At 37.7% G+C, this 144,179-nt stretch overlaps 3 protein-coding genes and 1 pseudogene across 3 annotated transcripts; 2 read left to right on the top strand and 2 right to left on the bottom strand.

Annotated features, from left to right (window-relative positions):
- Window positions 1-4,401: 4,401 nt before the first annotated feature.
- LOC149222973 (putative xyloglucan endotransglucosylase/hydrolase protein 32) lies at window positions 4,402-8,405 on the top strand. Its single transcript, XM_089387738.1, has 5 exons — window positions 4,402-4,432; window positions 6,119-6,262; window positions 6,367-6,467; window positions 7,401-7,621; window positions 7,949-8,405. Exons 1-5 carry the CDS (start codon window positions 4,402-4,404, stop codon window positions 8,403-8,405), a joined length of 954 nt encoding a protein of 317 aa, XP_089243864.1.
- Window positions 8,406-27,328: 18,923 nt separating this feature from the next.
- LOC149222972 (uncharacterized) lies at window positions 27,329-43,658 on the bottom strand. Its single transcript, XM_089383205.1, has 3 exons — window positions 43,631-43,658; window positions 42,979-43,325; window positions 27,329-27,484 (listed from the first exon to the last, which is right to left on the bottom strand). The coding sequence occupies exons 1-3, from the start codon at window positions 43,656-43,658 to the stop codon at window positions 27,329-27,331; spliced, it is 531 nt and encodes a 176-aa protein (XP_089239331.1).
- An 8,482-nt stretch (window positions 43,659-52,140) lies between these two features.
- On the bottom strand, window positions 52,141-53,528 carry LOC149222971 (uncharacterized). Its single transcript, XM_089383204.1, has 2 exons — window positions 53,299-53,528; window positions 52,141-53,086 (listed from the first exon to the last, which is right to left on the bottom strand). Exons 1-2 carry the CDS (start codon window positions 53,459-53,461, stop codon window positions 52,548-52,550), a joined length of 702 nt encoding a protein of 233 aa, XP_089239330.1. The 5' UTR covers window positions 53,462-53,528; the 3' UTR covers window positions 52,141-52,547.
- A 19,173-nt stretch (window positions 53,529-72,701) lies between these two features.
- LOC149222970 (uncharacterized) lies at window positions 72,702-125,425 on the top strand (annotated as a pseudogene).
- The last annotated feature ends 18,754 nt before the right edge of the window (window positions 125,426-144,179 follow it).

The raw sequence follows: 144,179 nt of genomic DNA, 5'->3' as shown, positions 1-144,179 counted from the left end.
GTGAGAGTGCCCCTATGCAAAAAATAAATGCAAAACTTGGAAACCAACTGGATTGGCCTTAAGTTCAGTCCTCCACTACTCTTAGGACTATTGGAAGGGGTTAAGGAAGAAGCAATGGGAGAAAGTGGAAAGAAAGTCAGGTTTTCATGACAGGGAAGAGGACATCACCTCAAAGGCTTAGGATGTCAGGGAAGATGTTAAAGCTATCAAGGATGAAGACCTGGATTAGTTGCTCAGAGGATGAGCAACCCATTCAGCATGAGGGTGATGATGAGCCCCATAAATGGGTAACTATATGGGCTCATTTTGCCTATTGTTTCCATTTAATCCACCATTCTCCATAGTTTTGTGCATGTTTTTGAATATATTTATGTCAATTGAGTGAATGGGGATAGCCACTTTGCTACATACTCTACTGAGTGTTTATTGCAGATTTTTGGACAATTTTTGGACAAGGACCAGGCATTTATGAGAAAATTAGCAACCAAACTCGAGGAAACAGGGCCGAGGACTTATAGGAGGGGTGTCTCCTGCATTAATGACCCCTTCCTCTAGTTCTCCACCAGCAGCTCGGAGTTCAAAGGCCACCACATCGATGATTCCAAGGGGCAGCCGAGCAACTCAAGTGGGGCTGCTGTTATCTCCAGTTTTAGGTAGTCGAGTTCCTTAAGTTTAGGAGGACTGTTGGGGGTCCTCACTTGTATAAATAAGAAGGCTTTAGGCCTTAGTAGGTTAGCCATTTCATAGTCTATTTTCACACTTTTGTGCAGTGTTGTACTCAACTCATTTTTGAGCTCCTTTTGTAGACAGTTTTGTGACATAACTATTATTTTTTTGATCAATGAAGTTGAATCCAACTTTGAACCAACATCGATCCTTTCTACAGGGCTGAAGTTCTTGGGTTAGGGCCCAACCCAAGTTGCCCAACACCTCCTTTGTATATTTATATGTTTTTTTCTTGCATTCATAAGCTGATTTTTGTTGTTTAGGATTAGTCTTGCTTTCGAAAAATAGGTTGCTTTTGATGATTAAATTAGTTGCTCTTACTTCAAGTTGTTTAAGTAATTTGCTACAGTAATAGAGAAAGACCAAAAAGGGCTACCAACAGGCCTTGATCCCCTTTCTCCCTCCTTGGGACCATGAATTGAGGACAAGGCACTACTGCTGCCACCAAAAACACTGTTTTTCTTTCATGCAATTGCTAGTGTGATGTTTTGAGTTGGAGAAGCTGATATTTGCTTGGATTCACATGCTTAGACCATTTCTTGTTCATTTACCATGGCTTTCTCACATAGTTTCCTGTTCATAAAATTCTGTTCAGCACTTTTCTGTTTTTAGGTCAGATTTTAGGTCAAATTAGGAAAACTCTATTTTTTCGGTTCTTGCTTGGGTCAGTTCTAAGAAGTAGGTGTGCAGCTCACTTGAAAAACATTCCAACTTGTCATCCTTCCATAGCACAACCTGTACCAGCTCATCTTTCATAGAATCCTTCACTCGTTCACCACATTTCGCCAAACTGTCCTAATTTCTGCATTCCTTCACAAAGTCGCTTTCTTACCCTTTGAACCAATCCAACCATCTCCTTCATTCCTGATCTTTATCAACAGAGTCCTAGACCCTTCAACACCTTCATCCAACCTTCATTTCCTTTTTCCCACCATTTTTCCACCTTCAAACCTCCAAAAATCACTTTCGGCCTCCTCCTGTAGAACTTCCTGTAGATCCCCTGCAGCCTCCTGTAGAAGTTCATGCGAGCGATTTTTCAAAGTCTGATCGCAATGGAAATCTCCAGAAGGGTACTAGGGACTTCTTAGGACCCCTCCACATCTTCCTCCTCATCTGCAAAAGCCAAATCCATTTTCCTTTGCCACCAAATCACTGCACAATCATAATTAGTCAAATCACAAGCATAATAAATCCACATAAAAATACTCAAAATTGTAAAAAGATGATTTCTTTCCATTTCTCTTTAGAATTAGCTTGAATAAATGAAATTTACCTTTTCAGTAATCAATGGCACCCATTCCAGTAGTTTCCATCTCTTTTCTTGCATGATTAGGGTTTGCTAGGGTTTGAGTTCCATTTCAGTTTTCATCCTCTTTTTGCAAGTAGAATAGCCCCCGTAGAATTAGTCTTCTGCCATCGTAGTAAAAGCTTCTTCTAAGAACTCATAGAAGTTGGCTTAAGCTCCTAGCGAACTTGTGCCTGCTGATCAAGTGATAGCCGCAGTAAGAGCTAGTACTTGTGCATACAACACCGTCACTTCTAAGTTTGTTACGAACTACCGGGTTGATAAAAGTAAAGAAGGGAGCCCTAGGAGTTGCAGCATTATTGCTGCAATACTGGAGCTCACCAGAATCCCAAAAAAATTATGAAAGACTAAGAAGATTAAAATGCAGAAACTGTAGAGCGCATTTTAAGGTTTCTATCTCTATAGTTTCACGGGTACATTCTATCACAAAATAACATTGGTAAATCTATGATCTCATGGGTACTGTTGGCTATAATATAACATTAGTAAATCTGTAATTGCATAGGTACCGTTGGTTATAATATAACACTAGTAAATATATAATTGCATAGGTATCGTTTCTACCCTATAACATAAGTAAATCCATAATTTGAGAGTGAAACCAACAAGTAATTTACACAATTTCAGAGGAAGATAAACATACATGAAATGAAAAACAAAGGGGAACACATACTACACATTACTCTGCTTGGAATCACCAGTTATTCTTCATTAATCTTTGAAAATGGAGTCCATATCATAGGTCCAAAATAATTGACATTTTTATAAGCATTAACAGCTCATGAACAAGCCATTGAACCAAGAGTTGGAACCTCTTTCTGTACACATAACTCGGAATACCTGCAAACACAGATTTCATACCTCTAGGAGTAGGATTTGGGAACCCTTTAAATGAGTTTCTTCCTCCTATTTATAAGGAGAGGTGGAGATTTGAACAAAAATTACAAAATATCTGAACGATGATCCAACTGCCTGAACTACTAGTTGTATGAGCATACAGAGGTTCTGCTACTCAAATGATGACAACATATTTGATTCCTTCTTTAAAATGCAACAATTTACAAAATAACAAAACATGGGAAAACTAAATGATGGCCACAACAAAATATCTCCATGTCAAATCCTGTGATCACCTTTGATAAGGCCATGTCTCTTCCAGGTGTTCCTCTGCAGTTATCGACCAATATGCATGTCGCTTTGTGCACTTAACTGCTTGAATTCCCACTTTCTAGAGTTGGAAGTGATTAACTGTGGTGGAATTAGCGGTGTTGTGTAACATAGCTATCAACTCATCCATCTTTGGTTATCTCCGAGATGTAGTATCACGTCTTATCATATCGTAATTATTATGAAAGAAATTTACGAAAACACAGAGTTGCAATCACCCTTGGCTCCTCTTGCTTAAGATCCTTTATCACTTATCAACCATGGGACCACTGCCTGTGACTAAAGGCTTAATGCATAGGTGCCACAATATTGGAGCCTTCTATCCTCGTAACTTCATTTGAAATAACATTCCAAAAACATAAAGTTTTGATGCCTTCAAGCTCCTCTTCCATTGGCCCTCTTCCTGTTTATCCCATGGGATCGGGTGCCATGACCTCAAGCTCAGCACTTGGGTTGTAAATCCTTTGGGCTCTTATCGGGGGCCCATGTCCCTTTGTAATTTGTGCTTCACCCTTGGTTATTTGGATGGTCATGACCAAGCGCCACCACATATCGGAGCCCCTTCAACATCAGAACTTTTCCAAATTAGAATTTACACAGGAGTTACGATATTCACATACCCGCTATGACCCATAGCACTTAGGTGTTAAATATTCCCTTGGATCTAGGTTTTGTGGATCTCTCACAACCATGTGTTAGTCAGCATTAAACGCCCTCTTCATCAGAAGTTTTAAAATTAAGAGTTCACATTGGTGTTACAAAAACTCCTACATTCGATGAGCTCACAGCTCTTGGTGTTCAGCCCCAGCTCTGTGCCCTCGATTCTTTTGAGTCTTCGTGACCAACAGCTACATGATTTCAAATCTCCTTCCATTAGAGGTTCTCCCAATAAGAATTAAAATAAAGTTATGATAGCCTCTCCCTACGAAATTCTTTATAATACTTGGGTGCTTGGCCTTGGTCTAAGCCCTTGGTTCGTTTAGGTATTTGTGACCAAGTGCTAGCATATATCAGAGCTCCTCTCATCATAAGCTTTTCAATTAAGAATTAAAGCAAATTTTCGATGCCACCATCCTCCGAAATTCCATCTTAGCACTTAGGTGCTTCGCCCTTTGTCCCTATGGTTTTCCATGATCGAGTGCTAGCCTGTATCAGATCCCCTCTCATCGGAAATTTTTGAAAAGGAATTCAAAAGGGTTCTGATGCCACTAACCTCCGATAAAATGCCCTCCGATATGCCTTTCTTCCGGTCTTCTCGATATCGGGTTCCGATGTGATCGGGTCCCAGATTTTGACACTCCTCTTTAGACTTTGACTTTCCTTTTGGCTTTGAGGCTTAGGCTTTTGATTTTGGCTTCCTCCTTGTGATTTCAGCCTCTGATATTTTCTCTCCTCTTTGGCCTTTTTGCACTTAGACTCCCCTTTTTGGCCACCATTTGACATCATTTGACACAATTGAGAAAAGGTATAATAGGTGACAACATATTGCACACCCCAATAAACTTTAGCAAATAATGAAGTAGCTATAACAAACACTGTGCACCTCAGTTAACTTTACCAAACATTGTACACCTCAATAAACTTTAGCAAACAATGAATTAGTTGTTGCACATAGTGCATTCTATAACTCGATATGAGAGTGATGTGTGATTGTGTCCATGCTCAATGTGATTTATTTTTAAATTGAAATAAATAAACATTTAGTTAATAAGAAATTTTTATAGTAAGTCTCTTATGAAAAAACCACATAGAATTTTTAGGGCCAATGCATTTCCAACCACTTACTGTGGTTCATCATCATAATAGAGATAGATAACTTGACCAAAGGAACAAATAAATATAATGGATATGCAACGTTTAAATCCAATAAAGAATATTATATTTACAAATATCATTAATTTTTAATTTTTATTTATTTTTTAATAAATTTATTTATTCATCAAATTAAAATTAAAAAATGAAAATCAAATAGAAAATCAATAAAATGAAGAAAAATAATAATTAAATAATTAAATCCAAAATAATAATAATATAGACTTGTATAATAAAATTAAAACAAAACCAAAAGGTAAAAGAAAAAAATAGAGAGATTTTCTATTCAATATTAAATAAATAAAATATAAATTCTAAAACTAAGAATTGGAAAATTTCTATTTTTAATTATTTGTTATTTTGATTTACTTATTTATTTAATATAAATTTCTAGATAATATATATTTTGATAATATATATTTATTTTCTATATAATGATATTTTGAAGATAAAAGAATAACAAAGAGTTAGGAATATTTTTATTTTTAATTATTTATTATTTATTATTTTGATTTAATTATATATTTAGCCCGATAGGCCTTCTTATGCATCAATTTTTTGGTCAACACTTTTACTTTGATCCGTTCAATTAAGTGAGACACTTTCAACCATTGATCGGAACTAGAAAACGAAACAACAGAAAATCAAGAAAGCACAAAAGATCAAGAGAAAAGATTCTATGCAGAAAATCAAAAGAGCATGAAAAAGCTCATAAAAAGCAAGGATTGAAAGAAAAAGGCTCAGAAAAAGCAAAGATTTTAAACACAAGAAAAAGCAAACGCTAATGAGCTTGGGTGTGCACAGCTCATACAACCCCTACAATTTCTTGTATGGGTTCAATGCATTCTTGCATATGCATCTGTGTCTTTAGATGTTCATGAATCTATCGTAATGGCGTTGACAACTGGTTCTTCGTCCATTCCATGCAGCGGTATTTATTTGGCCAAGCCATACAATAGGTGGTTGTTGCTCAAGGTCTTTCAAGACTGCCAAACAACACTGTCAATTTTCAAACTATTTCGATCAAATTGTTATTGTACTCTGGACTTCCAGTGGTTAATGATCAACCAGATCGCTGGGTGGAGAAGTTCAATGGTTGATGATCACTTCCATCTACGCCTGGTGTTCCTATGATGAATTATCTCAGGACTATGAAGTTTTCAGAAGGCTATGCCAATCTATGGGGTTCCCAACACCAAGAGGTTTCCCAAGATGAGTCCTCAGTAACACTCACATTAGACAGATCATCTGGTAACACACCTCTCTTCCCTTTTCATGTCTGAAAACGAACATGGCTTTAAACTCATTTATTTTAATCTAAAACTATGTGATACGTTGTCTGCTGTTGTTGACAGGTAGTGGGTTCAAGTCTAAAGAAGCTTACATGTATGGTTTTTTCAATGCTGCTGTTAAACTTCAGGCTGGTTACACTGCAGGAATCATCACTTCATTCTATGTAACTCTCTCGATTTTGTTGAATTTTTTAATTTTTTTTTAATAAAACTGTGTACATTATTTATTTTTTAAAAGGTGATGGAAATATTGTATTAAATTAAAATCCGCTTTTAGATTGTTGATTGTGGAGCAATGAGTACAATGAAAATTCTGAGAGGCTTAGCTGTTTTACCATTCTAAAGGACACATGGTTTTTTGGAGGTGTATATTTTCCAAAAAAATATGTAGATACACATAAAATTTACACTGGGTAGCAATTCATTGTTAAGGAAGAGTTGTCACAGAAGGAATACCATTTCTCATTAGGACCCCATCTTCCAAATTTACATTGGTAAGATCATCTGCAGTAGAATTGTTGATTCTCAGCCCATAAAAGAAACTAATAATAAAGAAAGGTTGTTTCTGATTTCTGATTCGATCAAATAATGGTTAGCTACCTACAAACCTTAGGCAAAGATCCATGAACAAGCTCATGCATAATTAGATGCAAATCTTCCAACACCGCTAAAAAGATCCATGAACAAGCTCATGCATAATTAGATGCAAATCTTCCAACACCGCTAAATCTGTGATGTTTTCTTCTTTAACTAGATAAAAGCTTAAAGTAATCTATATATATCTCAACTGCATTTTTTTGTGTAATTGTCTAACCCCCGACTGTCCTTAATTTCAATTTTTCTATCAAAATTAAGACTAACCCCTTTAAAAATAACCCAATAACACCTGCTACTCAAAAAGAAAAACTCTATAGATTATAGAAAACATCCTATATCATGTTTTTGTGGTGGAAGCTCCACCATTATCAAAAACACACAAAACTTTATAGGTATTTTCTACTTTTGTTCAATGCATCAATTGATGAATTAACTGAGTAGAAATTGATTCAGGTGATGGTGAGTCTAATCTGTGTTGTATAATTATGATTTTTACTCAGCTGTCAAACAACCAAGTTTACCCAGATTGGCATGACGAAATAGACATAGAGTTCCTGGGAACAATCCCTGGGGAGCCTTACACACTCCAGACCAACGTCTATGGAAACGGGACAGGAGACGGGAGCCATATCATAGGCAGGGAACAGCAATTCCATCTCTGGTTCGACCCTACTGAAGACTTTCATAACTACACAATTCTTTGGACACCTCGTCAAATCCTGTATGTATAATGATTTTTTTGGTTTAATGTTTACAATGTGAGATGTATTCTGTATTCTGATGTAAGTTGATTCCTGATGTAAATGTAAGTGTTTTGATGACTATTCGTATTTATTAACAGTGTTTATCACTATTCTCATTAATGCAAGGATTACACCATACTCCCATTTCTGATTATTTTCATCATTTTCTTGATTTGATAATGACAATGAAATTACCATCATTTTCTTTTGATTTGATAATGACATATGATGAAATTACCATCATTTTCTTGACTTGATAATGACAGATCATGAAATTACTGTGTTCCTACTGTCTGGTATTGCAGGTTCATGGTGGACAGTATTCCCATCAGAACATTTCCTAGGGTGAAGAGCCTGGGAGTGATTTACCCTTCCAAACCAATGTCAGTTTATGCAACTATATGGGATGCTTCTTCATGGGCAACAGATGGGGGAAGATACAAAGCCAATTACAGTTACCAGCCATTCCTCGCCACATACACAAACTTCATCACCGTGTCCTGCCCTCCAGTATTGAAGGACGAACTTTACAATCTGGATAATCAGTACTGTTCGCAAGGCAGAGTTTTGGACTGTAATTTCCCTCCCGAGCTCAACCAGTACCAGCTTCAAGCTCTGGATGTCGTACAAAAGAATTACATGGTCTACGATTACTGCCAAGATTTTAGGCGATATCCCAAGGGCTCGATGCCTGAATGTTCTGCAGTGCCCACTTCTTCCATTACCTCTGCTACTTCCAAGCGTTCAATAAACCTCCCTTGAGTGAGCGAGCAGGAATTAGATCCATGTTTTCGATCTGAATTATCTATTAATAAATTGAAATGGGGAGTGCAATCATGTATTTCATAAATTATACATAATAATTAACAGAGCTTGCCATACCAGGAAATCTATATCATGCATTTCAATGCCAGATGAGTACAAAATAAGCTATTTTATGTGCTCTTTCATCTTATTAGTCCCTGCCCTCAGGCATGGACTATAGTAATCGTTCGCCGCTGATATAGCATTAGTTGACCTGCTATTTGTCCCTGGTCATCAGCAATTACCCAAAGTTTTATTCCCGAGCCTGCTTTTTGATCTTATTTAGCCTCTTTCCAAAAAACCCAAGCTACATGCCGAAAACCAAAGCTGATGTGAGGCAAAAAGCATAGGTTATAGGAGGAGTACAGGTAATTACAACAAGCTGCTGTTCACTCGTGCATGAAGTAATGCTAGCATTAATCCTCTAGCGTTTAATGTTAGAGATTAATACCACTGCTATTGTATGTACCCTGCTACAGCACGCTGTATGCTTGCCACCTCATCTAGCACCGCCGTACACCTGCAAGCTCATGCGCCATCGTTACATGTACGCCTGCCACGGTATTTTGCTCATTGTGGCTTCTATAGTACCTAAGCTCATCGGCCCTGCGCTCCAGGCATAAATAAATGAAAGGGTAAGACTCGTTCCCTCCGATCAACCTGGGGCTGGCTATTAATGTAAGCATTCTTCCTTCGTGACAACCTGTCGCCTGCGCAGGGAAGCTTTGACGTACAGTTCTCAGGCGGCATAGCTCCACCATAGGTTAGTTAGTACCAACAGTGTGCTTCCTTCTGTCTATGGAATGCTTTTGTATCAGATGACAAGCTGCACATGAATCAGTAGTAAATTTATGAATTAACAGTAAATTTATATCTTTATTTTGATGCTAGATTTTAGAAATATATAATCTCACACTGTGATTGCAGAATTTTTGATTGCAGATTCTAGAAAGATCGAATCCATGACAAACTGTAAGTTTTCCTTATCTAGATAGCAGATTCTAGAAATATCTTCTTGATTACAGATTCTAAAAATATCTGATACATGATAATAATTATCTTTATCTCGAATACAAATTCCAGAAATTTCTAACCCATTTTCAGAAATTTCTAAAGGACAGGAAATTGGGGCTAAATGGCAACAAAGGAGATAAAAGGGAGATAAATGACTCACCGAATTGCACAGACGCAACAAAAACAGAGTGTGTTTCCTTCGATGGTTGCTTCTTCAACTAGCAGCTCTCGCCTCCAACGCCGAGACAAGATCCCTCCACTTTGGAAGTATCTAGCCAAAGCCGGGTCGCCTCAAAATGTCAAACTTTCCGGCAAAAGAAGGGGTTGCCGGAACCATTTGTGCGCCACCGCCAGTCGCTGAACTGGGCATAGCCATTGCTCGTTTTCGTTTTCACTTTTTTTCTTCAAAGCTTGTGGCACAAGCTGTTCGACCAGCGAACAGAGTGAAGCACAATACCAGGTTCCGCCTGTGTCTGCTCCATTTCCTTCAATCAACTGGGCGCGAATAGATTCTAGAGACGGTTCGCAATGTGGTTGGATCGCATGTCTCATCTCTTTCAGTCACTGTTCTAAGATTGTTAGCTAAAACGATGCGTCCATCCTAAACGTCAGCAAACACCTGGAAACTAAATCCTTGTAAATCAAACCTCCGCTTCTATGAATCCAACATTTTCAATCAATCAAACAGATGTCGCCATTGATTTGCAAATATTGAATCAAAAGAAAGCTAAATTGGACTCCCGACACGCAGGAAAAAATTCAAAAACATAAAAATCTATGAACAAAATAGAGCAGAGCGCCTTAAAATCGCGAGTTACACAGCAAATCTATGTAGTCTTTAACCATTTACGATGCAAAAACTCTTCAAATATCATTCAATTGTGAACATTTAAACAAAACCCCTGATCGGCAAATGCAAAGCAATACAATAATCGGAGTTTCTCAGAGCAAGAAAGAAGGCGATTCGGGGCCAAATTCTATACCGTGAAAATCAATGAAGCTCCGGCGCTTAAAAAGAGACCAAATCTGGACGAAATTGAGCGAAATTCAGATCTACTGGGATAAAAATCTGCACCAAAGAAGCTCGCGAGCCTTGTCTCTGCGGCAACGCGGCTTCGAGGTTACGGATGGATCCAAATCTTTATGTATACCGCTGCAACGTTCAAAACCTCGAAATGACCGGAAAAGATTGACGGGAAGGAAAAGTTCCGCAACGTGCGAGGCGTAGTTACTCGAAGCTCGATCGAACGTTTGTTGATCAGTTTTTGTAAATTTCTTTGATCCCACCCCTTCTCCAAGAAATTGAAAGATTAGGTCTGTACGCGCATCGAGTGTTTGCTAAAAGTGCTTACAACCGTCATAGAACTTACGAAGACAACGCAAATGTCACTTGCTCGCGAAGCTTAAAGCTATATTGACAACTGTTCACAATACATGCAAAGGGATGAATGTAGTTCACCTGCGCGTTAGAATTCGTGGCGTTGGAATATAGATTCTCTCGCGCGCCCATATACTTATATATGTGAGACCATAATATAGCTTGGGGCATATGTATGTATCTTATGCCTTCAAAGGGAGTAATGTCACGTGTCAGGCTAAAGACATGAGCATATGTGTGCCATGACCACGATATAACCCAAACAATGGACATTCATTTCTGGGAACTAAATACAATGTTTTACTGTCAGCAATGGGAACAAGAGCTCCGAAACAAATATTATCAAAACCTCTGGCTTCAGACGTTGTCGTGTATATCGTTGTGCCCCCATCGACCAATCTCAGAAGCAACCCTCCGGAGTTGAAGAACTAAGTTCCAACCCATCGCCTTAATTATGTTGGTATTAGTTAGGAATATGCTTATTGTACGCTATTTCTCACGAGTTTACTAACTTATGAATATTTATATAGTATTCAAATTTCAAAGCATAGATATCAAAGTACATATAAGTATAATCAATGCATGTTATTTCATGCCACTTGTAATGTCGCGCCCATGTCAAGTCGAAGCTCTTGCTAAGTCAATGTCTGTTCGTGTTTTTTCATGGATCATTCTCTTGGGAAGAAAACTTGTTGTGTACAGTTTCCTCAGAGAATTGATAGTATTGATCGATGCAGTTCGATAAATTGATAACAAAATTCATTTAAGAATGCAATTTTGCTACATCATGAATTTTATCTTGTTTGGATCACTAGTCCAGGTGCATGGGATTCACTTCCTATTTTCCATCAAGCTATAACAACATTCTACTCTGATCTATAACACCCAAGAAAATCCATTAAAATCAAACACATCATTAAAATCTATGTGGGTATTTTTGTTTAAAAGGACAGTTAATTCAGGCACGATGGAAATAATTATCTCCGCATGGAATTCTGTATGCTGATCGTTACAAAATCATCATGACCGAGTGGGATTTTCAAGAACATTTTTTGGATACTGAATACCATGCAACTCTCATATCCAACATAATTCTATTTAGCCTGTGACGATATATGCCTTTTCAACAATGATAATTATTATCCTCGATAATTATTATTATCGTGTAACCAAACTTTTTCTTTGATGTAACCATTGAACACCGCTGAAAATGTACTCTTATATGCATTTGTGCATTTTCATATATTTAATTAAAAATTTAATAACACACGTGTTTATTAATTGACATCTTTTCATAACAGGCATGAGCATAATTTAAGCATGGAAGCAACTCGTTTTCACTGTGGTTTGCTTGGAAGGTCCACAGTTTCTGCTTACAAAATTTCAAGCTCAAACTCAGTTCATTGTTTTATGCCATTGACTATATATTGATATGTGTTTTCCTCTACTTTGTAGTGCGTAATAGACAGGCTCAACTTCACGTAGGGACTCGCTGCGTCGCAGCTCCCCTTGTTCTACAAGGATTCTCAATCTTCATACCCAGTCAAGAAGAAAAAAAAATTCGATTCAGATATTTAAGAACAGTTTTCTCAAATTTATGGCTTTTCACAATTATGCTTCCCAAAAATAGTAAAGTGGGTTGTCTTACAGCAAGTGAAATACAAACATTTTTGACATTTTAACAAATGAACCTTGATAGCTGACTTTCCTGTTAGTCCAATTCTAACTCATGGCCTACTGGCATCGATTTTGGTACTTGAGTCAAATCAGTGTGTGTTTTTTGAATTCATCGTAGATTTTAATAGATTTGTTTTATTTAGAGAAGCTAGAGACTATAGATCAGCTGTTATGGATGCATGTTTTATATTGATAGTTCTTTTTATGTTGTCACGGGGAAATCTGTGAAGGCCTTGCATATGGCAATTAAAACACTGTTATCTTTTGCCTTTTCTGTTCATAAGGCATGCTTTCCTGCATAGTATCCTAATCCCTGCACTGCAACTCTTATTTGGAGTGGAGTAAGGATTATGCTTGTCCCAAGCAGGTCTAAGCCTTTCAACCTTTTTGGCTTATTTGCTTATATCAAACATTTGTGCAGGGTTTCAACCAATTAACATTTCATTGAGTATATATTTACAAATCAATGATTTTGGGATCAAATCTCACAAAGCAATTCTATACCTGCTCTTCAAATCCCTTCAAGCTTTTAAAAGTAAAACCAATGAATTATCAATATAATTTTACCATAATAAAAAACAATTAGAAAGCCTTTAGCCAGCTCAAATTGCTCACCCATTAGGCTTGAACCAACATCTCTTCTAGGAAAATTCAACAATTCCAATTTAATAATCCTATCAGCCTCTCTTTGTACCTTTTGGGACAATTGCTAGTTATTTTACTAAATACATAAATATTTTCTAAAGACTAAATCAATAAAAATGAGAATAATTTAAATAAAACAATAACAATAAAACAATAATAATAATAATAATAATAATCATCATCATCATCATCATCTTATTTTTAAAATGTAGAACCTGAGGAAGATTTACACTTCAAAGAATTTAATCCCTTTATAAAAATAATAAATAGGAATTATTAGGAAATCAATATATTCATACATAAGAATTATTATAAAATCAATACCTTCATTTAAAAAAATTATTTTAACAGTACATTCCATGGCCAAATATTATAGACCCATAGCCACTTCATTATTACAACTAATATAATAAAGTTTTACAATTAATTTATTATTTTTGAAAATAAAGATGAAGGTGGTTGAGGCATGGATGTCCTAGACACCCAAGTATTATTGTCAATAAAATATTGACATAAACTTTCTTTAACCGATTATTCATCCTTAAAAAAATTGTCTCCACTAAACAAAATAGTGTGAGCATGTATTTTGTATTATTCCACATGAGGCTTTTCACATCATCCAATCAAATCCTATACAATGCATATGCAAACTAGACACTCAATTATCGAACTCAACCCTTAAAAGTTGTTGTTGTCATCCATTCAACCCTGCTGCAATGACTATATATATGTTGACAATGCTAAACCCCCAACATATAGGGGATCTCTTGATATGAAGTCCCAATTAGACCTCATGTTGTTTGGTATAGGAGTCCCATTTGGGAATGTGGCCCAACTGCCATTTACTTAAAGATTTTCCTTGACTGCAAATGTTATCATAAGAGAGAAATGCACATGTGCTTTCAAATGAGCAAGCATGTCTTGTGAAATGTTCAATTATAATATGCATCAAGGTTATTTCACTGGAAGGGAACAAAATTGAGCTAAAGGGAAGTATTAGTACTAATCTAATAAAGACACGTGCATCATAAGAAAGAATCTTTAGTCATCAAGCGAAATAGTTCACATAGATGCAACGATCATGAAAACAAATACAAAACACATTCAATGAGATGAGCACCAAAGCCACCGAAATAGTTCAATTTCTTTAGTACATGTGAATGCCAACATATACTGCAAACATTTAAAGAACAACCTCAAAGCATTCATGATATACACACGAAAATGTGTTGGCTCAAAGAGCTTCAAATATTGGCAAAAGTTCCAAGATACATTAACACAATGAACACCACTAGCTCCAATAATGGTGCGTTAAGCCACTTCTTGCTCTCCAAAAGAACTATCTTCCTCTCTAATGCTTGGATGGAGAATACAAGGTTAAAATCACTCTCTTTGAGTAATGAGGCCTATTTTATAACCAAAGGGGATGACCTTTGACATTCCCATGACCCTTGAGCTTCCTCATGACTCTTAGACTTCTATTGTGACCTTTGGACTTATATATGATTTTTTAAATTCTAAGTGACCTTAGACTTCTCCACATGACTATTTTGTCCACATTTGGCTCTTGGACTTCCACATATTACATTTACAATTATTTCTAAAATTACATCATAATTTCCACATCATCATGTGACGACAAAATGATAATTCAACAAAATGGATGACTTGGACTCATGGTGACTTTTACATAAAGTTCTTTGATTAGTGACAACACTGCCACTATGTCTTCATTACTCATAACATATCTTGCATTGATGCTCCCATATACCATCCAGAGGGCCTTGAGAGATATTGGTGTCTTCATGAGTCACTTTGGTCATCAAAATCCATTTTTCTTTCAACTATCACAACACGGTTCCTTCGTTTTCAATATTTTTCCTTAGGCAACAATTCTTATTAGATATCCTCACAAATAGTTTCTATGCTTCAATGAACACCTATAGGTGTAAATCCCTCATGGAAATAAAAAATTAGCCCAAAATCTCCTATTATATTAGGATTCTTGCAAATTTCATGTTTGTGGATCAACAATGTGCCAGGGAGAGAGAGAGAGAGAGAGAGAAGCTTCTGGGAGTATATCTCACATGCAAGAGATAAGGACAGGCTTTACTATTCACTGATGATGTGTTGTGCGCTCAACTAGAGGAGGAGAAGGCTTGATGGAGGGCGCAGGGCAAGCCAACAAGAGACAAGCTACATGATTATTCATTAAGGATGTTATGTGCACTTGGGAGGGAATCCAAGGCCACAAGGAGGGTGTAGGGTGCATGAAGAAGGCACAAGGAAGGCCTCATTTCCCAATAAGAGAGCAAAGTGCACTCAACTAGGATGTAGGGGCTAGGCTTGGCACAGGGTGCAACAAAAAGCAATAAGGAGGAAGGTTTGTGGACTAAGGGTGCATTTTGCATTAGAGAGGAGGCCTTTGGGTGTAGGGTGCAACAAAAACTAATAAGAGGGTCTCCACTAAGCCTTGGGAGTGTGTTTTGTGCTCCTCATGGCCTAGAAGGAAGGCTTGCAATATAACACATGGAAAACACATTGAATTAGGAGTAAAATCAAGTGCGACACTACTTAACTCATAAGTATAAATTAGACAGGACCCAAGACCAAGAAATAAAAATAAAAATTTGAGTTCACAAACACTCACCAATTATAACACACCAAGTATATATAGTTGGGATCAAAAGTGTCATTTAATGACCATAATGTGTACTATTGTCCCTAAAATGCATTATTGTTACTCTTGATGATCCAAAAATACTTAGAAAGGAACATGGCCACTTAGAATATGTGTAGAAGCATGAAACAACATTTGAAGACCAAAATTGACACTTTACATGATAAAGAGTAGGCTCCAGGATTTGAATATAGTAAATTTTTTGAGGGTGTTGTAGCAGCAACAACACTTGGTGACACACTAGATGAACTTCAACTTCTCTATCTAGGAATAGTTTTATCAAAGAATTATCCCTCCAAGATGTATTGATTCATCAAGGGATTTTCCTTGGCTTCCCCACTTAACCTGGTTATAGATGTATTACCCACCTTCGCTTTCTTGGTTTTAACGCACAACATATTTTTCCGTTTCACAACTGTTTTGATCTAGGAAAAGGGTAATATGTAATTGAAATTTTTATATATTCAAATTATTACTTTTCATCTTTGGTGTTTCTCCACTGCCAGCAAGCCTGTTCAGTACCCCAACAAAGTTACTTGCTTCACCTCTGTGTGCAAGAAGCCTTTCCCTTCTCACCATTTTATTTATTTTACTAATAGAACTGTGCTTGAGCACTTATTATTTCACAAGGTGGAAAATGGATCGTGATTTATTGAGAGAAAAAGAGGTTGTTCCTTTAAAGAAGAGTATATAACCTCCAATATAGGATTTCTCACCATTGATTTTTTTCTATTTCCCTTCTCTACTTGATTGTATTAGCATGAAGAAAACCAATTAATTCAACACCAAGTGAAGGAATGAGGATTCTAAATAGATGCAAGCTTCATGGTTTCACTCAAATATTTCCTCTTGAATGTATTGTATTATCTATCTGGACATTACTTGAATTGAGGCCCATTCCAAAAAAAGAAGAAGAACTAACATATAACTAAATGTTGCAACTGTCACAATCCCTGTTTATTTTGTCATATAGTCCTTTTGAGCCATACATACACACATAGGTCTTATTTATGTACACCGATCAAACAAAAAAAAGGGGGACGAGACATGACTAAAACAAACAACAAATATAGGGAAAGAAAAATGTACAAAAGGAACACAACCCAAGGTTGCTACTAGAAATAGTATTTAAGGTCTCAACCATTAATGGGAAGAGGTTCAGTCCTCCCATCTAAATATTTCAAATTGTAAGAATTGTGGCCAAGTTCTTCAATGATGGTATATGGTCCAATCCATAGAGGTTTAAACTTAGTGTGCTTCCCTTTCTCTTCATGGGCTTTATCCCACTTCAATACTAAGTCACCCACACCGAATTTTTTATTCCATGTGGACTTATTATCAAACTAATGCTTGATTCAGTTCTGATGGATGGAAAATTTTTCTTTCACTTTGAGCCTTTCTTCCTTAAGCTTAAGAAGAGTGTCTATCCAACTTTGAATAAGGAGACAAGGTTTTCCTTGAAATTATTGCGAAAGATACAAGCTGGGAAGGTAAATGTTTGACGGAAGGATAACCTATTTTCCATATACAAGGAAGTATGGAGATATTTCCAAGGAGGGATTAGGAGTGATACAATCAACCCATAATGCATTTACCAAAGCATTGTGGCAATTTTATGTTCAGAGAAGACAAATTTCTTGATAATGTAGATAAGTTTCTTATTTGTAGACTCAACCAAACCGTTTCCCTATAGGTAATAGTCATATGCATGCTTCAAAACAATACCATATTCTATTGAAAACTCATAAATATTTAACGAAGAAAAGTAAGTTGCATTATCAAAGAAAAGTGATGTAGGAATGTCGATCCTAGTTATGATGTTTTGCTTGAGAAATTGAATGACTTCCTGATTGTTGACTTGCCTTAATGGCATTTCTTGGGTCTGCCAAGTGAAATAATTAGTTGCGGTTAGAATGTATCAGTGTTGCTTTGACAACTGAGGAAATATTTCACCTATAACATCCATTCCCCATTTTTGGAATGGTTCTTCAACCACTATGGGTAGCAATGGGGTGACTAACTTTTGTTCACGAACAACACAACTTTGACATATAAGGAAGTTTTGGGCATAGGCATGAGCATCCTCCACCTATTGGCCTTTCATGCATACCCTTTAACACCATTTCTGAATCTTATGGATCTAAGCATCTAAGCAGGACACCATTGCGGTGCTTTCAAAAAATCACACCATGTACTTGTTGGTATGATAAAGATTTAAGATGGATTGTCCTCTTCTATTTGTTCGATAAATGTGAAGGAAAGATTCCATGCTATAAATGTTTCCGTATATTTGAATAGCAAGACGTGGTTACTCTATTGGGAGGAACTTGCTGAACATTATACATTTCAATTTCTTGTTCCCATCCTGAAATATCTTCTTTTGGTGAATCCACCGCTTCGACTACTAGTCGACAGACATTGTGGTCTTTGACAGTATGAACTGGCTTGCACTCAAGTTTCATATTCCTATAAGAAAGTCATCTAATTTGCTCTCCTTTAACCCAACTCTCATTGTACAAACAATGTTCTAAGAACTGGATGAGGCACATAAATAATCGTGTGAGCTTTCAGGAGGTAATGCCTAAAATGTTTAACCACCTTATAAACTACGTATGCCTGCTTATCAATGGTGGGATAATTTAGTTCAGATCATTGTAAGCCAACACTCATGAAAGATATATGTTGTTCATTCCCTTGATTGTCTTTTTGTGTTAACGTGGTCACACTAGATGAATAAGAAGCGAAACTGTACAATAGGAAATCTTTACCAAAATCAGGACTATATAAGGTTAGAGCCTCAATAATGGCTTGCTTAATCCCATTTATCCCATTTATACGTAGCATCCTTCTTTGTCATCTCCTATAATGGCTTAACAATGTGAGCATAGTCGGAGATGAACTTGCATAGAAAACTGATATTTCCCAAGAAGAATTGCATTGCTTTCTTATTTACAGGAAAATGAATTTGAGCAATTAAACTTTAACCCTTTTCTGGATCAATTTTGATTCCACTCTTAGCAATAAAATGTCCTAAGAGAGTAACTTTGGACACACAAAATATGCTCTTTTTTGGATTCAACGAAATCCCATACTTGCGACATGGCTCAAAAATATACTTAAGATGATGAATATGATCTGATCTTTTCTTTGAGAATACAATTACATCAACTAAGTAGACAATTACTCTTTGCCCAATGAACTTGTTATCACCAAAATAGGACCCTGATAGGCTACTGACCAGACTATCTCGGTGTAACTATTTCAAATCAATCTTTTAGCTAAGGCTTAGCCTCCTCAGCCTGAGAGGGCTCTCTCAAAGGGTTAATGATATTGATTAAAGATATGGATAGATGGCTAACTCTATGGTTTGTGATTTTATAGGTTTATAGGTTGAAAGATGAAGGCTGGTTACAATTAGGCTATGGAGTCAAAGTATGTGTCAGTACCAGAGCAAGATCAACTTAACATGAAAGTCAGGTCATAGAGAGTCTTTATACATCAACAAAACAAAGATACAATGCAAGGAAACACAGTTTATAAATACATGAAGGAAGTTAGAGCATCATTGATGAGTTCTAAGTAACATGTATTCATACCACTACAAGTAAGTGAAAGAGGAAATCCAGGAGACAATAGGAAATTAAAACTCTCTTTGAATCCTGAGTAGTGAATTCAAAACATTCTACCTAGCATGGAAGTCAAGGCATTATAGAGTTCAAGTGCAGAAATGAAAATATAAAACAGTGAAACACAGTTAGTTTATCTATGAAGGAAGTCAGAGCATCATTGATGAGTTCTGAGTATCATAAGTAAACACCACTGCAATGTAAGTATTGGAAGATGCCATCAAAACAAGAACATACAAGAACTCTTCATGAATCTTGAGTTGTCTAAGTAGAAATTCTGCATTAGGTTAAAAATATACACAGTCTGCACATAGAGCAGCAGCTGAGCCAAAAAGTCTCCAACCCTTTGCTAATTCAACCTCTTGCTTTATATATAGCATTTACAATATGGATTCCCTCATCCCTTATCAAGAGAATTCGAATTTGCTATGAGTGACACCTATTCTAACCATAAAACAAACTATTAAATACAAATGACAGCTAACTAGCAGTCCTAGAGACCTAATACAACTAGGAGTGTAACTCCTTATTATGACTAAACCACCTTAACTAAAAATTGAATGCATTCTTTGACAGCTGCAACCTCATGAGGTCGAATTTGATGAAGCCTCCCACGTTGTCACTTACTGTTGATGATAAACCCTAGAAATTAGGGAACATGTTTCCCTGTTTTTAGGTTTAGGATCCTTGAAAATGGCACGTGGGACAGAGCCTTTATCTTCTCATCCATGACATATTTTACGAAACTGAAGGAGATTTCTTTATTCCATGTTGTCTATAACAAAAAACTCTCTTGGTTTTTTAAAACACTTCTCCAGCTGTCTAGAATATGTCCTTGAAAAACATGTGCAAAACAGGAAAAATTCGTTCTCTGAAATTAGGGTTTCAAAGAAAGCTTAGTATCTCCCAACTGAAAACACTTATGAATAAATTGAGATAGGTTATTGAATATGGAGAGTTGATGAAGATAAACCTCCTTCAGAATTTCAAAATACCTTTTCCTGTGACCAGAAACTGATCTTGAAAAAGAATGCTAAAACCAGAAGACAAAGCTTGACTTTCAGCAGTTTCGTAGCGCACGTTTAAACATAAATTCCTTCCACCTCAGAATGAATTTAAAGAAACTAAAAGAGGTTTTTGTATCTAAGTATGTTAGGAAGTAAAACCTCTTTCATTTTTCAAAAATGAGTTCTCAACTACTCAGGAACCCTTCTGGAAGTTGACTAGTAAAAGCAGAAAACAGAGACTTTTATGCTGAAACAGGGCTTTTCAGGGGTTTCGTAGTGCGCTACGAAAACTCCTAGTTCAGTGATTTCGTAGCGCAAAATAGGATTTTTACACTGTCTGTGCTACGAAAATGTGGGTTCATAGCCAATTTCAAAATTTCTTCAAAATGATGTGAGATATGACTTCTAAACACATGGTGAGGCTTCTAGGACATGGAATGAGGCCGCCAAACTTTATTTGGAAAAGATAATGACACTATCGAGATGAGATGACTCAAAACCTATTATAATACTATGGCTAGAAACAAGGCAAACTTTCCAAAGTTTAGAAACAAAAATTTTAGGGTGATAACAAAACCCATAGAATGTGATGTCCATGGCCCTTTGAAAAGTAGTGACAAGGTTCATAAGTCAGAAAGGCATGCGCTTGAACTAAAAAGTTCCCCACTTTGTCCTGAACATGGTTTTCAATCGATTCGGTTCTTCTACTAGCACTTGATTATATCTAGAAAAACTATAAAGCAACAAGAACATTTCTGACCTAGATACCGTCTGGAATATCTACTCCATCGATGGCATAGGTTAATTTTGTTTATCTGAAGCCCAGTTGAGGTTGCAAAAGGCAACACATAGGCGTATCTTGCAATTTTTTTTCCTAACAAGAACTAGGTTAGAAATCTGTGCTGAATGTCAAAATTTAAAAATGATTCGAGCATCTAATAATTTTCTTAATTCCTTCTGAATGAGGGGCTCAAGTGTTGGATGTACTTTCCTTAGTTTTTATTGGAATGGCTTAGCCCCCTCCTTTATAGGAATAACATGCTGAGTGATGTGTGCATCATAAGTATTTAGATCATCGTATGTCCACACAAATACATCTTGGTACTATTTGAAGAGGTGAATAAAATCCTGTCATTCTTGAGGAGAAAAACATGTACCAAGATTGACATACTTTGGATCCTCCTAGGTTACCATATTGTCTTGTTCATGTAATAACATTGAGCTCTGAGTCTTTGTGTTCATTAGTCCTCTAAATTGGTTTTGCAGATCACAAAGTTTCTCAAGAGATACCACACCCTTGGGCATATGATTCCATTTTGATGCTTGAGTTGCTTCCTGCAAAGCCTTCTCATTCTCATCTTCTTCAGTAGCCACATTTTTAAACACATCAACATTGCCCATGAAGTATAGTGTTTGTTGATCATCATTGAATACAAGAAAATTAGTTACGTTATCGTGAAAAAATGGCTTATAAATAGTTTCAATAGAAAAACCATCTTTCAATGGTGACATTCGAGCAACTGCATTTGCTAATAAGTCTATGGCAAAATTACATATTCTAGGAACATAACTAATATTAAATGCTTTGAGAAATGAAATAAGTCACCATACCTCTTTTTGGTAGTTTTTCAAAGTAGATGAAACACAATGAATGGTACTATGTACTTGTCAAGTGATGATCTTTGAATCACCAATTACCTTAAGTACATCTACCTTAAGGTCTATGGATTTATTTAATCCCAAAATGAGTGCTTCATATTCAATAATGTTGTTCATGCACTCAAACTCCAAGCAACATGAAAAAATGTACCTTTTATTCCGAGGGTCAATAAGAATACAACTAGTTTTGGAACTGTCTTTCGTCTTAAAACCAACAAAGTATAAGTTCCACATATCAGTAGTTTCTGGGCTTATTTCTATACTAGTACTATGTACATTTATATTACAAAGTTCATTCGCACCAATTGGAATGCAAGGAGGGAGATCCAACTGTGTATCTGATGGTATTAGTGATGGGTGTGATTGATAACATCCGCGATCAACCTCTAAGAAACAATTTCCCAACATGATGTCTGCAAAGCCAACTGGATCATTATGTCCCTCAAGTGGTGTTACAATATACTTCATATATTTCTCACTTTCCACTTGAATTCCCTTATAAGGAAGCCACAAATGTGTCTAGTCTGTAAACAAATACCCTTGTAGCTTGCTATATCAGTATCTACTAAGAAGCAAACTATAGGCTTCCAGAATGTCCATAATTACAATGTTAATGCATTAGTGAAGTCTTTAATATGATGAAAAACTAATAATAACATTATGGATTTCACCAATTTCCTAGAATAATGATCTGTCCAACTGTACGATTTTAGCATCTATCTTTTCCCATTTAGTGTTAATTTTCATAGCAACAGATAATGGCATTACATTTGTAGATGCTCCAGAATCAACGAGATAATTATGGACATTATAATTATAGATTTCAAATGTTAGGAGAAAAGAGGGGCGAAGAGTGTTAGTATATAAATTTACAACACTAACTACATATTCAAGAATGCCATGAGACTTACTAGATAAAACTTGGGAAGTAGAAACTTCACTACTTGTCAGGGTTTGTGATGAGAGTGCTTGGATGAATAGCTCACGTTGTTCTGTTATCTTTGTGAGCTCAAAGATTTAAATATTGGCACAAGCTCTTTTCATATCCTCAACAATATTATAATCAATACTTTTAGTCTTCAAATCTATGCCGAAGGATTTGGTGGTGTAGCTTTGTTAGAATCTTCAAGAGTGACGGAATTATTCTTATTGTTTGTGGAAGTGTTCTTAGAAGGGTGAGCACTTCCATACTTATTTTGAAAATTCCAAGAAGGATTGGGAGGTAGTAAAATCCTTCTCAACAATTACTTTTTAATCTCTTGCTCATAAATATGTCCTTTGCTCCTCATATTAATCAATATTTTATCTCCTAAGGAGGAGCTTCACTCACTGGTGGTTCATCAAAACTTTGCATATCAACATTAAATATGATATGAAATGAATTAATTGAGTGTCCAACACCTGCAATTTCCTCGACCACAACATGTTCATTTCTTCTTCACTTTGCTTAGACTGCTCATCTTCTAGTAGAGTATCTACAAAGTTAGCCTTCATCATAGCATTCATGTTATGATTCCATTGGGGAAATGTGTTCTCTGAATGCTTCTCTTGATGGAAAGTGTAATAGTTATTCATACCCCAATTTTCAACATTGAACACTGAGTTAGAGATCTGAGTTTCTTAGATGGTTGGTTATTATTGTTCTTTTTATAGGAAGGCGACTTTAAAGATCTACTGTTGGTAGATGCCTCACTTGACCTTCTCTGTAATTCAAATACTTTGTTTGTGAGTGACTTTAAAGACTTGGCCAAAATTTCCATATCGAATGAATCCTTCTCTTTGGTTTTAGTGGAAGTGGCTTGAGTTTTCTTACTAGTGTCTTTGGAGTCTTTAGAATCTTCATGATCTTTAATGGCTCTAATAGAACACAAGTATTTTTCAAAAACTACCACCTTTGCAAATTTCAAAGCCAATGTTTCCTTTACAACTCATTTAAAAAATACAAAATTTTTTTTAGGCAAGGAAGTTGTATAATAATATTTCGTTATTGAATCGAACGATTGAACATCTGCGGGGCACTTGTTCGATAAAAAAGTAAAACTGTGATTGAAATCCTTAAATTTTTCCTTGTCCCCCATCTTGAGATTCCCGAGCTCTTTTAATAAGGTGGCTGGAGTATTATCATCAAAAAATTTATCTAGGAACAACTTTGTGAACTCTCTCCAACTGTGGATTGAATTAGGTAGAAGACAGTGATACCAAACTGATACTCTTCCTTCTAGAGAGTAGAGAAAAAGTCTACAATAAACATCATCAAATCGTACCTCAAGCATTCGTGAAGCATGTATAAGTGATCAATATGGTCCTCAAATTTCATCTTCTTATCGAGATCAAACTTTGAAAGAAAAATTTTCAAGTGTTTGGGCATACAATGAATATTTCATGACAGAGCAAGTGGTCCTTTGGCCATCCAATCCAACTGTTCGTCAACCATGTCTTCCTCCTCCTCCTCTTCTCTTTCTGAATCCAAAGAGGCTTCTCCCTCATCGTTCAAATATTCATTATAATCTATCTATTCTACTTTTCTCGACTTTTCTTCGTTAGAAAATTGAAAATCTTCTCCTTCACCATCTAAATCTTCCTGAGTAGGTGGAAGTTCCCCTTGTTGATTCGAAATTTCAGAAGAATTAGCTAACTCTTCAAGGGCCGCGATAACCAAATCTTCCACCGAAGAAACCTATACACCACCATGAGTTGTTTCTTTCTTTATAGGCTTATGAGGTAAAATAACAACAACAAGGAGTAAACCAAGAGCTCTTGTGATATGACGAGTAATAATCTGGATTGTACGGAGTTGATTGTAAGTAACTTCAAAATATTTCTTTGGAATTTTATGAGAGGAATTTCCTGTCTCAATATCATGAATTGGAGTGGCACTTAGAATGTTACTGCCTTGCACAAAGGTTTGTTTATTTGGATGAGGTTAATTATCAACCATATAAAGGCGACCCTCCTTCTAGCGCCGAAATGTTGATGGTACTAGACCCACCAACATATAGGGAATCTCCCTGATATGAATTCCCAATTAGACCTCACACCATTTGGTATAGGAGTACCATCTAGGAATATGGCCCAACTACCATTTACTTAAATATTTGCCTTGGTTGTATATGTTAGCATAAAAGAGAAATGCACATGTGCTTTTGACTGAGAAAGCAAGTATGCCTTGTGAAATGTTCACTTGTAATCTGTATCAAGGTTCTTTCACTAGAAGGGAACAAAAGTGAGCCTTTAAAAGAGAAGTATTAATACTAATATAATAAAGACACACACACATCATGAGAAAGAATCATTAGTCATCAAGCGAAATAGTTCACATATATGCAACGATCATGAAAACAAATAAACACATATTCAAAGAGATGATGACCAAATCCACCGGAATAGTTTGATTTATTTAGTACATGTGAATTCCAAAATATGCTACAAACATTCAAAGAAAAACCTCAAAACATTCAATATATATACTTGAAAATGTATTGGCTCAAAGAGCTTCAAATATTAGGCGAAAGTTCCAAGATACATTAATACAATGAACACCACTAGCTCCAATAGTGGAGTGTTAAGCCACTTCTTTCTCTCCAAAAGAACTATCTTCCTCTCTAATGCTTGGATGGAGAAGCTAAGATTAAAAATTCTCTCTTTGAGTAATGAGGCCTCTTTTATAACCAAAAGGGATGACCTTTCATATTCCCATGATTCTTGGGCTTCCTCATGACTCTTAGACTTCTATTGTGACCTTTGGACTTCTCCACATGACTCTTTTGTCCATATATGACTCTTGGACTTCAAAATATTACATTTACAATAATTTCCATAATTACATCATTATTTTTACATCATGATGTGACAACAAAATGACAAGTTAGCAAAATGGATGACTTGGACTCATGGTGACTTGTACATAAAATTCTTTAATAAGTGATGAAACTGCCACTATGTCTTCAGTACCTGTAAAGAATCTTGCATTGATGTTTCCATCTACCCTCCAAAGTGTCTTGAGATATCTTGGAGTCTTCATGAGTCACTTTAGTCATCATAATCCATTTTTATTTTAGCTGTCGCAACATGGCACCTTTGTCTTCAATATGATTCCTTGGGTAGCAATTCTTATTATATCTCCTCACAGATCTTTTCCATGCTTCATTAAACACCTGTAGATGTAGATCACTCACGACAAGCAAACATTAGCCCAAAATATCCTATTCTATCATGCTTCATGCAAATTTCATGTTTGTGGATCAATAGTGCTCTAGGGAGACAAAGAAAAGCTTTTTGGGTATAGGGTGCATTTGTAAGAGATAAACAGGGGCTTTACTATTCACTGATGATGGGCTGTGTGCTCAACTGGAGGAGGAGATGGATTGATGGAGGGTGCAAGGCACAACAATAAGAGACAAACTACATCATTTTTCATTAAGAATGCATTGTGTGCTTGGAAGGGAATCAAGGGCCACAAGGAGGGCGCAGGGTGCATGAACAAGGCACAAGGAAGACCTAATTTCCCATTGGGAGAGTAGAGCATGCTCAACTGGGAGGCAATGACTAGGATTGGATCAAGGCACAATAACAAGCAACACGAAGGAGGGTTTGTGGACTAAGGGTGCATTGTGCACTGGAGAGGAGGCATCTAGGTGTAGGGCACAACAACAACTGATAAGAGGGTCTCCACTAACACTTATGAGTGCACCTCTCATGGTCTAGAAGGTAGACTTACGAAGTTATAAAATTGACTAATTCTGGAAAGATAACACCTGGAAAACACATTGAGTTTGGATTAAAATCAAGTGCGACACAACTTAAATCATCAATATAACTTAGACAAGACCCAAGAATAAGAAATATACATCACAAAACTAGTTCACAAAAACTCACCAAGTATAACAGACCAAGTATATACAGTTGCGACCAAAAGTGTGTTTTATGACCAAAAAGTGTACTATTGACCCTAAAGTGAATTAATGTTACTCTTAATGATGCAACGACACTTAGAAAGGAACATGGACACTTAGCATATGTGTAGAAACTTGAAATGAAACTTGATGCCCAAAAGCGACACTTTACATGATAAAGATTAGGCTCCAAGATTTGAATATAGTAAAATTTTGGAGGGTGTTGTAGTAGTGACAACACTATCAAAGGGAAAGCTCATGGGAAAAATTAAATAGGCATAATTCAAAATAGAATCACTACATCTAAACAAAAAGTGGCCTTGCTAACAACACTGAATAGAAGAGAGACATTACAAGCTGAAACTTGAAAGCCATAGCAAAGAGCTCTTGTGTGGAGCTGCTACCATTCTTTTTTGGAAGAACTCGATTTCTGTTCCCCAGTGGGTCGGCAGTGTTACACTAAAAAATGTCACCATGGCTATTTACAGTTAGTATGGCTCTATCAATAGTCATGCTATCCTCCTGGGCAAGTCTTATGCCTCTGCTCTCCATGTCAAACTCCAAAAAGAGAGAAAGTCTTTGTAAATGTGTTTATCTCTGGGTACGCAGATTCTCTCGGCCTTACCTACATATATGCACCTAATGTTCACAAAAACTGCGTACTTGTACGCTCTGTATGTAAAGGGGCAGGTGTGTACCCCTGTAAAGGTCAAAAGGCGCGAGTTTCATCTTTAAAAAGTTACTTGTGGTCACTTCTAGAGCATTCTAGAAGGTTGTTCGACGTGTATTGAGCGCCTCCAGATGGTTCATGTATCCCTACCAAAGAGGAACTTATCCCATCAAGGGGGGAGCTATCCCATCCAAAGAGGGGATTATCCCATTGATGGTGGACCTGATTAACTTCCTCTTGAGCACTATAAATACAGGCATTGGGCCAGAAGGAGGGGAGGTTGGAAGCTAAACATTTCTAAGGGTAGATGCTGCTGGAATTAGGACTCCCATTTAGAAGCTTGTGAGGAGAGATTGCCATCTTTGCTTGTTCTATTTGGAAGTGGGTGAGCTTTGTCAAAGTAAAGGAGAACTCTTGATGGACCCTGGGAGGGACTTGCACAACACCAAGGCTCAGGTTGTAATTGTTCCTTTTGTTTCCTATTAATGCAAATGAGTCCATTCTTCTCAATAACTTGTTATTTATGAGTTGTTTCATGTACTCCTTGGTCTATGTATTAAATATGTTTTATTTTATGAGATTATCAAGTACTATTTAATCGTTTGATTGTTAGTGAATGCAGGTTTCGAAGTGAAGGAGGAGCTCATCCGGATCAGCGAGGCTGGACTGCTACAACAGCGTTGGACTACAGGTAGGATCTAAACACTTGATTTCTTATATAGTAAATGCATGTTTAGAGAAGGATTGCTCTTGTTTGTCTTGTTTGTCACTAGAGAGTCTTAGGCTCCTAGGGAGGTTGGTTGTGTCCGCACTATCGACTCTTTCCGCCTGACAAAATGGCGACTCCACTGGGGACTCCATTAATGAGAAAGTTTTTTCCTTTGTATGCAACTTTGATCTGAGAAAAGTCATTTATTTTCTGGTTTTTGGCTCTGTGACTTTGTATTTGGGTGGGTTAGCTTAGGGTTAGATTGAATTTAGTTTTTCTTGGTTTTTTCAGTAGTACGCACCCTCTGAGTATTGCACAGTGCGTACCTGTACGCACTATTGCTGTGTGCACAGAGCGGGCCCGCACCTGTATTAACAGGTTGCCTGCGTACCCTGCTAAAAATTAAGAAATTTCCAATTTTTACATTTTTCCTCTTAGATTTTGATTTTTCTTAGTTTTTACTACCCAGATCCATTAATCTCTTGTCAAAGATCTTCACCTGAACTTGTTTCGATAGCATTGAGTGTTTTAGTGGATTTCATAGAAGTTTAAGCCCTAGGGTTTGATTTTTGAGTAGGTCCTGTAGTGACTTTGGCGGTAGAAGTTGTCAAGCCTTAGATCTCTCTGGTTTTGTCAGCTTTCTTAGGAGTCGGACCTGTCATAAAGTCTACCTGTGCGAGCAACCTACCTTTGAGTTGTCTCTTTGGCAAATTTCGAAGTGCTTGTTGATTGAGTATTGAATTCCATTTTACAAAAAGAACAAAAAGATTTGAGTTTTGTTTTGACTGGTCTTTTGATTCTGCACTAGCTGGTCCTTGGCTTGATTGTGGTCAAGTAAAACAACCTAGAATCATCTTTGTAGGCTTTTGCCTCGTTAGGTTTGCTTTAGAGTAAATTTCTTTTTGATTTGCTTGTGAGTCAATTTTTCATAGATTTTATAGATTTTGAGATTGATTTTCGTTAAAATAGATTTATACGCTTTATTAAATAAGAAAAATACAAAAAAATCTCCTTTGAAAAGTTTTGTTTCAAGTAGCTTTGAGGTATTTTGAAAGAAAAATAATTTTTCGTGCACGTAAGGAGTGGTCATGTTTGTATGCTTGGAAAGATAAAGAGAATTGTTTCTTTGATTGTCTTTACTAAGAAAGTTGTTTTCTATAAAATTTGCATTTTCCAACTCTCTTAGTTAGGAGTTTCATTGAAAGAGAAAAGTAGCGTAAATCATCTTAGGTGCATCTTTGTAGTGGTTTGAGTCGAGTCTACACACCATTGGTTTCATTTCCGCTACCTTTTGTCTTTAAGAAAAACCATAAAATTAACGCTTAAAGTAAAATCAACTTAGTAACTTTTATTTACTAGGGCTCTGAAACACCAATTTAGATCAGGCTAGTGTCTTGGAGTAGGAGAGTAATTAACTCTCCAAGACAACAAAACCAAACAAGTAGCTTATCTTGTGATAGAATAAATCCAAATGTCTCATTTGTACTCTGGGAAAGCTCCTATTAAAGGAGAAGCACGAGCTTGTGTCCGAACCAATGAGGGGATCAATCCTCCCTCGTTGGGAACGACGCCAGACACGCACGTATTACAAACGGTAAACCTCGGATTAACCGTTGTCGAGGAGCCAGGGGTCACTTGTCGGTAAACCTTGGATTATTGTCAAGGAACCGGCAAGGGGATTGAGCTTGATACTCTGCCCTTGCGTGCTGTCAGAGTGTAGACTGTTCCCCCAGGTGCATTTGTTGCGGTTGGTAACCTTAGTGACCATTATGTTTTGGATTATACCCAGGTGACGATGGAGGGAAGATCCCACTGTACCTGGAGCAGACGTCGGCTAGACTCACTTGGATTTTCCGGGGGGTTCACTTCACTCGAGACGGTTAAAGTGGAGGAACTTGTGCCGGTCTATTCATTAAGCAGGTTGCCGGGGTAACTGTTCCACCTGCCACTTCTGTACTGAATCTGGCGATGTTGGGTTTCATCTCCAACTAGCGTTTTTGGTCTGGAAGGCTACTGTTTGTGCTTGGCTTGACGCCCTAGATTCTTTAGGCGTGTGATTCAAATTTGTTTGGTTCTTTAGCGACTTTAGGTGGTTTGATTTGAGATTTTACTTTGTTTTCGTGTGTAGTAGTTAAAAGTTTTTAGCTGTGGCGGAATTACCGAGACAGTCCTGTAGACTTCGGGGCAAGTCACCTGAGATTGTTACCGGAACTGATTTGTTGAGGAAACTCCGTAGATCACGGGGTGGATCTCCTGAAGACATCCCGGGTCAGTACGAAGGATTGAAGGTCCTTGTAACTCCTCCTAGTGGCAGTAGAGTAGGTTCACCTGAAGAAGGAGAATCTTCCTTGGTAGTCCATCCATATTACCAAAGTCTAGAGACAGGTTATAATCCCGAAGTTGTTACAGTTTCTGAGCTTGCTGGTAGTTTTTCGTCTACTAGTGATATAGGCGAAGAACCTGAAATATCTGAACCTGTTACTCCAACTTCTAGTGTTCCAGATTCACCAAGAGTAGAATGAGTTATCACCGAAAATCTTCCTACTGGTTTGATTGCTATTGAAGAACTTGCTCCAGAGGAAGAAATAGGCGTCTCTAACCTTGAAGATCAACTTACTACTGAGCTCAGGGAGCGTGAGTCTATCTTTTACAGTCCTCCGAGAAGTACTACTTGGTACCTTTCGTTAACCAATTATTTAGACAACTCAGGGATAGGTTTTTCTACACCTCGTACTCCTTTTCCACCTGGAGGTATTTATACTCCTGTAAATATGTCTGGTCAGTCGTCCGTGTTTACTCAAACTCCTGAATCTTTCTTACACGGCGGTCCTTCTGTTCCCACTGGGTATCAGTCACTTTCTGGTATCTTTGCGGGGGCATCTCCTCAACCCGTCGATCATGGGTTATTAGCTGGAAACAATGGTAATAAACCGTTGGGTGTAGGAGACATTTACATGATGTCAGGTTCAGTTCTCGTTTCTCAACCTCAAGGTGGCCAATTACCGCCTGGGGGGCAGCCTCCGTTAACGCCTGGGGGGCAACCTCAAGGTACACAAATTGTGTCTGGGGGGCAGCCTCAAGGTCAGTATGTACCTATGGTACAATACATGCCTCAAGGTCAACCCCCGCCTCAATATGTACCCCAAGGTCAACCTCAGTATCAATATTTACCTCAAGGGTATCAACCCCAAGGGTATCAACCTCAAGGGTATCAACCTCAAGGTCAAGGTCAACCCCAGTACCAGTATTTACCCCAAGGTTATCAACCTCAAGGTCAATACTCGAGTCAAGGTTGTCAACCACCTCAATGTCAGTCATATGTTCAAGGTATGGGAACTGTACCTTTCAGTTATCAATCCTATCCTCAATCCGGTAATGGATCTCAGTATTCTCAACCTGTTACGGGTCAATACCCCGGAATGATAGTGTGGGATCCATCACAGGGTCAACAGGTGTTGCAGCCAAGTATACAGTTGGTACCTCAAGCTGGACAACCCGTAGTTTCTGGTCCACCCCAGCAACCGTAACCTGTCCAGTCAAATGTTCAAACTTCTGTAACTTCGGTAGTTACTCAGCCGCCAATTGCACCTAGTACTCCATCTCAAACGGCTGCTGCAACTACTGCAACATCTGCCGCACTTACTTCTGGAGTATTGACAGCTCCGGTTTCTACAGTCTCTGTAACCACTCCTCAGGCATCTTTACCGTTGTCTGGATCTACGATTCAAACCTCGGTCCAGATGCCTATAGGTCAGCCTGGTATAAGTACGGTTGTCACTACTCAACCTCAATTTGTTCATCAACCGTACCAGGGACAGTACCAATATGGGCAAGCTGTCCAGAAGCTGGTTTACCAGTATCAACCGTATCCTGGGTACACTTATCAACAACCTCAACAACCCCAGTACGGTCCGGTTAATCCTGGTTTTCCAGGAGGATATAATATCCCTAATGCGATTCCTGTTCCTAGTTATCCTGGATATCCTCCTCCTGGGACTGGTCTTGTGACCCAGAGTTTTAGAGATCCTAACCGGCAATTACCGTTTATCACAACTTTGGATTTACCATACTTGACGCGCCTAACGAATGATCCAATTCAATATCTTCCGTTCTAGCCGCCAATGCCAAATAAGTTGCCCAGTGATATACCCAAGTTCGAAGGAAAGTCTGGAGAGGATCCGTCCAATCATGTGATGACTTACCACCTCTGGTGTGCTTCAAATTCTATCTCGGATGATTCGATCCGCTTACGTCTTTTCCAGCGTACACTCATTGGTCTCGCGGCCAAGTGGTACATTGAGTTACCACGGGCCTCTTTTTACAATTTTAGCCAGTTAGCTACCTCGTTCTTAACTCACTTTCAGTTGTCGGTCAGATACGATAACGGCACGGAGTTATTAACCCCACTAAAACAATCGACGTCCAAGTATATTTCTGATCACATTCATGAGTGGAGACATCGAAGAAGGTTAGTGAAAGTTTTTATTCCGGACCAAATCTTAGCTGAATGGTTTGTTAAATCATTATTACCGAAGATTACTGAAGATGTAGCTAAGGTTGGAGTAGTTACTGAGGAGCAAGTCATTGCTCAGGCGCAGTACCTTGACTTAGTTTATACTCAGTCAGGTACGTTACACGAGAAGATCCCAGATCTTCCAAAATCGAATCAAATCGCTGCTGCTCCTTCGGGATCTCATGCCTCTGATGGTATGATTGGTACAGTGAACACAAAGAGCAAGAAGAAATCTTCCAAGAATTCTACTACTCCTATAATCACCTTACCTGATTCCCCGACAGGAGAGTCTTCTCCTGAACTTTCCGCCGATATTCACGCTGTAGAGTCATCTACAGCCAAATCAAAAAACGGTGGAAAGAAGAAAGGAAAGAAGAAGGCTAAAGCAGACAAGGCTCCGAAGGAGAAAACAGAAAAGTCGGAAACCAATGACGAAAAGCGCAAACCTCGATATCCTTGTCTTATTTGTGAAGAGGATCATTTTACAAGAGATTGCCCTCATCGGGCCGAGGTTGTGAAAATAGTCAAAGGTTCTCCCACTCATGCTGTGTTAAAAGATCCATTTCCAAAGTAGGAGAGTAAGATGATAGGTTCTTCCTCGACTGCCAGTGAAGAACCCATTTTGATGATGTCTCATGTGAGGATTGCGACTCGGTCGCAAGATTATGGTAGTAAGAATCCTGTTGATGGCAAGGAAGCAGAATCTTCTCATTCTAATCCATCAACCTCAGCTCCTGGTTCCGATCCACTACAGATCGAAAAACCTAACCTGGACATAGTAATCAAACTGCCCGCCAAGGGTGTACTTCGAAGGTCTGCTTTTAATCCACATGCGAGAGCGGCCCAGAATTACAACATTGTTGAGGACTTAGCTGTTTCACCCTCAGCAATGTCGGCTTTAGAAGTGCTGCAATCATGCCCATCATAGCGAAAATTACTTTTGTCGGCTATCAGAGCTGTTGATGTTCAGGACCCGAATCTGATAATCTTCGATCTAGAAAATAGTACACTGCGCCTTCCCCATCAAATGGCTTTCCAGATTCCAGTGATAGTCAAAAACAGGCCTATTCATCGGACTGTAATTGATGAGGGAGCTTCCACGTGTATTATGTCGATTCAGTGTTGGAGATCGCTTGGTTCTCCTTCACTGAACCAATCCCCGACCATCCTTAAGGCCTTTGATGGCCGTGGGTTCCGTCCGTTTGGTATTCTATAGGAGTTGCCTATAGGGGTAGAAGGGAAAACCGTTAGTCTGGATGTGGAAGTGGTTGATGCCCCTCTAGACTACAACCTTCTTTTGGGTCGAAGTTGGTCATATGCTATGACAACGGTCGTTTCATTGGTCTTCAGAGTAATAAAGTTTCCACATAACGGCAAGATCGTGACAATTGATCAGCTGACATACTTTTCATCTGACCCAGCCTCTTCCGAGAGTATCCAGCATGTCGGTAAGACGACAATCCCTTATAGGGACATTGGCGTAGGTTTAGTTAAAGATTCTGGTTTACTGGGAACTTTTCCTTTCCCTCCAATCAACGCAGACCCTTCATTTGCATCAATTCATATGATTACATCAGACACCATTATTTACGACGATCCTTGGATTGTCCCATCTGAATCTGAGATAGACTCATTCGGTGATGCTATGCCTTTGAGTCCATATGAAATTGCTTATGAAGCCGTCATGTCTTTTACCGACTCGCGTTCAACCCAAATCGACCAAATGAATGTGGTCAGTGAGGAATCACTTTTCACATCAACCTCAGAACGGATAGCATTTCCCGAAGTCGTGTCATCTGACGAGCAAATTCGCGAAATCCTAAGTGTAGACAATCTACCATGGGAAGATCTCCATCATAGATCTTCGTTTTTACCTAAGGATGATGCTTTTGAAAATGATTTTTCATCTATCTTTACCGCTGAATATGTCGAAGATGCTCAGAATCCAACGAAACATTCTGATTCAGAGTTGAATTTAGGGAATATTTCTCGCACTATTCCCATTGACATTTCAGTGAAGCCTGGAATTGAGGAAAACATTCATATAGGTGCCTCATGTACAGAAGATGAAATTCAAACTTACAAGGCCCTATTCCAAGAATTCCGCGATGTGTTTGCCTGGTCTTACGAGGAAATGCCAGGAATCGATCCTGCCATTGTTGTTCATGAAATAAAGACCTACCCGGACGCTAAACCCATCCGGCAACGGTTGCGTCAGATTCACGCTCGGAAAGCGGCTGCGATTAAAGCAGAAGTCGAGAAGCTGTTGAAAGCAGGTGTCATTTATCCAATCCCGTTAACGGATTGGGTATCGAATATTGTTTCGGTTAACAAGAAACAAGGAACAATAAGAATATGTATCGACTATAGGGATATAAATCGAGCTTGTCCAAAAGACAACTATCCTACGCCTTATATCGATCAAATTATTGATGATTGTGCCGGAAGTGAAATGTTTTCCTTTATGGATGGTTTTTCGGGCTATAATCAAATCAATATTCTACCTGCCGATCAACCAAAAACGACATTCATTTGTCCATGGGGAACATTTGCTTACTGCAAATTACCTTTTGGGCTTAAGAATGCCGGAGCCACTTTTCAACGGGCGATGTCTTACGCATTTCATGACATCAAGCACATTGTGCAGCCGTACCTCGATGATTTGCCTGCTCATTCTTTACATCGAGCTGACCACCTTGTCCACTTACGAGCAATCTTTATGAGGTGTAGGCATTATCGTATTCGGTTGAATCCCCACAAGTGTGTATTCTGTATAGAAACGGGTCGATTGCTGGGATTTGTTGTTTCAAAAGTCGGCATTCGTGTCGATCCCTCGAAGGTTGAAGCTATCATCAAATTGCCTCCTCCTTCGAGTTTGCGCCAACTCCAAAGTTTGCAAGGGAAAGCAAACTTTTTACGCCGATTCATTCCAAACTACGCCGAGGTCACTAAAGGTTTTACACAGTTGTTGAAACAGAACGCTCAATTCTTTTGGGACGAGATTGCCCAACAATCTTTTGATGCACTTAAACACGCGTTAACCCATGCACCGTTGTTGCATCCTCCCAACTACAACCAGGACTACTTCTTATACCTCGCAGCTTCGCATTCCACTATTGGAATGGTGTTAGTCCAAGAAGATGAATTCAGAACGGAACATGTGATATATTATCTTAGTAGGACACTAAACCCCACTGAGCTAAAATATTCGCATGTGGAGAAATTGGCCCTGGCAGCCGTTCAAGCTGTCCAGCGTTTTCGTCACTACATTCTTCTCCGTAAAACTACAGTTATTTCGGATTGCAACCCTATGATTTATATTTTGACAAAACAACTGCTAGGGGGCAAGTACTCTAAATGGATCGTTATTTTGCAAGAGTTCGACTTGGAGTTTGAGAAGTCCAAGTCTAAGAAATCCTTAGTTTTTGCGGAATTGATGTGTGATTTCCCGCGTGCTGACACAGAAACTGTGGAAGAGGAGTCCATTGCGGACGAATCTTTGTTTCTTATCAGTACTTTAGATCCGTGGTACGGGGATATAATCATCTATCTCCAAACCCAAACCTTTCGGCCTGAATCTTCAAAGTCGGAACGTCGAAAAATTCGGTTTCAATCCCAGCAATACAGAATTATTGGAGATACACTCTATCGCCGGGGGGTAGACTTAGTTTTTCGACGTTGTTTAACTCACGAAGAGGCTGAGAGGGTTTTGAATGATTGTCACTCTGGAGCATGTGGCGGTCATATGTCTGGGTATGCCACAGCTCAGAAGGTGTTGCGCGCTGGCTATTTCTGGCCGTCCATGTTTAAAGATTGTATCATTGCGGTCCGAAAGTGCCACAACTGTCAAGTGTTTGATCGCAAGATGCGCGCACCACCTGCTCCTCTCCATCCTATAATTGCCGTTGGTCCTTTCGCTAAATGGGGTATCGATTTTATTACTTGTAACCCTCACTCGGCCGGGGGGCATGCGTATATCATCCTCACGGTTGATTATTTTACTAAATGGGCCGAGGCGATGCCTACATTCGACGCAAGCGGCAAACCAGCTGCAGTTTTCGTATTCAATCACATTATAACTAGGTTTGGTGTCCCACAAGCAATCATCACTGACCATGGGAGCCATTTTCGAAACATCATGATGACTGAGCTTACAAGCCAGCTTGGTTTGCGCCACGATAGCTCTACTCCTTATTATCCGCAAGCCAACGGTTTGGTTGAGTCTATCAACAAAGTTCTGGTTATCATGATCCGACGAATCATTGGTATTCATCGGTCGAATTGGCATAACATGTTATTTTCAGCGCTATGAGCATACTGAACTTCAGTGAAAACTTCAACAGGGTTCACTCCTTTCCAGCTAGTTTATGGCTTGGAAGCTGTGTTACCCATTGAATGCGAAATCCCATCACTTCAAATGGCTGTCGAATTACTCCCAGCTACTTCCGAAGAGGAGAAACATTTATTATACTTAGCTCAGTTAGATGAGACTCGACGTGACGCTGCATTGGCAATCGAGACTCACGCGAAGCGAATGAAAGCTCAGTATGATAGAAATGTGACCCCTCGAAGTTTTTCGGAGGGAGACCTAGTGCTATTATATGATCAAGCTAACGATAAGCTAGGTGCTGGAAAATTCGTTCCTATGTGGCATGGACCCTACATTGTAAAGCGAAAGCTAGCAAAAGGGGCCTATGAGCTAGTAGATTTTGATGGGGACTCTTTGGGTAAACCCAGAAATGGACTTTACCTAAAGAGGTATTATGCTTAAATGGTGGGTATGGAGAATTTTTAGTTAGGTTAGGTTTTCTTTCTAGCTAGTATGTTTGTTAGTTTAGATAGTGTGCTTAGCTTAGAAAGTGTGTTTTTCGTCGTTATTCTGGCTTATCTTGGTTTTACTCTTGATATTGCAGATGTCGACGCCTCTCCAAACGTACATTGGATTTGCCGATGGTGCTTGTCGTAGTACACGGAATATCTCTTTCGCAGCTTGGGTTATCTATTCGCCCTCTGACGAGTTAGTTTCTATGCATGGGGTGAGCCTCGGTCAAACGACGAACAACATTGCAGAATACAATGCAGTGGTTCAATTATTGTCTGAATCTATTTCATTTGGAATTCGACGTTTGATAGTGAAGTTAGATTCTGAACTCGTTGTATTACAGCTTAATAGAGTATATGCCATTAGAAATCCTGTGTTATTAAGGTTGTTTTTGAGAGTGCGCCTCTTGGAACGTGAATTTGATTACATTGAATATCAGCATATTCCAAGGTCTTTAAATACATTAGCAGATGCAATTGCTTCTCGAATGTTGGACACACATTTACGATAATCATGCAAGTAAATTTAAAAACATTTCATCACATATGTTAAACAAGATAAGCCGGCAATGATGATATATATATATAGATAGGAGTGTGTCAAAAATATACATCGTCTTCGATCATAGGTTGAAAAACACCTTATGATCGGCAAAAATGATAAGTACAAAAAACCAAAAATGTCATATGTGTCTACAAAAGTGACTAGCCAATCACTGGTGGTGCTCTCTATACGAGACCACTGCCCGCGCTACCCTACTTAAGAACCTCCTAAAAGGTCCTGGGACTGCGACCACATAGCGCTGAAGTCGAATGGGAATGTCATCTATGGTGGTCTCTGGTATATCTGCCGTCAGACGCTCTAGATCCTGTGCCAGCTCGGCTAAGGTCTCTGCAGCCGCATCCTGTGGGGCTGGTGCTGGTACAGCTGGTACTCTTCTTTCAAAAGCCCGGAGGTTGGCTGGACGCCGTGGACCTACATCTACATTTTGAAAATTTGTGCTGTCAGTTTTGAGGCGATATATAAAACAAAAAAAAATATACATAATTTAAAAACTTGTGAAAAATGAAATACCTCTGTCGTCCCACTGTTCTCCCTGTGGAAGAACCATCTCCGGATCATTCCGAAAATCCATTCCGGCATAAGGAAAGTCCTGAATAGCAAAGACCTGGCTCTCTAGCCAGTGAAAGTAACCATCAGGAAATCGAACAACTGCTGCTCCCTCGTCAGGATGCCGGGCCATTACCGCAACCCATCTCGTCAACTTAGGCTCACGAGGAGCCCTAACTGGAACTGTAAGATGCTGGGGGACCAGCATTGGAACTCTCTCTAGGGCAAAGCTCATGACTAAAGGCCCATATCCAAAGGTCTTCAGTTGTCCTCTCTTTGCTCTGGTTAGTTGGCCCTTCAAATTAGCCAACACAACATCGCACCAGTTGAAAATGGTGCCTTGGAAGCAATCTATAGCCATCCGCATTTGGGACCCGGTGGCATGGTGCAAAGCGGCCGTGCCGCAAATTCTGGTAACAGTAAAGGCTATCACCATAAGTTCAGGTCGGGATATGTACTTGATTTCTATCCCCTTCTCCTGGTTTTGATTGTTGCACCACTCTAGCCGGAGACTAGCAAGGGATTGGCCACCCGGCCTAGTCCCGAATAGAGAGAGTTGCTCGCCTCTGTTAGGAAAACGAGTGAGAAAATATATGTCGGAGGGCTCTATCTCGAGCTGGTGCTCTCCGATGTAGAAACATTGCTCCTGAATGTTCCACCTTTCAAGCAGCCACTCAAGGAATGGCACCTGGCCCCTCATGCCAGGTATGGCCCAGTATTTGTACAGTCCGCATGCTTTTAACGCATCAATGGAAGGTTGATGACCTATTGCGGCCAAATCAACATCCTCGTGTTCTCTTTCGCGCCAATCAAGCATGGTGTGCACCCTGCACATCATAAAACATCTGTTAGAGTCCATTAAATTTTAAAATTTTGGTTCATTTTGGAGAAATGAGGGTTTCAAAATGCGTTTTGCGGGGTATGCACCCCGGCTTTTAGGGATAGAGCGTCTGGACGCAGCTTCCCTTAAGGCCGGGTGCGTACACCTGGTATTTTCCCCATTGAGAAAATATCGGGGTACGCAGGTCAGTAGTGCATGACCTGCGTACCCCGAAGGGCGCATCTTGAAACCCCAAGACCCCCAAAAAATCAAATAAAAACTTAAAAATGAATTTTTAATGGATGGAAAGCAAGAGAAGGATGTTGTAGAATACCTGGTGAGACGGCGTTCGATTCTGACGGTCGGATTCTCCGCAATGACCACAGGAAGTTTTCTTGTCAAAAGCCCTTTTCTCAACCTCAACAGTAAAATGGTAAAATGACATGGTAAAAAGTCTTTATATAGGTTTTTTGGATGAATGAATGCTAAGTTTGTTTATTTTTTACCATGAAAGGACATTTTTCAATGTATTTTTACCCATCTTAAACAGGTATGAGTAATGTGTCGTTTTTGTGCAGGACAAAAGGACTTTAGAGTAAAATCATCATTTTTCACAAACCAAAACATCAGAGTCATCTTTTAAGCTCTTTTCTGACTCCTAAAATATGAAAAGATTGCCGAGCGTTTCTTTTACACTCGTTAAAACGGAATTAAAAGACGGTCCCCTTATAGCTCTTTTCTGACCGTAAAAACAGGAAAAGATTGCCGGGTTTTTGTCGTTTCAAACTCGATATGGAAATAAAACGACGTGTCCTTGATCGCTTTTTACTTTTCAGGTCAAAGACACTAATCATGAAAGTACTCCTTGGTCGCAAGATCAAGCGGTTCTCCCAGGTATTATTTTATACTTTTTCGGGCTTGGGGGACACAAATTTACGAAAAAGTTCAACCTGGAGTCTTCTTAAGTTTTTCAGACTCTCTAAAATTGAAAAACGCCGAGTTTCTCCTATACTGGGCTCGTTAAAATTTCACAGTAAAGGACCTGTTCAATTACAAACAGGAACGAACCACTCCTTCCTAGGGTTCGAATCAAAACTAGGTTGGACTCATCTGAAGGATGAGCTTATAATCAAGCATATGTTATCCTCCTCAAGCTTGTTAAAAATAAAGAGGTACTTGCCAGAAATGGTGGGGGAAAAGAGAGAAGAATGAACCTATTTGTTATCCTTTCTTACAGAAGAACCTTATCACCGCTCTTGAACACGACACTTTCCGTTCACCTGGGTTGGGAAATCCTTTGCCTTAAAAGTTGATCAAACCACTTTGAAAGTCTTCAATCATTTCCGGGTATTAACTTTGGGTCAAATCATAACCAAACCATCTGTCGTGTCATTATGTGTTCAAGAGGTCTCTGCAAATAAACTTTCATCTGCAAAATACTTGTCATCCATTTGACCATCCCTGAGTTAGTCCTTACAACAACATTTCTTCAACTTGAACAATGATTTCGTGTTGTGGGCTTGCCTGCAACGGGTCGCTTTCTATCGACGTCAGCACATTATCTAGAGAGATGACTTAGAAATTGTCAGTACCTTGAAGTCTGCATGCATCAATGGCAGGTTTCTCGCCTTTGACGTCAGTTTACATCATTGACTTTCGATCGAAGGATTCCGTGAAATGTTCGACATCAACTCATTCATTCACATCTCATGGATTGTACTGGGTACTTTGAGAGCCATCGACATTACTGGTGGTCTCTCTCACACTTGTTAACAGTTTACATCATCGACTGGTAATCAAGTGGTTTCTACCATGTTCGACATCAACTCATTTATTTGCATGGCTAGAATCGTACCAATTCGGGAAGTAGAAATGAAGACCCTGGATCTAGTTTCCACTATCCAGGCTGCGAGGAGTTTTGCATTCATTATCTAAGTAGACTAATCATAAACAGATGGCTGCGCCCATACTGTGTCTACAAAAGTCTATGATTATGATGTACTGCAAGATCATTCCTGTATCAGAGTATTTAGTCTGTTAGTTAAAGTTTGATCTGAGTATGGGAATGCCTACCTCAGCGATGATATAATCTTATACATGTATTTTGTGTTGAAAATTGCAAGTTCTGACCAGGTTCTCCATGGGATAATCCTTGAAATGATAAAGCGCTTCACCCTTCCTAGATATTACAAAACCCTAATCTACTACAGGCTTCGCACTTTAGGGGGCAATCTGTTACACTAAAAAATGTCACCATGGCTATTTATAGTTAGTATGGCTCTATCAACAGTCATGCTATCCTCCTGGGCAAGTATTATGCCTCTGCTCTCCATGTCAAACTCCAAAAAGAGACAAAGTCTTTGTAAATGTGTTTATCTCTGGGTACGCAGATTCTCTCGGCCTTACCTGCGTATACGCACCTAATGTTCACAAAAACTGCGTACTTGTACGCTCTGTATGTAAAGGGGCAGGTGCGTACCCCTGTAAAGGTCAAAAGGCGCGAGTTTCATCTTTAAAAAGTTACTTGTGGTCACTTCTAGAGCATTCTAGAAGGTTGTTCGACGTGTATTGAGCGCCTTCAGATGGTTCATGTATCCCTACCAAAGAGGAACTTATCCCATCAAGAGGGGAGCTATCCAATCCAAAGAGGGGATTATCCCATTGATGGTGGACCTGATTAACTTCCTCTTGAGCACTATAAATATAGGCATTGGGCCAGAAGGAGGGGAGGTTGGAAGCTAAACATTTCTAAGGGTAGATGCTGCTAGAATTAGGACTCCCATTTAGAAGCTTGTGAGGAGAGATTTCCATCTTTGCTTGTTCTATTTGGAAGTGGGTGAGCTTTGTCAAAGTAAAGGAGAACTCTTGATGGACCCTGGGAGGGACTTGCACAACACCAAGGCTCAGGTTGTAATTGTTCCTTTTGTTTCCTATTAATGCAAATGAGTCCATTCTTCTCAATAACTTGTTATTTATGAGTTGTTTCATGTACTCCTTGGTCTATGTGTTAAATATGTTTTATTTTATGAGATTATCAAGTGCTATTTAATCGTTTGATTGTTAGTGAATGCAGGTTTCGAAGTGAAGGAGGAGCTCATCCGGATCAGCGAGGCTGGACTGCTACAACAACGTTGGACTACAGGTAGGATCTAAACACTTGATTTCTTATATAGTAAATGCATGTTTAGAGAAGGATTGCTCTTATTTGTCTTGTTTGTCACTAGATATTCTTAGGCTCCTAGGGAGGTTGGTTGTGTCCGCACTATCGACTCTTTCCGCCTGACAGGCAGCACCAGAACCTCCATTCACAGGAGTTTCAATGCCAGTGCTACCGCCGCCGACGTCGCCACCACTACCGCTACCACCACCGCCTTTAAGACTCAATATCATTATTTGAAATGCCTCCTGAAATCTTAATCCTAATTTACCATTACTTTTATTAGAGGACGTTGCAATTATTGTTACCATAAATATTTTACTGGATTTGTAATGCTCAGGAACCCTAGAAATCAAATACCAATACCTAGTTTTGTTTAAATAAATTGCCTCTCTTGGGATGGCTCTGTAGATTACTTTGGGAGCCTCAACACTAGACAATTCATAGTTAGGTTTGGAAACTTGAGCAATATCTGCCTCTCCGTCATTAATTTTAAGAACTAAAGAAACCCAATGCCACTACTCATAATTTATTCTCTCAAGAATCTCATCTAAACAACTTAATTATAATACTAAGATTCATAGGTTCATAAGTTATTCTTACATTGACTGATTATAATACTAAGATTCATAGGTTCATAAGTTATTCTTACGTTCATAAGTTTTCATGAGATTTGGATGGATGACTAATAGGTGTACTTTTAAGGTACTCTATACAGAAATAAAATAAAAAATCACCGATTTAAATCTCCTTGATAAAAAATAGAAAAATAAAAGTTAGAGATAAAAATGAAATGAGATTTACCCAATCCATCCCCAATAGAAAACACCATCTTGGATCTTGTGAAACTATTGACGTTGACAATGGTGAGATCCCATCCTTGAACCATGTGACCAAGTCTGAAGGCCTTCTCTATTTAAAAAATATTGGCTACAATCGAAACAAGAACAATAATTATGCTGTCCATTAGATTGGAAGGACCTGCTTAGAAGTGCTAATTCTTGTATAGATCTTGGTTGGTTGTTTTGTATATATAACCTACACATATTCTATGGTTCTATGCATAATTGTTGTGCCTTTTACATGTATATATTCTCTCATACAACCTATTTTACTCATCAACTAGGAATTTATAGTTTTTTAATGTTTTTTTTGTCAAACCATGGTGGATCAATAACTCAGTAATTCGTTGGAGTGACCTACCCAAGATCAAACCTTCCAGCAGCCAATGTAGCATCAAGAGTATATATGATCTGCTTGTAAGACGAATATACCAAGAATATATGACTTAGAAAAAATCACTTCCCATATTGACTATGAATGAAATAAATCTCAGGGGTTCCCTATTCCTCTAACCTCATCACAACATGCTTAACATGTCATTTCAGAAATCAAACTCTCTTGGAGAGGGAGTTTTTTGATGAAATTTTCAAAATCACCTTTTTTTTAAGACTAGCCTTGAGCCTAGGATTGAGACGGAAAAAAACAATCAATCCACAGTGGATGTCTTTTGGAATAGTTTAATTCTCTCAAAGTGGCTTCCATATTGAACTCCTCACCATGAAATTTAAACCCAAAACTAACTATTCTACACCTCATAAATTTACAAAAGTATCAAAATATCACCCCATATATTAAAAAATAAAAATAAATAACACAACCATCTCATATCTTCCATTTTAAGTCTCTGCATCAACAACCATCTCCTCAATTTTAAGCTTTTGCATCAAGAATATACATACAATAATCTACTTAAATACCTTGAATTGCAAAGGAGATTTGGATAGCTTGTGCATTAAGAATATACATACAACTTGATCTCACAAAACAAAATTGTGTAGATCTCCAATACAATTCAATAATAACATTAAATCCACCACATAAATGAGATACTAATGAAGTAATAAATAATGACCCAAAGTTCTCTCAAAAGGTTTTAAAACCTCTGTTGCCTTCATTGTGTTTCACTTCTCTTGAGGTTGTAGGGATTAATTTTCCAAGGTATGAGAGGATAAAGCCTTTGAAGATGTCCTAGGATGAAACGATAAGCTTCTAAGGTTGAAGCCAAACTAATACAAAGAGATTTATATTGAGGCACTGGAGAAGGTAATTAGAAGTAACCCAAGATTGCAGAAAGTGAATTACAAAGCTATATAAAGCTTTGGTACCAATTTGAGTGCATCACTATAAGATAGGGTTTCAAAGATAGAAAATTTGAGGAGTTCAAGGTAGATCTAAGACATATTGAATGTTATAAATAGTCAAGGAAATGACTTTAAATCATAGGTGAATGTTACACTACTTGTGGGAGAGAACGATCTATATGAAAAAGTCAAACTACAAAATTTGGTCACGTACCGTGAGTGTGTGAGACCATATCATGGGTGTCTTTGTTCCATAAGAAATGAGAAACTTTCAATACAACTAATAAAATCATGGTTCACTTAAGGCCTTTAGGTGAAGAAATGTTAAGGAACATTTGACTCATTTCGAACCTTTCAATAGAAAATCTAAATCTTTGTACCATAATGAATCATTTTTCTAGCTAAATCTATCATACGTACTCAGATCTTGCTACAACTTTTGAATGAGTGACCACACCTCTTCATCATTCTTCCATTCATTCCTTGCTTCGGTTATCCACTTAGTTTGGATATAGAAATGGCACAAAGCAATGCTTCCACATCCACATCCTTTCTTGAGAGTGCATCTGCAACAACATTTTGCTTTCCTTTTTTGTAGATGATTCAAAGTCATAACCCAACATCTTTGTCACCCATTTTTGCTGCTCTTCTGAAGATAATCTTTGTTCCAAAAAGTATGTAATACTATCATGATATGTTTTTACCTTGAAGTTTCTTCCCATTAGGTAAGGTCGCTATTGCTTTAGTGCATGTAGTATTTCCAACATTTCCTTCTCACAAATAGGTTTATGTAAATACTTTCCTTTGATTTGATGACTTTCAAAAGGAATGGGTCTTCCTTCTTACATTAAAAAAACACCAATTCCATTTCCTGAAGCATCACATTCCACAATAAATGTTTTTGTGAAGTCTAGCGTAACTAAGACTGGTGCTTGGCACATTGCCTCTTTAAGATGTTCAAAGACCTTTGTTTCTTCTAGAGTCAAAGAAAATGCATCTTTATTTAGTAATGATGTTAGAGGTGCTGCTATTCTCCCATAATTCTTAACAAACTTGTGATAATACCTTGTGAACCTGAGAAATCCTTGAAGATGCTTTATGGTTGTGGTGATTTTCCATTACTTAGTGGATGTAATTTTGTTAGGGTCTACCTTAACACCTTCATGAGATACAATATGAACCAAATATTCAGCCTCTTATACTCCAAAGAAACATTTGGAGGATTTTGCATATAATTGTTTCTTCGCCAATAGTTTGAGCACCCTATAAACATGTTGAACATGATCCTTCCAAGACTTGTTGTAGATTAGTATATCATCAAAAAATACTAACACAAAATTTCTAAGGTAGGGTTTGAAAATGGAACTCATCAAACCTTGAAATGTGGAAGGTGCATTAGTAAGGCCAAAAGGAATGACAAAAAATCATAATGACCCTCATGAATTCTGAATGTTCTTTTGAGAATGTCTTCAATCTTCATCCTAATTTGGTGATATCTTGAACGAAGATCGAGCTTGGTGAAGTAAATTGCTCCATGTAATTCATCCAACAATTCATAAATGTGAGGAATGTGAAATTTATCTTTAATAGTGAGCTTGTTGAGCTCCCTATAATATGGACACATATGTGATGATCCATCCTTCTTGTACATCAATACTACTGGAGAAAAGAAAGAACTTTGACTAGGGTGAATTATACCAACCTCTAACATTTTTCCAACTATACATTCAATTTCACTCTTTTGGGCATAAGGATATTTATAAGGTCTGATGTTTGGAGGAACAATTCCTAGAATCAAGTGAATTGCATGATCATGATCATGAATATTTGGGAGGCCTTTGGGAGTCTCACACACCTTGGAATTTTTCCAAGACTTTTTGGAGATCTAGAGAAATAGATGGTTTCGATGTTTGAACCCCTAGTGAGCATAATTATGTAATTACGCCCTGTTTTTATTTCTTAAGAAGATTTTTCATGCCATTAGAGCTGATTATCTTTCCTGGTTTCCCTACGATACCCCTTAATTTAACTTCGTTTCCTTCCCAAAAAAATTCAAGAAAAGTTCTTGAAAATTGAAAGCTATCATCCCCAAATATTGTAATCGTTGGACTCCTAGTACAATATCAACACCACGCATTGGAATGGAAAGCATTGGAACATTCAATACATATTCCCCCATGGTTAGCTTGATATTATGGCACTTTCCAAAGTAATTTATAGTTCCTCCATTTGCAGCCATCACTTGACACTTTGGTGCTGGATATAGGAAGTAATTCAATTACTTGGCTATCTTAAAATGAATAAAGTTATGAGCACTACTTGTATCAATCAACACTATTACCTTTTTCTTCTTGATATATCCTTCTAGCTTGAGAGTTTGAGGAGTGGTAATACCTGCAAATGCATTACAAGGTATGGCCAGATTCATTTCTTCTTTCTATGGGGTTGGTTCCTGGTGCATATCCTCCTCTTTTTATGTTTATCATTCCTTTTCTTCCTCCTTTTCACAATATATGTAGAATAATTTCTTCTCAGCACACTTATGACCTTTAGTGTATTTTATGTCACAACTGTAACAAAGCCCTTTTTCTCTTTTTTCCTCCAATTATTGTGGTGTCAAACTTTTAGATTGTGGAAGACTAAGAACAACAACACTTACATCTTTATAGTTGTGAGTGGTAGAATTATGTTTTTCCATAATTTTGCTTTCAACTTTTCTTGCCACCCTGAATGCCTTCTCCAATGAATTAAGTTCCTAAAGGCAAATCTCATGTTGGATGTTATCTTTTAAAGTCTCTATGAAGACATCAATCCTATGCTCCTCTAGAATATCAATTACCCTAATATTCAATTTTTGGAAGTCTTCAATGTGCTCCGCCATTGAACCCTTTTGTTTGAGATTTATCAATTGGCTAAAGAAGGTGTTGTTCTTTGTATCTTCATAATATGCTATCATTTCCTCTGTCAAAATTAACCAGGTGACAAGTGGTTTATGAGAACAAATCCATCTATACCATACAAATTGACTGGGTTCTAAATATAAAGATATAATACATACCTTTTGTGAGGGTTGCACATCCTGTAGATCAAAATATTGCTCCATATGTAGTATCCAAATTACGGGATCCTTGCCATCAAACTTCCTCATATCTATCTTTGGAATGTGGTGGTTCTTAAACCCCACATTGAAGTCTCTAAAATCATAATTCATATTCTTTTTGTCTTCATCATGATTTTCATGGATTTCCTTCCCACCATTGGGAAGCCTTTATTCTAGAAACTTCACCACACCTTCCTTCAATCCTTCTATCTTGACATTCATCATTGCTTCCATGTCTGCTTTTAACCCATCATTCCAATTTACCACGTCCCTTTTCATAACATATCTCTTAAATCCCATGTCCCTTTTGATACCATCTATCTTAACTTTCATCATGGCTTCCAATTCATTTTTTGTTACTTTTTGCCAGAGTGAAATTTGTTGCACTTGGTCTTGTAAATTTTCTATATCATGATGCATTTCTTCCTCTTCTTCATGCGTCATAGAAGAGCATTTTGGTTGCTTACTAGGTGTCCATTTTTTTGTTTCGAGGCATTTTGGAATCAAATAATGATATCTATGCTTCAATATGCCCCTTGAATCACTTCAAATTGATTTTTTAAATAAAAGTTATGCAAAAAATACACACATTTTTCTTGCGATTTAGGAGCTCTATATTGCAGCTGTTGTATCTCTATAATTGTGAATCTACAGGATTTGAAATTTCTTCTTGTGGTAGCTCTTTGAGTCTTTTTTCCAACCCCACAAGTCTGATCAAGATTGGGTTCTTTAAGAAAAGGTTATGCCAAATCTCCCATGATGACTTGATTATGGACAAATTAAGTAGAGCGACATTGTATGAGATGCCACATGTTACTGTTTCAACTTTCGGCTTTGAAATTGCTACACAAAAAACTATAGTCTGTGCACTTTCAACTGGTTTTTACAGAATTGAAATCCGATGCCTGAAACAAATGTTATGACGATTTTCCCTAGGTCACTTGTTTGAGATAGAATTCTGGAGCTCGCAAAAACCTAACTTCCTCAGAACATATCTCCGAAATATAGCAAACCAAGATATGAACTTTTTATACGAAGTTCTCTGAGATTTCAGATCCACGTGGTAAAAATTTTAGCTTCTGAAGCCTCATAGAAATTTTTTTATATTGAAAATGCTAAGATGACCTGTTTGAAGAAGTGAAACCCTAGAATCCAAAGCTCTAATACCAAATGTTATGCAACCAGCTCACAAATAGATAGATCAACAACTTAAAAATTATCCTCTTCGAGGGGGAAACCTCCTTTACATTGCAGAAATGAACAATTCATGGATGAAACAAATGACAATATCTCCTTTGTATATATAGAAGTCTAAGGGGTCACAATATAATCAGAGCCTACATAACAATAATAATGTAAAGGCACAACAATAATAATAGTCGGTTTATATGGGGCACAACATTAATAATATGGGGGCTACATGGGCACAACAATAAAAATAAGGGGGATACACTAGTATTATAGGGGCCTAACATTGTATGGGTGTGGAATCAACACTCTTCAGGATACTGATCCTTTCTTGATTAATCTAAATTGTGTGGGCATGACCAGGATGAATAATGGAGCATACTGGGTGAAATTAGCCTCATGGAGCACTAAGCTATTTATGGAAATGGGGGTGAATGATGAGTTGTAGGAGTTTATTGGGAACTTGAATCAATGGGAGAGCCCTTCTCTAGGAAAGGCCATAAGCTCCAACCAAAGGACCAAGGGAATTATGTAAATTTGAGACTGTTCCCAAGGTGAGTGGCCCTTATGGCTCCTGTTTTAATTTCTTTCCAGCTCAAGAGCCTCTCTTGGAAAGTTTTGGCTATGTATTTGGGGTTTGGGCTTCTGCTATCTCCTTTGAATTTGATGAAAGTGGGGGGCTTATATTATTTTCAATATTATGGATTCTTTGGGTTGTAAAAAATTCACTTGGTTTTGTCCTTAGAAGTGGAGGGGAAGTGGTTGCTTTTCCCTACGTCTCTATAAGGGGTAGTGTTTGGGAAATTTTAATGGATTTTGCAGGGTGTTTCTGGGTGGGATATGTGTTTTAGTGATCCATAATTTTTTTTGTTTTATAGGTGTTAGTGGTATGGGTGACTGCTCTATCAACGTGGTTTGTGTTGATCCTGGGTAGTGAGCTAGATATGCAACTCTTTGTGGTGTTATAGGATATTTTATGGTGCCACCGCAAGTATGTGGGTGGTTTTAGCTTGGTATTTCAATCTTTTGGATTTTTGGGGATCAACAATGGAATGGATAGTTAAGGTTTTGATCTATATGTCAGCGGGATCGATTTGTTTATGAATTTGATTGTTTGTTTAGAAGAGTTTAACAGGTTTGAGAACTAACTCCTCTTGGAGTGACATCAACATGCTTCAGATATAATTCAACTCCAACCTCCTTTATATGTCATTGGTTCTTCAGGCATAACATTTGAATGTTTCACTTGTTGTCTGAGACATTCTTCTGCTATTTCACTCGGGCTAGATTGGATCATTGGTACTGGTGGCATTGGTTGTTTTGGTTTAGGGGGGAACAATTCTTGGTTCAAATTCACATTAAGATCTACACACTAAGATATTAACGTAATACTGGATAGCATGCAACATCTTTAGACCTAAATATAGAGGATGAAAGATGAATTAGAATACATCAGGGCACAACCTGAGGAGGTAATATTAAAATGGAGCAAAGACAATGTGGAAATAGCTAGAAGCACTAACAATGGAGATGAGTGATTTCCAACGAGTTAACATGTTAATATGATATGTGTTGCAAATTTTGCCTTTTGTTGGATAGTTATTGACGTACATATAAATGGAACAATGTGGACTGGTGTATAGTTTGTTTAGGAAACTGTGTATAAGCTACAATAAATGGTTGCAGGTGTTAAGTCTTTATAGATTATGTAGGCAAGTATGAATATGTTTTTGTATTATCTACTTGACTTGAACATTACACTTAGAGATTTTAATACAAATATATTCTTCGTTTCTGTTTTAAAAAACCTAAATGAATGAGAAATTATAATGTAATGAAGAAATTAATAATAAAAATAAAATTATAAAATATAAGAAAACCATAACCCTAAGTTTATATATATATATATATATATATATATATATATATATATATATATATATATAAACCTAACAAGTAAAGACTATGTGTGGAACCAGAAACTCGATTATGAAAGTGTCCTCTTCAGATGTCGATCCTGCTTTGAGACGGGCCATCTAGCCAAAAATTGCCCAAAAGCCTCCCAGAAAAATTCTGCTAAAAAAAACCACCACAGATCTACATGGTGGGAAGGAGCACAAAAAGAACACTACACTGTCATCAAAGAAGAATACTATAGAGAAAACTCTGAATCACAAGAAAGAAACAACTCTCAAGACAAGCAGGGAGAAAGCCTCGCCCAACAACAAAAAAATGAACTCGACAACCCCTCAAGCATCAACAGTTATGAGGATTCGGATACCGCACAAAATAAATCGTCATTTAACAGCAAAGCAGATCTCCTAGACCAAACTTCTTCTCCGTCTATCTTCAAGAGGACGAACACAATAGATCGCGAAGCTAAGACACCATTGTCCCAAGAACCAGAAGAGATGAAAGAGATGCAAGAAACAGGAAGTTGGAAGACTGTAGAGAAAAAAAAAAGAAAGCTACAGCATCAATCTCGCCAAGAAAGACAAGGAGCCAGACAATTAAAAACTAAGAAAATTATAGGTCCGATAGACCAATTTGGTCTCAGTGGACGTTAACCACTATCATCATCATTATCATAAAAACAAATTTTAAAAAATAATCAGATTAAAATAAGAATAAAAAAGAAAATAAAACACTATATTATAAAATTATTAATTCAAAATTTTTAACAATTTATGATTTAAATGCAAGGAATAGATTATACACATCTCTAAATTTTAACCAGCAATATAAATCTCAATAAACTTTCACAAATAATGAAATAATTGTTATATGATAAAATCAATACCTTCATTCTTTAAAAAAGAAAAAAAGAAAATAGAGAAAACATTAAAAAAAAACAGCTATGGTCACTTATTTTAGATTCATAATGAAAATAAAAATAAAAATTAATTAATTATATTATTTTCGAAAATAAAGATAAAGGTAGACATTCCCACTCTTCTTTTTATGCGGTTGAGGCATGGATGCCCTACACACCTAGGTATTGTCAACACCATATCGACATAGGTTTTCTTTCACCCATTATTAAAAAAGGAAAAAAAAAAATGGTCTCCACCAAACAAAACAGTGTGCACATGTATTTTGTATTATTCCACATTACACTTTTGGCATCGTCCAATCAAACCCCGTAGAATGCAGATGCAAACCGGACACTCGATTATCCAACTCAACCCTAAAAAGTTGTTACTGTCATCCATTCAACCCTGCTGCAATGGCTATGTATCAAAGGGAAAGCTCACGGGAAAAGTTTAAGTGAAGATAATGCACTCTGCATCTAAACAAAAAGTGGGCTTCCTAACAACACTGAAAAGAAGAGAGCCATAACAATCTGAAACTTGAAAGCCATAGCAGAGAGATCCTGTGTGGAGCTGCTGCCGCTCTTTTTTGGAAGAACCCGATTTCTGTTCCCCAGTGGGTCGGCGGTCCCAGAACCTCCGTTCGCAGGAGTGCCACTGCCAGTGCTACCACCGCCGCCGCCACTACTGCCACCGCCGCCGCCACTACTGCCGCCGCCGCCTCCTCCTCCTCCTTTGTGACTCATTGTCATGCTTTGAAATGCCTCCCGAAATCTCAACCCTAATTTACGATTACTTTTATTAGAGGACGTTGCAACTACTGTTACCATCAGTTTTTTACCGGATTTGCAATGCTCAGGAACCCTAGAAATGAAATACCAATTCCCAGTTTTGTTCAAATAAATTGCCTCTCTTGGGCTGGCTCTGTAGATTGCTTTGGGAGCCTCAGAACTGCACAGTTCATAGTCAGGTTTGGAAACCTGAGCAATATCTGCCTCTCCGTCATCCATTTTAAAAACTGCAGAAACCCAATACCACTACTCATAATTTATTCTTCCAAAAATCTGATATGAACAAATAACAATACTAAAATTCTTAGGTTTTCGTAAGATTAAGATGGATTGCGAATGGGTGTATCTATACAAAATTAAAATAAAAAATCACCTATTCAAATCTCCCTGATCTCCCTACTCAAAAATAGAAAACACATGAAAATGAAGTGGTATTTACCCAATCCATCGCCAACAGAAAACACCAGCTTGGATCTTGTGACACTACTGACGTTGACAGCGGTGCGATCCCATCCTTTAACTATGTGATCCACTCCGAATGCCTTCTCTGCTGCAAGAAGAATGGCTACAGTTGAAACAATTACGATAATTAGGGCGTCCATTACATTGGCAGGACCTGCTTAGAAGTGCTAATTCTTGTACAGATCTAGGTTGGTTGCTGTGTATATATAACTTACAGATATTCTCTTATTCGATGTATAATTCTGTTGCCCCATATATATACATATATATGCTTTTATACAACCTTTTTCACTCATTAATTACTATTTTATAGTTTTTGGACTAAAGTAAATATGTTTTAGTAGACTTAGTGGTCAAATAATTGGATCTAAGTAGGTCTTGTTTCACAAACAAGAGGTTTTATACACCAATTTGGTTTCTGGGTTGGCCGTGACTTTAAAATTGGATAATAATAATAAATATTATTATTATATTTTTATTTTTTATTTTTTATTTATTTTGTGATTAAGTTGATGGTTAGAGCAGCCGAATGGAAAAAGAACTATCAACCTACATGGATTGTGGGACTTTTATTGTTTGGAAAAAGAACAATCCATCCATATAGATGGTGTGAGATTCAATTAAATATAAAAACTTTTTAAAATAATTTGATTTTCCAAAATAATTTCCATTCTCAAATTTCCCCATAACTAATTGATCTGCACCTCATAAATTTACAATTACATTTGATCTGCACCTCATAAATTTACAATTACATTTTTATTAATTAATAGTATCATAGTATCACGGCATATATTAAAACATAAAATAAAATAATACAACTATCTCTCCAATTTTAAGCTTTTGCATCAAGAATATACAGACAGTATTCTACTTAAATATTTTAAGCTTTTGCATCAAGAATATACAGACAGTATTCTACTTAAATACCCTCAGCTGTAGGAGAGTTTTGGACAGCTTTTGCCTCAAGAATATACATACAGTATTCTATTTAAATACCCTGAACTGTAGAAGAGATTTGGACAGAGATGAGGTAAGGCATTAGCTCGGAAGAGAATTGGGAAAGTATATTGTTCCTTTGATCTTTGCAGGTTCTAGAAAAGTGAAGTGGAATCATTGTTTTATTCTTTGCTTAGTTAATAAGATATTTCCGTGAACTAAAAGGTAGTTGCTTTTCAGTGAAGCTGATAGTTTTTATTCTTTGTTTAGTTAATAAGATTGCCTTCAACTAACAAGTAAATTCACATTTGCTTTTCAGTGGAAGATATATACTGAATAGTTAACTAAGATATTGCCTTCAACTAAAAAGTGAACTTACATTTGCTTTTCAGTGGAGCATATATACTGAATAGTGAGGTATAATAATTTTTTTAACAGATTGTTCCCTTTCAGTGGAGCATATATACTGAATAGTGAGGTATAATAATTTTTTTAACAGATTGTTCACTTTGGTTGAATATAAAAGGGACAAATGGTTATCGCTTTACTGAAGTCTACCATTGTCGGTGATGTGTATTCGTGATTTCCTAAATATTCCATGGGATTACTCTTGCTTTCACTATACCACTTTGTGATGAAACATTATCAACCACTCTATATGAAAACATTATTAGAATATTAAAATTACCTCCATGGTAGGGAATCATTACCATATTTTTATAACCAAACTATTTTAATGATTATAGGATGATTTAATTAATTTTTTTATTATTTTTTATTCAAATTAAATTCTAAACTATCTTTTTTTTTCTAAGTAAGACTATTCTATTATTCACATTAAAGGTGTACAATTACAACATGACGAGCAAAAAGAACCAGCTGTCCAAAAGGGAAAGATATCAAGAAACTGAAAAGTGTCCAGAACATAGAGTTTGGACTAGACCATGTTTTGCAGTGCCGCACAGGGATCCAGAGGTACACAGTTTGGCCTTTCTGAGCTTACCAGTTTTACAAATAAACACACATGATTGACCTCAATGCAAGAGCAAATACAAAAAATTATCAGTTGTGACAAAAAGCCCTCGATACTGGGCCGCATAACCTGATAAGAAGCTGCTGAGCTTGGATTAGGCTTCACGAGTCTCCTCCACGATCATCAGCCAGGTCTTGAGCTTGGGCATCCTCGTTCGCAGCCCGGGGCGCTCGCTCCATCATTGTGTCATTGACGTTGCTGGCCGACATTTCCATGGCTCGCTAGGAACCTACATTCGGCATCGAAACTATTCCATGGTCCTCCCTAAGAACATTGGATTCGCCCTCTTCTTGGGCTTCCTCGAGGAAGATCACAGATACATGGGCAGTGATTTGAGGACGGTTCAGGGAGCAAGATTGTGGAACCGAAGGAGGGCGAGGATGGGGACCCTGGGAGCTGGGTTCAAGAAATTGACTGGGCCACAGAATGCGCTCTCTCCCGAGTGCGAGGGTGCTGACTAGAAGTGGCATCGCCGGAAACATAGAGCCCTTTTGAGTAACAGAACAGACCACTGGAGAGATATGACTAAGACCATACACACAGACTATCTGACGGGAACCCAAAGCTGCAGCGGGAGTCAGGGAAATAGAAAGAGGCAATTGGGACAACAGAAAACTGAAGGCGGAGTCTGGTTATAATGCACCTTCCCGTGCCTCGAGACACTCCCGCCATTATTGTGGTATTTGTGGGAGCCGAGAGCCAAAGCATAATAGTGTGTGCGGAGGTGAACAGAGTATTAATGTCGCCTGCATACATTCCTTTAAGCCGAGTGAAACCCACCTCCTTGTGACCATCCAGCCACATGGAGCCAGCTCCGCTGTATAGGGCTGGCAAGTGGCCGCCCTTCTCAGCCCACTCCAGTCCCATCACAATGAAAGCGGCCTTCAACATCCGCATCCGGGGAATCCTAAACTATTTTAATGACCATATGATGATTTAACTATTTTTTTTTTTAATTTTTAATTAAATTAAATCTTAAAATGTTGATATTAATTTTGGGAGTAGTTTTTAAGTGTAATTTTTTGAAGTTTTGGGTAGATTTTTGAAAAAAATGTGTGGCCAAATCTTGATTTGTGCTATTTAAACTGATTTTTTCACTGCATATATAGATTCAACACTCTCAAAAACCCATGGGGCACTTTCATTGTGAATAATTCACGAACTTGTGATTTCAATGAATCCCCGTGGGATTCTAGACAAATTAGGTTGGAGAATAAACATAAAAAATTTCAAAAAAATCACACTTAAAACCACTCATTAATTTTGTGTTATAGTTATTTATACTATAATTATCTTTATAATAAAAATATATTTACAAAAATTATTTATAAATCACAAAATTTTAAACGACTCTCTTTCTCTCTCTCTCTCTCTCTATATATCTATATAATGTGTTTTATTATTTGATCAATATAATAATCAACTTCAAAATTGATATTAAAGAGGAGACATTTAACTATTTATATGCATGAGTAGGCGCTATTAGATTTGCAAGGCATGACACTCTAGATTTTATTTCTATTTATGTTCCTTTATTTATAGTTTAAGCAAGTATCATCACATTAGGTATTAGGGACATAACAAGTGATAGTTGTAAGACACACATTGAAACTGGAAACCAAAATCAAACATATATTAATTGATCTGAAAGAAGGATGTACATGATGTACATATAAATACATATAGAAACCATTGGGTTCAGTTTCCAGGTCTTCTTGAACTTCAATAACTAATTACCTTAGCACACCATAACCCAAATCACATCCCGAGGATTAGGTGTCTAACGTTCCCCCTTAATCCGAAGGGATGTACCAAAGTCCAAGAATGAGAGCTCAAAATGCAAAAATGCATCTTAGCCAAGAGCTGAACGTCTATGAAGAAATGGTTTTTAAGGATGACCACAAACCAATATGGGAGAACTCAATGTCTCAACCAACATCAACTTTGGAACCTTCATAGCAGTTCTCAGAACAACAAAAAATGTGGTTTTAAGGTGACCACAAACTCTAGAACTATCACAGTAGTTCCTTGAACAATTCCAAATATGGAAGTGCTTGTTCACAAAGAACTCAATCAACTCAATCAACAAAAACTAAAGTCTCACAACTCTGGTTCTAACTGGTATAGGTTGTGGCTTAGGGTCAATGTAGATCTCTGAATTAGGCTTGCTTGACATCTTGAATTCGAACCTATAACATAACATCAACAATCCCCCCTTGTCGGATACAAGCTGAGAAAATGAAGTATTTTTCATTATTGCAAGGCTCTTCAATACTCTCGAACATATCTTTCGGTATGACCTGTAAAACTTCTTGGTTGTTTTCGACCAATCCTAAGAAGAAATCCATCCAGAATTTAGTTTCTCTCTTGCAATAGTTTGTTATGCAACTAGCTCATAAAATAGATGAAGAAATAGATTAACAACTTCAAAATTAGCCTCTTTGAGGGGGTAACCTCCTTTACATTACACAAATGAACAATTATTGGATGATTCAAATGATAAAACCTCATTTCTATATATATGAGTCTAAAGGGTCACAATATAATCAGAGCCGACATAACAATAATAATGTAAGGGCACAACAATAATAATAATGGGCTTCTATAGGGCACAATAATAACAATATGGGTACTACATGGGCCCAACAATAATAATAAGAGGCTACACTAACAATAACAATGAGGGAATACATTAGTATTATAGGGACCTAACATGCCCCTCTCCTTCAAAAAAGTGTTGTCCTCAACATTTGAGTAGTTCTGGATGCTTATGTATAAAATTCTCATCGTCGCATGTGGAATCTTCAACGGGTAAGTTCTTCCACTTGATGAGATACTACGAAATTGATTGATTTTGTAGTTGTTGAGTTCTTGTTTCCGTGATTGCTTCAAGTTCTGATATGATTTTTTTTTCCTTGTCAAGTTCTCGAAATATTGTTTGAACTGAGATCTTATCACCTATAACCTTCTTTAAACATGAAACATGGAAAACTGAGTGCACGATGTACATGATGTGCATATAAATACATATAGAAACCATTGGGTTCAGTTTCTAGGTCTTCTTGAACTTCAATAACTAATTACCTTAGCACACCATAACCCAAATCACATCTCGAGGATTAAGTGTCTACCTTTCCCCCCTTAATTTGAAGGGATGTACCAAAGTCCAAGAATGAGAGCTCAAAATACAAAAATGCATCTTAGCCAAGAGCTGAACGTCTCTCAAGAAATGGTTTTTAAGGATGACCAAAAACCAATATGGGAGAACTCAATGTCTCAACCAACATCAACACTGGAACTTTCATAGTAGTTCTCAGAAAAACAAAAAATGTGGTTTTAAGGTGACCACAAACTCTGGAACTATCACAGTATTTCGTTTAACAATTCCAAATATGGAAGTACTCGTTCACAAACAACTCAATCAACTCAATCAACAAAAACTAAAGTCTCACAACTTTGGTTCTAACTGGTACAGGTTGTGGCTTAGGCTCAATGTAGATCTCTGAATTAGGCTTGCTTGACATCTCAAACTCGAACCTGTAGCATACCATTAACAATCCCCACTTGTTGGATACAAGGTGAGAAAATGAAGTATTCTTCATCATTACAAGGCTCGTCAATACTCTCAAACATATATTTCAGTATGACCTGTAAAACTTCTTTGTTTTTTTTGACCAATCCTAAGAATAAATCCATCCAGAATTTAGTTTCTCTCTTGCAATAGTCCGTTATGCAACTATCTCATGAAATAGAAGAAGAAATAGATCAACGACTTCAAAATTAGCCTCTTTGAGGGGGTAACCTCCTTTACATTACACAAATGAACAATTATTTGATGATTCAAATGAAAAAACCGCATTTCTATATATAGGAGTCTAAGGGGTCACAATATAATCAGAGTCGACATAACAATAATAATGTAAGGGTACAACAATAACAATAATGGGCTTCTATGGGGCACAATAATAACAATATGGGTACTACATGGGCACAACAATAACAATAAGGGGCTACAATAACAATAACAATGAGGGAATACATTAATATTATAGGGACCTAACATGTCCCTCTCCTTCAAAAAGTGTTGTCCTCAACATTTGAGTAGTTCTGGATGCTTATGTATAAAATTCTCATCGTCGCAAGTGGAATCTTCAGTGGGTAAGTTCTTCCATTTGATGAGATACTATGAAATTGATTGATTTTGTAGTTGTCGAGTTCTTGTTTCTGTGACTGCTTCAGGTTTCGATATGATTTTTACTTCCTTGTCAAGTTCTAGAAATATTGTTTGAACTGAGATCTTATCACCTATAACCTTCTTTAAGCATGAAACATGGAAAACTGGGTGCACTAAGGAAGATGCAGGAAGCTCCAATTTGTCTGCTATAGTACTAATCTTTTGCAACACCTTGTAAGGACCATAATACTTTGGTGATAATTTATTATCCTTCTTAGCTTGCTTGAGGGACATTTGTTTGTATGGTTTGTAGCTATAAAAATAATCAGTCTTCTACATCAAAACTTCTTTCGCTGTGATGTTGATCTTCTTGTTGTTTCATTCTATTTTGCGCCAAATTGAGGTTATCCTTTAAGAGTTGGAGAACTTGTTGTTGATGCTCGATGTGATCTTCCATGGCTTGAACCTCCAGTGAACATAATTGTGAAATTACGCCCCATTGTTCTTTCTTTAGAATGTTTGTCATGCCATTAGAGCTGATTATCTTTCCTGGTTTCCTTGCGATACCCCTTAATTCAACTTCCTTTCCTTCCCAAAAAAAAATCAAGAAAAAATCTTGAAAATTAAAAGCTATTGTACCCAAATATTGTAACCATTGGACTCCTAGTACAACATCAACACCACCCATTAGAATGGAAAGAATGGGAATATTCAATACATATTATCCCATGGATAGCTTGATATTATGGCACTTTCTAGAGCAATTTATGGTTCCTCCATTTGCAACCATCACTTGACACTTTGGTGCTGGATATAGGAAGTAATTCAATTCCTCGACTATCTTACAATGAACAAAATTATGGGTACTAGCTAAATCAATCAACACTATTACCTTTTTCTTCTTGATATGTCCTTTTATCTTGAGAGTTTGAGGAGTGGTAATTCCCGCCAATGCATTACAAAATATGGTCAGATACATTTCTTCTTTATCTGACGTTGGTTCCTGGTGTATATACTCCTATTTTCATGTTTCATGTTCCTTTTCTTCCTCCTCTTCACAATCTATGTAGAATAATTTCTTCTCAGCACACTTATGAACTTTAGTGTATTTGCTATCACAACTACAACAAAGCCATTTTTCTCTTTTTTCCTTCAATTGTTGCAGTGTCAACCTTGTAGGTTGAGGAAGACTAGGACTAGCAACACTTTCATCTTTATAGTTGTGAGTGGTAGAAATCCTTGTTTCCATAATTTTGCTTTCCACTTTTCTTGTCGCCCTGAATGCCTTCTCCAATGAATTAGGTTCCCAAAGGCAAACCTCATGTTTGATGTTATCTTTTAAAGTCCCTATGAAGAAATCAATCCTATGCTCCTCTGGAATATTGGTTACCCTAATATTCAATTTTTGGAAGTCTTCAATGTGCTCCACCATTGAACCCTTTTGTTTGAGATTTATCAATTGGATAAAGAAGGTGTTTCTCTTTGTATATTCATAATGTGCTATCATTTCCTCCATAAAAATTGACCATGTGACAAATGGTTTATGAGAACAAAGCCATCTATACCATATAAACTGATTGGGTTCTAGATATAATGATGTAATACGTACCTTTTGTGAGGGTTGCACATCATGTATATTAAAATATTGCTCTATATGTAGTATCCAAGTTACCAGATCCTTGCCATCAAAATTCCTCATATCTATCTTTGGAATGTGGTGGTTCTTAAATCCCATATTGGAGTCTTAAAATCATAATTGATATTCCTTTGGTCTTGATCATGATTTTCATGGATTTCTTTGTCACCACTGGGACACCTTTCTTTTAGAAACATTGCTAAACCTTCCTTCAACCCTTATATCTTGACATTCATCATTGCTTCCATGTCCGCTTTTAAACTATCATTCAAAACTCCCATGTCCCTTTTTACATCATCTATCTTAACATTCATCATGGCTTCCAATTCATTTTTTGTTACTTTTTGTGAGAGAGTAATTTGTTGCACTTGGTCTCGTAATTTTGATATATCATGTTTCATTTCTTCCTCTTCTTCATGTGTCATAGTAGAGATTGCGGGTTTCATACTAGGTGTTTCCATTTTCTTTCTTTGGGGCATCAATTAATGATAATTATGCTTCACTATTCCCTTTGAATCACTTCAAACTAATTATTCAAACAAAACTTATGAAAATTTTAAAAACTACACACCATTTTTTTTGCATTGTATGAACTTGATATTGAATATGTTGTTCTCTATAATTTCTGATTTCCAAGGTCTAAACTTTCGTCCTATGGCAACCCTCTAAGTCCTCTTTCCAACCCCACAAGTCTGATCAAGATTGGATTCTCCAAGAAAGAGTTATGCCCAATCTCCCACAATGACCTGATTATAGAATGGTTCAATAGAACGAAGTTGTACGAAGTGCCACGTGTCACTGTTTCAACCTTCAACAATGTTTGAGATGGAATTCAGGAGCCTACGAAAACCCTAACTTCCTTGGATCATATCTCCGAAAATATAGTGAAACAAGATCTAAAATTTGTACACGAGGTTCACCAAGATTTCGTCTCCTCTGGGTTTTAAATTCAGCTTCTGAAGCTTCGTACAAAAAAGTTATAGTGAAAATTCCATGATGACTTGTTTGTAGTAGCGAAACCCTAGAATCCAAAGCTCTGATACCAATGTTATGCAACCAGCTCACAAAATATAAGAAGAAATAAATCAACGACTTCAAAATCAACCTCTTTTTGGGGGAACCTTTTTTACATTACACAAATGAACAATTCTTGGATGATTCAAATGACAAAACCTCATTTCTATATATAGGAGTCTGAGGGGTCCCAATATAATTAGAGCCAACATAATAATAATAATGTAAGGGCACAAGAATAACAACAATGGGCTTCTATGGGACACAATAATAACAATATGGGTACTACATGGGCACAACAATAACAATAAGGGGCTACATTGACAATAATAATGAGGGAATACACTAGTATTATAGGGACCTAACATAGTCTTCCTTCTGGGACATCTATTTGAATAGTGATTGCGCTTTCCACAATACTCACACAGGTGAAGATAAAAAAACTTATCTTTCACATGTCCAACTCTATTACACTGTTGGCATCGATCAACTTGTTATGGAACAACACTATCTAGAAATCCAACACTACAAAATTTTATAGGTTTAGAAAAATCAAGAATATGAAAAGATACATTGAGGAAATTATATCCCAGATCAATTATTTTTTATTATGAGTAATCTCTTCCCATGTTCTTATAGCAGTTTTCACATCAAGACTTTTATCTGCATCCAAATTTTCTCCTGAAATGACTGTATTACTTTGATCATTCTCTGACTGATGATTAGGCTCAAACAAACTATTGTTTTGAACAAGAACAAGTTCATAATTCTTCTTTTGTAATTCATGTAGTTCATCTCGCTGGAATTGAGATTCGAGTTGCAAAAACTTGATCTTCTCTTGTGCATTTTGCAAACAAGTTTTAATGTCAGAAAGCATGTCCTTACTGATTTGACATTGCTATGAACAATAGAGGACATTAGAATACTTAACAAATCTAACAAATCACTGACTCTCGTCATTTTCTCCATCTTCCTATTAGAGAATACTTGCAATCAACTTTCAAAAAGGTGTTGCCTACCATCGAAAATTCACCCAATACAGATGAATTTACAATGATTTAACTGGGTGTCAGGTTCAATGCTATAGTAAAAGTGAAAATTATGTCATCTTAACAACTTCCAAAATTATCTCCCTTTTTCGAAATCATGTTCCCTTCTTCTTGCCCAACCAAATGTCACACCCCCAAAGTTATTAAATTACCAAACATAAAGATTTGAACTTGTGACCTCAAACATACCATTTATCTATATAAACCTTTCTAACCACAATACCTTCTCTACAACTTCAATTTCATCATATATCCCAAATATTATAATTCAAACCCACAAAACAATGAGTAGATTGAAAGAAAACATATTGGCCATTTATATGTATAATAATCCTTATGATTTCCCACTCTTCGACTTTTTCAAATTTATTTGAATTTGCTTAATTAAAAATTATATGCCTCTGTTTTTTCTCTTTGCGACTTCGGTGACAAGGATTTTCTCTACGGAAATGAGAAGTAGAGTGGTTATGTAACTTTAAATATCTCAAACTACATAGGTGTTTTAATGCCGAATCCCCAAATGATTCAAACACTGGTCGTCAAATCGATCTTCCCTTTAGACCTCCTTTGCGCACTATAATTACCAAAGTTTTTGAACTCTGTCACACCAAGCGAGAAAAAACACAATCGCATGGAGCTGCTCTCTGGAGTCCAGGTGTTTTATGGGTCGTGCAAAGAGATGGATCGTAGAACCAAACTCAAAATTATCGACCAATGTAAAATCATGGTTTTGGGGCTTGAAGATGAAGAGAACGTTTCCAATACATATGTTCCACATGCATCTTTTACACAATATTTTGTCATATCTCCTATTCACTTCCCATGCCATATCCTAGAGTGCCAAAACATTGACTAATATGTAGCATATCCATCATGATATATAGACTGAAGCCTTCCTGAAAAATAAAAGGAAAGCTACCTTGAAATCGTTTTGGAGAAATTTGCCTAAAAATCTAATTTTTGGCATCAACACGTTTTTCTCCATTGTCTGCCTGTGCTGATGGCAAGTTTCTCAGTTATACACTTGCGCTGCTTGTGTGGGTTTTCATAGGAAAACTCCTGCTGAAATCCTTCTTGCAGGATTTTCCAAACTGGAGGAGAAACTTCACTCACTAGAACCTTCAGGAACAACGCAATGGATATTGGTTGTTGTTGATATGTCCCGGATCTCTCATTTGGGCCTCTTTATCTTATCATCACGGGGTTTCCTCTTGAGATGTGGACCTTCATCCCTGTTTTGTGGATCCCTAACTCCCTCTCCCTTCCTATAAATTCACCCCCTTCCATTCCCAAATGGTTGGTCATTGATTGTTGCATCCCTATGCTGAGATTATGCTTACATGCTACCCATTCTAGCTTGGAGAAGGAGTGCTTGAAGAGTCTTTGCTTAGACTTGGAAATTCACCCAAAGGAAGGCTCCAACATCAAGGAATAGGTTGTATGCTTCCCTTTTAAGTTTCTTAATATATACATCTGATGTTCACTTTCCATAATTGTGTAAATATTTATGCGATTAGCTTAATGTTCCTTGATCTGTTAAGTTTATGCTTGATATATGTTATATATGCTCTCGTGTCTTACATAGTACTTTGAGCTTCCTTGTAGGTTTATGGATGGGAAGACAAACTTAGGAGCGAGGGTTGGAGTGAAAGATTCAAATCCATCTCTGAGGATAGAGTGATTAGCATCAGAACGAGGTAGGCCCCTCCTTCTTACTGCATTTGTCAAGCATAAGCTAGGAAAGTGTGTATTAGATTGTTTGGTTTGTTTCTAGACCCACTCATTAGGCTAGGGGGATCGCCTCTTACTGTCATTAGAGTGCTTAGGGGATTTTCCTTCGCAACAAAATGACGACTTCACTGGGGAAGCTATAGTCTGTTAATCCTCCTTTCTCAACTAATATTTTGATCAGTTTGACTGACCATTGTGTTCTCATTTAGTTTGGGTTGATACAGGTCTACATAATCACTGGTTATTGTCGTAGAGTGCTTAGTCTGGAAGAGTTTGTGTTCTTTTTATTTTTTTATTTTTTCCTCAACTAACGCCTTTTTCGATCTGACTGTCACACTACCAGTGCACTTTTTCTTAAAAGAATCGTGCTTAACCCCTGTTCAGTGCCTGTTTAGTCTTAACAGCTAGGCTGATCCCTGAGATTGGTAAAATCTAGGGTTTCTCTGTTAAATCCTAGTGTGTCTGAGTCCCTGAGATCTTGTTTTGTCCTGTATGACTGATTTTTGTTGATGCTTTGATTGATTACCTTATTTTATTAGAAAATCCTTACTTCGTTGAAATTTCAAGTGCATGAGTGAAATTTGATTGATTTTAGGGTTTATAGATCGATTGGTTGCCTCTTGTCGTTTGTGAGTGTCTTTAAGTCTCTAGTTTGTTGAATGATTAAGTCTGTTCATCTCGTAAAATCACTTGAAACATTGACTTGCATTGGTTTTAGTTTGTCTTGTGCAAAGTTGTTTTTCATGTGTATTAGGTCATCTTGCATTTGAAATCCATCTTTTTCATTTATCAACATAGATTACATTGTTTGCTTTGCAAATTGAAATGAGCATATTTAATTATCTATTTGAAAGAGAAAGTGAAAGACATTTTCATTGAGTGCTTTGAATTTTGTGTTATTTGGATTGATGCCTTGTTGCATGTAAGAGTATATTGGATCAAAATCTTTGTTTTTGCTTTAGTTGAAGCTTATTTGCATATATACATCTAAAAATAAAACAACATCATATAAGTAAAAGTTCATTTTAGTGAAGTGAAGATCATTTTTTTCTTTCAATAGGTTGCATATTCATTAGTGAAAATGAAGTTTAGTTTTTCTGTTGCATTTTTCATTTGGAAAAAGTTAGTGGAGGCATATTGTTTGATGCGTTAATTTCTTGTACTCTCTTCCCTTGTTAGCATAAAATTCATTGAAATGAAAGGTTTCCTTTTTCTCATATAGTTGCATACTAGGATTCAGGTGACATCGTTTGAGCCCAAAATTGAAACCTAATTCAAGAGACTATCGAAGTCATTAACCAGATTACTGACGATGACACAACCTCTTTAGCAGGTCTTTGCCTTACCTCCATTTTTACAGTTTCCAAGGTGAGTTCTTTGAGAAAACTTTTGGGGTGGCGATGGATTCCCCCCTCTCTCCCATAGTGGCCAACTTATTCATGGAAGATTTCGAGACCAAAGCTTTGGCCTCTGCTATGTTTCGCCCCAAAAAATGGAAGAGATTTGTTGATGACACATGTGTCGTATGGGCCCATGGTTGTGAGAAATTGAAGATTTTTCTTAACCATCTCAATTCCCAATTTGAATACATCAAATTCATGATGGAAGTTGAAGTTAATGGGCGCCTTCCATTTCTAGACATTCTTCTCTCCCGTAATGATGATGGTATCGTTTCTCACCAAGTTTTTTTCAAGAAAAATCACACAAAACAATATCTCCATTCCTCTTCCCGTATTTTTCTAGCCCATAAGTTAGCAGTGCTTAACACTCTTTCCACCTGCGCCCTTAGAATTTCTGATGAGAATCACTTAGAAGAAGAAAAATCTCATCTTCTGATTTTTTTTTTAAATAATGGCTACAACAGACATCAAGGCCTCAGAGAGTTCCAAAGGGCCTGCAAAGAAACTCATGTTAATTCGTCTCGTGTTGATCCCATTTCCAATGTGGCGCTTCCCTTCATCCAAGGTACCACTGATAAGATTGCTCATATTCTTAAAAAGAATAAAATTTCTGCGTCTTTTAAACCCCCTAATACCATTAGAAATTCTCTTAGGTCGGTCAAAGACCCGATTAACCCTAAGGATGTGAAATGGGTTTACTATATTCCATGCTCTTCTGGGATTCCCTACATAGGTGAGACAGGTTGCTCCATAAACTAGAGAATCCAGGAGCATGCGACAGACATTAGGCACAATCACTTTCGTTCCTTTGCCTTAGCTGAACATGTTGCAAAATCAAAGCACCATGCGTGCATTGAAGATTCTCAGGTCATTGCTAGGGTTGATCATTTCCATCATTAGAAACTTAGAGAAGCCATTGAGATTGAGAAGGACTCTATCAATCTCAATCGAGATGATGGTTGGAAATTAAGTGGGAGTTGGATTCCTGCCCTCTCCTCTTGATTGTTTCCATTTTCTTTTGTGTGATATTAAAGAATAAATTAGTTATTTATAATTTAATTTTAGAATATATTATTAAACTCTAATTTGAATCTTTATTTAAATAATTAAGATATAATTTAATGTTAATTTCCATTAACTAATTTTTTTCCTCTAACTAATTCTTAATCTCTTTATTTATTTATTTTTTTAATTACTAATTTACATTTAGAATATTTTATTATAAACTCTAAATTATTTTAATATTAATTTCCCTTAACTACTTTTTAACTATTTTTTAAATAATATTTTCCCCTTAACTAATTCTTAACCCCTTTTTCCTAACCACTGGTTTATAACAGCTAGTTTCTAATGGCTAACTCTAGACTCGGATGCTTGTCTTCTATTTAAACTTTCGTTAAAATTGATTTTCTCACCATTTTTCCTGAGGATGAACCACATTAGTTGGTTTGAAACGTCGACCAATTCTATAACATGTGATTAATCCAGAAGACATACTGATTAACTTTAAAATTTACTGAATTAACCGAAGGAGCATTTGGAACTTAACACAAAATTTTAGAGGTCTAGGATAGAGACATGTTCCGGTGTCTATAAACCTAGCAGCTGCCATTAACTTCCTGCATTGTATCCCGGGGGTGAAATCCCATTCTAGTACAGAAGTATATTGGAGGTTCTCCAATACTCTAGGGTATATCAGAGGCACTCTAGTATGGTAGGTATATTGGAATGCTCTCTTCGAACGATTATGTATTAGACAACGCTAACATGGACTTGTGCTCCCCATACTATCGAGTATATATTAAGAGACCCCATTAGGTTGATATCCTTTAGCCATAGGTAACAGAGTTAGCCACCTTGTAAACATGATACACCGAATGCACCATTTAGGGAGATCAACTGTCGTACATTAAGTCCTTGGTTTCGGCTAAGGTGTATATAATGGTTCACGGTTAATTGGTAAACCCTCTTGCCTAATACACCATTTTTTGATTTATTTCTTGTTTTAAGTTCTAAAATTTAACAGCCCACGATAACATGACTTACCCATGTAGTTATCCTTGGCCTCATATTGCCTAATTAATAGTAAATTTTAAATTGTAGGCTCAAATCAACCACCCTTTTATTGTTTTTGAGAAAAGGTCATCGTGGCTGAACCATAGGGTTCACCTTACATTTCCCATTCATCATCTAACATTGAAGAGTCATCATAAGGAGCTCAACCTGAGTTTTCACAGTCACTTGAAGCCCAAGGTCTTGAGCTTGGAATTGTCCCAATCATCCAACCCCTTTCTTCTCATCCTCCACCTCGAGACTCATCATCATCTTAGGAATCTGATCTAGAAACCCCTGAGAGCCCATATAGGTTTGTTTTATTCCCTTCAAATCCTCTTTTTGATCCATTGGTTATATCTCCTCAACGACCTTATAGTCCATACAAAAATCCTAGTATACCTTTGGAGTTATCTCCATGACCATCTTAGATTCCTCCTCGCTAACCATTTCCACCCATAGCTTCAAAAGGTGAGTTTCCAACCTCTTCTCAAGGTCCTACAAAAGTCTTGGCTACTCATACTCCTAGTGTTGATAATGATTCTGAATATGAATTTCCACCTGAAGGTTATCCATATGTGGGAAGTGTTGCACCTCCACCACCCCTTGAAAGCAGTGAGCCTTTTTTTCTAGCCAGTTATACATCTTTGGCTCAATTGGTTTCAGGTACTCCAGGTGCATCTTCACTTTATCACAATCCTATTTGGTCATCGGGTGCCATCCCTACCTTTGGTTCGTTTGTTTCAAACATGGCCTCCCAAATTCCTGTACCAACTACAATTTCGCCAGTTCCTGTACAACTGACAGTCACAGTTGGGGCAATTAATGTCCCTCTAAGTTACCAAGGTCCTCCCTTAAGTGGAAAATATGTGTCACCACCTATCCCACCACATGGGGGCAACAACCACCTCCTCCTTATGTACCTCCTGTTCCAGGTGGACCTTATGTGAGTCCACCACAAACTCACACTACTGGAGCTAGTCACAATGTTGGTAGTGTACCTTACCCTAGTGGATCATCAATTCCATCTGGATTAGGCCAGATCCCGTATCAATAACCTCTTTTGGCTTAGATACCCTACCAGCAACTGTACCCTCCATATGGCTCTCAACAGCCTCAAAATCCACCCTTTACTCAACAGGCAGGCCCCCAAATGTAGCCTGGTTCAAATCCCTCATTTGGGGCATTTGGTCAAATTCAAGTTGGAACTTATCAGTACCAACCTGGAACACGACAAATTGCACAAGGAACTTACCAACAACAACAACCTTATGTACATCAATAACCTTTTGTTCAACAAAGACATTATGCATAACAAGGGACTTACCAACAACCATTGCAACATCAAGGACAACCCTAGAAAAACCAACCTTTATATCAACAAGGTCAACGCTTGCAGCCACAAGGTCAACCCCTGCAATAGTAGGGCCAACAATTTTATCACCAGGGCCAACAATTGCAACAAAAACATTATAATCCATATGCCACACAAATTGTTTATCCACCTTATGGTTCTTAATGACCTATTTCAGGTTAGTATCAACCTTACCGTGGTCAAAACCCACCTTTATGGGGGCAGGATCCACCTTCACATGGTCAGAATACCCTTTAGTGGGGGCAATATCAATCTCCTTATGATCAAAATCTGCCACTTTGGGGGTATAACCCATACCAAAATTGATGGAATCTACAAGCTGGGCTTTATCAAAGGCATCCCATGCCTTTCAACCCACAATTGCCATATCTAGCAACATTGGAACTGTCGGATATGTCAAGGATCACTAATGATCCAATACTTCATTCGCCTTATTGGCCTCCGGTTCCTACTAAGATTCCTAGCGATTGTCTGAAATTCAAAGGAAAGTCTGGAGAAGACCCCTAGGCCCACGTTATGACTTACCATTTATGGTGTTCATCCAATTCCTGGGTTGAAGACTTTGTTTGTCTATGTCTTTTTCAGTGAACCTTGACGGGTGTTGCCGCAAAATGGTACATTGAGTTACCTCGAGGTGCCTATCAAGACTTCAATTCTTTGGAAATGGCCTTCCTTACTCACTTCTAGTTACCAGTTCGTTATGAAACTAGTACCCATCTTCTTACGTCTTTGAAACAGAATACTACTACCCACATCTCAAATCATATCCATGAATGGAGATGTCGATGTTGCCTTATCAAGTTTGATATACCCAATGAGTTGTTAACTGAATAGTTTACCAAGTCATTCATCAACAAAATTACTTCAAACATAGCGATGGGAGGTTGTGTGACCGAAGATCAATCCATTTCCCATGCCCAATATTTAGATTTGGTGTATTCCCAATCCGACACATTATATGACCTCTTGCTTGATGCTCCGAGGCCATCTATGGATCCAACACCTTACAAACCTCCGGACGTACCACCTGTTGATGGTATTATTGGATCAGTGTCTCAAACTTCTAATAAAGCTTCTTCGAAGAAAAAAATGTTTCGAATACTGCATCCAATCCTCCTTCAAAACCCTCTTCAAATCCAAGTAAAACCTCTGGGGTTAATGCCATTCAGTCTACCACGACAGGCAAATCCTCTAAAGATAAAAAGAAGGGTAAAGGAAATGAAGAATCTGATACCCCAAAAAAGGATCCTCCAAATTCATCTATTTATGATGCATCAAAATGTAAGCCCAAATATCCTTGCTTCATTTGTGAGGAAGATCACTATACCAAGGATTGTCCCCATCATGCATAAGTTAGTCGTTTGTTAAAAGGCACTCAAGGGACACTGACTATACTAAAATAACCTTTCCCATCACAATAGACCTAATTGGTAGAACAACCACAATATTCTACATCTGCGGGTTCTCAAGTTTACATGAGTGGAACAGTGCCTATTTCTATTGCCACCTGGTCAAAAGACTATCAAACTCCTCAAAAGTAGACTGTGGAGAAAGAAGTTACTGATACACCTTCTACTTCTACTCCACCTAGTTCTGGTCCTCTTCATATAGAGAGACCTAGTAATGACTTCGTTATCTGACCACATCCTAAAGGTGTTCTTCAGAAATCATCTTACAATCTGAATGCGCGAGCAGCCCAACATTACAATATTGTCAAACATTTGGCTCAAGCACCTTTGGTGATGTTTGCCTTGGAAGTTCTTCAAACTTTTCCAACCCATTGGAAAGCATTACTATCCACTATAGGAGAAATTGACCCTACGGATTCAATTTTGATCACTTTTGACCCGGAAAATCATTTTCCTCGTCTTCCCCATCAAATTGCGTTTTTAATCCAAGTCGTTGTTGAAGGTAAGATGATTCATCAGACTGTGATTGATGAGGGTGCTTCCACCTGAATCATGTCTATTTCATGCTGGAAAGCCATAGGCTCTTTACCTCTCAACTAGTATCCGAACACCTTAGAAGCCTTTGATGGTAGAGGGTCTCATCCTTACGATATTCTCACAAGTTTTCCCATCATGTTGGAAGGGAAAACTATCGAATCAGAAGTAGAAGTCGTGGATGCGAATTTGAATAATAACCTTCTGCTTGGATGAAGTTGGACTCATGCTATGCTTTGTGTGGTTTCTTCTTTTTCCTGCATGCTCCGTTTTCCTCATGAAGCGAAAATAGTCACCGTTGATCAATTGGAATTTTTCTCTTCCAATTCTTCAAACGACAACTACCATATGTGGGAAATATCGACATTCCTTATGAGAGCACCGGGGTAGGTATTTTTAAAGACTTTGCTCTTATGGGAACTTTTTCTCTCCCACCTCCTCATGTCGCTTTTGTCAACATGATCTCTACTTCTAATGATCCTTGGATCGTTCCATCTCGTGACCAGGTTGATTCTTTTGGCGATGTTATGCCGCTCAACCCTACAGAACAAGCTTACCAAGCTGTTGTTTTGGCTTCAACAACCGCTTCTGAAAGTCATACTACTCTTAGTATGAATCTAGACATGTATTCACAATCTCCTTGGCTTGGTTCTTGGGATTCTCTGTGTCCCTTGAACAAGACATTTCCCACTGATGAGATTGTCACTGAGGTTATGTCTCTTGAGGAAACTCCTTGGAATGATGCTTATCATTGTTCCTTGTTTCTTCCAAGTCTTGGCGAGATTTCATTGTGTTTGGATACCTTTGTTTCCCGTACACTTACCCATCCACTTCAAACACCCATCTTAGTGCATGAAGTTTTGTCTAAGGGAAACATGGGAAACATCACTGCTACCATACCTATCAACATTTCTATTAAATGAGGAATTGTCGAGAACATCCATGTTGGGGTTTCTTGTTCTCTTGATGAGATCAAGATTTACACTTCCCTTTTTAAGGAATTCTATGATGTCTTTTCCTGGTCATATGAAGAAATGCCTCTCATTGATATGAGTATAGTTGTGCACAAAATTCTTACTTATCCAGATGCAAAGCTTGTTTGTCAACGACTTCGTCCAGTGCACCTTAGAAACGAAACTGCTATTAAGGGAGAGGTTGAAAAACTTCTAAAGGCTGGTTTCATCTACCCTATTCCATTGATAGATTGGGTTTCGAACATTGTCCTTGTGACTAAAAAACAAGGGACTATCCGCGTTTGTGTTGATTACTGTGATATTAATCAGGCATGTCCCAAAGACAATTATCCAACTCCTTTTATCGATCAAATTATTGATGAATGTGCTGGGAGTGAGATCTTTTATTTTATGGTCAATTCTTCTAGCTACAACTACATTAATATTCTTCCTGCTGATCAACATAAAATTGCTTTTATCTATCCATGGGGAATCTTTGCCTATAATAAATTCCCTTTCGGTCTAAAAAATGCTAGTGCTACCTTCCAACGAGTGATGAATTATGCTTTTCATGACATAAAACCATCATTCAATCATATCTTGATGACTTTCCAACTCATTCTGCTAAGCGTCAAGATCATCCTGACCACCTACGAGCAATTTTTCTTTGTTGCAAACACTACAATATCCGTTTAAATCTACATAAGTGTGTCTTTTGCGTTGAATCTGGTAGTCTCCTAGGGTTTGTAGTCTCAAAGGAAAGCATCTGATTGATCTCCTCAAAATTGAGGTCATTGTAAACTTACCCCCTCCATCATCTTTACATCAGTTGTAGAGCTTGCAAGGGAAAGCTAATTTCCTCCGTCGTTTTGTACCTAACTATGCTGAGCTTGCCAAGGGATTTACTCGTTTGCTGAAAAAGGGGATCCCATTTATTTGGGATGAAATCGCTCAAAGATATTTTGATGCATTAAAGAACACTCTCATTAGTGCTTCTTTGCTACATCCTCCCGATTATCACTGCGATTACTTCTTGTACTTGGCTGTAGCCGATAGTACTATTGCCATGGTACTGGTGCAAGATGATGATGATGGAAACAAACACATGATCTACTACTTAAGCCAAAATCTTATCGATACTGGGACTCGATATGCCCATGTCGAGAAACTTGCTTTAACTGCTGTTCATGTTGTTTAGCACATTCAACAATATATTCTTTTACGAAAAACCACTATGATTTCCAATTGCAACCCCATGGCCTACATTCTGACTCGTCAGTTGCCGAGGAGAAAATATTCTAAGTGGATTGTTATCCTTCAAGAATTTGAATTGGAGTTTATTACAGTGAAATCAAAGAAATCAATGGTTTTCGTTGAATTGATTTGTGACCTTCCCTCTGCTACGACGTCTACCGCTTTTGATGAAAAAATTCCTAACAAGACTCTCTTTCTCATCAACACTCTTGACCCATGGTATAAATATTATTGTCTATCTCTAGACCCAAAATTTTTGGTCAGAGTTGTCTAATTTTGAACGTCGTCGCATTCCACATCAGTCCCAACCCTGTTGAATCATTGGCAATACTTTGCACTATGTCGGTGTTGATTCTTTCCTTCATAGATGCTTGGAACTCGAAGAAGCTGAGAGAGTTCTCAATGAATTCCACTTTGGGGATTGTGGTAGTCACATGTCTGGGTATGCTATTGCTCAAAAAATCCTTCGTGCTAGTTATTTCTAGCCATCCATATTCAAGGATTTCATTTTAGTAGTCCAAAAATGTCATGCTTACCAAATTTACAAGCGTAAAAAGTGTGCCCCACCTGCACCCCTACACCCAGTTGTTACCTTCGACCCATTTGCTAAATGGGGGATTGATTTCATAACATGTAACCCTTGATCGGTTGAGGGTATGGTTATATCATTGTCGTTGTTTATTGTTTTACTAAATGGGCCGAGGTGATGCCCACACATGAAGTTGACGGTAAAACTGTCACTCAATTTCTTTTTAACCATGTCATAGATCGATTTGGTGCCCCTCAAGCCATCCTTACTGATCATGGATCTCATTTCCAAAATTACATGATGGCAAGCTTACTGCTCGGTTGGGTTTGCGTCACGACAACTGAACCCCTTATTATCCACATGCCAATGGCCAAGTTGAGGTAGTCAACAAAGTCCTAGTTACTATGCTTCGACACACCATTGGGATGCATAAATCGAATTGGAATTTTATTCTATTTTCGACTCTTTGGGCTTACTGAATTGCAGCTAATACTACCACTGGATTTACAACCTTTCAGTTGGTGTATGGTCTAGAGGCAACTCTTCCAATTGAGTGTGAAATTCCTTCATTTAAACTAGTCGTCAAATTACTCCCGGATACTTCACCTGAAGAGGAACGTTTACTTTACTTTGAAAGGCTTGATGAAACCCGCCGCTTCACAGAGTTAGTAATTGACGCCTAGAAAAGACGAGTTAAGGCTTAATATGGTAGAACTGTTTCTCCTCGCGTTTTTTGCTGAGGGTGACTTGGTCTTGCTTTATGACCAAGCCGATGACAAATTGAGAGCTGGAAAAGTCAAACCAATGTGGTATGCGCCTTACATTGTCAAGAGAGTTTCACAAAAAGGTGCCTACATGTTATTGGACTATGAAGGAAATTCTTTGGCTGAGCCCCGAAATGGGCTTTACCTAAAGAAGTATTATGCGTGATTATCCGTGTAAATACTTATGTACATTAGTGTGTGTTTTCATTAGTGTGCAGTGTGATTTTGGTGTGTTAGTTTTCTTTTGCAAACCTTTTCCTCTGCTTACCTTGTGCTCTACTTGGTTTGCAGATGTCATCCAACCATTACATCGGTTTTGCTGATGGTGCTTGTCATAGTACATGAAATCTATCTTTCGCTACATGGGAAATCTATGACCCTAATGGTGAGTTAGTGAATTTGCAAGGTATATGTTTAGGTTGGATGACTAATAACATTGCCGAATATAGTGCGGTCATCAAACTTTTTCAGAAGCTATCGCTCTTGGCATTAGAGAGTTAATCATAAAACTTGATTCACAACTCATTGTACTATAACTTAATGGACAATATTTAGTTATAAACCCTCAAATTCTAAGAATGTATTTGTGAGTTCATTTATTGGAATGAGAATTTGATTTTATCACTTATCATCAAATTCCAAGATGCATGAACGCATTAATAGATGCATTGACTAATTATGTGTTAGATAGAAATTTGCAAAACTTGTAAATCATAGAACATCACACATTGGATATGGTAAATAGGAAAAATGTATATATATATATATATATAGTGTTTGCAAAAGGGTTTGCTACATCAAAATAACAAAATTTGTGTTCTGAGACACATGGCTTTATAAGCCTACATAGTGCAGAAAGTAAACTAGAAGTTGGATATTTTCCCACATGGTGCTCATGATAGCACGAGAAAACCCTAATGACTTTCCCTAGTAGCCGACACAGTTTGGTGGATACCCCTACTGCGTGCCTTTGATAGCGTAATGACACCTCATTTATTGAGGCATACTTTGGAATCCCGCTGGTTAAGCTTTCCAGGTTGTGCTCTACCTTGACGATGGGATCTGCTCCCTCTACATATGGAGGAGGATCCTTGATTTGGCGTGCCACTCACCTAGATATTGGATAAACCCCTAAAGGTCTCCCTGGTCCAACATCTGCACAACATTATAAGTCAAATCTAAGTACACGTATAAAAAAATGATAAAAAGTTCAAAAAACTTCAAAAATAGTTTTTTACTTAAATCAGTCCATTGTTTCCCTGGAGGGAGTGGAAGATCTGGATCTCCTCAGAAATCCATCCCTTCATACGCCCAATCATCGACCATGATTAGTTGCAAACACAACCATCCGAAAAATGCAGGAGGGAATGACATCTGTTGACTTCGCCCATGTCGCGACATCAACTCTCCCCATCTGAGAAAACGTGGATCTCTGGGTGCTGGTGGATCCACTTCCAGCCACTGATAATAGAATAATGACACATGTTCCAGGATGAACGTCACCAGAATAGATCCAAAACCAAATTGTTTCAGATTTCCCCTCTTGCACTTGGTTAATTGGCGCTTCATGCATGCCAATAAACCTTCACACCAGTTGAATATCGTGGGATTTAGGCATTCGATCGTGTATTGGAAGTGAGACTTTGATGCCTCATGCAATGTTTGTGCTCCAGCTATTTGGGCCATATTGTGTAGGATGGTTTGCAGTGGGAGATTGGTATTAGTTTTTATGTCAATTTCCCTGTTGTGACCCTTTTTGGCTCCCAGACAATGCCTCACAATGAGCATATCCATGCTCTCTCCTCTAGGATGTGATCCAGATAACTGCACTCGTTGTCCCTTTCTGGACAACCTAGTAATAAAGTAGATATCGACGACCTCTATCTCAAGCTCTTGATCCCCGAACAGTTGGCGATCTACATCCCATCTGATTAAGTGTTGTAATAACTTAGGTTGTGCTCTGATCCTGGGAATCATGAATAACTTGAGTCATCCACATGATCGAAGGGAATCAATATAGTCTTCATCCTGCATACCCTGATGGTCTTTAGCTTCATGAACCCTCTCTTTCCATTCGATCACCATTTTGGACTGGTATTCCTACAAAACATCAACAAACCAATATCTCATGAGCATCTATGGAGAGAACATTCAAGATTAACTATTTTTCATGAAAGATTTCGCTTCATTTTTTTTACTTTGACGCCAACGCGTCTGTTTAGGAATTTTTTCACGTTGCTAGTGTGAGTGCCTAACTGGCCTCAGGGTGAGAAACACGAGTCCGATGGGTGAAACTTGCATTGGTCACCCACGATGTAAAATTATTGAAAATCTTCCTCAGGGCCTATCCTATGGATAAAAATGCATAAAATGATTACCAGAATGAAGAGAAAGGACAGATCCATTACCTGTAACAAGAGGCTCGATAAATGGTGTCCTAGGTTGCTCGTGCTCCTTGCCTAAAAATCAAGGTAAAATGAGGTAAAAATGCTCTCACAATTGAAAATTTGTAAAATGGTAAAAAAGACTTACTTTTTACCTTATTTATAGTTTTTTAAATAATATTTTTACCAAATTAGAGCATATTTCACTCATTTTTTAATATTTTTTACTCGAAATCAGTAATGTGTGTTTCCTTGTGCAGCAACAGGTCATATGTTCTTGGTAATAATGATTTACTTTGGCTGATTCAACGAGTTTTATTTATCACTTTTTAGGAGTCGTAAAAAATAAACAAAAAAGCAACCCCATGGAGTCATTTTTAAGCTATTTTCTGACTCTCGAAAAATGAAAAGATTTATGAGTACTTGACGTTTCGAACTCGTAAAAGCAAATGAAATGACCTCTACTTAGTACAAGTTTAACTCTTTGTTGGACTGATATAAACGATTGTACGAAAAAAGAATACCTTAGTTGAACATGGCTAAGAGGTTCTCTTGAATATTGTTTTCTACCTTTTCGGGTTCAAGCAACGATTTACAAAAAGAGACCTTTGGAGTTTTCTTTTCCACTTCTTTTTCAAACTCTCTAAACATTAAAAATATGTCGAGTTTCACCTCCTTCGGACTCATAAAACTTAAATGAGGCAAGACTTATCACCAAGATGAGACCGAGGTCCTCCTTCCTAGGGCTCGTAAAACTTACTGGGATGGATTCATCTAAAGGGTGAACTTATATGGCAAGCATATGCTATCCCCTTCAAGATTGCGATAAAAAATATATGGGGTACTTGCCAGAAATGGTGGGGAAAAAGTGAAAGTGTTCATCTCTTGTATCCTGTAAACGGAACATGTCGCTCTTGAACATGAAACTCATCTATTACTCGTGTCAAGTCTGGGACATCCTCACTTCGTCACTTGCCTTATTGGGTTTTGGGAAATCCATTTTTCCTCTCATCTTATTATACCACTTCGTCATCATGACCTCTGATCCTATGTTGAGTCAAATGCTACCAAATTCTGGAGTCGTGTCACTAATATGTTCAAGAGAAGTCCTATCTATAGTTATTTACTACCTATACATTGTCTGACTTTCTGTCACAGTCCTAGATCACACTTATCTACTCTACTACATTCTCTTGTTTCGTGTCAATGATGTGGGATTCATTATGGCAGTCCATCGATGGATCACTTCCTGTCGACCTCAACTCATTATCTGGGAAGATGATCTAGAAAATCCCTTCCAGTACCTTAGAGCTCGCATGCCTCAATGGCAAGTTCTTCGCATTAGATGACATGTTTACATCATTTACCTTCAATCGGATGATTCCACAGGTGTTTGACTTCAGCTTCACTATTCAGAGTCGTGGATTGTGTTGATTGTACCATGAGAGAAATTGTCATTATTGATGGTTTCTCTCGTACCTGTTAACGATTTACATCATTGACCAGTAATCATGTGGTTTTCTATCATCTTTGACTTTGACACATCTATTCACATGTTAGAATTCGTACATTGATCAGGTTGAGATGGAGCGAAAACCCTGGATTTTATTTGATAAAGTCCAGGTTGCATGGAGTTATGAGTTATTCATGATTGTACACATGATTCCTCTAGACGGATGGCTGCGACCATACCATGGGTCCATATTCACGATCCTTTCTATTCGGATGGCTGCGATCATACCAATGATCTTTGCACATGATCCCTTCTATTTGGATGGCTACGTCAATACTGCGGATTCATGTATTATTAGATTCCTATTCATGTATCATTAGGAATCATCATCAAAGATTTCATATATGTATATGCTTGATTTGTAGGTCTCCTGACGATGTTGTTCTCATCCTTGCACTGTCTTGTAAAGCATCTCAGACATCACTTCCTATTTTTCCTTCATGCTTTAGGGGGTATCTGTTACACAATATTTTTTCATATCTCTTGTTCACTTCCTGTGCCATATCTCGAAGTTCCAAAACATTAACTAATGTGCAACATATCCATCATGATATATAGACCAAAACCTCCCTAAAGAATAAAAGGAAAGCTACCCTGAAATCATTCTTGAGAAAGTTTCATGAAAACCTAATTTTTAGCATCAATGTGTTTTTCTCCACTGCTTGTCCATGCTAATGGAAAGTTTCTCAGTTATACACTCATACTGCCAGCGGAGGTTTTCATAAGAAAAATCGAGCTGAACTCCTTTTGGAAGGCTCTCCCAAACTGGAGGAGAATCTTCGCTCACTAGAACCTTTAGGAACAATGATATGGATATTGGTTGTTGTTGATATTGTCAAGCTCTCTCATTTGGGACTCTTTATCTTATCATCATGGGATTTCCCCTTGATATGTGGACCTTCCTCCCTCTTTTGTGGATCCCTAACTCCCTCTCCCTTCCTATAAATTCACCCCCTTCCATTCACAAATCATTGGTCATTGATTATTGCATCTCTATGTTGAGATTATGCTTACATGCTACCCATTCTAGCTTGGAGAAGGAGTGCTTGAAGAGTCTTTTCTTGGACTTGGACATCCACCCAAAGGAAGGATCCAACATCAAGGCATAGTTTATATGCTTCCCTTTTAAGTTTCTTAATATATACATCTGATGTTCACTTTCCATAATTGTGTAAATATTTATGAAATTAGTTTAATGTTCCTTGATCTGTTAAGTAGTTTATGCTTGATATATGTTAAATATTCTCTCATGTCTTTCATTCTAATTTGAGCTTCCTTGCAGGTTTCCGGATGTGAATAAAAACTTCGGAGTGAGGCCTTGACCAAAATATTCAAATCCATCTCTGAGGATTGAGCGATTAGCATCAGAATGAGGTAGGTTCCTCCTTCTTACTGCATTTGTCAAGCATAAGCTTGGAAAGTGTGTATTAGATTGTTTGGTTTGTTGCTAGACCCACTCATTGGGCAAGAGGGACCGCCTCTGTCAGCAGAGGGGATTTTCCTTCACAACAACATTGAGGCCACAATTCAAAAGATTGAGAGATTGGATGCCCCTGAGGCCTTCAGAGCATGATCCATCGTCTATTTTGGAGATTGTTTAAATGCCTTTTGATTTGTGGTCCTATTGTTCTATTGCATGGAGAGTCGTGGTCAAATGATTCAAACACCCTTCCAATATGTGTTCCAGTCGGTAGCATTAGACATCAAAGCAAAGTTGCAACAATTGAAGTGGGATGGAAAAAATCACCATGCTTCAATGAACTCCCTTCTCAAAAAAATGGCTCATCTAGTTATTTGATTGTGAAGAAAATGGTGGGAAAATTCAAACATTAAACAAATTCGGCCCCCTCTGTAGTTGTGGATGCCACGGGTTTGTGGTCTTAGCAACAGAAAGGAAAATAAATTATGTTTATTATTATTTCACTAACTACAAATATTTTGTAAGAAAACATATCCACAATTTCTTGATTATATCTCACAGAACATCTAATGATTCAAACTCTGAGGCCACCAGATCAATGTTTAGCATAACGCTAGCTACATGCTCAAATATAAAAGACAAACAACCACGCCTAGTACCTTTTTTTTTATGCAACTAGTGGAGAAGTTGAATACCATAATCCACGCTTATATACAACTCATTTATGCGCATAATCCAAGCACACTTATGCAGAAAGTACTCAACTGAAAAAATATCCACAAAATATACAGATACACCACGCAAGTTATACACAGCTCGACAACGGTCAATGTGATAGGAACCGATAGTTTCATGCACAACTACAATATGTAGGGTCTCCCATATGATCCCAATAATAATTAGGAATGAAATGAACCACAGTGTTCTTGATTTTTTTTTTTTTTCATGAAAGTCACTAACCCTTTTATTGTATTGCTCCCCTTATGCCAAAACAATGATCTCAATAAATGCTTGAACATAACCGCACAAAAATGCCACAAAACAAAACTAGTGGCTCATTTAATAGAGCATTTCACCCCCTCACTAGCTCAAGAAATACAAGGCAGGCCACAAAAATAGTGGCTCACTTATTCAACAAATAAAATTAAACTATGCTTTGATACCACTGATAAACACGATTGGAAACCGAAATCAAACGTATATTAATTGATCTCAAAGAATGATGTACATGATGTACATATAAATACATATAGAAACTGTTGGATTCAGTTTCCAGGTCTTCTTAAACTTCAATAACTAATTACCTTAACACCATAACCCAAATCACATCCCGAGGATTAGGTGTCTAACAATAGTAGAGCTCCACTAAAATTTTCACAATGCTATGTGTAGTCTTTCTTTTTATAAAGAAAAGAAAAATAAAAATAGAGAGAAAATGACTACTCATTAATCTTGTATTATACTTATTTATACTATAATTATCTTTATAATAAAAATATATTTACAAAAATGATTTATAGATAATTTTTTTTAAATGAATATGAATGTATATATATATATATATATATATATAACTAATTAATGTGTTTCATTATTTTATCAATATAATAATCAACTTCAAAATTGATATTGATATTAAAGAGGATACATTTAACTATTTGTATGCATGAGTAGGTGTTATTAGTCTCTCCTTACGACAAAGTAGGGACTATAGCGATTGCTGGAGAGTTGACCAACGATTAATTGGTTGTTTATATAGAAGATTTTTCAGTAAAAATCACATCTTATTTCATTTTGTTGACGCGTTTCGAACCAACAAGTGTGGTTCATCGCTAGGACAATTTAAAGAACCTGACCATGGACACAGTTTAAATACAGAGAGTAGATCATCCAACAACTATCTTTGACCAGGAAATGGTTATATGTGACCAGGAAATGACTATATTTGATTGGGAAACTGTACTGGACCAAGGGATATGGAAATTCAATTAATTCAAAAGTTAGTTTTTTTTAAATTATATTATATTAAATTAAATTTAACTGTTTATATTTAAATAATAATAGATTTATTATTATTGTTAAAGTTATATAGAATAAATATCAACAAATATTATTAAATAAATTAAATTTGTTTGTTAATGGATAACCTACCTAGTTAGTTATATTAAAATTATTTTAAGGTTATTCGTTCAAGAATTCTTATTCAATTTATGTTAAAGTTATAATGGGATCATCATTCTTTAAATTTCTTCATTAAGGTGAAACTTATTAAATTAATTATTACACTATACCAATAATTACTTAAGGCTTAATTTAACTTATATAATTAATAATAGATTTATTATAGATTCAATACAAATTAATATATTTAAAAGAAATACTAAAAAATAAAAATTGATTGTTAAAGTCCGACCTACCCAGTGAGTTAGAAAAATGACTTAAAACTAAAGTAAAGGACCTAACAGAATCAAAACGGGTTAATTTCTCATTAAACTTTATTTTAAAGTTATTAAGGAACTACTGAGAAAGAAGAAGGCAGTTTCTGATTCATGTCAATCATTAAATTTCAAATGGAATGATTGGCATCATTCTTTAAAATTCCTTTCTTAAGGTAAAAAATATTATATTAATTAATCAAGTATGCTAATTAATTAAGGCTTAAAAATATTTTTACCAACTATATAAATAAATATCTTATTCTAATAAGTGAACGAGAAAGATTAAATTAATTGAAAATTATTAATTAAATCAAAGAGCAGAGAAGGAAAAAGGACAACACATGGTCCAAACATCGAGAGAAGATCACAACAAAGGAACAATGCACAAGGTGGGGCCAAGGCAGGAGGAGGGGGCGGGGGTGACTAGGAAGAAAGGGCAGTGATCCAACATCTGCTAATATTCCATCCGTTAACCCAGTTTAGATTGCTCGGCATTTTTTCAATTTTCATGGCCTCCCTAAACTTCCAGTGATGAAAAGGGGCAATCTTGGCAATAACATGGGCCTCCTCAATGCATACGTGATGCTTAGTTTTTTTTGCGTGTTCTGCCAAGGCAAAATACTGGGTCCTCCTATGTTTTATGTCGGCTGAGTGTTCATGAATTCTTTGATTAATAGAGCACTGAGAATATCTGATGATAAGAAACTTGAAAAGGAGAAAGACCATCTCCTTAATGTTTTTGTTAATAATGGTTATAGTACGCACGAGATCTGAAAGCTTTCCTTAAATGCAGCCAAGGTCCCAAAGTTAAGAAAGACCCTAAGGATTAGGTCTCAGGGGTCCATCTCCCGTTCATCTAGGGGACCACAGATAAGATTGTGAGAATCCTCAAGAGGCATAATGTGCCCTCTTTATTTAGACCCCTTAACACCATCCGTAGCTCTCTTAGATATCTTAAAGACCCCATTGACCCCAAGGACATGAAAGGTGTCTATGTTATAACTTATTCCTGTGGGATGGTGACACTGGGCACTCTATTAATCAAAGGATTCATGAACACTCAACCGACTTAAAACATAAGAGGACCGAGTCTTCTGCCCTAGCAGAACACACAGAAAAAATAAGCATCACATATGTATTGAGGAGGCCTGTGTTATTGCCAAGATTACCCCTTTTCATCACTGGAAGTTTAGGGAGGCCATAGAAATTGAAAAAAGGCCGAGAAATCTCAACAGGGATGACGACTGGAAGATTAGCAGATGTTGGATCCCTGCCCTTTCTTCCTAGCCGCCCCCGCCTTGTGCACTGTTCCTTTGTTGTGATCTTCTCTCAGCATCTGGACCATGTGTTGTCCTTTTTCCTTCTCTTCTCTTTGATTTTAATAATAATTTTCAATTAATTTAATCTTTCTTGTTCTCTTATTAGAATAAGATATTTATTTATATAGGTGGTAAAAATCTCTTTAAGCCGTAATTAAAGCATAGTGGACTAATTAATATAATATTTTTTACCTTAATAAGGAATTTTAAATAATGATGCCAATTATCCCATTTGAACTTTAACGATTGACATGAATCAAAAACCGCCTCCTTCTTTCTTAGTAGTTCCTTAATAACTTTAAAATAAAGTTTAATAAGAAAATGCCCTATTTCGATTCTGTTAGGCCTTTTACTTTAGTTTTAAGTCATTTTTTTAACTATCTGGGTAGGTTAGACTTTAATAATAAATTTTAATTTTTTAGTATTTCTTTTAATAATATTAATTTGTATTGGATCTATTTTAAATCTATTATTAATTATATAAGTTAAATTAAGCCTTAGGTAATTATTGGTATAATGTAACAATTAATTTAATAAGTTTCACCTTAATGAAGAAATTTAAAGAATGATGATCCCATTATAAATTTAACATAAATTAAATAAGAATTCTTGAACGAATAAACCTAAAATAATTTTAATATAACTAACTAAGTAGGTTAGTCCTTAATGGCAGAAGTGTCCTCAGACACATAATTTTATTAATCAGAAAAAAATAATTACATAATTGATTTGCAAGAGCTTACACCCGAACAATCAAACACTCTTGCAATGAGCTATTTATAAGCTCCATGTCCTAACTACCTCTAATTATGGATCACTTATTAAATAACAAGTGTCCATTTACAATAAATGTTATTCAAACAACTAGCTAACTAATCTCCTATAATAGAGCCTAAGATACGACACATTTGGAGAGTGATATCTAGTTACAACAATATGCTAATTCTAAAAGTCTCCATTAAATAATTAAACATTCTAGAATAATAATTATTAATTTAATATCTTAAATTAATAATTATTTTATTCTAATTTTATAACCTATGATAAAATTTGTATTTTTGGATCATCTAACATTCCCCCCTATGATCCAAAGATACATTACAACAGATACCAAGTTCATCCCTGAACTTAGTAAATTTTATCCTGAAAATGTCGGAGATCTGATCTTCGGAAGGACAATAAACTGGTTTGAGGACATCTTTGGCAATGAGAGACCTGATATGATGATACTTGGTGTCCACATGCTTTGTCTTTGAATGAAAAACTGGGTTCTTGGCAAGTTTGATGGCTAACTGGATGTCAATGAACAATGATGTAGCTTCTCCCTAAGAAATTCCCAAACTCTGCAAAATTCGGCGCAACCAAACAATTTCACATGTTGCTTCCCATGCTGAAATGTACTCTGCTTCTGCGGAAGAAGTGGCCACTGTAGCTTGTTTTTTACAACTCCAAGATACTGCTGCTGACCCCATATTCGTTAAATAACCTGATGTTGATGCACGATCATCAATACTCCCAGCAAAGTCGGCATCAGAATATCCACCAAGTACAAATTTTTTAGTCTTTGTGTAAAGAAGACCAAAATCTTTTATTCCTTGGATATATCTAAGAACTCTTTTGGCTGCATTCCAGTGGCTGTCCCGTGGTTCCTGCATAAAACGTGAAAGAATACTGACTGCATAAGATAGATCAGGATGAGTATTTGTCAAATAAATCAAGCTGCCAATCAACTGCCTGTAAGTTGTACTGTCCACCTTTCCCCCCTTCAAATTTTGAAAGTTTCAAGTTTTGCTCCATGGGGGTGAGAACGGGCTTGCAATCTTGCATGCCAAATCGCTGAAGAACCTCTGCGGCATACTTACTCTGAGAAATGAAAATATGATGTGGACGTTGGAAGACTTCAACTCCAAGATAGTAGTGAAGTAATCCCAAATCTGTCATCTTAAAACCTGCATGTAACTCCTTTTTGACCTGTGCAATATGATCATCATGATTGCCAGTGATGATCAAATCATCGACATACATAACAAGAATTACCAGATATTTGCCCTGTTGGTGCACATACAAAGTATCATCAGATTCACTTCGATGAAAACCAACTTTCTTAAGGTAATCATCCATTTTTGCATACCAGGCTCGGGGAGCTTGTTTTAATCCATATAAAGCCTTGATCAATTTGCAGACTTTATGTTCTTGTCCTTCAACTTCAAAACCTGGTGGTTGGGTCATATACACTTCCTCCTGTAAATCCCCGTTGAGAAAAGCCCTTTTCACATCCATTTGATGAACTTTCCATCCTTTTTGAGTGGCCAATGCAAGTGTTAATCGGATGGTGTTCCATTTAGCTGTTGGAGCAAAGGTTTCTTCATAATCAATGCCTTCCTGCTTCGCAAAATCTTTTGCGACAAGTCGTGCTTTATACTTGTCAAGTTCACCCATCTGATTATACTTAATTCTGTAAACCCATTTGCATCCTATGGGGTTAACATTTGGTGGACAATCAACAAGTTTCCAAGTGTTGTTATCAATTACTGCTTTATATTCGTCAACCATAGCCTGTTGCCATTCTTTATGTTTTACTGCCTCTTTGTATGTGGAAGGTTCACTAAAATCATTTGCTATCAAGGCAAAATTGCCTTCACTTCTATGTGCCCTTCTGGTGCCAGTTTTATTCTGTTCATCAGGCTTTACATCTTTCAAAAGTTGAACTGCCCATTTCGGAAGTTGGTGCTCACTTGTTTGTGCTTCTGTAAAGTCCCCATCATTGTAAAGAGGATTAATATAAACTAATGTACGTCGTTCAGGTGAAGAATGTGGAGACTCATTGTCTGAATAACTACTGTTGCTTGGAGATGCGGATGAACTGCTAGAAGACCCAGATGATGTTGTTGATGTAGATGGACTAGATGACTCATCTGCAGAGGAAGGAAAATCAAGTTCATACCAATTTGGTGAAGTTGGTTGAATTTTCATTTTTCCATTTCTTTTACTTCCCTTACTTTCTAATTTGTGAAGAAGATTTTCAATTTCTTCAGCACTCTTACTCTTTGTTTCATCAAAAATGACATCCCTGCTCACAATGAATTTTCCATTGGTCAAAAGACAATACCCTTTCTTCTCATCAGAATAGCCTATCATTGTGCATTTTAAACTTCTTGAGTCAAGCTTAGTTCGTTTTTCTTTCGGAACTAAGGCATAACACACTGACCCAAAAACTCTAAGATGTTTAACTCGAGGTTTGAAACCAAACCAAGCTTCATAAGGTGTGATTCCGTCTAAAGAAGCAGTTGGAGATCTGTTTCTTAAGTAGACAGTTGTATGTATTGCTTCCGCCCAATATGTTGGACTTAACCTCTTGAAGGTTAACATGGATCTCGCCATTCCTAACAAAGTGCGATTCATTCTTTCGACTACTCCATTTTGCTGTGGAGTGTAAACATTAGTGAGATGTCGTCTTATGCCATTTTCACTGCAATAAGTTTTGAATTCATTTGAAGTGAATTCTCCCCCATTATCGTCCTGAGAGTACCTATCCTTTCTTTGACTTCATTTTCAACAAGTTGGCGAAAAATTTTAAACTTATCAAATGCTTTTGACTTGTTCTTCAAGAAGTAAACCCAAGTCATTCTGCTGAAATCATCAATGAATAGTAAAAAATACTTGCAACCACCAAATGAGGTTTGTAGTGGACCACAAACATCACTGTGAATTAGTTGTAGCCGTCTGTTTGCACGCCATGAACTTGTTGGAAAACTTTCTCGATTTTGTTTGCCATAAATGCAAGCTTCACATTTTGCATTTTCCCTTTTGAATGTGGGAAGTCCTTTAACGATTCCTTGTTTCTGAAATTGAGAAAGACTCTCAAAATTCAAATGTCCATATCTTACATGCCATAATCTGATAGGTGAAATAACTGTAGTCACTGCCCCTGCAAAATCAGAATGCCTTGGAATAACTGTCCCTTTCATCCGTAACAGTTTTCCATCTTCATAACCTGTCATAACTGTTTTCAAGTTCTGTTTCACTGAATTAATCTTCACTAAACCATCTTCCATAATCACCTGATGTCTTTCTTGTCAAATCGTGACTAAAGAGAGCAAATTTTTCTTGAAACTGGGTACATACCATACGTTGGAAATAAATTTTTCTCCAATGTCAGGGAGAAAAACTTTTACGACTCCTTTTCCATAAGGAGTATGTTTTTTATCATCAGCAAGAAAAATTGAATTAAGTTGTCATTCTTGAAAATTCCAGAAAAAATCACGTCGACATGTCATGTGCTGAGTTGCCCCGGAATCCAAGATCCAGGCATCTTCATAGTCACTTCTAAGATGAGATGAAATTTGTGATGTTGGTGAGGAAGTAAAAACATATTCTGAGCTGTCTTCATCTTGATCATTTGCAAATTGTGCTGAATGCTGCTGAAATTTGGGAATTTTATTAAGTGAAGTTCGACAATCTTCAGCATAATGGCCAACTTTATTGCACCTTCGACACACTATTTGACTTAAGTCTCTTCCTCTTCCTGAAGATTGTCCTCTGCCTCGGCTTTGACTTCTATTTTTATATTGTCCTCTACCTTGATTACTATAGCCTTGTCCTTGAAAATTTCCTCTTCCTTGGTTATTTCCTCTACCTTGAGAATTATTTCTTCCTCCTCTGTTAAAATTGTTTCCTCTGTTTTGGCTTCGACCTCGATTATATGCTGCTTGATTATGATTCCCTCTACCTCTGCCTCGAGAACTCTCTGCTGATGATTTACTACTGCTGGCTTCTGTAAGAAAAACATCTTCACCAACTTTCTTCTTCTTCCCAAAAGTTTTTTCATGCTGACTCAACATTTCACAAAGTTCATCGAACTTTAGTTTCTCTAATTTCCCAGTTACTTGTAGAGTTTCTAAAAAATGTGTGTAAGAAGAAGGAAGCCCGACAATTACAATTGTGACCATAAAGCTATCATCGATAGCGGGAAAACCAGCATTAATAATTTCTTGCCTAATATTCTTGAGTCTTGAAATATATTCAAGAATATCACCACCTTCAGTTAATTTTTGTTGCAACAACTTTAATTGTAGATCGACCTTTTTTGATTCTGGTTGAGTATCAAAGAGGTCTTTAAAAGTTTTCAAGGCAGTCCATGCATCTGTGGCATTTTCTATATGTACATACATTTCATCATTTACAGAAGATTTAATAAGAGCTAAGGCTTTAGCATTCTTGACTTCCCATTTTGCCAGTGCAGTTGCATCTGTGGGTTTATTCGGCTTAACATCTCCATCACATATGCCCTGCCATAATTCATTGTAAATGAGCGTGCTTTCAATAAGACGATGCCACATTTTATAAGATTTGGTGCCTTCAAGTTTGTCTGAGTCAAAAAATAAATTAATCAACTTAGACATTTTTAGCGTTGAAGAGATGCACCAAGAAGCAGAACAGAAAGGACAAGATAGTTAGCACAATACACCACGCAAAAAACACGATCTATCGGGGCTTGGCCTTGACCCTCGAATAGTCGTCAAAACAGGAGAATATTGACTGAGCTTTGCACTTGCTCTAGTCAATTTCTCAAATTTTTACAGGGCAACTTTCAAAATTTGACCTTTTATAATGGTGCTTTTGCACAATCTGGTAAAAAAAATTTACCCCCCCTCAAAGTAAAATTACTTTGAGTTACATTTATCTCCTTAAAAAAACAAAAAAAACTCCTTATTGCTCCAAAAAATTACAATCACCTTATTTCTCCACTAACAATAAATTCCCAAAATTACAAATCATTAGATCTCTCCAAAATACAATATGCATTAATATTACAAAAAAAATATTTATGATCCAAGCTGACAGGCTTCTTGTTGGCAAGTTGGCTCACGCTGGCTTCACTAATTGGCAAGCTGGCAACGCTGGTTGGTCTCGGCTTTTCATTCCCAATCCAATCAGCAGTTGATTTGACTCTGCCAGTGAAATTTTCTCCACTCTCTCGACAGAATTCAGATCTATAAAATCATCTTTATTGGGACAATCAATAAGCCCATAACCTTCAATTGTGAGTGCACCTTGCACATTGGGTATGTTACAATTGCATTCCAGCTGACAATCTAGTGGCTTACAGGCTTTGTTTATATCTTGATGCTGTCGAAATTAAAATATTCCTGAACTTTCAGCTAGTTGTTCCTCTTCCATGATGTTTAATCTGCGGTGCCCTGGTCAATGAATGTGACAGCCGATTCATTAACAGGCGCAACTTTTATTCTGCAGCCTTGTCTGGAACTTGAACAGGGTGAGCGAACAGTGATTATTTACAGGCCTTCCATTCTGGATAATGTAGAAAACTAACAGATTTTTGAAGATGATGATCATACTTTCAAGGATCATGTAGAGGAAGACCATGCACCAGGCGCAGCTACTGGAATCGTTTTGATTCTAAGAGACAGTCTAAAAAATGTGAGGAAGAGTGTAAATCTTACCAGGATAAATGTAAACATGCTGAAGATGAGCTAGAGAAGTGGCATTCAGCTTTTCGGAATGAGTCATTTATTTTAGCAGGAACAAATCCTGAACCAGGTCTTGTTTTAAATGCGATTCAGAACCTAAGATCTTCTGACGAGTCATTGAGAGAACAGTTGAAGAAAGCTAAAAAAGGGAGGCTGCATTTATCGTAAACTTTGCAAAAAAGGAGCAGGAAATTGCAGAATTAAAGACAGCTGTTCGGGATTTGAAGTCACAGTTAAAGCCTCCATCACTTAAGGCAAGGAGGTTGCTCCTTGATCCGGAAATACACGAATAATTCACTCGTTTAAAGAATGCCGCTGAGGAGAAAGATAAGAAAATTAAGGAATTGGAAGACAATCTTGCAGACACGTATGTATTCCTCGTAAATTGGTTCAGAAGATTTCCAAAGTACAAATTCCAAGACTTCTATATAGCAGGCAAAAGTTATGCAGGGAATTACGTTCCAGAGTTGGCTACCACTATTTTAAACCAGAAAAGGAAGTCGCAGGCGTCCTTCATTAATTTAAAAGGAATACTAGTGGGGAATGGCATAATACAGCGCTGTCCTTTTTTTATGGTTTTATTCACTCAACCAATTTAAAAAAAATCATACAGATTTGCATTTGTAGCCTTTTTTTAAAAATGATTTTAGAATTGGCAGATCTAAAATCAATAAAAAAAAAAAAAATTGTTGCAAATTTCATACCAATCTTTTGTTGATCACTTCAACGGAGTTGAGTTTTTCCACGATCTGATAGAGCTGGAATCTCCTCCTCAAATCAACTGCTGGAATCTCTTCCTCAAATCAACTGCAGCATTACTGGAGCTCTAATACCACAATAATGGCAGAAGTGTCCTCAGACACATAATTTTATTAATCAGAAAAAAATAATTACATAATTGATTTGCAAGAGCTTACACCCGAACAACCAAACACTCTTGCAATGAGCTATTTATAAGCTCCATGTCCTAACTACCTCTAATTATGGATCACTTATTAAATAACAAGTGTCCATTTACAATAAATGCTATTCAAACAAATAGCTAACTAATCTCCTATAATAGAGCCTAAGATACGACACATTTGGAGAGTCATATCTAGTTACAACAATATGCTAATTCTAAAAGTCTCCATTAAATAACTAAACATTCTAGAATAATAATTATTAATTTAATATCTTAAATTAATAATTATTTTATTCTAATTTTATAACCTATGATAAAATTTGTATTTTTGGATCATCTAACAGTCCTTAACAAACAAATTTAATTTATTTAATAATATTTGTTGGTATTTATTCTATATAACTTTAATAATAATAATAAATCTATTATTAGTTTAAATATAAACAGTTAAATTTAATTTAATATAATATAATTTAACAAAACTAACTTTTGAATTAATTGAATTTCCCTATCCCTCGGTCCAGTACAGTTTCCGAGTCAAATACAGTTGTTTCTTGGTCACATATAGCCATTTCCTAGTCAAAGATAGCTGTTGGATGATTTGCTCTCTGTATTTAAACTGCTACCATGGTTTGGTTCTTCAACTTGTCCTGACAATGAACCACACATGTTGGTTCAAAACACATCGACAAAATGAAATAAATTGTGATTTTTATCGAAAAATCTTCTCTATAAATTTGATATGGATTAAGAAGCCTTAACTCTGCAATTTCATCCCTACACGATAGGGCCACTATGACTAAAGTTCATCATTTTGAACAGGCACGCTTGTAGGTTTCAAAGTTGAAGTTAGATCTAACGTTTCTTAAGAGATGCAGAGATTCCTCTATCATCCTGGTTTTTGCCGAGATTAATCATCGCCTCAATACTCCTAGGTACCACCGTGTCTTTCTGAATGCCAGTTTAGCATTACTGAGGTCTGAGATTTGCAGGGTTAAGATAGCTCTCGATCAGTTTTCTCGGTTTCTTCTTGCTCTGCATTTGGAACTTTTTGACATCATTTCTGCCTCCCTTTAGTCAAGAGTTGATGCATTTTCAGCTCTTAAATCTTTGCGAATGGAGGAATTTTGGAGACAAAAATAGGCTTGAAAGTTTCGGAAGTTGTCTGAAAAGTCCTCTGCGCTTGATGGTAATTTCTTCTCCATGGGTAAGCCATCCCATAGCTAGATTTCAGTTAATCAACTGTCTTCTCTTCAGTCGTGGGTTCACGAACATTTTGCTATGGGCTGCTCTCCTGCGCATCAAACTTCGTTGGTGGATTCTAATGAAGCAACCATCTCCTCTGGTCTTTGCCTTCAAGTCCCTTGCTCTTCGTTGTCTAACTTGGAGCCAACCTTGCGTTCCAGCCATCTTGAATTCCCTGCTTTGGTTCCGGTTCTTTCGCTTTCTCCTTGGCTGTCATCCGTCCAACTCTCCTCTGCTGCTATACTCTGCCAGGAACTCTATGTAGTACCCTCTTATGGGTCTCAGTCCTCAGGGTAATCAAGCCCTTGACAAGTGGACTGTCTCTGGCGTGCTTGGTCTGTCTCATTCTGGCATTTCCCTTCAACCTGAATATGATGGCTCTATCTCTCCTGTCCTGCCGAACTTAACGATAGACTCGACGCAGTCCTCTCTTCATGGCCTCACCACATTTAAGCCTCCATGCTCGCCTAGCCCTACCATTGTTCTGGTGTGGTCCTCCCTTGGTCTCTCCGCTTTGGATCCTTGCGGCCTTGGTCCGCCCTCGTTGCCTGATAATGCAGTTGGGTCCTCCTTCATTTCTCCTGATCAACGTCCACCGTCCTTACCCAATCCTCGTTCTTTTAAATTGCAGATTCCTACCATTGAACTGGTGACGTCCTCACGTGGTCTCCCCAATTGGCATTCTCCTAAGTCTAGTCCAGCCTCCCTCAATTCTCCAATCCAGTGTTCAAATACCAGTTCTGTTCTACGGTTTATTAGGTATGGTAATAAGGAACTTAATTAGTTGGATAAGTTGGGTGATTTTAATTCTAATTTTAATAATAATAATAATTATGATAATAATAATTATCATGATGATTATAATTTAAATGGAAGATTAGTAGTCATATTAATAACAACATTGATAGTATTAAGTTTAATAGTAAGAATAATAGTGAGTTAAATTGTTATGATGGTATTATTTATAACGGGAAGTTTAATTTTGAAGATAATAATAATAATAATAAGCTTCCTCATATTTCTCGGAATAATAGGGTTGTTAATATTTCTAAATTCTCTTCACCCCCCTGTCTTTAGCCTTCTCGAGAGAGGATTAAATTTTTCCCTAGCCCCGAAGAAGATCCCGGTGGAAGACATTATGTGTGATGTAGAGTTTGGTATTAACGGGTTACCTGATAATATTAAGGATACTATTAGGTAGGACTACGATGTTGTCCTTAGGAAGGCAAAACCCCCTAGAAGCAATATTAGTAAGGCTGGATTTGAGGCCTTAAAATCCTTGAACCACAACAAGCAGATCATGGTTCTTCAAGTCGACAAAGGAGGGGCTACTTGGTTGAAGGGAAAGTACCCCTAGGGTCCTTTGGGTTAAGACTCTACCAGACTGAAAATTGCTTATTCAAAGAAACACACACAGCCATTATCTTTACTTTAAGCAAATTCTAATGTTAAGGGTACGTACCTAAGGTCCTATGTTCGAGAAGGCCTTTAGGGTCCAAACCCTTCTTGGAGTTCCCTTCTTCTTATTTGACCTGTAAAACAAGCAAATCAAAGAACACAACAGTACATGGACAAATACTTATATGAAAACCATCTTCATGCTATAAAGTTAGTTATAAAAATCTTTAAGTAACTACTTGCATAAGAATTCAAGACAAGAATCTCATAAGCATAAAGAAAGATTGTTTCGGGAACCAAGACGTGTTTCTTTATATAAATGCAAGTAAAGTATATATAACGGAAAGATTTCACCTGAAACACCTTCAGCAGGCTCCAAGCAAAGCTTCCTCCTGGATTCGTTCCAACATCAAGCCTCCAACAAGAGCTCCTTCCAAGTCTTACTCAATGGTGATATAAAGGATGAATGATCACCAATACACATGGAAACAAGGGTTTCCTATGCAAAATGGGGGAAGTGCAGAAGGCACCAAGGACTTCAGAGCTGGTCTATGGGGAAAATCTCAGCATAATAATCTTGCTCTTCTTTTCTCTCTCTATTAGGCCTTCCCTTTGATGTCTTTTTATACCATCTCCAAAGTAGTTTTTTAGTTAGGAGTTGGTTGGGAACAGTTGGGCCACGGGCACTAACAGGTGATCAACAGGTAAAACCCGCGATCTCCGCCCGAAAATGAGGAATTATTTATTTTTTTAAGTGTTTTAATACATACACGCGGGTTGGGTATACACAGACCCGCGTGTACACGCGTTTAACTCAGGGCAATGTCGCGTATAGGGAATAAAACACTGTTTTTTAAATTTTAGGACCATGTCTGGAAGGAGGGGTTTCCCTAGGCCATGAGTGCAGCATCACAAACCATAAGAGTGAGATTTGGAGCTATAACAGATGCCCCCTAATGTATGAGGTCAGAAGGGGAACATGATGGCCGAAATATATTATGTAAGAACATGGAAAGGAAGTCTTGTCGAAAACCCGAGGAGGACTTCACCGGAATTCAGCCTGCCAAGCCACCAAAAGGAGATCAGAAAGAAACACTGTCTGAGGCGGGCATACCCATGCTCAGAAAAAGTAAAGCATGTCCGCATATCAAGTACAAGCGGATCCACTAAGTATACAAGTATAAATGACTGGAAGATACGTAATGGATCATCTGATCATAAGGAGAAAGTACATGTCTAAATATCACATATAAAACTGTCAATGATGTTGAAAGATACAACGGATCACTGATATCAAAGACTGATCCCAAAAGGTACCAACTGAACATGATGGAATAGGATGGTACTACATTGCAAACTCAGGTGCCAGCATATAGAATGTCGCCGTGACTGACTGCAACATACAAGGTGGAGTGGTATCAACTAGCAGCAACAGGAGCAACTGTCAAGTGAACCAATGAATGTTGATACAACCTGAGGTCTTCACCGACCGCCGTGGTACATTTCTACACCATGGGAATAAATGATCTGAAGTCGACCATGTGAGAAATCGTTTGATTACCGGTCATTGATGTATACCGTTAACAAACGCGAGACTACTCACCGATAATGATAATGAGCGTCAAGGTACCCAGTACAATCTAACAAGTGTGAATAGATGAGCTGAAGTCTAAGAATCTATCGATCAGGAGACAATGATGGTTTCCCACTGTCGATAGCGAAGGATCTGCCACTAATGACTGCAAACCCCAAGGTACTGCCAAATGGACTCTAGATCTTTGCCCCAGAGCAATGAGTCGGAGTCGATAGGGAAAGATCTGCTAGAAGGAAGGCATTAAGGCATCCTCCATCAATCTAGTGCGAGTGTAACCCGTAGGCCAATAATGTGGAAGGAATCGGACGAAAAAGATGTAGTAACCCAACCGAAGTACGTTTCCGGCGTACACAAGATGTGGCTAGCGCATGGCAGAAACCCTCTGAACCAACCAATAATGAAAGCTGACACAGAGGCGAGGTATCCACCAATAGGGTCAAATGGAAACCAAGGTACTGCATGAATCCCAATGTGTGATAATGTATGTTGATGTCGAACATAAGGGAAACCACTCAGTCAAAGACCCATGATACTGATCGATGCTGAGCACAAGGTGACCTATCAATAATGAAAATAGGGCTAGGGTGCGGCTCTAGGCCTGTCCTCAGAGCAAGGTGTCGTCGTCGATAAGGACAAGACCCGCCAGCAAGAAGTCAATGGGGACCTTCACAAACCGGCACGAGTAAAGGACCAATATAACTGATGTGATGATAGACATGATACTGACAACCAGGGATGGCCGACTGATAATGAGTCAAGAGACACCGCAGAAAGGCCGACTCAGGCTAACTTCCCTTGAACAAAAGCACGACTCAATGTGACTATGTGGCAGCATATGATGACTCTCTATAAGTTCGCCATGCAGGAGGCACGAACGAACCCTCCATATGATTGGAAGAGATAACCAATCGGGGGAGAATTGACTCAATAACAAGGTTATGGCATACCTAAGTCAAACTAAATCCCACCCATGCAGAGGAGACTTTGTTTTGAGTGCTTTGTTCAAGGGCGACACGACTGACTCTAGCTGCCAACAATAAATGGAAATAATGTCCCTGTTCCCGCTCTTTTTTGGAATATTTAATTTTTTTTGTCTTTTTCTAATAAGCCAGAAAAAGAATAAAAGAATGCTATGGTACAGTGGAAAGAACGAGTGTCGGTGAAACAAATGATCTAGTTCCTAGGAAAGGAACGTTCCTATGCTCAATGCAGGGAGGTGAAAACTGGTCAGTGACACTCAGAGGTATGTTCCTTCCACGGATCACGGTATGTCAAGCTGCAGAAGTCAAAGGTATGCAAGGTTGATTTTGCAGATGTCAAGGTCAAAAGTTGGCTTAAACACGAGTCCAAGTGAAGCCGGCTCTAGGTCATAAGGTGCAAATGGTCAACATGCAATGCAGAAGTACAACTCGACACACATAGGAGCCTCTAGGGTATAAGGCCAGAACGAAGCGAAGAAGAAAAGAGGAATGAGTCTTCAACGCATAAGTCATGGCAGGACTACAGAGGACTCCCGAGCCTACTCAAAACGAAGCAGCATGGGCAACAAATGTCAGTGAGGTGCTAACTACGATGCCCATGTAAAGGGATGGCTCTATCATCGTGTCATGATTTAAAGAGTCGGCGAGTGAAAATGGCTTACGAACCATAACACGATGGGGTGGACCCTACGACAGATGTATTGGTCAGATGGAGGCTAGTATGCATAATGCAAAGGAAAAATGGTGTCCCTAACCTATATGCCAGTGAAAACACGATACCTGCCATGACAGGTCAGCGGTCATGGAACCGTCTCGAACTGTCGAAAAATGTCCAAAAATGTCCTGAAAACAAACCAAACTCGACATTCCAAGCTCCCAAGTTAAAAGTGACATGAGGCCAAACAAAATAAAATTTTGAAAATTTTTTGCATTTTCAAAACTTATAAAAGGCATTTTTGACTTACCATTTTCACCATTTGATTTGGAGAGCAAAAATTGTGGAGCAAAAGGAGCAAACTTCCCTGTGATCAATTCAACCATTCAAACTTGCCGAAAACTTCCAGGTAAGCCTCAAACTTGTCTTGCAATCAATTGTGATAGTTTTTAGGAATTTTAGTTGATGTTTTACCGTTGGATTTTTGCAAAAAAATCTTTCGCGGCGTACACGCGGGTTGGAAATATTGAATTCGCGTATACGACGGCCCTACACGCGACTGTGTATATATGAACCCACGTGTGCGCAACGAACTAATTTTATAAACAAAACTAACGGATGAAAATGATTTTTTCTTCCAGGATGACTATCACATGGCATGAAAGAGAGCACTCAGCCGTGGATAATGAAGTTATGGGCAATGATGAGGCATTAGATGCCCTACGGGGATGCGGGTTGCTAAAATTCTTCAAATTGCCAAATATGAAAGCAAACATGCGTCTGCTCGAGAGACTCATTGATTATTGGGATGTCGATGAGGAAGCATTTGTGATTGATCAGATGCCACTCAGGGTAGAAGTGGAAGACATATATTTTATCACGAGCCTTTCCCGAAGGGGAGAGGTAGTACATTCCTGGGGCAGGACTCGGAATAGCCTCAGTGTAGATGACTATGTACAGCTTTACTGCCCGGGTCATCGGAAGGTCGGGAGCCAGATCTCTATCCCACATGTGGAGAGTTTTTCACTCAGGATAATCTTGTTCACCATAGCTCGAGTGAACGGATCGTCCTCACTACATCAGGCGTCATGGGTAAACATGAGCATGGCAGTGGACTGTCTCACTACTGTGTTTGACTGGTGTACTCCTCTCCTTGCCAACATGAAGGAACAACTCACTTCTATCAGGAGGGGATAGACCAAGAACTTTGGGTTCGGAACCATCTTGTGCACTTTTTTCTTCGAGAAGGTTCCCGCACTCCGTCCCAGGGTAGCAGTTGCCATCAGTAGTCCATGTGATCCACGCAGGGGCCGGTGGGCTGACTTGATGAAACGTCTGGGGGTTGGGGAAGTCCCAAGGAATGCATTTGATGACGACTTCTTTGCTTGGTGGGAGCAACAGATCATCGCCGTGGATGACTACCCCTATGCTGGGCTGGATTTCCGAGGAGATCCTGATCTAGTGTTACCACCAAATGCAGCATGGGGCGAGATTGGTAAGAATTTTTTATGATTTTATGATGATTTTTTTTTTTTTTGAATTTTTCAAATATAATGATGAATTTTGAAAAATATTTTTTGACGAGATTCAAATGACTAATATGATGATCATGTTCCAGACATTGGGCCCGTACGACCAGATGGATTCCCGCGGCATGGACGGCGTGGCCGAGGAGCCGAAGAGGCAGCTGCGGATACAGAACGGACCTTAAACAACGTCCAGCGACACTTGGCGAGACTGAGCTGCCAAGTACCGATGGCCGAGATAGAGGACCTTCCTCCGGATATGCAGCGTCATGTGGTTGGGATGCCACGTGACTGGGTTCGCATCTTTCGGCGCGTGGCTCACGCTATAGTGACATACTTAGACACTCATCCTGAGCCGAGGCGTTAGATATGCCTGACATGATTATGGGCATTTGAGTCCCAATTTTGTATATTTTTGGACACACATATGTACACTCGAGGCGTTTTATGATATATATATATATATATATATATATATATATATATATATATATATATATATACATATACAGTTTGACTTTTTGATGCATGATTTTATGATGATGAATGATTGATATGCCAGTCTAATGCTTGATTACCGATAGAATCAGCTAACCAATTTTGAGATCTTGGAATGTGCAAATAATTAATGTAAATAAATGATCTTTGCAACAACCTCACCCTTAAATATTGGCGATATAATAATGGATCTCTAACCCGATAAATGTTATTTAACTGAGACACTATCAATTGAGAATCAAGATATACTACCAACGAGTCGATCCCATAAGAGATTGCATCGGATAATAAATTGATAACAGCTGTATACTCGGCCATATTGTTTGAAGCAGGACTGATACACACGCCTCTCGATATCATCAACTGACCAGTTGGGTAATAAAGTACCCAAGCTGCGGAAGCAAGATTCCGAGTGTGCCGACTAGCACCATCGGCGAACCCAAAATAAACCAAATCATCCATCAACACCTGCCACAATAGACCAAAAAGCACTGATATCAGAAAACGCTCGACGATATATGTATAAATATATACATAAAGTACAAAGAAGTCATTGCCTGGTAAAACTAAGAAAAGTACTTCTTGAGGTAGAGCCCGTCAGGGGGCTCCGCCAACTGACTCCTAGGGATGTTTATAGGTATGACGATCGAACCAATCAATATACTCTCTTCGGCAAATGAATGTGTTGGAGCCAAAGGGACCGTACAAACATCACTAGTCGAACTGGAGGACCGAGATTCTACTTGATGCACAGGGGAATGAAAGTGTAACCGACGATGTAAATCTTCCAAAGGTCGATCTACAGCCTTCATTGCTTCGAATACCGCTTCATCCGATGGAAAAACAATATCCGAGCTATCCGATGCAAAGGTGGAATCAAGGGTCCGAAAATGAGCCACATCACCATCTATTTCTTTCCCAAAGGAAATAGTAGAATGGTTATCTACAGAGTTATCGATAGATTCGCATCTAGGTTCCACTGTAGATATAAGAGATTCTCTTCCACCCACCTTGTCATCCCCTGATGTGGTCGCAGATGAAGCTAAGGTTCCAGGATTCGAAGAATAAGGAGTTTGGATAAACTCTCTCCGTAAAGGATCCCTGGAGGATGAAATTGTATCTATACCAGCTATAGGAGGGGGAAGATTAAACGTACCCATCAATGAAGAGTACATCCCGACTCCTAGACTCTCAGTAGGCAGACGGGGATTACCCACTAAAGGAATAGTAGAGTCAGAGTTTGCTTGAGGATCAACTGGACAATAGTCCAATTGGTCAACCTTAATGATTTTCCCCTCATGAGGAAAGCAAATGACACGAAACAGAGTCGAAACCACGGCATCCATCTCGTATATCCAGTTCCTTCCTAAGAGGAGATTATAGTCTAGGTTAGCATCTATGACCTCTACTTCAATATTAACGACCTTTCCTCCAACACATATAGGAAAGGCCAGGATAATCCCGTATGGCCTATGAGAGTGACCATCAAATGTTGTCAATAGGGTAGGTGGAGGAACAACCGACGGTGATCCAATGGCCTTCCAGCATGACATAGACATGACACACGTGGAAGCTCCCTCATCTACAACCGTCCGAAAAATATTCATTTTCTGGTAGGTAGACTTTATCTGGAAATCCATGTGATGAGGAAGTCTCTTTTTGACATTACTCATATCAAAAGTGAGAGCTAAGGAGTTACTTGGATCCACTACCCCCATTGCATATAGCAAGGCACTTCGTTGAGCAGGACATGACTGGAGAACCTCTAACGCGGACATAGCACATGGACTCTGAGCCAGATCCTCCACAATGGAGTAATTCTGGGCTGCCCTAATATTAGGGTTAATAGTCGCACATTTTGCGGAACCTTTCGGCACCCGAGGTATAGTCTCAACAGAAGGTCGCTCAATATGAAGTGGGTTGTTAGTTTCGGGAACTGATTTACCCTTAGAATTTTCACCTTCACCATAATTGCGTGACCGTGTGGCCACATTAGCGTGAGCACCCATCATGAAAACATTTGACGACTTGTCCCCTTCCTGGTTGCCCCCTGCAGAGGTACCAGGGTTTGAACTCACGCCAGCAAGAAGTTGCTACCCTTGGGGAAAAGCGTTGGTTAACACAACTTGCGAACTAGAAGTCCCTTGCTGTCCTAACAAGCGTTGAGCGTCTTCAATCCTAGGGCAGAGATGAGTTAGATGGTCTCCACTGCATAAATTGCAAGGAAACTTAACTTTCTTTCTCGACTCATTTCCACCACCAGCATTGTTGCCGGATTTATTTGCATCGGGCTTCCCATCAGAGTTCTTCTTCTTACCACGTCCTTTCTTTTTCCCATTGGAATTTTGATTTCCTTTGGCGTTATCGGATTGGACGGCATTAATTGAAGAAGTTTGGGAAGCGGGAGGATTAGACAATGTGACTTGGTTGTTAGAAGCAGTTTTCAAAGACAACTGCTGCAATTGATTCAACAAGTTCACTGTAGATGTATCTACTGACCCAACGATACCGTCCGCGTGCGGACCTGGCTTCAGCTTAGCTAAATCAACCTTAGATCCAGGAGCATCTGGCAAGTACTTTTGTAGGATCCCAGACTGAGAGTAGATCAATTCCAATTGCTAGGCCCTAAAAATGGCTTGCTCCTCAGAATAGACCCCAGACATGGAGACATCCTTGGAGATCTCGGGTTGTAAAGACTTCAAAAACCACTCGAGACGGTATTCCGGGGGAATTTCGGCTTTAATGAGCCTCTTTCTCTGTCTCCATTCCTGAATGTGATCGGAAATGTGAGTAGCCTTATCCTAACGAAAGGTGGCCAGAAGTTCAGTTCCGGCGTCATAGCGGACAGACAACTGAAAGTGATTTAAGAAAATATTGGCTAAGTCGGCGAATGATGTAAAGCTGCCCCCTGGCAACTCTATATACCACTTGGTCGCATTACCAGTCAAGGTGCGCTGAAAGAGTCTCAACCTAATCGAATCCTTGATGAGGGAGTTGGATGAGCACCACAGATGGAATGTGGTTACGTGGTCGCCCGGGTCCTCACCACTCTTCCCTTCGAATTTTGGAATGTCCGAAGGGAGTTTGGTTGGGACTGGAGGCCAGGCCGGATTATACCTGATTGGGTCATTTGTTAACTTTGTGAGATATGGCAAGTTTAACGTTGCCAGAAACGGAAGCCTGGGAGGACCTGGGGGATTCCACCCAGACTGGGCAGAACTCCCAAAGCTCTGAAAAGATTGTCCTGGAATTTGGGAGGCACCAGGCTGCCCGAAGTGACCAGTAGAACCAGCTGAACCAAAAGGCAAGCCTTGTGGTCCAGCAAAATTCGGAGTTTGACCAACTCCAGCCGTATAACCTCCATAACCCGCAAAGTTTCCTCCTAAAGAATGGTAAGGAGTTGATAACCCCTGATATGGATTCGAAGCCGAAGCAAGGGGAGGAATACTTTGAAACGAACTAACCGTGGTGTACGGCCTATTCCCTTGTTGGCCGATAAATGGATTCCCAGTTCCTGCACTACTAACCCCAGGGTTATTCCAACCTTGGAAAGGATTGCTGCTTTGTCCTATAGAAGAAAAAGGCATGGATCCTACCGTTGGGTTGGAATGTGGTATATGACCACTTCCGAAAGGAAAACCCTGGAATGAAGCCGATCCGCCCATCATGGATGTAGCGGCACTAAACGGAACCGATGGAATACCCTATGATTGGGTGCCAAAAGAGAAGAGTCCAGTACTAAAAGCATTGGTTTGGGCATTTCCACTCGTGGACGGAATGGAGGTAGACCCAAGTAGAGATGTGCTCGCAAAAGATCCAAACAAGGAAGTGGAGGGGATGGAAATGGTTCCTCCCCCTTGCACCGATGTAGGGGTTTGCATAGTCGCAGCACTCGTAGAAGCCATGCTTCTAGTAGTGGTCATGAATGGTAAGCGCGTAGCGTAACCTGGACTTGATGGTCTATGTGACGGAGTCCCAACGTATTGCAATACGTCTAGATGACTAAATGGTAGGGGAGAATTCGGAGCCCCTAACGACTCTGAGAATTCTTCTACCTCTACGTTATTCTCCGCTTGAAAAAGAACTCGAGAAAGGACTGGATTATCCCTCTCTTGTTCAGAAGTACCAGGCCTTGCTTGGGCAATAATGCCTCTGCTAGGAGGATCAATCTCCGATGCGTCAACCGACGTAAGACGAACCCCAGCGGTGGTACTCCCTCTGCGCGTTCTCGGAGAAGGCTCTAAACTTGGCGGCGAAAGACCACGAAGTCTTCGAGACCGTCTTGGAGATCGGTCAGCCACTTTGAATTTTTTGTTATGATCTAACTAAAGACTCAAAAAATTGAAAGCTAGGCCAAATAGGAGCACAGAGCACACACTATAAAGTCCCTAAAGATACAGCCAGCCAAACAACTTCCAAGTATTTCCGCTCTGGGTGATTAGGACCGGACACCAAAATACGAGAAAGTGAATCAAGGGGCCTTCCGAAGATAGTCTGGGATGATGAGGGCCCAGTCCTATCAGCGAAGGTATCAGAGGAAGTTACGCTGACCTCCTAACAACAGCCTGCGCCGGTGCAGGCCCCCAAGCTTCGCAAGGGTGCCCTCCAGTAGTACTGTCGAGAGTGATACAACGTCGACCTCAGGTGCCACGGGATTCCCCTCCGCAGCCACCTGTGTAGATCTCTAGGAGAGGCAACTATGGGTACCAACTCGTCGCAGAAGCCAGGCGGAACAGTCGTGAGGTAAGTTCGGACAAGTAGGAGAGGGGGTATCTCTCTTCCCTGTCTTCACAGACCCTCGTGCTTAACTCCCAGATCCGGAGCTTTCCTGGTCTTCCTAACGCTATTGGATTTTCTCTCGTTAATCAGACTCTTATGTTTGAAGTTTTATGTGGCCTTGGAGAGTTAACTCTCCACTCGCCTAATCCAAGGCCCTAAAATCCTAAACTTGTTGGTGTAACTGACTAAAACAAAAAAGTTCTAGTGGATTTTAATTTAGCGCTTGATTTTATTAGGCTGTTCTTTAAGTCACAAGGTAATGGTGATGAAACTTGTGGTGTTTTTATGGACGCAAAAGAAATTAATAAAACTTAGCTACATGCACATGCACTTTTTGTTTTCGATGAAGAGCAATTTCTATGAGGTTCAGAAGTACTTCTAATATAAACAAATTTTCCTTTTCTTTTCAAACTCCACACTCACAAAAGCTAACAAAACTATATATGCCTAAAAAAAAGGATGCAAATCTATCCTAGTGCAAGAACTATATGTGGATGCAAGATTTAAAGACTACTCTAAAAACAAAGAAGGAAAGTTGTTGCTTTACCAAATTGTGTCTTGCCACTAAAATGCCTAGATAGAAGATGATGTGTTACCAATCATTTCGTCCAAACAATAAAACCAAGTTCTAAGATAAAAACAAAGCACTTTCACTTCACAAAAAGGAAATCAAATGAAAAGCAAGTTTAAGAAAGCGAAACTCAAAACTTTCAAAAGATTTTCTTTCAATCAAACCAAAAAGTCTTTTTCAAAGGAAAGCTCTCAAAAATACTGACACCAATGATTGATAAATAGGCAACCAAACACTTTTGTGAATTGACACCTTTCAAATGATGAAAACTCAACAAAAATAAATGTGTTTGAAATCGCTTTCGACAATCAAAAGCAGCAATGAAAGTCCAGAAGATCAAAAGACAAGTTTCAAGAAAATGGTAACAAACAAATTTCCCGAAATGAAGGAGCAAATGGTCACAAAAATGGTTTCGTTAAGCAAACAAAAGGGTCATCAAAACAAAAATGAACACAAAGCTTGAAATCCAATCTTCCTACTTTGCCAAAACAGAGCAGTCAAGATTCTTAACCAGAAATCTTGTGTGTCAAAAATCAATGACGCTTGCAATCAACGAAAACAAGACTAATACTCCTTATAACTAGAGAGAGTTCAGAACAAGATGCCCCCTGTTAAACAGAGGACTGTTACTGGAAAATGACTGCTTGAAACTGACCCAAAGCACCAGACAAACATTCAACAAAAAGAAAATTTATAAATCTTGAAAATTATATAGTATACGCGCCTGCAGTGATGTGCAGAGTGCGTGTACACGCTACTGTAACTGAGTAAACCTGCGTATACGCGGGTTCACTTAGTACAAATTGCATATATACGCTTTTGTAATCCAACAAAACATCGTATATGAAGACTTTCAAGAAAAATAAAAAAACACAGACTGAAAAAACTGGAAAAGCTTAGAGTTCAAGAACAGATCAGACAGTCAGAACCAGCAAACAGAGAGGCTGAGCCTTGATTGGCTTGAAGGCTACCCAAACTAGGAACAACAAGAGTGTTGTTCCCCAGTGGAGTCGCCAATTCTGGTTGAAGGGAAAGTACCCCTAGGGTCCTTTGGGTTAAGACTCTACCAGACTGAAAATTGCTTATTCAAAGAAACACACACAACCATTATCTTTACTTTAAGCAAATTCTAATGTTAAGGGTACGTACCTAAGGTCCTACGTTCGAGAAGGCCTTTAGGGTCCAAACCCTTCTTGGAGTTCCCTTCTTCTTCTTTGACCTGTAAAACAAGAAAATCAAAGAACACAACAGTACATGGACAAATACTTATATGAAAACCATCTTCATGCTATAAAGTTAGTTATAAAAATCTTTAAGTAACTACTTGCATAAGAATTCAAGACAAGAATCTCATAAGCATAAAGAAAGATTGTTTCGGGAACCAAGACGTGTTTCTTTATATAAAGGCAAGTAAAGTACATATAACGGAAAGATTTCACCTGAAACACCTTCAGCAGGCTCCAAGCAAAGCTTCCTCCCGGATTCGTTCCAGCCTCAAGCCTCCAACAAGAGCTCCTTCCAAGTCTTACTCAATGGTGATATAAAGGATGAATGATCACCAATACACATGGAAACAAGGGTTTCCTATGCAAAATGGGGGAAGTGCAGAAGGCACCAAGGACTTCAGACCTGGTCTATGGGGAAAATCTCAGCATAATAATCTTTCTCTTCTTTTCTCTCTCCATTAGGCCTTCCCTTTGATGTCTTTTTATACCATCTCCAAAGTAGTTTTTTAGTTAGGAGTTGGTTGGTAACAGTTGGGCCACGGGCACTAACAGGTGATCAACAGGTAAAACCCGTGATCTTCGCCCGAAAATGAGGAATTATTTATTTTTTTAAGTGTTTTAATACATACACACGGGTTGGGTATACACAGACCCGTGTGTACACACGTTTAACTCAGGGCAATGTCGCGTATAGGGAATAAAACACTGTTTTTTAAATTTTAGGACCAGGTCTGGAAGGAGGGGTTGCCCTAGGCCATGAGTGCAGCATCACAAACCATAAGAGTGAGATTTGGAGCTATAACACTACTATCATCCTTAATAAAGAGGATTATTGCCAGAAGATGATGGATCATCTGTGTAACAGTGGAAGCTATAAAAAGCTGAACAAGAATCCCTTAAAAAATATCACCTGAACAGTCGCTCTAGCTATAAAGTCTAGTAGCACTGTGGGTTCTTTTTTCCATAAGCTTATTGAGAGTAGCCCCATCACTCTGAGGATCTATGGGATTCCAAAGATTCACAAAGAAGGGGCTCCCCTTAGACCCATTGTCAACACCATAGGAGGTCCAACCTACCTCCTTGCTAAATACTTGGCCTTGAAGCTTAGACCCCTTGTGGGCCTCACAAAGTCTTTTGTAAGAGACTCTTCGGCATTTGTCAATGAGCTCAAGGGCATAAAGTTCGACCTTTATGACATTCTTGTGACTTTCAATGTAGTCTCCCTTTACAATTGCATTCCTACAAAGGAGGCCATTGAGGTCATCAACCAACTAACTGATCCTGATACCGCTCATTTAGTTGAAATCTGTCTCATGTCTACTTTCTTTAGCTTCGAGGGTGAATTCTATGAACAAACCTGTGGGGTTTCCATGGGCTCACCCTTGTCCCCGGTTGTTTCTAATATTTTTATGGAAGACTTTGAATCCAGGGTTTTTGGCTCTGCGTGTCTTTTGCCCAAGCTTTGGAAAAGGTTTGTTAATGACACTAGTGTCATTTGGTCTCATGGCCAGGATGAGTTAGATCTCTTTTTCCAGCATCTCAACAATCAATCCCCTTCCATTAAGTTCACCATGGAGCAAGAAGTTGATGGATTTTTGCCTTTCCTAGATGTTATCATTTCGAAAAATGATGATGGTTCTTTCTCCCACCAAGTGTTTAGGAAGAAAACTCATACTGAGAAATATCTTCATTCTAGCTCCCATCATTTCCCTGCTCAAAATTTGTGTGTTCTGAACATGCTAGCGAATTTTGCGTTGAGAATCTCCAATGGTAAGAACCTTGAGAAGGAGAAAGACCATCTCCTTAATGTTTTTGTTAATAATGGTTACAGTAGGCACCAAGGTCTGAAAGCTTTCCTTAAAGCCAGCCAAGGTCCCAAAGTTAAGAAAGACCCTAAGGATCGGGTCTCAGGGGTCCATCTCCTATTCATCCAGGGGACCACTGATAAGATTGCGAGAATCCTTAGGAGGCATAATGTGCCCTCTTCATTTAGACCCCTTAACACCATCTGTAGCTCTCTTAGATCTGTTAAAGACCCCATCGACCCCAAGGACATGAAAGGTGTCTATGTTATTCCTTGTTCCTGTGGGACCCCCTATGTTGGTGAGACTGGGCGCTCTATTAATCAAAGGATTCATGAACACTCAGCCAACATAAAACATAGGAGGACTCGGTCTTCTACCCTGGCAGAACACGCATAAAAAACTAAGCATCACGTATGCATTGAGGAGGCCCGTGTTATTGCCAAGATTGCCCCTTTTCATCACTGGAAGTTTAGGGAGGCCATAGAAATTGAAAAAGGCCGAGCAATCTCAATAGGGATGACGGTTGGAAGATTAGCAGATGTTGGATCCCTGCCCTTTCTTCCTAGCTGCCCCCACTTCCGCCCCCCGCACCCCGCCCTTCACCCGCCTTGTTCATTATTCCTTTGTTGTGATCTTCTCTCGGCATTTGGACCATGTGTTGTCATTTTGCCTTCTCTGCTCTTTGATTTTAATAATAATTTTCAATTAATTTAATCTTTCTTATTCTCTTATTAGAATAAGATATTTATTTATATAGGTGGTAAGAATATTTTTAAGCCTTAATTAATTAGCATAGTGGATTAATTAATATAATATTTTTTACCTTAATAAAGGAATTTTAAAGAATGATGCCAATTATCCCATTTGAACTTTAATGATTGACATGAATCAGAAACTGCCTTCTTCTTTCTTAGTAGTTCCTTAATAACTTTAAAATAAAGTTTAATAAGAAATTGCCCCATTTCAATTCTGTTAGGTCCTTTACTTTAGTTTTAAGTCATTTTTCTAACTAACTGGGTAGGTTAGACTTTAATAATCAATTTTAATTTTTTAGTATTTCATTTAATAATATTAATTTGTGTTAAATTAAGCCTTAGGTAATTATTGGTATAGTGTAATAATTAATTTAATAAGTTTCACCTTAACGAAGAAATTTAAAGAATGATGATCCCATTATAACTTTAACATAAATTGAATAAGAATTCTTGAACGAATAACCTTAAAATAATTTTAAATAATTTTAATATAACTAACTAAGTAGGTTAGCCCTTAACAAACAAATTTAATTTATTTAATAATATTTGTTGGTATTTATTCTATATAACTTTAATAATAATAATAAATATATTATTAGTTTGAATATAAATAGTTAAATATAATATAATTTAACAAAACTAACTTTTGAATTAATTGAATTTTCCTATCCCTCGGTCCAGTACAATTTCCCGATCAAATCTAGCCGTTTCCTGGTCACACATAGTCATTTCTTGGTCAAAGATAGCGTTGGATGATCTTCTCTCTGTATTTAAACTGCTACCATGGTCTGGTTCTTCAACTTGTCCTAACGATGAACCACATTTGTTGGTTTGAAACGCATCAACAAAATGAAATAAGATGTGATTTTTACCGAAAAATCTTCTCTATAAATTTGTTATGGATCACAGAAGCCTTAATTCTGTAATTGATTGTTTGACTGCAAATTTTCATCCTATTTCACTTTTTAACCAAAGTTTAAAATTGTCTATTTCTATTCACTAAATGTTTAACCAAAGTTTTAGAATTTCTCTCTTATTGCAAACTTCACATGCACTGATGCTATTTTGGGGTGGACAAGTTATTTTATCCAAAGTTTCTTAAATCAGGATGGAACAAGTTTTTTTATCCAAAGTTTTTAAAATGGTGGTTGAGGCAAGCGTTTTTAACGAAAGTTGCATTGCTCACTACGACCCTCATTTACACCTACCACACTGTTTACAGGTGCCACCATCCAAACCACCATTATTTACACCTGCCAAACCACCGAAGTTTCCACCTACCAATATCTGAGATTCAAGCTCTACGAATTCTTAAGCCTCCTTTGCCCCAGTTACATTTTTCTCATGCTTGGTTGCATTTTTCTCATGCCCTCTGCCCTAGTTACATTTTTCTCATGTCTGGTTGCATTTTTCTCATGCCCTCTAGGTACTTGCAAGAGGGCATTGAGGCTTCTGTGGAGGCTAAAGAGAACCTTCTCTACATTTCATCCAAAGAACCTTCTCTGTCATCCAAAGCACTTTCTCTACACACAGAGAAATGTATGTTCAAATTTCAACAATTTAATGTATAGAGCTAAAGTAAGAATAGAGCAAAAACATAAAACATTTCTAGGTTTTGGATTTAAGACTTCTGTCGTTTATATCTTTTGAAATTACCGGAGAATCCACAGTAAAAACCATTTTTCTGTCAACGTTTCAAATCCCAACTAGGATTCATCATTAGGACTACTTGAATCCTTGATAGAAGAAGAGGTTAATTGAAAGATTTAAATAGTAATGAAGAGAAGATTAAAAATGAGATGAATGTCGGTTGTTTTAATAATATTAATTGTAGAATTTTGAATATTTAATTTTGTTTAATTATTGATATAAATCATTATAAATTATTATTATGTTAATCATTATTATAAGAATTATTTAATTAATTTTAATTGGTGATATAAATTATTATTATGTTGATCATTATTATAAAAAATAATTAATTAATTTTAATATTATTAATAATTAATTGATTTTTAATATAGTAATTATTATTATGAATTTTTAATTCATATAAGCATTTAATATTAGTGCAGTATTATTTATAAAATAGTATGTGAAATATTTAATATTGGTATTAAATGAATAGTATATTGTATTGATATTTTTAATATATATGTTATATGATAGTATAATGTTTATTATAAAATAGTATGTGGAATATTTATTATATAATGGAATTTAATGAATAATAATATTAACATTAATGTATTGTATTAATATTAAAAATAAAAATTAACAATACATATATATTTAAAAAATATTAAAAAAATAAATAAAAATTTAATTAATAATAAATATTAATAATTTTTTCAGAGAGAAAATCCACATATGGCAGAAGTCTACAGATATTTTTACAATATGGCCGAAGCGCGCAGAATATGGCCGAAGCCAGCTAAATACGGCGTAGCCATTCAAAATCGCCCAGCAAGAGGCTGCCGCAGGACTCGATCACGGCTGAGGAGTGCGAAAGCCAACCGCCCCAGCCGTCCTAACATGCACGTCATGTGCAATAAATATTAATAATTGATAACATATATATTAAATTTTTTAATAATTAGTAATTAATAATTAATAATTAACTAATAATAAATAATTAATATTAATAATTGAAAATTAATATCAATACTTAATAATTAATATTAATAATTAATAATTAATTAACATTAATATTAATAATTAATTAATAATAAATAATAAATATTAATAATTGATAAATGTTTAATTTTTATTAGTTTCACTAATTAATAGATTTATTAATATATTTTAATTAATACCTAATAATACCAATTTATAATAATAGTTACTGATAATGTTAATATCTATTATCATAATTATTATTGTAATCGTAATTTTAGTATTAATTATTATTATTATTATTACACTTAGATTATTAAAGCAAGAGAGGGAAACCTATCACTGAGATGTATTGGTGACCCTAATTTCTCTTATTAGTGGAAGCCAGCTTCCACTAATCTCCACAACATTGTCTCTATTGAGATTATTCAGATGTTTGATAATTTCAAGAGCTTCTCTAATCTTTCGCTTATGATGTTGTTCTTCCCTTGCGACAATTGAGGCGTTTTCCAAACATACATGGTGTTTAGTTTTCGAAGAATGTTCTGCCAAGGTTGAAGTACGAGACCTTCCATTTCTAATATCAGCTGTGATGTTGTTCTTCCCTTGCGACAATTGAGGCGTTTTCCAAACAGACATGGTGTTCAGTTTTCGAAGAATGTTCTGCCAGGGCTGAAGTACGAGACCTTCCATAATATTAAAATTAATTAATTAATTTTTATAATAATGATCAACATAATAATAATTTATATCACTAATTAAAATTAATTAGATAATTCTTATAATAATGATTAACATAATAATAATTTATAATGATTTATATCAATAATTAAACAAAATTAAATATTCAAAATTCTACAATTAATATTATTAAAACAGCCGACATTCATCTCATTTTTAATCTTCTCTTCATTACTATTTAAATCCTTCAATTAAGCTCCTCTTCTATCAAGCATTCAAGTATTTCTAGGTTTTATTTCATGTTTATACTTGTAAATCAAATATAAATCAATTCAATAGGTCTATTCACTGTATTATTCCTGTTATGAAACCAACTCACAAAAAGATAGAAAAGATAGATAAACACCTTCAGGAGTCTAAGGGGACATAATATAATCAGAGTTGACATAACAATAATAATGTAAGGGCACAATAATGAAAATAGTGGGCTTCTATGGGGCACAATAATAATATTATGGGGACTACATGGGAACAACAATATAATAAAGGGGTTGTACTAATAACAATAAGGGGTTAAACTAGTAGTATAGGGACCTAACATGCCCCTCTCCTTCAAAAAGTGTTGTCCTCATGAGTATTTCTGGATGCTTCTGTATAAAATTCTCATCCTCACATGTGGAATCTTCAGTGGGTAAGTTCTTCCACTTGATGAGATACTCTGAAATTGATCTATTTCTTAGCTGTCGATTTCTCGGTTCTGTGACTGCTTCAGGTTCCAATATGAATTTTCCTTCCTTGTCAAGTTCTCGCAATACTGTTTGAACTGGGATCTTTTGTAACTTTTGAATGATTTCCCTCTCCTTTGGGCATATGGATATCTGTAAGGCCTGATGTTTAGAGGAACACTTCCTGGAATCAAATGAATAACATTATCATGATCACGAATAGGTGGGAGGCCTTTGGGAGTCTCAAATACCTAACTTCCTCAGATTATATCTCCAAAAATATAGCGAGAAAATATATGATATTCGGGCCAGAGCTTCTCCAAGATTTCAGCTCAAATGGGTTTTAATTTCAGAGTCTGAACCTTTGTAGAAAAAATATTATAGTGAAAATTCCACGCTGACCTATTTGAGATGAAATTCTGGAGCTTGAAAAAACCCTAAATTCCTCAGATCATATCTCCAAAAATATAGTGAGACAAGATCTTAAATTCATACCTGAGGTTCAAAATGATTTCTTCTCAAATGGGTTTTTTTTAAATATTCTGAAACTTCGTAGCAAAAAAGTTATAACGAAAATGCCACGATGACCTGTCTGGAGCAGCGAAACCCTAGAATCCAAAGCTCCGATACCAAATGTTATGAAACCAGCTCACAAAAAGATAGAAAAGATAGATAAACGCCTTCAAAATAAGCCTCTTCAAGGGTCAACCTCCTTTACATTACACAAATAAATAATTCTTGGATGATACAAATGACAAGACCTCTCTATATATAGGAGTCGAAGGGGACATAATATAATCAAAGCCAACATAACAATAATAATTTAAGGGCACAATAATGATAATAGTGGGCTTCTATGGGGCACAACAATAACAATATGGGGACCACATGGGAACAACAATATAATAAGGGGTTTGTACTAATAACAATAAGGGGTTAAACTAGTAGTATAGGGACCTAACAATTCCCTGGTGTTCTTCTCTCAGATTACATAACATCTTGCAGATTATATAACATCGTGCCCTCAATCATAGGTACAAATGTTCATGGAAAAATAAAATTGTAATTTAAAATTGCTGGAAGAAAAAAATGGCAAACAAGTTTTAGGTTTTCGTTTTGATGCTTTCACAATTGAACAAGAAGGAAAATGGTGACCTGAATTATAGGCACAGACGTTCAAGAAGGAATAATAATTTTATCATAGACATTCAGGAAGGAATAAGAATTTTACCTCTGTCATGAACAAGAATTTTACCTCTGTCATGAGTTGTAAGCATTTGGAAACGTTGGTTGTTCATACCTTCATCGTTATAATTTGTATAGTTGTATTGTTCGATCATCATTATAGTCATGTCACCTCATCATTCTGCATTCTTAATATAAACACATATTTGCAACTTGTACCATAAACCCATACGTGATCCAACAAAAGAGTTAACACTCAATGTTTAACAACGTCAAATATTTCTTGATAAACCAGAGCTCACTCGAAGCTTGAGACCAATGATTTATACTGACCTAATTTACTCAAATTAAAAGTCTCCAACACATAAAGCCGCTCGGGGATATGAGCTCTTCCGTGAATGAGCCACAGACAAACATTTACCAGATTAGCACCACCACAGTTACTTAAGGGTGGATTATCTGACAACCTCATTCCTTATTTTTAATCGCCCCTATTTATTTCTCGCATTAATTGGTCACTATCCCAACAATGCTAAAAATCCAAGCACAAAAGTAAGCCCGCCGAGTTAATTCTTGCACCAGCGAGCCGGGGTGATTATTCTTGTGACCAACTTGATTGATCTCGGCTCGTACTATGACGCTGATTACTCCTTTAGAGATACAGATTACTATGGGATGGCATGTATTTTAGTGGGATTAGAGACAACTAATCGACTGAAGCTTTTAGATAAAGATTGTAATTTTAAGGATTACAATAGTTATATTGTTAATTTTCTTCAGCGCCCAAGCCATCTTGGCTAATTAATGGTAGAGAACGTGTTCTTAATGCTTAAATCTCCATGGCTGAAACACAACTTAAGCAACTCAAAAAATATAGAATAAAACCAAATCAATATGTCATTTGATTCCGTCGTGGGAATTGAAGCTGATTACCACGTACAAATCTGAGCTTTGATCCCCACTTGAGGATGCCACCAATATATTTTTCCATTGAAGCTGATTACCACGTACAAATCTAAGCTCTGATCCCCACTTCAGGATGCCACCAATGGATTTGGACAAAACAATTTGTAAAATTTACATGGAAAAAATAAAGTATGGAATGGAGATGCCAACACATGTCAGAGCTACTGTAGAAATGTTGTTTACATTTGTGTTTTTTTAATTATATTATAATATATGTGTTAGACATCATCTTGGATTCCACAGAGTTAATTGGTGGGCCAAGCAACGTTTTCCTTTTTATTCATTTTTTCAGAAATGTTGTTTACATTTGCCTTTTTTTTAAGTATATTATAATACATGTGTTAGACGTCGTCTTGGATTCCACACAAGTCAATTGGTGGGTCGAGCAACTTTTTCCTTTTTATTCATTGTTTAAAATAGTTTCTTAGAATTCTACATCTAATAACACATTTGCATGCTTTGATAAATTTGTACGAAAATTACTAATTTCTCTCATTCTTTTTGTAGATAAAGGGAGCTAAAGCAACCCATTCCCTATAGCACGCTAACGAGAACCCACAACGATAGGTACATATCGAGAAGTAGCACCTAGAGCACCAATACCGACACCAGTACAAGGGTAAAAGCAAGTGGTTATACACATTACAAACTGGGTTACTTATGCTCGTCATATTAGTAGAGATACATAACTTAGTGAGACAGATTATGATGTTAAATATCGATGCTTGTCCCTATTCTATTTATCTCATTTGAATTGTTATGGTGCCTTTCGTATTCGCCTCGGTTCACTCAGTGTGCGCCCTGTTGTCTTCTATTAGATATTACGTTTGGGATATGATTCAGGTTGGTCAATCATTGAACTTTCTCAGAACCCATTTCCCATCAATGAAACCTCGATGTTGGAACCTTTGTGAGTCACAGGAGCCACCTGCTATAACAATAGAGGGAAATATATACACTACATTCCTGTGGGGGTTATAGTAGCATATACAGACACCACAAGGACTCCATATAGATATGCAAGAATTGCTATCACACTTTGGATGTTATTTCCACTATGCTTTCTTCTTTTGCAACAATTGTGGTATTCGAATTCGCAAGTTTCTCTCAATGCCTCTTTATGCTTCTGTTCTGTCTTGTCTCATCCAACGAATTAACAACAAAAAAAGAAAGAGTTCGAAAATTATATTATTTCTCAATGTCATCCTTACTTGGGGACTCTATACTGTTGTTCTTCTCGATACATCTATTTGTTGTAGATGCCATGAAGTTTGTTTCTTTGCAAGTTTGTCTCTCTGGTCAAAGATATGGTTGGTAAAATAACAGTTGTGTGACACCTTTGTAATTAACAAATATTATGGCCTTGTCAAGGCTCACTAGTTGCTGGCTAGCCAACATGCCAATAACAATTAGCCATTATGTTGCTGGACTGTGACATTGGAAAATAGAAAACTTCATATAAGGAAATTTAACATTTATTTACTTAAAAAAATGTCAAAACAAATATATGTATCGGCAGGGACTCCTGGCTGCATGCAGCGCTTGTTTAACTCTTAAAATGTGAAAGACATGACACTCTTTAATTTTTATTTCTATTTATGTTTCTTTATTTATAGTTTAAGCAAGTGTCATCACATTTAGTATTAGGGACATAACAATTGATAGTAGAGTTCCACTGAAATTTTCATAGTGCTATGTGTAGTCTTTCTTTTTATGAAGAAAATAAAAATAAAAATGGAATATATTATCCGATTCTAACCATAATCAAGCTTTAAGAGTATTCAAGGTTCTTTGCAAATGAAAGTAAAGAGAAGTTGCGAATAAGATTAGAGAGGAAAAATCCCATAGATTGTGCATATAGAAAACCTTCACGCAAGTGGTTTGGGATGAATATTTACAAGGTGGCAATGCAGTGCCTATAATCTATTGGGATGTGAATCCTCTTGATGAGAAGGACAAATCAAAAGAGATGCTCCGTGAAGTTGATTAATAACAAGCCATTGGGAAGAGGGGGAACTTTGGAAATCCTAACTTGACAATAACAAATCATTGCATGGAGAGAAAGGTAATGGTCATGGATGATGATGGAGTAGCTAACATTTATGGATTTCAGTGGATATTTTATGAGAGTGTCCACAACACAATCAATGGTTTGATACTTTGGAGTAAGGGAATGAAAACTAGTAGTGGTGAAAAAGTAATTTTGGTGAATGACCCAATCGATTTGCAAGCATGGGAGGGCCTGAGGCTTTAGGGGTGTAGGGATAAATGTTTGGGTTTTATGGGAGGAAAATTTGATGGTGGGTTAAAGAGGGCTGAGTTCAAAGTTAATAGAAAAATTTGAGTGGAGGCTTGAATGGTTGAAGAAAACATTAGTCTTTTAAGAAGAGCACAAAACCTTAGGATCTCCAGCAGTAAATGAGAGAAAAAAATGTCTATTTTTTCTTTCTATGTGTTATATATACCAATATAGATCCATTTTAAGCACAAATACTGGATCAAATTTCTTAAGTGTAAACTTCTTTTAGAGTGCAAAATATAATGTGTAATTTTTCATTGTTTAAACATTGAAACCACTTCAAACGTTTTAACCATCAATTTTGTTTTTCAATAGCTTTATAATATATACATATTTTTTTAAAAACAATATATAATATATACATAGTTGACATTAAAATATTTTACATAATATGTGCAGCAAGACATTTCATCAATGCACATTAAAATGCTTTTTATGTTATTAATATACTTTTAAGTATACAACAATATTAATTTGTATTAAAATATTCTAGTGATATCCCACATCTTTTTTTCACCTCTAATTACTTTACACGAAATTATATTAAGTCATATGGACAACATGAAATTATATTAAGTCATATGGACAATTAACTAAACATACATAACATTTCTAAAAAAAAAATTAAGCGTTGCAAAGATACATCTATTATTAGGGTTTATGCCCATATTAATCATCATCTTAACCAGTGTAAAAACAAGCATATTAATCATCATCTTAACCAGTGTAAAAACAAGCATATATTTTTTAGAATGAGTTTGTCTTTACTTAGATCTGAAATTCACAAGGTGAGGAGGAATATGGATCTTTTATCGCAAAGGTTATTTTCCCTTCACATTGATCTAGAAAATGGCATTTCTGACGATCTATGCAAAGTGATCGATGGGTGTACAATATCGAAATCTTTGCGTCTTGAAGAGACTCGAAAGAAAAAACAATCTTCCAAATTTCTTAGACTGCAAAGCGAGAATTCTCACTACCACTGTGATTCGGCATTATCGATTTCATCATCACACCAGATTGGAGGAAGTCAAATCTCAACTCTCAACTCTTGGGTTAGAAGCCTCAATTCCATGTTAATCAATCAATTTGCTGGGTCTTTTTATCCCTCGCTAGTTAGCGTGGAACCTAACATTTCCCCACACTATCAGGATGTTGGGTCTAGCATTTTTGTCCCAAGTGAACCCCTGTCGATCTTGACTTCTGATTCTACAAATGTGATTTCAAAGAATTTCCCTCAATCTACTGTTAATAGTGATGATATCGTCTTAGAATTGTCGAACTCATCCAACTATCTGTATTCCAAATATGTCAATCATTCTCCATCGTATTCCTCTCTAGGCACATCTGACGTCGGCTCTGTTGATTCCTTAAGCCATGATCTTGTTGTCAACCTACTTGCTTTGGACATAGGTTCCCTGAGAACCTTGACCTCATTGGCCCCTACTCCTCTTTGCTTTAACTCTCGTGATTTGTTATTCCATTCGCCCTTGTTTACTCCTGAGTTATCTTATTCGCTTCATGACAGTGCCAACATGGCCCCGTCCCATCCTCCAATGAACCCTCATCGAGTCAAACTCCCTCATTCATGCACTCATATCTTAATCAATGGAGTTGTTTTTATTGCGATTTTTTAGACTTTCTGGTGTCGGAATTGATGGAAAACTTTGAGGTGAAATTTTGATTTGTGTTATTTAAACTAGTTTTTTTGACTTTATATATATGTATTAAGCATGCTTGAGGCACTTCGATTGTGTAGGGATTACCCATTAAAATCGTGATTTCAATAAATTCCTGCCAAATTTTAGAGAAATTACACCAGAAAAACTTCCAAAAAATCATACTAAAGACAACTCACTAATCAATATCCTTCCCTCTCTTTACTCCGATATGCCATATCCTTCACACCCGTCCTCTTGTCCTTCTATTTCTTCCCCCATTGACTCCCATTGGTATCCCTCCATCCCTCCTTTGCCTACTCCTCTCCATTATTCCCCTAGTTATAATATTAAATATAATAATATTAATAACAATGTTTGTAATAATGATAATAATAATTCTTTCTCCTCCCCTAGAACTATTGTTAATTTATCTAGGATGAATTTTGATCTTCATATTTTTCGCATTTTGGAAAAATAGTTGAATTTTGCCTTTACCCCAAGAAAAATTCCCATTCAAGATATTATTTGTAACATTGAATATGGGATTAAAGACTTTCCAGACAATATTAAAGATGTCATTGAACAAGATTTTTCCATAGTCCTTAGGAAAGCTAAGCCTCCCAAAAGTAACATAAGTAAAGATGAGTTCCTTGCCCTTAAATCCTTAAAAGATAACCCTGACATTGTCATTCTCAAAGTCAATAAAGGTGGGGTTGTTGTAATTTTAGACAAATCCGACTATATTATCAAGATGATGGAACATCTTTACGATAACGGGAGTTACAAAAAATTAATAAGAACCCCATTAAAAAAGTTACTAAAGAGGTTGTTTTTGCCACAAAATCTAATCATGTTCTTAACCCCATTAGCAAAAATCTTATTAAGAGTAATTCCCTTACCCCCAGAATCTATGGGATTCCCAAGATTCATAATGAAGGGATACCTCTAAGACATATTGTCAACACAATAGGTGGACCCACTTATCTTTTTACTAAATTCTTTGCCCAAAAGCTCAAACCTCTAGTTGGTCGCACAGATATAAGGTTTGACCCAGGTGATTTGTTAGTTAACTATGACGTTGTGTCTCTTTATACAAAAATCCCTATTAATCAGGCCATTAGTATCATAAATAGAATTATCGATGATGACACTACGAAATTAGTCAGCATGTGCTTAACCTCTACCTTTCTCAACTTCCAAGGGGAATTCTATGAGCAAACTTGTGCTGTTGCTATGGGATCCCCGCTCTCCCCTGTGGTTGCTAGCTTATTCATGGAATATTTCGAGGCCAAATCTTTGGCCTCAACTCAATTCTGCCCCAAGATTTGGAAAAGGTTTGTTGATTATACTTGTGTCGTATGGCCCCATGAGCATGAGAATTTTGATTTTTTCCTTCATCATTTTAACTCTCAATCTAACTCCATAAAATTCACCAAATCAAAATACTTAATCTACTTCTACAATCAAACTTGCGGAAGCTTAATCGATTTGAGAAAGATCAAACATAACACATATAACATAGAAGAAGTATCAATCACACATGGAACACATAAGATTACTCTAGGGAACGCCTAAAAAAAAAAACCCCGCTATCTGTATTATCATACAAGTGGAAATATCTTAGGATTACACAAAGCTTTAGCTCTCAAGCTATCCAGCTCTCAGTACAATCCCTTATTGTTGCTCATAGACAGAATAGATAACACATATGCCTTCTCACTCTGTCCTCCAAGCCTCCTATTTCATTGCGCTGTTTCTCCTGGGTGATCGAGCTGTAACCTGTGTGATTCTCACCTCACACACTGCTCTGACCTCCCTAGAAACTGTGCAATCCTCAAGGAATGAATTCCTTCTGCATGCAAAAGATATTAATATGGGAATATTCTAGCAACTGATAGTACACTGTCCCTGCCTTTAATCTCAACTGGGTCTTTGTCTGAACTGACATGCATGAGTTATTTATGAGAGAATATTCAATTATCTGGAGAACATTAGTTGCATGCATGCATGCATTAACTGATTCAACTCACAATTAGTTCCATAAACTATTTGGAACTAATTTAACTGGACTTAACTCAGTTAACTGAGCTAACTAATTACAGCTCAAATACAACTCATCCTTATCTCCTTAATTAAGCGATAAATTCCTCAATCAAAGGGATAACTGTTGCATGTCTTCACAAAGACTTCATGTTTGATTTTCACCAACTAATTAACTCAAGATGAATTAATTAATTATTTTTCAAATAGCTGGTGAGACTAAATTCAAATTTTAATTCTCAATTTTAATTCAAAGACAAATTAAAATTGGAATATATCCTGAAATGCTATCTATAGCAATGCTATTTATAGCATTTCTATTTTTAGCATTTCTTGTTGCTATTTTCAACAGATTCCATGGGTGTTTGATTTTAGCTTCACTATTCACAGTTGTGGATTGTGTTGATTTTATCTTGAGAGCAATTGCCATTATTGATGGTTTCTCTTGTACTTGTTAACGGTTTACATCATTGACCGCTAATGAGGTGGTTTTCTATCATGTTCGACTTTGACACATCTATTCACACGTTAGAATTTGTACATTGATTGGGTCGAGACGGAGCGCGAGACCCTAGATTTTGTCTTATAAAGTCCAGGGTGCATGGAGTTATGAGTTATTCATGATTATGCACATGATTCTTCTAGACGGATGTCTGCGACCATACAATGGGTCCATATTCATGATCCTTTCTATTCGGATGACTACGATCACACCAAGGATCTTTGCACATGATCCCTTCTATTTGGATGACTGCGTCAATACCGCAGATTCATGTATTATTAGATTCCTATTCATGTATCATTATGCATTATCATCAGAGATGTCAGATATGTATATGTATATGCTTGATGTGCAGGTCTCCGGACGGTGTTGTTCTCGTCCTTGCACTGACTTGTAAGGCATCTGAGACATCACTCCCTGTTCCACCTTCATGCTTTAGGGGGTATCTGTTACACAATATTTTTTCATATTTCCTGTTCACTTCCTGTGCCATATCCCAGAGTTCCAAAACATTGAATACTGTGTAGCATATCCATCATGATATACAGACCAAAACCTCCCTGAAGAATAAAAGGAACGCTGCCTTGAAATCATTTTGGAGAAAGTTGCCTGAAAACCTAATTTTTGGCATCAACACATTTTTCTCCACTGCTTGACCATGTTGATGGAAAGTTTCTCAGTTATACACTCACACTGCCAACACAGGTTTTCATAAGAAAACTCACGCTGAACTCCTTCTGGAAGGCTTTCCAAAACTAGAGGAGAATCTTTTCTCACTAGAACCTTCGAGAACAACGAGATGGAGATTGGTTGTTGTTGATATGGTCGAGCTATCTCATTTGGGCCTCTTGATCTTATCATCATTGGATTTCCCCTTTATATGTGGACCTTTCTCCCTTTTTTTGGGATCCCTAACTCCCTCTCCCTTCCTATAAATTCACCCCCTTCCATTCCTAAATGGTTTGTCATTAATTACTACATTCCTATGTTGAGATTATGCTTACATGCTACCCATTCTAGCTTGGAGAAGGAGTGCTTGAAGAATCTTTGCTTGGACTTGGAAATCCATCCAAAGGAAGGCTCCAACATCAAGGAATAGGTTGTAGGATTCCCTTCTAAGTTTCTTAATATATACATCTGATATTCACTTTCCATAATTTTGTAAATATTTATGCAATTAGATTAATGTTCCTTGATCTGTTAAGTAGTTTATGCTTGATATATGTTATATATGCTCTCGTGTCTTGCATAGTAATTTGAGCTTCCTTGCATGTTTCCAGACGTGAAGAAAAACTTAGGAGCAAGGCCTAGAGTGAAATATTCAAAGCCATCTCTGAGGATCGAGAGATTAACATCAAAACAAGGTAGGTTCCTCCTTCTTACTACATTTGTCAAGCATAAGCTAGGAAAGTGTGTATTAGATTGTTTGGTTTGTTGCTAGACCCACTCACTGGGCTAGAGGGATCGCCTCTATCCGCAAAGGGGATTTTCCTTCACAACAACATCGAGGCCAAAATTCAAAATATTGAGAGATCGGATGCTCTTGCGACCTTTAGAACATGATCCATCGTCTATTTTTGGAGATTGTTTATATGCCTTTCAAATTGTGGTCCTATTGTTCTGTTGTGCGCAGAGTCATGGTCAAATGATTCAAACGCCCTTCTAGTGTGTGTTCCAGTCGACAGTGTTAGAAATCAAAGAAAATTCGCAACAATTGTAGTGGGATGGAAAAATCACCATGCTTCAGTGAACTCCCTTCTCAAAAAAATGGCTCAGCTAGTTATTTGATTGTGAAGAAAATGGTGGGAAAATTCCAACATTAAACAAATTCAGGCCCCCTATAGTTGTGGATGTCACGGGTTTGTGGTCTTAGGAGCAGAAAGGAAAATAAATTATGTTTATTATTCTTTCACTAACTACAAATATTTTGTAAGAAAACATATGCCCAATTTCTTGACTATATCTCACACAACATCTAATGATTCAAAGTTTGAGGCCACCCGATCAGTGTTTAGCATAGCACTAGCTACATGCTCAAATATAAAAGACAAACAATCATGCCTAGTACCTTTTTTTTTATGCAACTAGTGCAGAAGTTGAATACCATAATCCACACTTGTATACAGCTCGTTTATGCACATAAGTCAGACACACTTATGCAGAAAGTACTCAACTGCAAAAATATCCACAAAATTTATAGATACACCATGCAAGTTATACACAGCTCGACAACGGTCAACGCCATAGGAACCGATAGTTTCATGCACAACTACAATACACAGGGTCTCTCATATGATCCCAATAATAATTAGGGATGACATGAACCACAGGCTTCTTTATTGTTACCATTTATTTTTTTCAGGAAAACCACAAACCATTTTAATGTATTTCTCCCCTTATGCCAAAACAATGATCTCAATAAATGCTTGAACGAGCACACAAAAATGTGATAAAAAAAAACTAGTGGCTCATTTAATAGAGCATTTCACCCCCTCACTAGCTCAAGAAAGCCAGGGCAGGCCACAAAACTAGTGGCTCACTTATTCAACACAGAAAATTAAACTATGCTTTGATACCACTGTTAAACACACGACTGGAAACCAAAATCAAACATATATTAATTGATCTCAAAGAATGATGTACATGATGTACATATAAATACATATAGAAACTGTTGGATTCAGTTTCCGGATCTTCTTGAACTTCAATAACTAATTACCTTAACACCATAACCCAAATCACATCTTGAGGATTAGGTGTCTAACAATAGTAGAGTTCCACTGAAATTTCACAATGCTATGTGTAGTCTTTCTTTTTATAAAGAAAATAAAAATAAAACTAGAGAGAAAATGACTGCTCATTAATTTTGTATTATAGTTATTTATACTATAATTATCTTTATAATAAAAATATATTTACAAAAATTATTTATAGATAATTTTTTTTTAAACAAATATGAATATGAATATGAATATGAATATATGTGTGTGTGTGTGTGTTTTATTATTTTATCAATATAATAATCAACTTCAAAATTGATATTAGTATTAAAGAGGAGACATTTAACTATTTGTATGCATGAGTAGGTGTAGGGACTATAATGATCACTGGAGAGTTGACCAGTGATTAATTGATTGTTTGACTGCAAATTTTCATCCTATTTCACTTTTTAACCAAAGTTTAAAATTGTCTATTTCTATTCACTAAATGTTTAACCAAAGTTTTAGAATTTCTCTCTTATTGCAAACTTCACATGCACCGATGCTATTTTAGGCTGGACAAGTTATTTTATCCAAAGTTTCTTAAATCAGGATGGAACAAGTTTTTTAATCCAAAGTTTTTAAAATGGTGGTTGAGGAAAGCGTTTTTAACCAAAGTTTCACTACAACCCTCATTTACACCTACCTCATTGTTTACAGGTGCCACCATCCAAACCACCATTGTTTACACTTGCCAAACCACCATAGTTTCCACCTACCAATATCTGAGCTTCAAGCTCTATGAATTCTTAAGCCTCCTCTTCCCTAGTTACATTTTTCTCATGCCTGGTTGCAGTTTTCTCATGCCCTCTACCCTAGTTACATTTTTCTCATTCCTGGTCGCATTTTTTTCATGCCCTCTAGGTACTTGCAAGAGGGCATTGAGGCTTCTGTGGAGGCTAAAGAGCACCTTCTCTGCATTTCATCCAGAGAAACTTCTCTTTCATCCAGAGCACCTTCTCTGCACACAGAGAAAGGTATGTTCAAATTTCAACAATTTAATGTATAGAGCTAAAGTAAAAATAGAGCAAAAACAGAAAATATTTCTAGGTTTTATTTCATGTTTATACCTGTAAATAAAATGTAAATCAATTCAATAGGTCTATTCATTGTATTATTCCCTGGTGTTCTTCTTGAAGATTACATAAAATCTTGCAGATTATATAACATCGTTCCCTCAATCATAGGTACAAATGTTCAGGGAAAAAGAAAATTGCAATTTAAAGAAAACTGTAATTTAAAATTGCAGGAATAAAAAATGGCAAGCAAGGTTTAGATTTTCGTTTTGATGCTTTCACAATTGAAAAAGAAGGAAAATGGTGACCTCAATTATAAGAATAGACTTTCAGGAAGGAATAAGAATTTTACCACAGACGTTTAGGAAGGAATAAGAATTTTACCTCTGTCATGAGCTGTAAGCATTTGGAAATGTTGGTTGTTCATACCTCCATCGTTATAATTTGTAGAGTTGTATTGTTCCATCATCATTATAGTCACGTCACCTCATCATTCTGCATTCTTAGTATAAACACATATTTGCAACTTGTACCATAAACCCATACGTGATCCAACAAAAGAGTTAACACTCAATGTTTAACAATGTCAAATATTGCTTGATTAACCAGGGCTCGCTCGAAGCTTGAGACTGACATTTGATATTGACCTAATTTACTCAAATCGAAAGTCTCCAACACATAAAGTTGCTTAGGGATATGAGCTCTTCCGTGAATGAGCCACATACAAAAATTTACTGAATTTGCACCACCACAGTTACTCAAGGGTGGATTATCTGACAATCTCATTCCTTATTTTTTATTGCCTCTATTTATTTCTCGCACTAATTGGTCACTATCCCAAAAATGCTAAAAATCCAAGAAGCACAAAAGTAAGCCCACTGAGTTAATTCTTGTACTAGCCATCCGGGGTGATTATTCATGCGACCAGCTTGATTGCTCTCGGCTCATACTATGACACTGACTACTCCTTCAAAGATACAGGGTACTATGGGATGGCATGGATTTTAGTGGGATTAGAGACAACTAATTGACTGAAGCTTTCAAATAAAGATTGTAATTTTAAGGATTACAATAATTATATTGTTAATTTTCTTCAGCGCCCAAGCCATCTTGGCTAATTAATGGTAGAGAACACGTTTTTAATGATGAAATCTCCATGGGTGAAACACAACCTGAGCAACTCAAAAAATACAGGATAAAACCAAATCAATATGTCATTTGATTCTATTGTGGGAATTGAAGTTGATTGGCACACACAAATCTGAGCTTTGATCCCCACTTGAGGATGCCACCAGTGTATTTTTCCATTGAAGCTGACTACCACGTACAGATCTGATCCCCACTTCAGGATGCCACCAGTAGATTTGGCCAGAACAATTTGTAGAATAATTTGTAAAAATTACATGGAAAACAGAAAGTACGGAATGGAGATGCCAACACATGTCAGAGCTACCATATAAATGTTGTTTACATTTGTCTTTTTTTAATTATATTATAATACATGTGTTAGACATTGTCTTGGATTCCACACGAGTCAATTGGTGGGCCAAGCAACTTTTTCCTTTTTATTCATTCTTTCAGAAATGTTGTTTACATTTGTATTTTTTTTTAATTATATTATAATACATGTGTTAGACATCATCTTAGATTCTACACGAGTCAATTGGTGGGTTGAGCAACTTTTTCCTTTTTATTCATTCTTTAAAACAATTTCTTAGAATTCTACACCTAATAACACATTTGCCTGCTTTGATAAATCTGTATGCAAATTACTAATTGCTCTCATTCTTTGTGTAGATAAAGGGAGCTAAAGCAACCCATTCCCTATAGCACGTCAACGAGAACCCAAAACGATAGGTAGAGATCAAGAAGCAACACCTAGAGCACCAATACCAACACCAGTACTAGGGTAAAAGCAAGTGGTTATACCCATTACAAACCGGGTTACTTATGCTCATTATATTAGTAGAGATACAGAACTTAGTGAGACAGATTATGATGTTAAAGATCAATGCTTGTCCCTATTCTATTTATCTCATTTGAACTGTTATTGTGCCTTTCAAGTTTGCCTCGGTTCACTCAGTGTGCACCCTATCGTCTTCTATTAGATATTACGTTTGGGATACGATTCAGGTTGGTCAATCATTGAACCCGCTCAGAACCCATTTCCTGTCAATGAAACCCCGATTTTGGAACCTTTGTGGGTCACAAGAGCCACCTGCTGTAACAATAGAGGGAAATATATATACTACATTCCGGTGGGGGTTATAGTAGCATAAACAGACGCCACGAGGACTCCATATAGATATGCAAGAATTGCTATCACACTTTGGATGTTATTTTCACTATGCTTTCTTCTATTGCAACATTTGTGGTATTCAAATTCACAGGTTTCTCTCAATGCCTCTTTATGCTTCTGTTCTGTCTTGTCTCGTCGAACAAATTAACAACAGAAAAAGAAAGAGTTCGAAAATTATATCATCGCTCAATGTCATCCTTACCTGGGGACTCCGTAACTGTTGTTCTTCTCTGTACATCTATTTGTTGTAGATGCCACGAAGTTTGTTTCTTTGCAGGTTTGTCTCTCTAGTCAAAGATATGGTTGGTAAAATAATAGTTGTGTGACGCCTTTGTAATTAACAAATATTATGGCCTTGTCATGGCTCACCATCTGCTCGCTGGCCAACATGCCAATAGCAGCTGGCCATTATGTTGCTCGACTGTGACATTGGAAAATAACAGACTTCATATAAGGAAATTTAACATTTATTTACTTAAAAAACTGTCAAAACAAGTCTATATACTGGCAGGGACTCCATGTTGCATGCAACACTTATTTAACTCTTAAAATGTGCAACACTTATTTAACTCTTAAAATGTGCAAGACATGACACTCTTTAATTTCTATTTTTATTTATGTTCCTTTATTTATAGTTTAAGCAAGAGTCATCACATTTAGTATTAGGGACATAACAAGTGATAATAGAGTTCCACTGAAATTTTCACAGTGCTATGTGTAGTCTTTTTTTTATAAAAAAAAGAAAAATAAAAATGGAATATATTATCCGATGTTAACCATAATCAAGTTGTAAGAGTATTCAAGGTTCTTTGCAAATGAAAGTAAAAAGAAGTTGCGAATAAAATTAGAGAGGAAAAATCCCATAGATGGTGCATATCCAAAACCCTCATGCAAGTGGTTTGGGATGAATATTTACAAGGTGGCAATGCAATACCTATAATATATTGGGGTATGAATCCTCTTGATGAGAAGGACCAATAAAAAGAGATGCTCCGTGAAGTTGATTAATAACAACCCATTGGGGAAGAGGGGGAACTTTGGAAATCCTAACTTGACAATAACAAAGTATTGCGTGGTGAGAAAGATAATGGTCATGGATATGGTTTTTAATGGATATTTTATCAGAGTGTCCATAACACAATCAATTGTTTGATACTTTGGAGTGAGCGAATGAAAACTAGCACTCATGAAAAAGTAATTTTGGTGGATGACACAATCCATTTGCAAGCATGGAAGGGCCTAAGGCTTTATGGGTGTAGGGATAAATGTTTGGGTTTTGTGGGTTATTGAGAGAGGAAAATTTTATGGTGAGTTAAAGAGGGGGCAAGTTCAAAGTTAATAGAAAAAGCTGAGTGGAGGCTTGAATGGTTGAAGAAAACATTAGTCTTTTAAGAAGAGCACGAAACCTTAAGACCTTTAGTAGTAAATGAGAGAAAAAAGTAGTTACTCTTTCTTTTTATGTGTTATATATATTAATATAGATCCATTTTAAACACAAATAAGGGATCAAATTTCTTCAAGTGTAAATTTTTTTTAGAGTGCAAAATATAATGTGTAATTTTTAATTGTTTAAACATTGAAACCACTTAACCATAATTTATTTTTTTCAATAGCTTTATAATATATACATAATTTTTTTAAAACAATATATACATAGTTGATATTAAAATATTTTACATAACATGTGCAGCCACATATTTCATCAATGCACATTAAAATGTTTATTATGTTATTAATGCACTTTTAAATATATACCAATATTAATTTGTATTAAAATATTGTAGTAATAACTCACATTTTTTTACCTCTAATTACTTTACGTGAAATTATATTAAGTCATATGAACAATTAACTAAACATACATAACCTTTCTAAAACATTTTTTAAGCTTTGCAAAGATACATCTATTATTCAGGTTTTTGCCCATATTAATCATCATCTTAACCAGTGTAAAAAAAAAGCATATATTTTTAAGAACGAGTTTGTCTTTACTTAATCTGAAATTCACATGGTGAGGAGGAATTTGGATCTTTTATCGCAAAGGTTATTCTCCCTTCACATTGATCTGGAAAATGGAATTTCTGACGATCTATGCAAAGTGATCGATGGGTGTACAATCTCAAAATCTTTGCGTCTTGAAGAGACTTCAAAGAAAAATCAATCTTCCAAATTTCTTAGACGGCAAAGCGAGAATTCCCACTACCACTGTGATTCGGCATTATCGATTTCATCATCGCACCAATCAATCTTCCAAATTTCTTAGACTGCAAAGCGAGAATTCTCACTACCACTGTGATTCGGCATTATCGATTTCATCATCGCACCGGATTGCAGGAAGTCAAATCTCAACTCTCAACTCTTGGGTTAGAAGCCTCAATTCCGTGTCAATCAATCAATTTGCTGGGTCTTCTGATCCCTCGCTCGTCAGCGTGGAACCTAACATTTCCCCGCACTATCAGGATGTTGGGTCTGGCGTTTCTGTCCTAAGCGAACCCCTGTCGATCTTGACTTCTGATTCTACGAACGTGATTTCAAAGAATTGCCCTCAATCTACTGTTAATAGCGATGATATCGTCTTAGAATTGTCGAACTCGTCCAACTGTCTGTGTTCCAGATATGTCAATCATTCTTCGTCGTATTCCTCTCTCCGCGCATCCGACGTCGGCTCTGTCGATTCCTTAAGCCCTGATCTTGTTGTCGACCTACTCGTTTTGGACATAGGTTCCCCGAGAACCTTGACCTCGTCGGCCCCTGCTCCTCTTCGCGTTAACTCTCGTTCTTTGTTATCCCATTCGCCCTCGTTTACCCCTGAGTTATCTTATCCGTTTCATGACGGTGCCAACGTGGCCCCGTCCCATCCTCCGATCAACTCTCATCGAGTCAAACTCCCTAATTCATGCCCTCATATCTTAATCAATGGAGTTGTTTTTAGTGTGATTTTTTGGACTTTTCGGTGCTAGAATTGGCGAAAAAGTTTGAGGTGAAATCTTGATTTGTGTTATTTAAACTGGTTTTTTTACTTTATATATGGATTCACCACCCTAAAAAACCACAGGGGCACTTCGAACTTGTGATTTCAATAAATTCTTGCCGGATTTTAGAGAAATTTGACCAAAAAACCCAACAGAAAAACTTCCAAAAGAACACGCTAATCAATATCCTTCCCTCTCCTTGCTCCAATATGCCATATCCCTCGCACCCGTCCCTTTGTCCCTTTTTTTCTTCCCACATTGACTCCCATTCGTATCCCTCCATCCCTCCTTTGCGTACCCCTTCCATTATTCTTCTAGTCACAATATTAAATATAATAATATTAATAACAATGTTTGTAATAATAGCAATGAATATAATAACGGAGGACACGATGAAGTCTGCAACTAAGGGTTTCGGCTAGGGTTTTCTCTCTGCAGCGGTTACTCGGACCAGTTGCTGTATACCGCCCGGTCCGCATCCCGTTACTGTCGCTATACTCTCCGCCCTCAGCTTAACCTGTTGCGGTCGCTACACCGGAGGCACCTGTACTGTGCGGGTTTCATGGGTTTTATTCTTTCTGTTCCTCAACTGTTCCTTTCGCGGCGTGCTTGCGGTTATTGTGTTGACCGGTTCGAGGGTGCCTGCTTTCCATTTACCTGCAGACGTGAGGAGGTCTTCTCCGTTCCTAGGTGGAGCTGTCACCATGGAGGACTTGGATGCCGTTGATTACTCCGAAGACCCGTTGGAAGGGGTCTCCATCTGGCATACCCCATTTTCCACGTCGACCAGCTTATTCAGCTCCAGATTCTCCTTGGCTGAACCCTCCTGACGTCCTGTGGTCCTGCCGGACGATCCCCCCACTTGGCCAGCGCTTTCCACTCCTCCGGCATCTCCGTCTACACTTGGTTTTGTCTCTGCTTGTCTAAACCCTAACCCTGGTTTAGATCCCCCTTACCCGGGCTCAAACCCTAGCTTTCTTCCTCCGGTGACCGGTTACCCTCCTGTATCGTACAATCTCACATCTCTGGCTCCCCCTTCCGGAAGTTTCTCCGCTGTCCCGCCGCTCGCCGGATCCCTCCAATCTGCAGATAATCTTCCCCCCTCCTCGCTCAGCCACCGCCCCGCCCATACTTCATCGGGTCCGTCTCATAACAGAGCATCGCTTCCCCCTCCCCCACAGGGTACAAAGAAGAAGCACAAGTGTTTTAAAACCAAAGCAGATGATATTTTTTTGAGACTAGAAGAGGACATTCAGTGGGGTGAAGCCATGGACTTCACGGACAGAGTCCTTGTCGGTCGCATCAGGGGAAGAAATTACTCGGCCGCGCGACTGAAGACCTGGGCAACCGAAGTATGGGGTCACCATTTGGTCGAAATCCCATTCGTGCAGAGCTTTGTGAGGGGATGGTTCACTCTAAGATTTGCTCGTGCCGACCACACAAATTGGGTCCTATCCTCATACTGGCATTTCGAGCACGCCCCGGTACTGCTGAAGCGTTGGACACCACTCTTTGACCTCGAGACTGAGCAGATCGGGATTGGACCTGTTTGGATTCGACTGTCGGGCCTCCCATTACAATATTGGTCCGAGGACATCTTCAAACGGATTGGTAACGCCATCGACACTTATATGGAATACGACAAATCATACCTACAGACGGGTATGATGGCCTACGCTCGAATCCTTATTAATCTTGACACCAGAGGAGGTCTATTGGAATTCATCACCATCCAATGGCGGGACACATCTCGCAAGCAGATTATAGATTACGAAGGCATTCTGTACCGTTGTCGCAGATGTCATAAGGTTGGGCATCTTTATAGGGACTGCCCTCTCCTCCACAAAAAAAGGGGCCCTGAGCAGAACCAAGAACTGGAACCGACGGAGGGTGGACCATCACAGCCCCAGGAGACGGAAGGAGAGCTCACACAACAACCGGTGGACAATGCACCAGGAGATTCGAGAGACATACAGGGCACTTCTATTACTAAGGCATCTGACAAGCGTCCAGCGGACTCCATACCTGCCTCGCCTCCTCCGCCCATCAGCTCGGGCACTACAAGAGATGTCGCCTCGACTACGGGTATGTTTTCCCCTATCTCATCCTCTGTATCTAGATTATCACATATTTTTGCATCGCTCTCTTGCATGGGTATCTCCTCCCCCCTCATCCCTTGTGGTTCCCTTCAGATACCCCCCCTCCCTCTGGGCTTCTCCCCCCCCTCCTCCCTCCTCTGCACACTTCCCTTTCCCTCCCACTCTCCCTCCCTCTGTCCCCCCTCCCTGATATCCTCCCCCTCCCCTTCCTTGCCCCCCCCACTACCCACCTGACCCCCCCGCTCCCTCCTCCATCCCCCCCCCCCCTCTTCCCCTCGGTACCCTCTTCGGTCCAGAACAAAGGGAAAGGATGCCGACACGATAGGCATTGAACCTATTTGCCCCCCGACCTCCCTTAAATCGGCCAGAGGCCGCCCCTCCCGACTCACTAAGGCCAGACATGCTGCGGGGGAAGAAGTTGCCCTTGGGCGACAGCAAACTATTGACAGGGCCCTTAGAGCAAGGGATGGCCCTCTGCCTATCCCTCCATGAAATTTCTATCCTTCAACTGTCGAGGGGTTGCTAGCCCCCAAAAAAAACTAGCCCTGCGAAGACTGCTCACCTCGACTGATTTGGAAGTGATCTTTCTTCAAGAAACCCTCTGCTCGGCTGCCACCCTCATACCTATTCTTCGCTCTTGGCTTCCGAACTGGACATTCCATGCTATGGATGCATCAGGGAGATCGGGGGGTATTGCTATCGGTTTCTGCAATAAATCCTTGGTTCTTCGGAACACATGGGGAGGCAGAGGTTACATCGGTATGGACTTATTGGCCCGCTCACTTAAAGCTGAGATTCGTATCATCAATGTATACGGTCCCTGTGTGGACAGGGAACCTTTTTGGAGAACCCTGTTCACATCTGAACTTTTCCGGGCAGACAACATCATCCTGGGAGGGGATTTGAACTTCTCCTTGGGGCACTGTGAATCCTGGGGACACTCGGCCCAAGTGGATAACCTGTCTGACTCGATCTCCACCTTACTTGAAGCACATCATTGGGTAGACATCCCTCCTGTCAGGTTACATTATACCTGGTCCAATAATAGAAGTGGTGATCATAGTCTAGCAAGAAGACTCGACAGATTCCTCATCAAAGAGGCTTTCCTCACTCTCCACCCTCGTATTAGACAGTGGGTTGGATCTGGGGGTTTATCTGATCACAGGCCTATCTTCCTGGAACTCTCTGATGATATCCCGAAGATCAAAAGCCCTTTTAAATTCAATGCTTCTTGGCTCAAGGATCCCAGCTATCATCAGCTTGTATCGGAGTATTGGAGATCAAATCCTATCGCATAAGAGGAGGAGCATACTACTGGTTTTATAAGGAAATTATCTGAACTCAAGAGGCTCTCCAGAAATTGGGCACACCTGAAGCGGATTAACGATGACAAGATACTGAAGGAGGCTGAATGAGCCATTGCCTCATTTGAGGATTCGTCGGATGGCACCTTTACCGCACCGGACAACAGGGATCTATACACTACTCTTATATCAAAGCGCACACAAATTCTAAAGGAAAGAGAGGAGAGCTGGCGCCTTAGAAGTAGAGCCATATGGTTGACTGATGGAGACAATAACACTAAGTTCTACCACAAATTTGCAAATGGCAGAAAAGCCATTAACACCATCTGGGAACTACAAAATGCTCAGGGACAGAGGATTACTGATCAGCAGGGTCTGGCCAGACTTGTTAACGAACACTTCAAAACCATCTACAAGGCACCCCGTGTGGCTAACATTCTAGAGATAATGCGGGTAGCTGAATACTTCCCCAGATTTGTAGAACAGGAGGACTCAGAGAACCTGATGATGGCTGTATCGAAGGAGGAACTCAAGGCCACCATTAAATGGTTCAAAAAAGACAAGAGCCCTGGATCGGATGGGTGGACCATCGAATTTTTTATTGCATTTTTTGACATCTTGGGGGATGATCTTCTCAGAATTGTGGAGGACAGTAGGAGGAATGGTAGCATACATGCAGCCATCAAATCCACTTTTATTGCCGTCATCCCGAAATCTGATTCTCCTACCTCCTTTAATGATTTTAGACCCATCTCTCTTTATAATGTTCTATACAATATTATCGCCAAAATCATAGCAAATCGCCTGAAGCCTATACTGTCTTGTCATATATCCCCTAAACAATTTTCTTTTCTCCAGCATAGACAGATTCATGAAGCGATTGCCACTGCACAAGAACTCCTCCACACTCTGAAGACTAAGAAACAGAAGGGCATGATTCTCAAGGTGGACCTTTCTAAGGCATTTGACAGAGCAAATTGGCTCTATATTAGGTTAATTCTTACTCACCTTGGCTTTCCTTATGCCTACATCAAATGGATTATGAGCTGTATCAAGGATGTATCCTATAGTGTCCTCCTTAATGGTGAAGCTACCCCTTTCTTCCTATCAGAAAGGGGGCTCAGACAGGGCTGCCCCCTCTCCCCGCTACTCTTCCTCCTTATTATGGAAGGTCTGAGTAGATCCATCACTGCTGCGAGGGACAGACATCAGCTTACTGGCATCAAGATTTCGGATAACTTCTTTCTGACACACCTTCTGTTTGTTGATGATGTTCTGATCTTCTTAAATGGAAGCATCGGAGATTCTTCAATTATGCACAATATTTTCAAGCTCTTCCAACAGGCTACGGGGATGATGATCAACGAAGGTAAATCCACCATCACCATTATTGGTTGTTCTCAGCATGAGTCTATATATACCACCCAACGTTTTCCTTTCTCCGCACTTAAATTGGATGATGGGCTTAAGTATCTGGGCTTCCGATTAAAGCCTCTCGGGTACAGGATAGCAGACTGGACGTGGCTTATCGCAAAAGTGGAGAAACGATTACAGATCTGGTACCACAAATATCTTTCCAGGGCTGGCAGATTAACCCTCATCAAGGTAGTTATTGAGGCCACTCCAGTTTTCTGGATGACACTCACTTGGATACCAAAAGGCATATTAAACAGACTTCAAAACATTTGTTGCAGATTCTTATGGAAGGGAAATCAACCTGGGAAAACCTTTGCTTGGGTCAAATGGGATCGCATCGCTATACCAAAACGATGGGGAGGATGGGGCATAAAAAGACTCGAGCTATTCTCGAAAGCCTTGGCTGCTAAGCTGGGCTGGCAGCTCATCAGCTCAAACAGTCTCTGGACCCGGGTAGCACTAGCGAAATATATATGGCCTACAAATTTGATGGATTGGCTCAGACAGTCTCGGCCCCCAGCTAGCAATATCTCCAACATATGGAAGGCTATGATGAACGCGCTCCCCCTGCTGCGACTTGGAATTACCTGGAGAATAAAGGAAGGCAACGCTGTCCGCATTGGAACGGACCCATGGGTAGGATGCGGGAATGCTCACAGATTACCTGCCGACTTAATCAGCTACCTAAATGACAGAGGCATCATATACATCAAGCATATTGGCGACCACATCAACTCCACTATCCTTCAACAAGCTTGGAAATCAGCTTATGATTTGGACATACCTGAGCATTGGAGACAAGACTGGCAGCTATATACTGAAGCCCTCACACAGGCCCATATCCGCTTAACAGAGGAACCCGACGAAATCATCTGGGCCCTTGCCAAGACTGGTCATTACTCCCCAAAAGAGGGATACATCAGCCTCATGGATCCCCATAAACCTCAATCTATTGACCCAAATTGGAAATCTTTCTGGAAACTCAAGGCCGCCCCTCGCACCCGCTTGTTAATGTGGAACATACTCTTAGACAAGATCCCTACGGGTGCCAATTTGATGAAGAGATCCTTTCATGGCCCCTTCCGTTGCCATCTTTTTCGTATGGCTGATGAGAACACCGAACATCTCTTCCTGAACTGCACTTCATCTAAAGAGTTATGGAATGGTATAACTGCTCACTACCCTTCCTTACACCCCTGGCAAGGCAACAATATCCAAGATGCTTGGAACTCATGGTGCCTTGCCCACAAAGGCAAAGCCAGGAACATGCCTCTCCTTGTCAGCTGGGCCACCTGGATAGCTAGGAATCAGTCCATCTTCAATCTCAGAGAACCACACTGGCCATCTATCACTCATCACATAATCTCAGATTATGATCACCTACCAAAAGATGACCCCGTAGCCCCTCAGCGCATCATCACCCCGGAAATCATTGATAAATCTAAACCTTGGGCATATTTTGATGGTTCTGCCCAGGAAGCAGGCTGTGGAGGGGGAGCTATTCTACACCTGAATGAAAAACACTGTTTCAAAATCCAAATAAACTTGGGGATGGGCACAAACAATTTTGTCGAACTCTGCTCTGCAAAACACCTCATATATTTTGCATTATCTCATCATTGTACACATCTTCAGTTATTTGGTGATTCAAAAATTGTATGTAATTGGCTCAATAATGCATCTCATTGCAATGCATATACTCTCAGGCATATCCTAGAGGAAGCTCACAGATTGATAGACATATTTGACTCTTTTGTCTGTCGACATATATATAGGGAACAAAACTCGGAGGCTGACCAACTTTCAAAAGAGGTAACGCATCTTCAGGACAATGTCTGGTTGATACAGGAGGAGATTGATGGTACTCACCATCAATATTACCACAGACCGTTTATAGAACAGGGACAAATTGGGCTTTAAGCCCATGATTTTGTAGTGCTCATTGTAAAAACATGTTTTATTTTCTTATATCTATCAGTCGGCTGTAGAAACAGTTCTTGTATAGACATACAAAGTACTCTCTTTGTATAGAGAAGATATACATATTTTTGCATCATTTTCCCTCTCGCTGTTGAGGGCAGTTTTGATACAACTCTGATTCCAGACTCCCTGCATGGAGGTTCACCACTCAACAGTTTAAGTTTTTGTAAACAAACTTATATGTATCTTGACAAGGCAAGTAATACCTCCATATGCATATGCCTCAACATCTACAAAATGTAATTTCTTAAGTTTATAGAAATTACGACTTTTTCCAAGGGAAAAAAAAATAGCAATGAATATAATAATAATAATAATAATAATAATAATAATTCTCGTTCCTCCCCTAGAACTGTTGCTAATTTATCTAAGATGAATTTTGATCCTCATATTTTTCGCATCTTGGAAAAATGGTTGAATTCTACCTTTGCCACAAGAAAAATTCCCATTGAGGATATTATTTATAACATTGAATATGGGATTAGAGACTTTCCGGACAATATTAAAGAGGTCATTAAACAAGATTTTGCCATAGTCCTTAGGAAAGCTAAGCCTCCCTAAAGTAACATAAGAAAAGATGAATTCCTTGCCCTTAAATCCTTAAAAGATAACCTTGACATTGTCATTCTGAAAGTCAATAAAGGTGGGGTTGTTGTAATTTTAGACAAATCCAACTATATTAGCAAGATGATGGAACATCTTTACGATAACGAGAGTTACAAAAAATTAATAAGAACCCCATTAAAAAAGTTACTAAAGAGGTTGTTTGCACCATAAAATCTAATCATGTTCCTAACCCCATTAGCAAAAATCTTATTGAGAGTAATTCCCTTACCCCCAGAATCTATGGGCTTTCCAAGGTTCATAAGGAAGGGATCCCTCTAAGACCTATTGTCAACACGATAGGTGGACCAACTTATCTTTTTGCTAAATTCCTTGCCCAAAAGCTCAAACCTCTAGTTGGTCGCACAGATATAAGTTTTGACCCAAGTGATTTGTTAGTTAACTTTGATGTTGTGTCTATTTATACAAAAATCCCTATTAATGAGGCCATTAGTGTCATAAATAGAATTATCAATGATGACAATGCGAAATTAGTCGGCCTGTACCTAACCTCTACCATTTTCAACTTCCAAGTGAAATTCTATGAGCAAACTTGTGGTGTTGCTATGGGATCCCCGCTCTCCCTTGTGGTCACTAGCTTATTCATGGAATATTTCGAGACCAAATCTTTGGCCTCAACTCAATTCCGCCCCAAGATTTGGAAAAGGTTTGCTGATTATATTTGTGTCGTATAGCCGCATGAGCATGAGAAGTTTGATTTGTTCCTTCATCATTTTAACTCTTAATCTGACTCCATAAAATTCACCATGGAGGTTGAGGTTGATGTTTGCCTTCCTATCCTTGATGTTCTCCTCTGCAGATTGGAAGATAGTTCCTTATCACATTTAGTTTTTTGTAAAAAAACTCACACGAAACAATATCTTCATGCAAGTTCTCATCATTTTCTAGCACAAAAATTAAGATTTGTTAACACTCTAGCTACCCGTGCTATAAGAATTTATGATGTCAATCACCTTGAAGATGAGAAATCCCATCTTTTGCATTTTTTCAAAAATAATTGCTATGGAAAACATCAAGGTCTTAGAGATTTTCAAAGAGCCATTAAGGGACCTAGGATTAAAAAGTTCTTGATGATCTGGTTTCAATGGTTAAACTTCATTTCATCCATGGGACCACTGATAAAATTGCTCATATTCTTAAAAATAATAAGGTCTTAGCTACCTTCAACCCCCTTAATACCATTAGAAGCTCCCTTAGATCAGTTAAGGACCTAGTTGACCCTAAAGACATGAAAGGGGTTTATTCAGTCCCTTTCTCTTGTGGGGTTCCCTACATTGGGGAAACTAGTCACTCCATTAATCGACGAATTCAAGAGCATGCTGCAAACATTAGACACGTGCATTCCTGCTCCTCAACTATAACTGAGCATGTAGAGAAAACTATGCACCATGTTTGCATTAAGGATTCCTGTGTCATTGCTAAGATTGATCACTTTCATAATAAGAAGTTGCAGGAGGCCATTAAAATTGAAAAGCAGGTGAAGAATCTCAACAAGGATGAATCTCAACAGGGATGACGATTGGAAATTAAATAAGAGTTGGATTCCTGCCCTTTTTCGTGATGTCTATATATATATATATATATATATATATATCATGTTTCTATTGATTTTTATCTATTTGACTTTATATATATCTTTTCTTTAATTGTTAGGAATATTTTGTGTTTTCACTTATATTTAAAATGTTATATTCTACTAATTTGTTTTTAATTTTTAGTTATTTATGATCATTATTATTAATATTATTATTATTGATTTTTATCTATTTGACTTTATATATGTCTTTTCTTTAATTGTTAGGGATATTTTGTGTTTTTACTTATCTTTAAAATGTTATATTCTAATAATTTGTTTTTAATTTTTAATTTATTTAATTTAAGTTTTAGTTATTTATCATTATTATTGTGTGACTATATGTTTACGATATTAGGATATGTATAATAATGGTATAAAAATTTATTTATACTTATTATTTATTTATTTTCTCAAACCTTTATTCTTTTATATTTTTATGTTTTTTCCATAATAGTTGTATAGTAAAATTTTGCCCTTTTCTTTGACTTTTATTATTAATCTTGTATAATATTATTTATAATAATTCGAATTTTAGATCCTAATGTTCATTCTTTTTTATTTAGTTTATTTATTTCACTTGTATTTATTTTTGTATTTATATTTTTCTTTTCTCTTCATAAATAAATTATTGTTTTTAATATTATTAGATAGAATTTTGATCAAACTCTAACTTAACATTCATTTTAAAACTTAAAATATTTAATTTTTATCCTTATTTTCCAACGTTTATTTTTGGGACTTGATGCATCTCTCTTATTTATACCTAATGATAGATTTGTTTTTTCATCTTTGTCCTGAGGATGAACCACATTAGATGGTTTGAAATGTCGACCTAAAATTGATGATGTGATTAATTCGAAAAACATTCTGAATAACAATACGGATAACGGAAGTCTGAAATCAATGCATAACATAGTCATTTTTGTTTTTTATTATAGCCGTCATTGCTTTTATATTTAGAGAATATTTTATTTTTTATTTTAAGAGGGACACCTGTCAACTCCCCATTGAGCATGGACAAAATTACACATCGTCTTCATATTGTGCCATAGAATGAGCCTCTTGACTCAATAATCTTACTTTATTCAAGTGGCCTTATTGTAAAGTGTATGCCAATTAAGTTATAAAGTAATTTAAGATGTAAATTGTATGTGACTTAGGTTACAAGTGACCTAAGATATAAAATATGTGTTATAAAGTATAATATGACTCGTTGATTGTATTTTAAAACATTGAAGGAAACTATTCTTTTAAGGGGGAGGACATGTTCTCTGTGTAATTGCAACATTGCTAATATCTTTCTAATAAGGTCATATGTATATAAAGAAAATATTTAGATAATAAATGCCTAGAGATGTGACATAAAATTAAGGTTACAATAGATGCATTTTTTTTTAAGGTTTCTTTTTTGACAAAACATGGTATTTGCACATCTAAATCGAACACCTTAATCAACTTCTCATAGAAAAAGATCAAAGACCAACACACTAATGTTTTACATGGTTAAAACCATCAAAGAGGGAAATATTTTATGTCCGCAACCAATGTTGCTACTCGAGGAAATATATTAATGCAAAAGAAAGATATTGTACCTAAGATTTTCTCATAATCGATCTTCAACAAATGATCCTTCATGCTCTTTAAATAGAGATCATAAACTAATTTCATGTTAAGTCACATAACAATATAGTTGTTAATATCAAGGAGAATAATATTCGTGGAATCACTTTATGTGTAGAACATATTGTGACCATCGAATTACATAACTACAAATGAATACTAAAGAAACAAACTTTATCTAAAAACACATTATACCAAGTTGTGTTAGGAAACTAGCTCACAAAAAAAATAGAAAAGATAGATCAACGCCTTAGAATTCAACCTCTTCGAGGGGGAAAACTCCTTTACATTACACAAATGAACAATTCTTGGATGATACAAATGACTAAACCTCCCTTCTATATATAGGAGTCTAAGGGGTCACAATATAATCAAGCTGACATAACAGTAATAACATAAGGGCACAACAATAACAATAGTGGGTTTCTATGGGGCACACTAATAACAATATGGGGACAATAATAACAATAAGGGATACAATGACAATAGTAATGGGGGAATCACTAGTATTATAGGGATCTAACATGCCCCTCTCCTTCTGAAAAACATTGTCCTCAACGCTTGAGTAGTTCTGGATGCTTTTGTATAAAATTCTCATCCTCCCATGTGGAATCTTCAGTGGATAAGTTCTTCCACTTGATGAGATACTCTGAAATTGATCGATTTCATAGTTGTCGAGTTCTTGTTTCTGTGACTGCTTCCGGTTCCAATATGATTTTTCCTTTTTTGTCAAGTTCTAGCAATATTGTTTGAACTGAGAGCTTGTCACCTATAACCTTCTTTAAACATGAAACATGGAAAACTGGGTGCACTCGGGAAGCTGCAGGAAGCTCCAATTTGTATGCCATAGTACCAATCTTTTGCAACACCTTGTACGGACCATAATAATTTGGTGATAATTTATTATCCTTCTTAGCTTTCTCGAGGGACATTTTTTTATATGGTTGTAGCCGTAGGAATACCTAGTCACCTATATCAAAACTTCTTTCGTTGCGATGTTGATTTTCCTATTGTTTCATTCTATTCTACGCCAATGTGAGATTATACTTTAAGAGTTGGAGAACTAGTTGTTGATGTTAGATGTGATGTTCCACTGCTTGAACCTTAGAATTTTCTCTTAAATATGACGTGATGGATGGTGGATGATATCCATAAAGTGCCATAAATGGGGTCATTTTTGCTACAATATGGAAGGAAGTGTTATACCACCATTCAGACAAAGGCAACCATTTGACCCATTGTGTCTGTTTATCAGATACAAAGCAACGAAGATATCCTTCCAAACATTTGTTTACTATCTCAGTTTTCCCATCAGATTGAGGATGATAAGATGAGCTATGAGCTAACTGAGTACCGAGATAAGAAAATAATTCTGTCCAAAAATTTCTAGTGAAAATGGGATCTCTGTCACTTACAATAATCTTTGGGTTTCCGTGTAGCTTTTGAATTGTTTCCATAAATAAAGTAGAAACTGTATTAGCTTTAAATGGATGCGATAATGCACAAAAGTGTTCATACTTGGTAAGTCTGTCAACTACCACCATGAAGACACTCTTTCCTTCGGACTTGGGTAAACATGTGATAAAATCCATTGAAACCTCCTCCCAACGTTAGCTTGGAATGGATAAAGGTTGTAATAGATCTGGGGTTTTAATTGTTTCAAATTTATTTTGTTGGAAAACCAAACATTCTGCCACAAACTTTTGAATATCTGATTTAAGGCCATCCCAAAAAAATTCCTTCTTAACCCTATGGTAAGTTTTTAAAAATCTTGAATACCCTCCTAAGGGAGAAGTGTGCAATTCCATAAGAATCTTTTGTTTGAGTTGGGAATTCTTACATCGATATAAGCGATATTTGTACCATAACGAATCATTTTTCCAGCTAAATGTATCAGATTTACTAGGATCTTGTTGTATATTTTGAATGAGTGCCCTCATTTCTTCGTCATTCTTCCATTCATCCCTTGCTTCATTTATCCAATCTAGTTGGAAAATAGAAATGGCGCACAATGTAGAAAATCTGCTATTTAGGTTAACCCGATAATGCAATATAAATCAAAGAAGAATACTATAACCTACTTCTACTATCAATTTGCCGAAGCTTAAAGATCGAGCTGAACAATATAACCAGAAGAAGAAGAATCAATGCACAATACACATGAAAATACTTTGGGGAAAGCCTCAACTAAAAACGCCACTATCTATATTATCATACAAGGTGGAAATACATAGGAATTATATAAATCCTTAGCTCTCACAGCTAGCTAGCTCTTAGTACAATCCTCATAGATGCTCACAGGAAATCCTAGCTTCTCTCAAGCCTTCCTCTCTGCCCTCCAAGTTCCTATTTCCTTGCGTTGTTCCTCTGAGATGATCTCCTTCAACTAAGTGGAAAAACTCGATTTACCAAGAGGATGATCTCCTGATGTCACACACTGTCAGGATTGCGCAATCCTCAAGGAATGATTCCTTCTACATGCATGATTTTTCTTTATAATAAAACACATGCAACTGATAATACACTGTCCTTGACATTTAACTTAACTAGGTCATTCTCAGAATAGACATGCATGAGTTTCTGATGAGAGAATCTTCAGTTAACTGGAGTACACTAGTTGAGTGCATGCATGCATCAACTGATTGTTAACTCACCATTAGTTCCTCAAATAGTTTGGAACTAATTTAACTGGACTTAACTCAGTAAACTGAGTTAACTAATTACAACTCAAATATAACTCAATCTTATCTCCTTAATTTAAGGGATAACTCTTGCATGACTTCAGAAAGACTTCTAACTTGAATTTCTCCAACTAAAATCGTCAAAATAACTTAATTAATTATTTCCAAGTAGCTGTTAAGACTAAATTCGATTTTAATTCACAATTTAATTCAAGGACAAATTAAATTGGAATATTCTTGTTGCCACATTTCAACACTCCCTCTCAACAAGAAAGGGATTATACTACAGAAACATGATTCTCCCATCATCAGCAGCTTGCTTTACCTTGTAAAGCCAATGGGAACTCACAACTGACTTGTTCTCCGGTATCAGAACCACATCCCAAACACTGTTACGAACTATGGAGTCATACTCCTCCACCATAACATCAACCCAAATCGGCTGCTGCACTGCTTCCTCAAAGGAAGATGGCTCGGTCTCAAAACATAC

This window comes from Pinus tabuliformis, chromosome Q, assembly GCF_031772625.1.
Source record: "Pinus tabuliformis cultivar Carrire ecotype Pingquan chromosome Q, CPIR1, whole genome shotgun sequence".
Classification (NCBI taxonomy): domain Eukaryota; kingdom Viridiplantae; phylum Streptophyta; class Pinopsida; order Pinales; family Pinaceae; genus Pinus; species Pinus tabuliformis.
Note: the sequence above shows the minus strand (reverse complement) of the source record. Positions and strands in the feature narration are given on the sequence as shown.

Coding starts and splice junctions, on each gene's coding strand:
- LOC149222971 (XM_089383204.1), bottom strand. CDS start 53,461: ATGGACGCCCTAATTATCGTAATTGTTTCAACTGTAGCCATTCTTCTT. Junction 53,087..53,298: donor TTCTGTTGGCGATGGATTGG/GTAAATACCACT, acceptor GGGTTTCTGCAG/TTTTTAAAATGGATGACGGA.
- LOC149222973 (XM_089387738.1), top strand. CDS start 4,402: ATGCCACTAACCTCCGATAAAATGCCCTCCG. Junction 4,433..6,118: donor CTCCGATAAAATGCCCTCCG/ATATGCCTTTCT, acceptor GTTGATGATCAC/TTCCATCTACGCCTGGTGTT. Junction 7,622..7,948: donor TGGACACCTCGTCAAATCCT/GTATGTATAATG, acceptor CTGGTATTGCAG/GTTCATGGTGGACAGTATTC.
- LOC149222972 (XM_089383205.1), bottom strand. CDS start 43,658: ATGGTGTTTTCTATTGGGGATGGATTGG. Junction 43,326..43,630: donor TTCTATTGGGGATGGATTGG/GTAAATCTCATT, acceptor GGGTTTCTTTAG/TTCTTAAAATTAATGACGGA. Junction 27,485..42,978: donor GCACTGGCATTGAAACTCCT/GTGAATGGAGGT, acceptor GACATTTTTTAG/TGTAACACTGCCGACCCACT.